This window comes from Pygocentrus nattereri, chromosome 29 (genome assembly GCF_015220715.1).
Source record: "Pygocentrus nattereri isolate fPygNat1 chromosome 29, fPygNat1.pri, whole genome shotgun sequence".
NCBI lineage: Eukaryota > Metazoa > Chordata > Actinopteri > Characiformes > Serrasalmidae > Pygocentrus > Pygocentrus nattereri.
The window spans coordinates 20,916,254-21,038,580 of NC_051239.1; the positions used below are offsets into that span (position 1 = coordinate 20,916,254).

Consider the following 122,327-nt stretch of genomic DNA (forward strand, 5'->3'; position numbering starts at 1 on the left):
AGGTGCAGGCGGGAGACAGATGCTTAACGACTCCCCTGAGGCCCTGTCTCTGGCCCCTTATCTCATCCCCAGTTTGCACAGGTTGCTATAGAAACTGCCCCTGAACACATGAGGATGAGCTTCACTTGCATTACACCAGCCACTATTAGCTGGATTCAGTGGACTCAGTCAGCCATCTCAAAACACTAAAGTACTACTGACCACAAAAGGAAACCCAGGTTTTGTTATTTGACCTCAGAAAATTAGGTGTGCTTGAAGTATTATCTGCCCAGAGCATTCAGCATTATAAATGAAATTAACTAGTTAGTGAATTTAACTAGTCTTTAGGATATAAACATTTTGGTATTTCTATCAGAGCTGAGTAAATAATGTGTTCCAACAGGTTGTATATTTATTGTATGAATCTGTAAATGCAAAACATTTTCAGAAAGATTTTTGCTTTTCAAAAAAGGGTATGTAAGAGCTGCATTGTTCATTCTTTTTGCTGTATGAGCTGATCAGACAGCTGTTTCTTCATCACCCTTCTCTTGATAGAACATCTGGCAGAGCTGAATCTTCACACAAGCTTAAAAGTAAGGCAACCTCAGAGGCTGACTAAAGACGTACAGCAACTAGATGCACACACATGCACAAACATGCAATTAACCATTCTGAACTTTTCATAAAACCTTGACTCTATCATTCATATAAAACATAAAATTACAAGATTATAATGGTAGGACCACTTATTTTGTATAAGGTGGTCATAAATTAAGCCATTAAATGAATGACCCAAAATTGCATAATTTGTAATTAATGAAAGCTCTTATGAGCTGTTAAAAGAGTGATTCAGGACTAAAGCCGGCAGTATTCAGCAGTACAGAAAAGCTGTGCACTGGCTGCTAAACGACTCCTGATCACTGTGTTTGTTTTGACAGGTTGTTTGACACTCATAGGAAATATAAATGTATTTTTACTTCTGTGAAATAATGAATAAAGTAAAAGTACTGAGTAACTTAATAAAATGATAAACTTCAAAAGTCAGCAGCAGGAACAATAACAATGCCATACAGATGTTGTCACAATGAGGTGAAATGAAATACAAAAGAAAGGAATTCGTAGCTAAATATAAAGAAATTAGGCAGGAAAGGAAAAATATATCACAATTTTACCTGAGTACATGCAACTAGTAAATGTAACTTGGTACTATCCTAACTGCTACTGATACATAGCTGAGGTGGTGGCAGAAGTGCCAAAAATCACATTTATAGTTAATGTAATGAAAACGTACAGTTATCTGTTGCATGAGACTTCCATCTACAACCCCAATTCCAATGAAGTTGGGACGTTGTGTAAAACATAAATAAAAACAGAATACGATAATTTGCAAATCCTTTTCAACCTATATTCACTTGAGTACACTACAAAGACACGATATTTAATGTTCAAATAGATAAACTTTATTACATTTTGCAAATATTCACTCATATTGAATTTGATGCCTGCAACACGTTCCAAAGAAGTTGGGACAGGGGCACGTTTAAGTAAGTAAGTGATACTTTTTTGATCCCACAACTGGGGAAATTCCACCTCCGCATTTAACCCATCCGTGAACTGAAACACCACATACACACCAGTGAACACACACACTAGTGGGCAGTGAGCACACTTGCCCTGAGCAGTGGGCAGCCCTATCCACGGCATCCGGGGAGCAGTTGGGGGTTAGGTGTCTTGCTCAAGGACACCTCAGCCCTGGGGATCGGACTGGCAACCTTCCGGTCACAGGGCCAGATCCCTAACCTCCTTCTCTGAATCTTTTGATGATATTATGGACTCTAGATGATGAAATCCTAAAATTCCTTGCAATTGCACATTGAGAAATGTTGTTCTTAAACTGTTGGACTATTTGCTCACACAGTTGTTCACATCCTTGCCAATGAACCTGTTCACCTGTGGAATGTTCCAAACAGGTGTTTTTTGAGCATTCCTCAACTTTCCCAGTCTTTTATTGCCCCTGTCCCAACTTCTTTGGAACGTGTTACAGGCATCAAATTCAAAATGAGTGAATATTTTGAATAGTTTGAACATATCTTGAATATCTTGTCTTTGTAGTGTATTCAATTGAATATAGGTTGAAAAGGATTTGCAAATCATCATATTCTGTTTTTATTTATGTTTTACACAACGTCCCAACTTCATTGGCATTGGGGTTGTACTGTCTTTCTGGCAACTGGCTGAGATGAAATCGACAGAGTTTCTTTAAATGTGTTTTAAAAGTTTTTGAACAGTTAATTTAACAGCATGATCCAAACCTCTCAATGTCAGTTCATCAAGCTGCAACCTTGGTAAAAATAGAGGTAGGCTATTCTGTCAGATGCAAAGCTATGAACTTAACCCATTAATACATGGTACACTTTTTAAAAAGGTTCTTTAGTAAAGAAAATAGTCCCTATAGAGAACCATGAACACTGAAAGAACTTTTGCATCATTAAGGTAGTCTTTGCATACGGTACTTTGCATACAAAATGGTTCTCTATGGCACCAAAACGGTTCTTCAGTGGGTATAAGCTCATATAATAAAATTAGAAGAACCCTTTTAAAAAATGTTTTATATAAAACCATGGATAACATTTTCTCCATGTGAGGAAGCCTTTCACGATGCAAAAAAAAACAAAACCTTAAGCATGCAAATGGTGTCTCTTGAGTGTTCATGATTCTATACAGAACTATTTTTTTTATCACAGAACCTTTAAAGACCCATCCTTTTTAAAAGTGTACAGTGTATTGGAAGTGTCTAGTAGATTCAGAAGTATAACTGCAAATTGCATTTTGCTATTCTTTCGTTTATCAATGCTTAAATTAAATGTTTTAATTTAAATGTGCAAGTTTGAATTTTAATTGTAATAGTAATAAATTAGGAGGTTGTTCCAATTGCATGCTTTCTTTTAGCAGTGGAGACTGATCTATTCATGTTTTAGATAGATATTTAGATACATTGATTGATTGATTGATTGATTGATTGATTGATGAAATTATATATAGTGCAAAATAAAAGATCTCAGTCTTAGTCTAGTCTCAGACTTGGTCTTCTCAGCCTTAGAGAGGGGAGGAGGGATTTATACATTTGAGTGCCTGTGGAAAGAAGCTGTTTTTAATGTGTCAGTTTTTGCTCTAATTGATCTGATCAATGTAATCTGATCTCAATCTAATCTGATTTAATCAATTTATACTGCTAACCATTTTAGGTGATGTGTACAAGGAGATGGGAAACATACACTTTAGGATTTTGATGGGTATTATATGCATGTCTTAACAGGGTCCTATCTGTGCAAGTTTATCAGTCTGTCTGTGTTGTAGTATCTACGTTTACTTGCACACAACCTGAGTAAGCTATTAGTTAGTCTAAGAAAGTGGAGTTTTATAAAAGACTGGTCCATAGTTCTGTTTACACTTCTTCCATCACTAGAGCTGAAAGATTAGTCATTCTTATTTCATCACCCAAAAATGCCACTCCTGTCACTTGTATTTATTTGTATGTCAAAAGCCACATCACATACTGTAAAGGGTGCAGTAAAACAAAACTCACGACAGAGGGTGGAGTGTACTGAACATTCACATTTCTAAATCTATCTTGTCATATTTTATATCAAGGGCAAAGTTTAGGTCAACTGTCAAGTGATCCAAGCTCTTGACTTGATCACAACATAGTTTGATTAGCAGTCTTAGTAATATTAGACCAAGGGGCAAATAACAAAGGTTCCTATATGGTCCCCTAATTAACTTCTTGGACCCCCTGAATGTCTTAAAATTCTGGGCAGGTCCCTGAAAATAAACTAATTGTGATGTTATGCTGTAGTTTAGAGAAAAACAGACACTCAAAAACAAATTCAGTGAAAGTTTGTTGTTTAGCCGCTTCACTCACAATGGGCGAGCTTCTGTCTTTGGTATTCTTAACTAACTAGAGATGCAGCACTGGTCTGCCTCAGGGTAGCACTGTAGTAAACTGGTTCACCCAGTTGGTCCATCATAGATAGATAGATAGATAGATAGATAGATAGATAGATAGATAGATAGATAGATAGATAGATAGATAGATAGATAGAACTTTATTGATCCTGAAGGGAAATTGCAGTGTTACAGTAGCAAGACGGATAATTCCACATAAACTTACACTGCAATTAGACAGAAATAAAAAAGAGACATAAGTATTACATGGTGGCAATAGAAATATATCTCTTTGCAGATTTACATAGAATATAAGACACATTTATTTACGCGAGAGCACATATTGCACTAAGTGGTATGAGGTAGTTTATAACACAATGAGTTTAAACATAACAAGAAATAGCAGCAGTATTTACAGTGTAAAGTGTCATTACAGTAGTGGTTATGATATATTGCACAGTGTGTATTAAGAAGAGACGAGATATAGTGATGCGATTCAGCACAGTTCAAGCAGCAGGAGGTCAATACCACCACATGTGCAGGAAGAAGACTCATTGTAGAGCCTTATAGCAGTAGGTAAGAAAGATTTACATCCTTTTATATCCTTTAATATCCTTACTGAAGAGGTAGCTTAGCAACTGCACTTTTAATTTGAAATAGAAAGTTGTTCCTCATTTCTCAAACTGAAGACAGAAGGGGAAATGTGTGAGGTCTTGGTTAACGGAAGGCTGTATTACCATTTCAACTAGAACAGAGCATTTCCAGAATAAGAACTGTTTAACCAAACTTTTGCTACCGTTGAAGTTAGTATGAGTGCAGCTGAGTGAGTGTGTTAGCAGCCAGCCAACATGGGACCCCTGAACACAATCAAACCATTTATGTGCATGTAAACACTGTTGCATATGGTGCAGTTCTACAGTCTGACTTCTGCATATGAGTCTTTGAAATTTCATAACAGCTCCATAAAAGGCATTATATATTCTTATGAAATGTTAAAACCTTTTTGAATTGTGTGCAGTATAGACAATGTTAGTGAAGTATTTTGTCTTAAGCAGTATTAAAATGATCTAACTTCCATATATTGTGGACAGCAAGCATCTCGGACATGAAAGAGTTAATCAAAGGCCCCGAGACAGAAAAAAATGACTTGCAATGACGTCAAATGGGCAAATTTGTGTAAAATTTGCTATGAACAATTTCTTAAATAATTGGGCCCCGACCGAAAGATTGATTGCATAAAAGCTGTTTTCAGTTGAAAATCCATTAGTGGAAACCATTTCTCCTGCACACTTTGACATCCTGTGATTTTATTAATTTTTATACCCAAAGATGCATGGTTCTTCCTCTCTGGTCCTTTGCCCTTTTGCAAAGAGCACAGCAGAGAGAGAGAGAGAGAGAGAGAGAGAGAGAGAGAGAGAGAAGTAATGAGAATGAGAGAGAAAGATTAACCACTTAGATGCTGTCATTGAGCCCTAGAATATAAAAAGCCCTAGAATATTAAAAGTCTTTATTTGAGAATTAAGAAATCTCCATATGCTTGCCTCCACTTGCTTATGGAGCCTGCTGCTTGATTCACATTAGTATGCATTAATATATTAACTGTTGAGGTGGCAAAGATGGTGATTGAACGTGAAAGCTAAGGTGTATCAAGTGGTCCCCATGGCAAAGAGAGGAAAATTACAGAGAGAGAGAGACAAAGAAAAAAAAAAAACAAGGAGGGAAGTCACCTATTCCCTCTTCTCTTCATCACTCTATTCTTAGCCAGATTTTTCCTCTTCTTCATCACAGACACTGTGCATACATTAACATACTAATTAGACCTCGATTAGTAGTTCCACAAACTGCTCTTTTTTATCAATGGTGCTTTAAACATGGATTGGATATTAGCAACACCAAACACTGATTTTGTAGAATCATATATAGTAAATATTTCACATACTGCACTACAGTTAGCTGAGCCTATGCTGCACATGTTTTAATAATACATTAAATTGCATTTTTAAATGAGAAATGCAATTCTTTAGGTACTGACTGTATTCACAATGTGCTCTGGAAAGCATACTGTGATTTAACTTATTATGATAATATCATCATATCACCACCCCCTACATGCAGGTGACATTTCTCCATTCATGAGTTTAATCATATTCAAAATTTTGCTTGGGTTATTGGCAGAGATGGCCAGATTTGACTTTCAATAGCAGCTTTTGGCATTTGTTCTCAAACACCAACACCACTTGTTTTCACCTCTCCATGTCATTTTAAACCTCTCAGTGATAATATGTGTAAGGAGGTTTCTTCTCTTGGAGCCGACCCCTGAACACACATTCTAATGATTGATTTAGCATTCCAGTATTACTGATTAGCTGGAGTTAAACTCTTATTAAAACCTGAACTGCCTAGTAGACGTCACAAATCGAGCGCACCCCCCCCCAACCCACCCCCCCGCCCCCGCCCCCCAAGCAGCTGAGGCTCTTGCCATCTTGCGGCCCCCGTCTGTTGTTCTGAAGGGACGGGGGCCACGACCATCTGTTCCCCATCCTCCTCCTCCTCCCCTTGGCTTCAGCCCCCATGCCTGCACCGCTCTCCCTTCCTTTCCTCACCCCCTCCATCCATCCACCTCCCCGTCAGCCCCTCCACACGCATTGTCTTTGCCTTCTCCTTGTAGGTCATGCAATATTCAGACATTCATATCTCAGCAATCATGGACTACACGCCTCTCCACTTTGAGGCCAGCATTTGGCACGTTGGTAAGATGTGAACTTGAGGAACAAGTGCTGCAGCTGAAATCGGTCCAACCGAAGCTAATTTTTTTTCTCTATTTAACAATATTGGGGAAAAAATAAAACATAAAGATGGCCTGCGCAAATGCCACATTTTAATCTGTTCAGTTTTTTTTCAGCATGTTAAACAAGCAAATAAAAAGAAATTGTGCACTTTAAATTGCTGTAACTGCCATGTTTAAATTTAGAGGATGTGCTAAATTATTTTTCTCTTTAAAAATGAACAAAGTATGTAAACTGACCAGTGACGTTTAACATTTTGCATACGATTGTCAATTCATGATGATCAATGTTGAGCTAAACAAACTTAACAATCTTAAAGGGAGTTATTTTACCAAAGCTTATTAATCATTAGCCATTCATGGTGAAAGGCTATAAAGCAGAAATGGTTGTGTGACAATTGTTTTGTTAATATTTTAAATGGCATTTTCTCATTTTTCTTTTTTTTAATTGGAGTGATATTGGCTTGTTCTGGTGGGGGGGATATGCTGTCTGATCAACGACAAACTTTCTCTGTGGACACATTATTTAAACTGATCTAAGAGTTGTTGAGTGCTACTTAAGGTGAAACACATCTTTCAAAACCAAAATATGGATGAGATAATATTAAGACCATGTAAGAACTATAACTTTGTATTTGACCTCATTCTTTGGCATTTTTATACAACTGTGATTTTATCAATATTAGTTCAGAAGCGAGCATATATTTAGCAAAAGCATTAAAGTTGAATTCCACATTTTTATTTATATGTTTATCATGTATTTATGCATAATTCAAGGCTTAAAATGACAAACAAACTCAATCAGAGTGATGAAGTGAAATAATGAATTGGAGAGAAACTTATCAACTCTGATTTCTTTACAATAGAAACAATAGGAACAAGAGATTACAACACAACCATAGTCACTTCATGTACTATCCAAACTGGCCGGTGAGCCTTCATGCGCCGTCTAACTTTTTATATGCTTGTAATACGTTATTGTTGATAATGGCAAAATAGTGGTAAATTAAAAAATAAAGTTTTCTTTGGGTGTTATTTTGCCCGGCAAAATTCTTGCAGGGACGTCTGGTTCCTGTCATCACCCTTGTAAACTATTTTAACTGAAAAGTTACTCCAGAGTGAAGCATTTCACATCAAACCTTCTGAATGATATTTACATCTTCGGTATTTAATTATCCAGAAATGTAGAAAACGTGATCTGAGTATTCTGTAATGGTGTTAAGTGAAGACGGTCTTGAGGCTGTGTGCTAAAGTCTTTGTCTTTCTCCTTTTCTTTCTTGTTTCTTTTTTCCCTTTCTTTTTATCCAGGGTGTTCGGGCGAAGAAATATATTGGACACTTAGCAATGAAATGACACCATATATTGATTAATTGATCCTCTCTGCCGTGTTTATTTTGTGAATGACTATGGGGATTGTAGAGGTCAGGAATGCCCTGGTAAACATTAAAATTTTATCTGGCTATGCATATCTGACAGCAAAAAATACTCACTGCCTTGCACGTGTGCGTGAATATAAATTACTCACATAGCTTTGCACAAACTGAATCTGAAAAGTGCACTGGGATGCCATTAATAATAAAAACAGCAGGACTCCATTTATTAAAATAGTGAAAAGTCATGTTTTCTCTGATGTGGCCTATTTAAGAGGCAACATAGCTGGGAATGGCTTGGCTCAGTCACCGTCAACTGTTCAGGCCCAAACCCTGAAAGGAAGCCAGAGAGAGGAACTAGTGAAAGGAGATGGGGTAGCACTCTGGAGACATGTAAAAGCCGAGAGAGAACAGTTTCAGCTCAGAGTCCAGAGCTTTATCTTGTCTAGAATACAAGTGCTCTCTTACTTTCTCTCTCAGTTTCTTACTCAGCTGCTCTCTCTCACATTTTCTCTCTCTCTCTCTCTCTCTCTCTCTCTCTAGTTTCCCCCTTTCATGCTTGGATCCAAGATTTTATTGTCCATGAAAATATTCCGTATATTTTTATGCCTGAAGCTGTAAAATGTAATGAAAGAGGAACACCCCACAGTGCATAAAATACCCTTGAGGTTTTTTTTTCCCCCTACAGCACAGTGTATAGTGTTCTTGGATAGAACGCCAAAGGCTTTGGATTTTATCTTTTGATTTTCATATTAACCTTCCATTAAAAATTATCTATGTTATCATCATCTCAAATTTGGACTCATAAATTGCTGCTTTATGAGCCATCCTAAAAGGAAGAATTATCATGATGTTATAGTATATGTAACATATGTTCCAGTTTACTGACATCTGAGTTTGATGTGACACCAACCATCCATTCTTATGGTGGTACTAAATTGACCCTGTGGAATTTTATTTTATTTAATTTATTTATTTTTGCAATCAAGCAGCACATGGCACTGGAAATTAATAGCCCGCGGCCTAGATGATGGAGACACGGCCAAATCCAGCTTTCTCCCAACATTCATTCCCACAGTCTGTCCCGTATGGTGCCCATTTTCTATTCTATATTTTTTTTCTTATTATTTTGAAATGGCATGTTTGACATTTACTTATATTGTCATGAAATATATATACAACTTAGTTTTCCATAGTTTTCAATCTGTTTTCCTCATGCACAGAAAAAGAAGATTATCTTCAGTACAATAATTTATGAAATATGTCTAAAAAGAAAACAAATTAATTTATTATAATATTTACAATGATATTAATTCATAAATAATATTATAATCAATCAGTATTGCCAGAGAATTGCTTACAAACAATTTCTAGACAAATGTTTAAACTTGGCTGATATTTCAAAATGATTTTTGACGATATAATCATTGTACTTTGAAAGAACTGCAGTATAATGGCTGCATTTTATTAATTTTACTGCTTTTATAACCCTATAGAAACAAAAAGTTGTATGTATATATAAAACATTATGACCACCTCCTTGTTTCTACGCTCACTGTCCACTTTACCAGCTCCACTTACTGTACAGCTGCACTCTGTAGTTCTACAGTTACAGACTGTAGTCCATCTGTTTCTCTGATACTCTGTTACCCTGTTCTTCAGTGGTCAGGACCCCTATGGACCCTCACAGAGCAGGTACTATTTGGGTGGTGGGTCATTGTCAGCACTGCAGTAACACTGACATGGTGATGGTGTGTTAATGTGTGCTGTCCTTGTACGAGTGGATCAGACACAGCAGTTGGACTACAGTCTGTAACTGTAGAACTACAGAGTGCAGCTATACAGTAAGTGGAGCTGATAAAATGGACAAAGAGCGCAGAAACAAGGAGGTGGTCATGATGTTATGCCTGATCGGTGTACATATAGGTGCATCTGCACTATTTGTCAAGTTATGAACCTATACATTTAATGATCACTAGTGAAATACAAATCATGGTAGATATTAACTTTCTGAACGCTTCAGTTATGATGCGTCATAGCTTCCTGGTCAATTTAGAATGATCTCTTCTCTCTTGCTGTAGTCAGGACAATTCAGGACAATTAAATATTATGTTTTTTTTAACAGCTTTCTAGCTTTTAGCCAGTTGTTTGAAACCTGTGAAACGATACCGGACTTGCATATTACTTTAATTTTATACATGTATCTGCAACCAGCCTTCTGCCCAGTGACTGCTGGGGTAGGCTCCAGCTCCCCCTGCGACCCAGAAAGAAAAGCGGCTTAGAAAATGTGTGTGTGTCTGAAACCGCATTGATTTTATATTATTGAAAACATTACAAACTTTTGGATGTTAGTGTAATAAACATATTATTAACTGAGCAATGGTGCATACAAATAAAAACCTATTTGTCCTGGGGAATCTCAAGCTAGTAAGGTTAGGGGGTTCAAAGGTTGGAGTCAACCTTGCCTGTTTCTCTGCCCTCATCTGCAAAGCAAGACAGAGGGATGAGAGAGCCAGTGAGGTAGGCATGAAGTGGAAATGAACCCTTCTTGGACAGCTGCAGCAATAACCTGAATAGATGTCGTCCCCAAGTGCAATTAAAGTCTCCCTGATTACGCCTCTCTAGCAATCGATTGGAAACTTTCACTTAATAACCACCAGCATGGTCTCTTATCGTAACCTCGGGGCCAAGGCTTCAGAAGCCAGACTGCTAGAGATTTATGTTTAAGGATTTAGTCACTCCTGGGGGAGTCTGTGTCATTTCTTTATTTCACTGTGCAAAATAGTAATAAGCTAGCTTTGCACAATGTATTCTTAAGAGCTAGAGAACCTCTGGAGCTAGAGCCAGTATCAGAATACTCCGTTAGATGGGTTATAATCAGAGGTGGGCAGTAATTAGTTACAATCACTCAGTTTTACATACACTTAATAAAAAAGTGAGTATTTTTAAGGAATAATGTTTTTACTTCTAAAGAGGGAGTGTGTTTTTCTGTTTGTTGATTTTTTGTGCCCCCATGTATATTTGAGACTATATAAATCTACTGTTGACATTTTAGTTACATTTTGTCATTGACAACATCTGGTACATTTGTAATTCTGCTCTTGTTTTTCATAAATTTACTTTGATACTCTACCCACTTCTGTTCAGCTTACAGGTTTGAGACATAAAATTCAATTCATTTTTAGGATAGAGATAGGAATTGGTATCAGGCTGATATCAGTAGAAAAACCTGGATTGCATGTCACTGGGAAAAAGAATATAATTCAATTTGGAAATCTAGCCTGAAACAGCACATACTCTGACTGTGTAATGTTAAGATATGTTAGAATGTTAAGTTAGCTGTGTATTTCTTCCTGTGGGGTAGTAGAGTATCTGAGTTGGATGAGTGGACTTAAGTGCTTATCTTAAATTAAGAGCTTTAATTAACAATCGCTCATTTTAAAGCTTATAAGTTTCTTAAGAAAAAAATATTGGATCGATGTAAGCTAAACCTAAAGTTTCGGTATTGGCACCGATATCGGAAAAGAAGAAATGGATCATGCCATCTCTAATTTAAGGTATTGCGAAGGAATTTTTGTTTTTCAACATCAAAAATATTTCAATCGGTTCTTCTTATTGAAACGTACTTTTACTCAGACTGCTCACTGAACTGAAGGGAATGGATAAACCTGCATTTAATTTCATATAAATTCAGCCTCTGCACTCAGATTTTTTACCGAGGATGTGTAAATGTTTGCTGGGTCAGGTTCAAACAGCGGGATAGACTCCAAAAGCAGGGCTGCATTGACGTAAGGAAAACTTAGCCTTCGCAGCCTGCACCTTCTCGCCGTACACCTGTTTGGTTGAGCATGCCAGTGCGGTTCCCTGGACCGCTTGCTGCTCACTCATGTGAGGAGAGCACAGGTTGTCCACACCGCTGCCCTCGGGCACTGCAATGTGTTCACAGGCTTGGCTGGGGAAAAAGAGAAGAAACAAAGGGGGGTGGGGGTGGTACAAGGTGGGTATAAGAGGAAAAGTAATGAAACAATGCCACTGCATTTCTCTCTCTCTCCCTCTCTCAGTAAGGAAAGAGAAATGTTTTTGGGGAAGGCGATTTTAAAGAGATGTTGTTTTGCATGTTTCTACCACCAAGCTAGTCACATGAAAGGGGATGTGTTCCTTAAAATCCCAGATTTATTACATTCTAAGGCTTATTTTTCAGTATCTACAAGGACTGCAATGCAAACTGGAGTTATAGTTGCTGTTGTATCCTATGCCCATAAACATAACAATAGCAAAACTATTGTAAGATCATCACCTCATTGGCATAGAGGTAAGTTTGAATATTGTAAACTAAAATGTCTCAAACTAGGCATTTTGCTAATATGCAGAGTGGAGGAAAGAGGGTTGAAAGATGAAGAAAAAAGGTCTGCACTAAAGAGAACTAGACTTCTTTGGGCAAGGCTTGCCCTTTGTGCATGAGAGTAATACTGGCTCCTCTCGTGTCGGAGATGCTTTTCTTCAGCCTGGCAGTCTGGAGGCGACTGCTGCATTTATCACAAGGATCCATGGAGAGGGGAAGACAATAGCTAATGAGAACTTGCTCCCCATTGGGCTGGGGATCCAGACAATGCAACAACATCTGTGCTGGCGTGCTGATGTGCTCCTTCCCCAGAGTCAGATGAGGACGGGGTTGGGGGGATGCAGACTCACCTGTCCTGCTCTTCCAGACACCCTCCACCTCCCCTATCCTCCCTTTTTCCTTCTCCTTCTCTCGTCCATCAGCCTACTGAGTAAGGAGCCAGGCTTGTCGAGGGGACTCCCAGGTCAAACCCATAAAGCATCTCCTACCAAGGTCACTGCTTTAACTTGAAACCTGAATCCCAGAAAAGACATTTAAAATGTCAGGAGTTTGAGTTAGCAGTTCGACGAGAGAGAGATGGCCAACAGAGGGAGAGAGAGAAGGGAAAACCAGGTGTAGACCTCACTTCAGCTTAAAGTGATGTTTAATGAATGGGCCTCCAGGGTGGTTTAACACATGAGTGAAACCATGAGGTAGTATGTTTCCTTTTTCCCATATGGAAAAGTGCTGTACATGTACATGATTCAGAGCCTGTGGAGTTAGGGCATTAAACATGTCTGCTTCTTTCACAGTTTAAGGATAACTCATGAATCTCACTTGAATCTCACTGGGACGAATGTCTACAATTTGTACTGTACTGTCTCAGCTGAAATGTAATTCTCAGTTTGACCACACAGATTCTAAGATGAAAAGTTTGACAGTTAAACAAAGTCAATTAACTAGTTTTAACAATCAGTCATTCTACCTAGAATCTGATGGATCCATCTGATCCATTCATAAATGTATGATTAATAAACTTTTAACCTCAGGGTATACACTCACATTCAGGCCATGTTTGGAGTGGCCCATGAGTCGCATGTTTCTGGTGTGTAATCACCTGTGCTTTTTACCATTTTATACTCTTTACACACACACACACACACACTGGTCAAGTTGATGTGTGCAGCGTTTAATGACTACTCAATGCACTGCTCTATTTATGAGCTTCACGGTATATATACTTAAGTCATGTGAGTTTGGATCCACTATGTTATACTAAATCACTACTGATATGTACTTTACATAAACAGTAGTAGTTCTGCTTACCTGTCTGGGAGACTGGCAAACTCAGTGCACATCTTCTGTTCTCTGTGAGCTTTCTGGATATCTTGTGCCCTAATAATAACGGAGTAAAACAATAGTTAATGGTGTGACAGAGCTGACTAGCAGATAAAAGTGTTCCATAAATTACATGAAATCCAACAACGATCCACTTTTCATCTTTCAATCAGACACTGTCAATCAATATAAGAACTTCCAAAAGTTCATATGATTTCAATAGCTTATTAGCCAACTTGGGTTTTTGACAATTCATCATTTTGTTGGAACGCTTAAGGTAGTCTTATCTGATTCTGGACACTCCATTTACACAGCTTACAAACAACAGTCAATTGAGCACAGAAGCATCAGGCCAATAATTCTGAATGTAAATGAATGCTAAACTGTCTAATTTCATTACCCAAACCAAATGAGCTGCTGCCATTTCATGTCTCTGAATAGCACAAAACAGTGTTTCCATAATGTAACGTTAACTGGTGGGGGGGGGGGGGGGGGGGGGGGGACAAGAAAGCACAACCATTATCCTTACTGGCAGAAAGCAGCAGTGCACACTTCGGCATATTGAATAAAAAGGCTTCATTAAAATGGCAAATTATTGAATGGAATTACCAATAAAAGGCATAAAATGTGTATGTTTTCTAGAGGTGGATCATTTTATTTGGCTGGAAAAGTAAAAATAGAAACACATATACATCGTTTATTTGGCAAATAAGAAGTGTATAAAGCCATATTACTGATCATGTTTCAGGTTTTATACACATTTGCTCTGAAACATTACAAAAAGTACCAAGTCCTGATAATAAATTTTTAAAGGGAACATTGTTAACACATTGTACAAAATACATATTTTCACATTTTATAAACAGCTACGAATAGGATTTTCCAGATGTGTGACAAAGTAGGTGGGTAAACGTATTATTATAGCATACAAAGTTTCTTAAATGAAATAATGGCTCAAGCAGAAACCTAACCTAGGAGGGGTAAATGTTTCACCAAGAACTCCCAAAACTCTTAAGAGCCTTATGTATAATTGCAATTAATTAACTGCAATTAATTGCACAATATATCCAGCATTTATCAGTTTGTTAGATGTAATTTTCTATTTAAGATCCTTCTGGTCAAAAATGAAATGTTATAGCTCTAAAGTGAGAGGTGTGAGCAACAGTAAAGCAGCCCAGGAACTGACCCTACACAACAGAATGAATACCAGAATTAAGATTTCAATATGAAGTGCTGAGTAAAAAAAGACTTCACACAAACAAGTTACTTGAGTAACTGACCTGACTTTCCTCACTCTCCAGCTGAGCCTTGAACAGCTCAATACTTCATTTTAAGAGAGCTTACCATTTAGTTCTTCAACTTCAGCTGTCAAGTTTCAAGTTTATTTGTCATTTGCGCAACATGTCAGGACATTTATGCATTGAAATGCTTGTGGTGAGGCTCAACTAATCACTTTACAGAAAATAAGCAAGTAAAAAAAAATATATGTATATATATATATACTTAAAAAATCTTAAATTTAAAAAATATTGTATTAAATATACACATATCCACCCAAAAAAAAATATCAGAGAAAAACAGAGAACAGAAACTTCCTCACAGTGTCATTAGAATTCCTGCAGTGTTAGACTACACGATAACAACGCACTGCAACACAGACTGTTCACTTATAATACTTATAGTCCACTAATTTAACTGATTGTTAACTGATTTATGCATTTCTCTGAGTCCAGTCTGTTTTTTATTATGTTGCACACATAATTTTATGTAAAGCTAAAACATTTCCAGAGGAGCTGATTGCCATGAGTGACATTTGTTGAGCCAACACAAATGCATTGAAATTCCTTCTTTGTGATGAGTTGGATCAGGTGTGTTAGGAGCAGAAAAACACTAAAATGCACAGGGCAGGGTGTTTAGTTAATCCAGTCCTGTTATTAACACTGTCATTAATGTACACTTAGTAAAAGGCAGAGTGTATTACAGTGTAAGTTGTTATCCATCCATCCATCCATTCTCTAAGCCACTTCTCCGTCAGGGTCGCGGGGGGGGTACTGGAGCCTATCCCAGCAGTCTTCGGGCGGAAGGCAGGATACACCCTGGACAGGTCGTCAGTCCATCGCAGGGCAGACAGACAGACAGACACAGACAGTCACTCACACCTAGGGGCAATCTAGCATGTCGAATTGGCCTGACTGCATGTCTTTGGACTGTGGGAGGAAACCCACGCAGACACAGGGAGAACATGCAAACTCCACACAGAGAGGACCCCGGTCACGGAACTGAACCCAGGCCCTTATTGCTGTGAGGCGACGGCGCTACCCACCACACCACCGTGTGTAAGTTGTTATGATATATATATATTACATAACTTCCATATGTAACTCTTGTTGATGTACGTATCCTGACATCCTGACATGATGTGATGCTTTCTTTCCCACTTTTAGAGTTACATTTGAAATAAAATTGTGTACAATTAACATACTTTTATTTCACATTTACACTTGCTAAATGGCCAGACATCACTTTTGTCAGTGATCATACTGCTAATACAGAATATTTAATTGTAAGCACCGTGTCAAGCGCAAGTCACTGAGGTATATGTTTAACACATACATTTCTAAACAAAATTATCCATATTGTTTAGAAATATTTTGGTATAATAATAATAATTTTGGTTTAAAATAGGCACAGGTTAGTGTAAGCATGAATTCATAAAGCGTCTTTTCACCTTTCTCAAGTACACTTGTTCAAGAAACTCCTAAAGCACAAATTTGATGCGTATAGTTTAAGCATTAAATGTAAAAAATATGCAGCTTTTACACCTTGACTGTTACTGCATCAAATTAAATCCTGAATGAGACCATAAAAAAGTACATGCACATGTCTATATCTTAAAATTAGTGTAGTCAGTCTAAAGTTTATAAGATGGTAATTAGGGGTGCAATGACTATTTGACCTAGTCGACTACAATAGATGACCAAATTAGTTGAAAACTAATTTAGTATTCGATAAGTTTGTGACGTCATTGTGACGACTCACAGCGAGGAGGGCCTGGGTTCGATTCCCCGGCCGGGTAACCGGGGTCCTCTCAGTGTGGAGTTTGCATGTTCTCCCCGTGTCTGTGTGGGTTTCCTCTGGGTTCTCCGGTTTCCCCCCACAGTCCAAGACATGCAGTCAGGCCAAGTGGACATGCTAAATTGCCCCTGGGTGTGAGTGTGTGAGTGACTGTCTGTCTCCCCTGCGATGGACTGGCAACCTGTCCAGGGTGTATCTTGCCTTCCACCCGATGACGACTGGGATAGGCTCCAGCACCCCCTGCAACCCTGAGGGAGAAGCCGCTTAGAAAATGGATGGATGGAAGGATGGATGGATGGATGGATGGATGGATGGATGGATGGATGGATGGATGGATGGATGGATGGATGGATGGATGGAAAATCTGATTTAGTTTTGTTATATTTTATTGCTCCTACTTTGCACATCCTTGGTTATACTTTTGAAAGGAAAAACACATTGGAGTTTTATTTATTTATCTTTTGTTTTAGCAGGAAAGTTAATTAAACAGTGAATTGTTTACTGGTATTCACCTTCATTGTTAGTTAGCAACTGCATGAAACAACCTCAAACTAAATTTAATAATAAAGCTACTAGCTGCAAAGGTTGTTTGGTAATGTAATTATTTGTAATCTGAGTAATCCATTATTAGTTTCCGTAATTGATTAAATAGATTAAATTGATTAAATAGATTATCGAGCTATCAAATTAGTTGTTTGTTGCACCCTAGTGGTAATCATCTGTTACCTTAGCTAACTTTACTAACCTGGTCTCTTTGTAATTTATTTCACACAGTATCTTTTAGCTTGAAAATATGAGTTTGTGAAGAGTTAGTTGATAACAAATGTGATGAATTCACTAAATAATGTTGAAAGTTTTATACCATTACATTTACACTGTATGACCAAAAGAATGTGGACATCTTAGTTATATAAACCAGGGAGAACAGAGTGCTGGATATTCTGTATGCAAATGTTGAGGATGCTCACAGTTCATCTACCCTTCCTCCAGTGGGAGGATTGGACCATGACCTGGACCTCTTCAGACATTCACTGACAACTCTGTGGTAGTTGAGTGCACCAGGGAAAGGCAGGAAGGAGAATACAGAGACCTTGTAAACAGCTTTGTTAAGCGGTAACTTTTTGCTTATCAGTGTGACCAACACCAAGGAGATGGTGGGGCTTTCTCAGTTTAAGACTGCTCCCTGGATGGTTTTGAGGTGGTGGTGGAAAGGAAGTCACAGCGTAAACTCACTGCAATCCTGGACAACACATCACACCCCCATTCATGACTTACTGGTCAGACTGCTGAGCACTTTCAACAACAGACTCATTCTGCTCCACTACAGTAAGGAACAGAGATTGTTTGTACCAACAGTGATCACACTGACCAAAACATCACTTCACTATACCGGGACATTATTGTATTATTGACTGAGTCACTAACAGGACAGGCTCACTGAGTACCAGCTGGACATTACTACAGCCCTCTACTCACATTACTATGCACTGGCACTTTGTTTGTGCGTCTAAACTACTGTCAGAAGTGTATCACAGAGAAAACGATGAACGGCAATGACTGCTGTTAGTAGCCTGTAATGATTATCTGTTAGTATGATTATGGGAAAAATGCTCAGAATATTGTGAGGCAGATGAAGCAATGTCTAGAGTTAAAATATACAATGTCTACAATAAAATGATTAAACATTACAGTGTCTACCATTACACTTAAATCCATCAGGCTATTTGATAATAAAGCATGATTCATCATTCTAGAGAACATATGGTGTTTTACTCCACTGCAGCTACACGTGCATTGTTATCTTAGGTTTCTGCTCAGCTGCTTAGTCATGGAAACACATTGTATGAAGCTCTGGATACACAGTTGTTGTTTGGACCTAGTTTAAACCTGTAAACCTGTAAACACGCAATGATGCAACAGAGTATAAGTGATTTTTATGCCCTAGCATTCGGCAGCCCTGCCTTGTGAGTTTGCGTGTTCTGCTGCTACTTTGCTCACCTGTTGTTGCACTTCCAGTTGACTGGGGCAGACCTAGCAGGGCATAAATTTCACAAACTCATCTTTGACAAAGGTGACATCTTATGACATTGCCACAATTAAAGTGACTGAGCTTTTCAGCATGACTCATTCTATAGCCAGTGTGTGTCTAATGAGACTGCATGGCTATGAGCTTCATTTTTTCGATTATCAATGGGTGTGGAAGCATCACTTGAACTAAATAATTTGGAGGTGTGTCTACATACGTTTGGCCATAAAGTGAATTGAGCTTGATGTTTATCAGTGCCTTTCTGCAACACTTCCTAGCTGTGCTGTGTACTGTCTCTTGCTATGCCACACAACACATCTTGTCTAATGTGCGGTAGCACTTATTCCTCCAATCACTGCTTAGCAACCTTTGCAGTCTGCCATTATTTTTTTATCTGAACATCAGCTGAAAACAAACACTTTGTGCCTGCATCTCTCTTGATATGAGGGTTAGGCTATTTACACCCACAATTCCAAAAAGTTGGGATGCTGTGTAAAATGTAAATAAATGTAAATAGAAACAGAATGCAATGATTTACACCTGCTCAACAGTTCTGGGTGTTGGCCATATTTTTATTTCATGATGCGCAAAATGTTTTCTAACGGTGAAAGGTCTGGACTGCAGGCAGGACAGTTCAGCACCTGGAGTCTTCTTCTGCAAAGCCATGCTGTTGTGATGGTTGAAGGATATGCTTTAGCATTATCTTGAAATTGTTATGCAAGGCCTTCCCTGAATGAGATGTTGTCTGGATGGGAGCGCGTGTTGTTCTACCTCTAAATACTGTTAAGCATTGATGGTGCCTTTCCAGATGTGTAAGTAGCCCATGCCACAGGCACTAACACAACCCAGACCATCAGAGATGCAGGCTTTTGAACTGTACAGTAATAACAAGCTGAATAGCCCCTCTCCTCTGTGATTTCCAAAAAGAATTTCAAATTTTGATTCATCTGACCACAGAATAGTTTTCCATTTTAACTCAGTCCATTTTAAATGAGCTTTAGCCCAGAGAAGACAACAGCGTTTCTGGATAGTGTTGACATATGGCTTCTTCTTGCATGAAACAGCTTTAGCATTTGTGGATTGCACAGTGAGCTGTGTAGAATGTAACACTTTCAACATCTGATATGTGTTGATATGATATGTTCTAGCGTGAATAAAATATGGGTCTATGAGATTTGCAAATCATTGCATACGGTTTTTAATTACATTTATTTACATTTTACACAGCATCCCAACTTTTCAGGAATTGGGGTTGTATATTGTACTGTGGTATCCACCACAGGCACTGTCATGAGGACCTTAGGGTGTGTGGCCATGCAAAGTGACTCTTGAGAGGAGCTACATTCCTGGCATAAGAAGAGACATTTGTTGTTGCTGATGCTGTCATTGTCATTAGTGAAGTATTTGTTGTTTAGAGTAACTGTGTCCAAGGAAGGCTGTGTAGTGTAACTAGTGGTTAGAAGTGTCTACCCTCCTCAAATGTTGTGTTCTCCATAATTACCCCTCCCTGTGTTATCATTTTGGGATAGCTCTGGGCTGGGCATATTTGCTGCCTGTTGAAGTGCCCGTTCAAAATGTAAAAAGTATGCCTGTAACTGCATGGCTATCAGATTAATTTTATAAATTTCTTATCAATAGGTGTGGAGAAACACCAAAACTGAATAAATGGTGTCCACATGTGCAGTCTTTTCTGCGCATTTCTGTATGCTGTCTATGCTGATGCTACACTGGTGTCAGAAGTCATCAGTGAAGTAGAAATTTCGAAGAAATCAAGCAATGTATCAACAAACTTAAAGGCAGAGAGTAAGAAAGATATGACCTGGAAATGACCTGGACCAGACAGATGTTTTGATTTGACTCATATTTCAAGCTAATATTTGATGAAGTGCAGAGCTTTTTAGGTGGTGCTGAGGTAATAGAATGGATTAACATATTTTCATTTAGGAAAACAGCAAACATGTCATTTTACCAGGGGTGAAACATGTAGCCCAGCTGGCCATGCTATCTGCTCTGAGAACACAAACTTATGGTGATGGTCCAAATGTAGAAGCTGACACATCTCTGATTGACTTTATACCAGAAGAAATTTGACCTATTTTTCAAGCCAAATCTACTAGCCAATTGATTCCACTCTCTCAAAGTACCACTGACTCCCACTGCAACATGTTTGTTTCGGGTTGTGATTGGCTGGGTCACTGTTTAATTTCTAAAGTGCAAAATTACCCATGCCTTTACAAAATGCTGTTCAACTTAAAAGGGTATTTTACCATCAGTGATTTGTGATTGTCAGTCATGAGTTGACTCTGAGAGTGCAGAGGCCATGTCCTCTGCGTCCCCCACATCTGCTGTGGGTGATGGAGTGACTGGTATGCTGGCAGTGCAGAAAGAGTTGATACTACACCCTGAGCTGGGTGGAAGCCATCCAGGAAGAATAGCTGTCACCATGGACTTTTGGTCAAGTGCAGCATAGACATGAAACAGTTCCCAGGCATGTTAGAGGGCCTAAGCAGAGTGCACGAGTTCTGGCTTGCGCCAATGCAAGATGTATGCATTCATGCATTCTTAGTTTGGAGACACTAGGCTTGCAGACAGGACAATAGAAGCTGGTTGTGGCATCTAGTGGCAGAGTTGGGACTCCCTGGCAGCATGGCCTTCATTCCAAGTGGGGGAAGCTGGCAGCTCAGGAGAGCTGAACATGCAGCATCAGAGCTGTGGCGGTTCCCAGGAGGGATCAGTCTTGAGGGAGGGCTGTGTGTTGTATGGTGAAGCTCAGGGCTGTGGCCATGTAAAGTGGCTTTTAAAAGGTGCCACACTACTAGTATAAAAAGGGGCAATTGGTGCTGTTGATGTTGTCATTGTTATTAGTGAAGTAGTTGTTGTTTAGAGTAATTTTGAAAAAGTTGAGCATTGTAGTGTAACTAGTGGTTAGAAGTGTCTGTCCTCTTTGATTGTTGTGTCCTCCTGCCTTACGCCTCCCTCTACTGCATGTTGGGTTAGTGTTGAGTCGGGTATTTCTTGCTGCCTGGGTTGCCCGTATGTACAGTGTTTTCTATGATGTTGTCTTCTGTGCTGTTGCTACAGCATGTCACCACTATTGTGGTTTTGTTAACATCATTTATCAATCATTTGATCTGAATGAAAGTTTCCCTTATTAAATGTAATCAGATATGGTTTAAATATCATGAAGTTACAGTAATACTTTTGTATTTTTCATATGATTGTTAGAATTTGAAAAATGATTGTTGGGTTTTGTGTGGTTGTGAGTTCTGTTCTAGTACTGATGTTTAATACAAAGACATATATACATACATGTTCTAAGATTGCCCTGCGATGGACTGGCGACCTGTCCAGGGTGTATCCTGCCTTCCGCCCGAAGACTGCTGGGATAGGCTCCAGCATCCCCCTGCGACCCTGACGGAGAAGCGGCTTGGAAAATTGATGGATGGATGGATGGATGTTCTAAGATTCTGCCATTATACAAGCCCAATTTCTTGCAAAAAACATTAAGGTTTACCCGTTTGAACATTAAATGTCTTGTCTTTGGGGTGGCATGGTGGCGCAGCGGGTTGCGCTGTCGCCTCACAGCGAGGAGGGCCTGGGTTCGAATCCCTGGCCAGGTGACCGGGCTCCTTGTTTGTATGTTCTCCCCGTGCCTGTGTGGGTTTTCTCCGGTTTCCTCCCACAGGCCAATTGGACATGCTAAATTGCCCCTAGGTGTGAGTGACTGTCTGTGTCTGCCCTGCAACGGACTGGTGACCTGCCCAGGGTGTATCCTGCCTGCCGCCCGATGACTGCTGGGATAGGCTCCAGCACCCCCCCACGACCCTGACGGAGAAGCGGCTTGGAAAATGGATGGATATCTTGTCTTTGTAGTGTATTCAATTGAATATAGGTTGAAAAGGATTTGCAAATCATCGTATTCTGTTTTTATTTATGTTTTACACAACGTCCCAACTTCATTGGAACTGGGGTTATATTATAAAATCCTTGGCTTCATGAGAATTTTGCGGTGTTTCATCAGGTCTTGATGAGTGGGCCTAGGGATGGTTTATTATGCCACTATGTACCACAGATGCTCGAGAAGATCAGGAGAAACTGTCAAACCTGTGAATCTTCAAACACTTATCACACTCTCTCTGTCCTTCACTACAGACAGAAGCATACAATGACCCTTCTAAAGGACGCAGGAGAAGTGACTGGTAATTAAAATGCAATCTCTGCCACCCTGGCCCCCTGGAGTGGACACTTAGAGCCAGCGGTGTCGCGCGGGAGCCCGAGGGCATGAGGTGCCACCTGCCCAGCCATGCCACCTGCGCCCATCTTCTTCTCACTGAGGTGAGTATTTATACCACCTCTTCTGTTGCCCCTCACTCCTCCCCCCAACAGCAGGTTTTCTGTGTGCCCCAGTAAAGCGGCACTTTATTAGAATTAATGTGGCGCTGCAGAGACGCACAGGCAGGCCGGGAGTGGAGGTGCCGGAGGAGAGAGTCCCCAGCTCCTGGGCTGTCACATTGAATAAAAACGGCAGGGCAAGCCGAGCGAGAAGATGAGCGTGGACGGCCACATGACAGCACCGTTCTCTATGGGGCCAAGGGGAAAGCAAAGTATTTTTCCTGTACAATCTGCTCCCATGCGCATGATAAGCTGTTAAGTGTGCAAAGAATAGATGACGGAGCAGCATGCTGTGGGGATATTTAACAGGATGTATTGAGTGTAATGTCAAAAAGCTTTGAATTGACACATGGCGTTACAAGAGTGAAACTGAAATAACATTTAGTGTCCAGTCTTAGAGTCTTGCTAAAAAAGCAACATGTCACTTAAGTAAAATTATCTTCTTGAATATCCAGATGTCAGACCTCTTCATGATAAGACTTCTGTTTTTTACTATTAACATTAAGGATCTTATCTCTGAAGCTCAGACTAAAAGAGCTGATTAATGATCAAATCCCTTTATCTATATCATCTCATTCATTATTAGATCAAATGCGAAACAGTGGATAGACCAGTACTGTTGTATAAATAATGTAAGAATAAGTATGAATACAATCACAGTCTTGTGATGCTACTCCAATCACTATGTACTGTGATACACTGGTGCAAGTGTAACAACAAGTGCTACTGAGATTTCACTGTAAACATTTGAGAAACCACAGTCTGGTGATTGAATCTGGGGCAAACCAAAATTAAGATGCCAAATTACAGCCACATTTCCAAAAAAAGTTGGGGCGCTGTGCAAAATGTAAATAAAAACAACATGTGATGATGTGAATATCATTTAAACCCTATATTTCTTTGAAAATAGTACAAAGCCAACATATCAAGTGCTAAATTTGATGGCAGCAACACATTCCAAAAAAGTTGGGACAGGGGCAAAAACAAAAGGCTGTTGAAATTGTGTAATGCTAAAAAAAACACCTGGTATTTAATTGGAAACAAGTCAGTAACATGGTTGGATATAAAAAAAGCATCCCAGAGAGTCTTTCAGAAGTAAAGATGGGCAGGGGGTCACCTCTCTGTGAAAGACTGCACAATCAAATAGTGCAACAATTCAAGAGTAAAATTTCTTAACATAAAATAGCAAAAAACGTCTGCTTTTCATCATTTACGGTATATAATAACATCAAAAGATTCAGAGAATCTGAAAACATCTGTATTCAGGGGACAAGGCTGAAAACCAGTATTTGCTGGCCATGATCTTTTGACCCTCAGCTGGCACTGCATTAAAAACAGACATGATTCTGTAGAGGAAATCACTACATGGGCTCAGAAACACTTCTGAAAACCACTGTCTGTGAAAACAGTTTGCCGCTGCATCCACAAATGCAAGTTAAAATTCTAAAACGCAAATGAGGAACCCTTTATGAACAAGATCCAGAAATGCTGCCACCTTCTCTGAGTCCAAGCTTATTTAAAATGGACTGAGGTGAAGTGGGGAAAGTGTCCTGTGGTCTGACAAATCATAATTTTTACTTCCTTTTGGAAATCATAGACACTGTGTCCTCCGGGCCACTCAGACCAGCTTGTTATCAGTGCGCAGTTCAAAAGCAGGTATTTACGATGGTATGGGGTGCATTAGTGCTCATGACATGGGTGATATGTACATCTGCCAAGGCACCATTAATGCTGAATGATGTATAGAGGTTTTGGCAACATCTGCTGCCATCCAGACAATGTCTATTTTCAGGGAAGGCCTTGATTATTTCAGCAAGACAAAGTAAAATCACATTCTGCATATATTATAACAGCATTGCTCTGTATTAAAAGAGTCCAGGTGCTAAACTGGCTTGCCTGCAGTCCAGAACGTTCACCCACTGATAACATTTGGCATATTATGAAAAGAAAAACACAACAAAGAATACCCCGAACTGTTGAGCAGATGAAATCCTATATCAAATAAGAATGGGAAAACATTTCACTTTCAAAACTACAGCAGTTGTTCTCCTCAGTTCCCAAATGCTTGACGAAAGCTGCTAAAAGAAGAGATAATGCAGCACGGAGGTGAACAGGCTGCCATCCCAACTTTTTTGGAATGTGTTGTTGGCCTCATATTCAAAACAAACATATATTTAAAAATAAATAAATAAATAAAATGTCTCAGTTTCAGCATTTGATATGTTGTCTTTGTACTATTTTCCTTATGCTTTACATGATTTGCTTATCATTGCATTGTATCTTTATTTACATTCTGCACAACTTTTTTGGAAATAGGGTTGTAATCTACTTGTGGTGGTTCAAATGGCTTTGTAGTTTTTCACTATCGTTTAACATCCCTAATTCAAGTATCTTTCCTGAGAATCTGTATCCTCCAAAATGACAAAATATATCTTCACCCTGATATACATTTTATGTACATGCAGGTTTAACACCCACCTATGATAATTAATGATAAAATGTTCATATCCTTGTGTAATGTTATAACAAAGGGAATTCTGTGGCGACCAATTAAAGCAGAAAGTATGAGGGAGGGTAGAATCATTTCAGAGATACTGTGTCTGCCCTCTGTCTACTATGTGATGTTTCTTGAAGCCATTATGATAAGTATGGCCTATATAAAATGAAAAGATCATAGAAGATGAATCAATTCCGTACCCAACAATGAAATACTGACTGCATCTTTGTGGTTGCCCCTGACGGAACAGTGAGATTATGTGGCAAAGTCCAAAAAGACAGAGACCATAATCTTTCCATTACCTCCCAGATATCAATCAAACATGTACAGTGAATTTGATGTATTATTACTCTGGATGAGTATGTACACTCTGTGGATGAAATGTTAAGTATGCAGTCCTACTATTTCAATGCACTTCCTTTTACCCTCAGATTATGGGCTTTTAATGATATGGGCTGTTGAAAGTGCTTTACAAGGATTCTGTCTAATATAATTTTTTTTTTTAAAACTTGGTCCATCTCATCCCACAAATGTGCCACTGCATTGAAAAGCAGAGTAGTCATTATGGCTATTTTTAAACATCAGAAAACACCAGAACATTGAACCAAATCATAGCTTTTTTAGAGAAACAGCAGAAAAAATGGGCCAGTTACACCATTGGTCTGCATTAAGCAGACTGGGACTCCCAAGAATCAATGCAGCAGCATGACAAGCATGGTTCAAAAGAAGTACAGACGTTTTTTTCAGCACCATATAAAACATCTCTTAAAGGTTCATGGATTAATGGGCTTCTAAAAGGTTCCACTACAACTACTGTTAATTAGCTGCCTAACACGTAGTTATCCAAGCAAGCTTTTCAACAAGGCAGACAAAAAGCCAGGCCAAATGTCAAACTCTTGTCAAAACAACCATTTTGCAACAGAAATACTAAACTGCTGTGTTTCTTATTAGAAACCATTTATATTTCTAAGAAATTGGTTACGTTCTCATATATTAAAATATCCAGCCAGCTCGTAATGAATTGGTGGCAATAGCAAGCTAGGTATCAACCATCGCCTTCCTTTTGAGTCGCATTAGTTAAGAATAGTGGACATTGTACAAGGAACTGAAATTTTCAAAAAATATTATTAACAGTTAATAGACTACATATTCAAATGGGGCTGAGAAATGCATATCAGATTATGGGACACATCTAGCAGAGCACCAAGGCACCAAGGCTTGCTGCACCATGGCACTGCGTCAATTTGTATCTAAAAGATGAGCAAAACTCAAACAGGTCCTAAACTGCCTAAACTGTCTTACTCCATTCGTTTGAAGTTTTGATCATTTGAAAAACATTTTCTAAGTTAGAGTACTGTAGTATCTTCTTGACTGGTTGTCCTGCTGTTTACACTGCCCTCCTGTTGGTTCTGCATCGACTACAAGGGAGTGCTTATGACACTTAAAGCCCTTAAATGCCGGCATGTGTTGAAGCGTTATAGCCTATTCAGATCACTTTACTCAGCTGAGACAAGCTCACTACAAACCCCTAGGATCTCTCACAGCTCAGCTGGTGGAAAATAATGTTCTTATATAGTGTAACTCCTGAACTCTGGAATAATGAGAATATTATGAGAATAATCAATAATAGATTCGACTCGTATTTGTTTCAGCGAGCATATAAATATCGTATTGGGGTTTGTTCACTACTGTTGTTAGCTGTTATTTAATTTAAAGCATTTTTTCCTTCCAATGTTTATAGTCATAAGAAAAGTGTGTAACTAAATGAAAAGTTATATATAATCATTTTCTGTAAGCGTATTATTATTATTACCGTCATTTTTATTAGTGGCAGTCGTAGTAGCACTTTTGTAATATTAATATGATTTAATTATATCAATATTAATATTAAGAGTACATTCATGAACATAATGTGAGATGTTGGAAATAAAAAAAAAGTGTTTATAGTTAAAGTAAATGTATCAATTCATTCAGTCAGCCTAAATAAAACATTCCCCACCGGTATGTGAGCGCGCTCGTTTAATCAGCAGCAGGACGCAGGTGCAGTGTTGAAGAGTTTGTGAAGTGACGCTCCTGCTGTCCCACAGAGGCCTCGCAGCCATTCCGCTGCTGTCCCCCTCCGCCAGGCGCCGCCAACTCAGCAGAGAAAAAGCGGCGCGTGATTTGTGAACTCTCGCCCGTCTTTGTAATTTAATCAGGGTAATGGGATTATATTTCAAGCCACCGCTCCTTCCTTCATTATGCCTCTAAGCCGCTCTGACAGACAGAAAAACTTGAATAAAATGTGCGCGTCAGAAGCGCTCGACTTCGCCCATCGCGCGCACTCGATTAGACAAACAGCGCGACGGCGGCTGCGCTGGAGCAGAGCTGCGGAAATAGTGCGCTCATTTATTCATTTCTGCCGACGAGTCACAATAGATTTTTAACGACCAATGTCTGACCTCCCTTAGGTCTCCCGTGCTTAGGAGGGTTAATAAAGTTGAGCAGTCTGGTGCTGAGAGGAAGCGCGTAAGAGAGCGGAGGGGAGGGAAGGACTAACATAACATAAAAAAGGGGAAGGGAAGACAGGGCCCTTAAATAAACCCCCCCGTCCAGCGACCACCACCCCCACCTTCTGTAGTAACCAGCATCAGAGCTACCCTAGAGAGGCAGTGGAAAGAAAGAGAAGGAGGGAGAGACCAAGAATAAGCTGCTATTCCACTTAGATTCCAATTCTAGCGGTCTCCAAGGGACAATTAAAGACAGTATGGTAGAGGTAGAGTCTTTTCTGCAAGCTCTCTGGCGTGCATATTAAAGCTGTCCCCATGACAGTCCCAACACTGAGGCACAGAGAGAGAGAGAGAGAGAGAGAAAGAATCAAGGCAAGCAATAAATGTTTAATAGAAGTTAAAGTTGGTTATTTTTTCAGTAGACTGCAAGGAAAGGGAAATTGCCTAGTGATTGTGATTGTCTTGGGCAAACTACGCTTAGATTAGGTTTGTGTGACTGCGTTTGTTTAAATGCATAAGACTTATCTAGCGCACCCTCGCTCATCTTTTTGTCCCAGTTTGATACCAGTCTCTGATACCTTGGGGAGTTTAACGATCACATAGTTTTTTCTTTGATAATGCTAAGTGTCAGTTGGAAATGGCTTGTGATTTGGACACAATGAACTTTAAAGGGCATTTATGAATCAAAGCCCATCTCCAAACTGGCAGCAAGTGTCCCTGCATGCCTACCGAAGCACACAACTGGAATTTCATCCTGGCATTCATGGCATTTAGCCATGTTCATAGGCTAATTCTGATGACACTGTCCTTGCATTTGTTTACTCTCTGTAGGCCCTTTTTGAATAATGTGCATTTGCTACGTATTTGAAATAAAAATATAGAAGGATGTGTTTAATTATGGTGCTTTTTGCTGGATGACAGGAAGAAAAAATCGTTAAAAGAAGTTAAGAGAAATAGGTCATTTGAGATAAAACAAAAAAAAAAAAACGCTTTTTTAGAAAGACATTTCAAAATGGGCTTAAAATGCATTCAAACGTATCACGATTTAAGTTTTGTTTGAATGTTTTTTTCTTAATTCTGCAATTTAGACCCCATGGAACCACATCAATAACGTGGCACGGCCATTATCTTTATTATCCTTAGATTTTTGTCTTTTTCATTAGATATGATGTGGCCTACTGTAAAAATAAATAAATAAATAAATAAAACTTTAAAGCGCAGCTTTACGGTGCACTGAAAATTTAATACCGACAAAATACTGGTGAAAGAAAATTCCATCCATTCCGAAACTCTGTCTCGTAGCTATCGTGAGACAATGTCTCAGGCAGGCTGTGTAACCATTTCATGCAGGACATTCTGTGAGGTAGCATTTAGGCATTAAACGTTTCAGACATCTGATTCCTATCCCAACTACTATGAACAACTCTGACTCAGTATGTTTCTCTAAGAATGAAGCATTTCATATCAAACCGCTTTGAATAACTTTGTTTTCAGTCTTTATTATGCAGAATTTTTTTTTTTTTAATGAGTGGAAGTCCCCATTTAATCATTTGAGAAGTGGTACATACTAAAATCGAATTTAAAGTAAACAAACAGTGATCAAAAAAGGAAATAGGACAAACTAGATTTGACAGTAGATCGTTCAGACTGAAAGTGCTCATCATACAAGTTTGTATTTAATTTTCGGTGACGTTTGGATAGAGTCAAAACAAAGGGCTAAACATTTGTCTTTAATGTCTTCTGTGTCCTCCTGCTCTCAGTTGTTAAGAGCTTGCCTTTCATTACTCCTTCACCTCTGAAGCTCATTCATGCCAGCCATGACATGATAACAATAAGTGGTTCATGGGCAGTCAAGCAGAAACTAGTTGAAAAATGAAATCTATCCATGTACACTTTTTTTAAACTCCACATGCATTATTTTTGTCTAATTGTTCACTCTTTTCCTGCAGCTCTTTGTCAGAGGCCACATGGGAGAGAAGAAAATTACAGACTACCTGATAATTAGCAAAGTTCAGAGCCAAACTCAGATCTGAGCTGCGCGAGCAGCTCCCCGCCACCGCCAGCTTTCTCTTAGCAACTAATTAAGGCTGCCTCAGAGGGCTCAGGCTGTGGAGGAGCTAGATGCTGCAACAGCACAATCAAAAAAGAAAGAGAGAAAGAGTGAGCGAAAGAGTGGCTTAGTGTTTCTCCCTCCCTCAGCTTTTGAACAGAAGCATTAAAATGACACTGCCATTCCTAGAGGTTTGTTATTGTTTCACACATGAAAGGATTTCTCCTAATGGAAATAGCAGTGGTGGTCACCCTTACATGCCACTCCAAACAGCAAGGTATGCCCGGCTCGTAATAGACCTGCATTATTCTAATGTCATTACCCATATCCAAGGATGTGGCAGGACAAAAAAGACCAGCAGATCCTAATGGATATTACATACTGTTTGTTAATCGTCTCTGGTTGAAATAAACTTCATTGCAAAGAGTTTTGGGTTGTTTTCAAAGCTATCCTCAGCACTAGACCAGATTATCTGCCAGGACACATCATTACGTGCTGGGTGGTACCATAATCGTCTTTGTTTACAACCCAATTTACAAGAACGTAAATAAACAGAATGCATTGATGCGCAAATCATTTAAACCCTTTATTTAATTGGAAATTAAAATACTACAAAGACAACATATCAAATGTTGAAACTGAGAAATAGCATTGTTTTTTAATGTATGCCCATTTCCAGTTTGATGTCAGCAGCTTGTTTCAAAAATGTTTGTATAGGGGCAACAAAAGCTAAAGTTGGGTAATGCTAAAAAAAAAAAAACAACAACAATAAAGCAAACAAACAGACAAACCTAACTAGATTACGAGATTAGGTTAGAACTAAATTAGGTAAATCAGCAGATCAATAATTTGATTGGGTATAAAAAGAGCATATGTTTTAATCAACACATGATGCCATCCAGACTATGTCTTTTTTCAGCAAGACAACACCAAATCACATTCTGCATGTATGACAAAAGCATGGCTCTGTGGTTAAAAGAGACCTTATGCTAAACTGGCCTGCCTGCAGTCTAAACCTGTCACCCACTTAAAACATTTGGTACATTGTGGAAAAAAATTGATAAAGAAGACTCAAATTGTTGAGCAACTGACATCCTATATCAAGCAAAAATGGGAAAACTTTTCACTTCCAAATCTCTTGCAATTGGTCTCTGCAGTTCCCAAATGCCTATAGAGTGTTTTAAAAAAAAAAAAGTGATGCAACACAGTGTTAAACATTCCCCTGCCCCATCTTTTCTGATATGTGTTGCTGGTATTAAATTCAAAATATGTATATATTTTTCTAAAGGAAATAAAAAAAACTCAGTTTCATCATAATTGTCAATTATGATGATTGCACATCATTGAATTCTGTTTTTATTTAGATTTTGCACAGCGTACCAACATTTATGGAAACAATTGTATTCCTTTAATTACTTTTCCTTTTGTTTAGAGCAAAATGGTGATGTGTTAAATATATTATGTTTAAAAGGAGCTCATTTCTGTCTAATATAGAAAGATGACTGTACATCTGCATCTGAGCACAATAATAGAAACAATTTGGAAATGTAAGCTCCCATTACGTATACATGAATAAAATTATACAGCCCAAATAAAGACAACTAGGACAGAGTGAAAAGTAATTTATTTGAGCTTGACTTGTTAGAGCAACTAATTTCTGGACAATTGGTGGGCAAGCATGAGCCTCAGGCATCTGTGGGTGACTCCTGCGGCTGAACATAAACAGTGCTTGATACAAAGATAGACAAGTCGTTCTTGCTGAGAGCCTGCACTGCAAGAGTATTTATGATGCAATCCAAGAGAGATGCATGTAGCTAGGGAGAGGCAGCAGAGACAGTCATTATTTTCAGAGCAATTAGGGGAAACCTGAAGTCCTTGATAACGAGTGCAAAAATTCCACATAATTAGAAATACACCACAAACAGCATTATTGTCAGGAGAACACCAGCATATAATGAAGCAATTATAAATGAGTGGCTGAGCTCCTGTCATTAATTTCAGCTTTTAAGAACGTGAGTAGATGAGAAGAGGTTAAATGTCTCACAGAGCGAGAGAGAGAGAGAGAGAGAGAGAGAGAGAGAGAGGGAGGGGAAGAGAGAGAGACGAGAAGGAAGGTGCTTAATGTAGTTGGTGCAGGTTAAGATGCTTGAGGTTTCTTTCATTGGCTTGATCGAGTCTTAAAAGCTCTGTTGAGAGTCTCCCCTGCAAGACAGAAGTGTTTATTTGGGAACTATTATTTCCTGCACAAGTGGATAACACATAACATAAATACACTTATGTTCATGAGCAAAACTTAAACTTGCATCCCTAATGTTGATGTTGAACTTCTAGATTAAACCTCAGTCAGCTATTATTGGACAATATTGGCTTTCCTCCAAGAAAACATGAGACTCTTTGTATTTTGTAGCACACTTACTGGCCACTTTGTATACTCAAGGTGCAAAATACCTCCTAAATGTACTCCAAAATACCTCCTAAATAAAAGGTCCAGCACCTCCTAAATAACCTCTAGGACCGCCAATCTCAAAAAAATTATCTCAGAATTAAAATTCTGGGGTGGAGTCCCATGAAAATAAAAACATCATTATGTCTGTTAGGGAAAAATAGATTCTCAAATACAAATTCTGGAAAAGGTTTAGCTGCTTCACCCACAATTGGCCAGCTTCTGTCTTTTGGCAGCGCTGGGTGGCACTGTAGCAAACTGGTTCACCCAGTTGGTCCTTCACAGTCTAGCAACTGTAACCATGCCCAGGATACCTCTGAAAAACGTTACAATATGCTATATTTGTAAAACTAGCCCAATTTCACAAGAGGAAAAAGTAAATTGTTACTCATTTCTCAAACCAAAGAACGAAGAAGATGTCACAATCTGTGGAAGAGCATTAACAAACTAGAAAAGCATTTCCAAAAGAACTGTAAAACCAAGCATTTTGTTGCCATTGAAGCTAGCATCAGTGCTACTATGGTAAGTGAGTTAGCAGCCAGTAAACACTGTAGTGCTGCTGGAGTTTATAGCCCCTGAAAATCCCAGGTTTATTACATACTAGGGCTTTTTATTCAGTAGTGACAGGGACTTCTGTGCAAACTGGTTGAGCTATTCTTAGGTAATGTAAGTGTGTAATAATTCGGGCCTGGGGTTAAACACTGTGTGTGTACTCCATTCTATTACACACACTTAGCCAGGGCTGGGTAGTAATGGTATACATGTAACAGCATTACGTCATTACGATACAAAAAACACAAATGTAATCCCTGTAACTGTAATACAGCTACAGTAAAAAAGACAGTAATCAGATCACAGGATTGTACATATTATATAATATATTATAAAAACATGGCTGATTACCTTTGGGATTACAATAAACCAAATACACGCAAACTCATCACGTATAGCCTAAATTCTCCATTTTGAATGATAAATATGCCATAAAATTGTGTGTCTTTGAAGAGTTTTTATCTTTTAAATGTAAGTACTTTATTGGCGGAACCAAGATCTGCAGCATTTTCCCAAGGATACCTGAATCATTCACTTTTTCTGGATTTACATTACAGCAGCAGACTGGAAGAAAACTCTTTTTTCTCATTTTCTACAGACTGTCTAGGTCAATAAAACATTTTTCCTAATGTTAATGCTAATATGTAATGTAAATATGTGTACATTATCACTATTTGTAGTGTTTTCATGTGAAATGAATGCCTTTTAAACAGGTAGGACATGTTGATTTTGTGGACTGCTGAAACTGCATTACAAAGAATTACATCACAAAGAAAACCCCAAGCACAACGAAGTATAATGACCTAATTTAGACCTTTTGGCAGTTAGAACTCAAATGATGAACAGTTAAGATTTTTAGAAGTGTTTTTATTTAATAAATATTAATGAGGCATCTCAAAAGAAGATGTCTACCAGATTGATCTTTTGGTCTGGTAAGCAACAGATTAGCAACATCAGCAGTGTAATATTTAACTAATTTGCATTTGCGTAGCTGTTGAACTCAATCACCTGCATAATTCTACAGTTTTAGTCTCAGTGTACGAAGTTTTCCTTGTGCTCACCTTTTTATTAGTTTCTTATGTCCCCACCTTCTCTGCAGTTCTAGAATACAGGCTTTTCAAATGGAACGACAAACGTCAAACATAAAGAGTGCACAATAAATCACGTTTTATGAAACAAAATGGAAAATGGCTTTTTTAAATGTATTTATTTATTTGTTTACATGAAAGGACAAGTAATCCTAAAGTAACGGAATGTAATCAGATTATGTTACTTTAAAATAGCAATCCTTTGGGTTACAATTACATTTTAATGAGGTAAACAGGGATCTGTAACAGAATACATTATACAAATTAACCCTCCCAACCCTGCACTTCACTCATTGTTCATTGTTCCACCTTGTATATGTAAAGTTAGAGACCTGTTGCTGCACAGCTTGTGTCTATTCCTTCACCAGTGGTCAGTTTCCAGACACAGAAGGCTGCATTTTACATCTTGGACTATTCTAAACCCAGTTGAGTTGCTTGAAAATTCCAGCAACATCACTGTGTGAGGTTCATTTTGTGCAGTACTCTATACCATGTCAGTGTCTTTGAGAGTGATTCAGCAACCAAATGATACCTGCTCAGTGGTGGTCCTCTGGTGTCCTGATCATTGATGACAAGTGGCTAACAGATTATGTAGAGAAACAAACAGACTGCGTTCAGTAATTACAGAACTTCAAAGTGCAGCAATATGGTAAACGGATCTGACAAAGTGGACAGTGAGGGGAGATTTAAGGTAGGTGTATCTAATGAAGTTGCTGGTGAGTAATTTAATGAGTAGATTGTTTGCTGATGTGTGCTGAAGAAAGAGAGATAGACAGAGAGAGAGAGAGAGAGAGAGACCGTTATGGGCAATCTTGGATCTTTCAGCATTAGTGTAAAAAAAAAAAAAAACTCTTCATCTCTAGCCTAGAAAAATAACTCAAACGTGTTGATGTTTCTTTGAAATTCGCACTATGCTCTTACCAAACCATAGCAATTAAAAGAGACTGCATTTCATTAAAAAGCCACATGGCAGCTATTTTTCCCCTGCCAGCCTGGCCAGAGCATGGAGTGGATGAGTAGACGCAACTTTATGTTAAATAGACTTCTCTCTCTGATTTCGTCTCCCACCTCTAGATGAACATAGTCACAGAGACGCTCACACCACTCTTCAATGTATATTATATATACATTCGATGGCTGCTTTAGAGGCTTCAGATATACATGCAAACACAGAAAGAGAGCGATAGAGAAAGAGAGATGTCACCCTGCCTTCACAGGGTCTGGGGAATTGAACTCGGAAGATGTTGACATTGTCCTTTGCAGTTAGAAATACATTCTTATTAATAGGCAGACACATGCTAAAGGCACGCTACATCATTACTGTCTAGAGAAAGCACTGGTAGAGAAGGAGGCAATTAGACCAGGAAAGCTGCGAGGTTGCTATTATTTTAGCATTTAATGACCAGCCGCTACAGTAGGAACTTGATGCAGAAATAAGGGTCTCAGCGCTAAAATTATGCATTATCTGGCAGATCTTAGCACACGCCCCCAAGACTCTCTCCCCTTCACCGTGAATAAATTTACATGGGAATGCTTATTTCTCTAATTTAGGCAGTGGAATTAGAATATACAACACAAATGTACTGGTGGAAGACAACTATCTTTGTGCTGTTTCGGTTTTTAATGACCCCCCCTTCTTTCTTTTTTCTGGGGGTCATGGTTGAAGGGGCTGAATCAGAATAACAGCATATCTTTTTTCCCCCATCATCTTAGGTGTCATTTTGTCAAAATGAATGAAATAATATGTGGACCAATTAACCTGGGCAATGTGTCTCAAATTCAGTTTTAGCTAAGCAGGTTTTGTTGACAGGGAAAATTCTCGTGGCTGTTTACATTGCAGAAAAATTCTGCCTTATGATAACCTGCATGCACCTTTCTGCCTTGAATGGATTAAAAATAAATAAACTGGCCAAGTCCTTATCACAAACATCATCATAAAACATGTCTCAGGCACCAGGCGATGTATCTGTAAACATTTTTGGAAAAACTTTCTGGGAATTACCTCGCAGAGCCATTAAATACTTTGGCTGTCTGGTTCCTGTCTCCATCACTGTGAACAATTCTGACACGGAAATCTTCTCTAGATCAGGAAGTTTTATATGAAACCACTCTGAATGGCTTTGTTTACATCCTACAAATGTAGAACAAACAGTGAAATTTTGCTTTAGGTTCCTCTGACATTTGACATTACAAACAATATAGCAATCTTGTTTTAGACAAGATATGTTTTATGTTTTAAAATTCATAACTTGGTGCTTGAGATATTTCTTGGCATCGGGAAACACGTCTGACTCCTGCATTAGAGGCCCCAGCCATCCAGTAGAGTTAGGAGTTAGGAGAGGCTTGTCTCCACTGCTGAAAGATGTTCATCATTCTTGATCTGGCTCTGTCAGGCCCTGGTGTTTTAGTGCCTCTCGCCATTAGGTGGAATTGACAGGCCAAGAAGGCAGCGCACAGCAGAAACGTGTGAAATTAAGGAGGGCGTGGGGGAGTGTGCGTGAGAGGGGAGGGAGAGTAAGTGGAGTGTGGCCGTCATTTAATGTGCAATTTATCAGTTTAGGCTGCACCTCGTTACAATGGAGGGATATCGCTCCTGCTTTCGGGAGGGATGAGACTGTGTCTTGTCTGTTCCTCTGTCTTTCCCTCTCTCTCTCTGTCTTTGAATGTACTGCTTAATGTCAGCTGACAGCAAGGCAGCCACATTTTGAGGAAAGAGAGATGGGGTCAGGGGGATTTGTATTATTATTATTATTCCTGAAAACCGTTAATTAATATATAGCATTGTTGTCTCCTGTATGGGTGAATCATGCACCTATGGCTGTGTGACAAAGTGAGTGGGTGCAGGGCATGCATCACTGGGCCGAGGTCACACACACTTGTCTCAGATGCAGCAGGCATTCACACACATGCACACACAAAGCCAGCACTATCCTCCACGGTACCGTTTTAATTCTTTTTGGCCAGTCGATGCTTAATTGGCATTTTTTTCCCAATAGGCCGCTCTGTTAATGTCTTTTCTATATCAGATTTGCACGAATTATTTCACCTTGCGTTTGTGCTGGTATTTTTATATGCGTGACAATATAACTTTTTATTTTTTATTGATTTTAATTCCATATTCACTAAGCAGACTGATGTGCATAGTGTATTATTCTTCAATCTACTTAACCACATTTTTGTATTTGTGGATGTTTGAAGATGAACTATTCGTCATCAAAACCAGTGTTTTCTTCTAGACTTTAAAATCCACAGCACACATGTTCTAGGTGTCTGTATTCTACATATGAACCTGTTACACTGTGCTTTCCATTAGGGTTGGTCACCACAGAATGTTACATACACAAGAGGAAAGGTCAGAGCAGAAGCAGTCCCAACTATACTGAATACTGCATTTGCACTAGAGGGGTCCCTTTAACACTCTCACTTTTGCTAGCCTGTTGGGTTGACAGAGGAGGGCAGGGAAGCCAGCTCTGGTTTTGCTCTTTGCCAGAGCCATGCAACACAGTACTGCACAGAAGAAAAGCCAGGCCAGTGTTAAATACCTGTAGGGTACACTCCAGGAAACAAGTGAACACAGCAAATTGGACAGAGGGGAGAGAAAAGAACTGGGACTAACAAGAAGACAGGGAGTTAAAACATCCACCTGGTTATTTTTTTTTTGATGTCAGATATTTTGTTAGGCTTATCTCCCACTATATTTCATAACAGCAGAGGCTAGATGATAGATAGAGTGTAGTTGTTCAGAACCACAATAAAGCCATATTTCAATTTCTGCTCAGTAACTACTTACCAGTACTCAAAAGCACCATTTAAGCGTTTAAGTACACCTTTAACTCCAGGGTAGTTAAATTTGCTCTCTCTTCTATCTGTACACTCAAGCTGTTTAACAGGCAGTGTCCCTTCGGACCCTGCAGCTTCTGTTCTGTGTTCCCCACTCTGCCCTGCACTGGAGGCTGTAAACTATACACAGCAAGCTCTATCCTACAGTGGCACTGCACAGAGAGGAGAGCAGCGGACAGGAGAGATACTGCGCAGGGTACATTTGAATGCAATGTTTATGTACCTGCTTGTGTAATGAATTAACAGAACCTGAGAAAGATGCATTTATTTTGCCCCATATCCTGAAAAAATAACATTTTAAAGGAATGATATCATTCAAAGCTGAATTTGTTCTGTTATATATAATAAAATTAATAAATAAAAAGTAAAAAAAAAGTAAATTCACTCATTATGATAGTTATGTCACCATCATGAACACATTTGCATATTATCACCTATTCAGCTACAATAGACACAGTACAAGGACAGCCTGTTTAAGGTTTGTCTATTTAAGGGATAAAGTGATAAAGTTGAAAATGCTTGTATAACGTGAATTATGACTGTTTCTGGTAAATAAAACCACACAAACATTGTAAGTGAACTTTGGTGGAAGGGGTAAATATAGAATATAGCCCCTTTAAAAGCCACAGTGGGGTTATCAGAGTGTCTGGTCACCAGTGAATATGAACCGATATCACATGTGCCTCTACGTGGCACAACAATCTTTCTTACTCTTTTTTTTCCTCATATGTGGGCTGAACCTCTCTCAGATGAAGACATGACATGACATTCCCTGTTCAGTGCATGTCAGCACCCAGACAGCTCACTTTTCCATCAGGCACATGGCCAGACAGGTCTCTCTGGATCGGGCCTTCAGAGCCATGGCCAGCAACACAGATTTGTTTGTAACTTCTGTCACCTGTTGCTCCAGTGACATGCAGTTTGACCAAAGCAGGTCAAAAAGAAATGTGGAAGCCCTTATTTGTAATGGTGTAGTGACAAAAAGTGGGCCAACAAATTTAGAGCACTCAGTGAGCTCACTGATATAGCTCAGGGCTGATCTCCGATATTAATGCTGACAGAAATCAGTGTCACAAGCATCAGGCACACAGACACAGGCCAGATCACTCTCACTGTGGAGCCATTAGCAACTGATGACACATGACTGACTGGCTGTGGTCTTTAGGGATAAGATGTAGCAATCTCTCAGGATGAATAACAGAGCATCTTGTTTTGAGCTGCCAGGGGTTGAGATGAGGGAATATCATTTCCTCCTATGAGCCAACTTTTCATTTTAAATGTTACTTACACAGCATTTCCTTTCATTTGTAAAACTACACTTTATTTGTAAAATTAGGCTTAATAAGTTTTAGACCAACTGAATTCTTTTAGACTATGTCTCCCCAGTCCTCCAGAGTCTGAGAAGTTTTTTTTTTTTTCTTTTTTGCTTCTCAGTACAGTAATTCTGAATGTCTCATGTCTCAAAGCTGTGTTCCCAATGACTAGTGCTTTATGGATCTGATCACAGTCGGCACAAAGACTGGATCCTCTTGAGTAGTAGTCTGTGTGTCCTGCAGCCGCCTCAGGGCTATTTCATTCAGCTTTAATATGTACACTTGAAGTTTTCTTCATTTAGCCTCCCTCTTTAATTTAATTGACGTGCTGCTGCCTTGTTTCGTTTGTCTTCTCATCAGTGAGGGGATTTCTTTCACCAGCTGCCTTTTCTCCCTTTGTATCGAGCAGTTCTTCTGAATGGTATTTACAGAATAAGGTGTATGTGACCTGAGTACACGGACCCAGCCAACTTTTATATCTACAACTGTTGTACCATAACTACTGGGTGGGTAGGAGGGCATGGTGCAAGGGAGCCCAGGGGGACTGGGTCCCTTAAAATCTTTATATAGATACAAACAAAACTGTACATTTATCAGTTATGTTCCATTAACACTACACTGACAGCCCTGATGTCTGTTTATTTCCCTCTTATTAATTATGCATTCAGGGTAGCTGTTTCAAACGGATCCTTCACAAACTGCAACATGACATATTTAATATTTATCATTTTTACAGTCTTAACAATCAAAATGATTCCATTCAAATAATATCTCCAAATATGTGTATTGCACCGCAGATGTTTTCGGAAGGCCAGTGGCGTGTCAGACAGCTATCACTAACTACTGTAATCCAAATCGGTGGTCTAATGTAAACATTCAGGTTAAGGTCAGATGCTAATGAATGGAGTAGCAGGCTTTGGGAGCATCATCTTGTTTGAGACATAACAATAAAGAGTAAACAAGCAAATTACATTATCATTTTTTATTTTATTATTATTCTTTTTTTAATCCATTAAATGTGATTTAGGTATGGGTCATTTACTGTTGTTCACTGTAGAAGTATTTTTTGGTTGGCTGGTTTTAAGCACTTTGTTCTGCCCTGCACTGGGACACAGAGCCAGTGTCTAATGCGTGTAGGATCACAGGATTCTTAGGACTGAGAAAGAAAGTGCTAAAGTAGTGTCCCTTTCGTCTTTCAGTTGCCTAAGCTACTTTTATAGCTTTTTAGAGCTGCTATTATTAGTAGCAGTAGTATTTTTAATAGTAGTATGCAAGTATTGATTACCCACTTGTTGAGAATCTGAACAGTAGATTTTATTCTCTTACTCCGTTATGGCTTAAAGGCTTGTCAGAGCTCTGTGTGGCTGAAATGGTAGGTTAACTCGCATTTCCCCGTTCTCTTCTATTGTAACTGTATATTTCATACAATATATGTTACATTACAGGAGTAAAACACCGTGACAGAACGACACACACTCTGTTTGCTCTGTGCGGTCGTTGCATATGGTGTGACTGCCATCTGCTGGCTTTCCACTGAATTGCTTACAAATCTTTTCCAGCGTAGACGTTATGACTTAAAGTAAACTTTGTCTGCCACAGTCCTGTCACGTCACCTGCTAAATCTAATCTTGTTTTGGTTCGTCATCGTGGCCTGTATGGACAGACAGCGTTTCATTCCAGACTTTTTTTTTGTGTAAAGTGGCTGCACATCAGAAACCATCATTTCAAGCACATGTTCACTCTCCTGGAAAAGAAACGGAGCGAGGGTGTCTATTACCGAAGAGAGGGAGCAAGGGCTATGCAGAGAAGAGCAGTGCAGGCACTCATGCACAAATCTCACTGGACTGATGATCTATGATTTCAGTGCCATCTGGGCCTGGCCTCAGGCTGCTTAGATCATCATGCAACAATCTGACATAAATATGTAACACGGTTGCGTCAGATAAAGCTTATTCCGAACGCCACTCTGCAGATTCATTTGCTAAACCAGCTGGATATTTGTTCCCAAACTGAGGAACAATAGCACTACTAGTACTAGGTACTTTTGGATCACTCCAGTGGGACTGAACTAGGGATACGGAGATTATCCATAAATAGCTCATGTTAAATTTCAGTGGGCTTTTTCCACAGGGTGGTGGGGTGGGGTGGGGTGGGGGGTCCATATCATCCCAATCTTTCCCACACAATGGCCATGCCATCTCCTAACCAGCGACTCATTTTGTTTTATTAATACAACTAATTAAGTTTTCCAAGCCAAATTTGAATTTAAATGAACAATCGTAGATATCATCAGGAGATGCAAAGGCACCCCACTGTGTACCTTTTTCCTGATAGAAAGATTACAATTAAAGCAGTGGAGTGCTACGGGTGAGGGAGAGTGAAGCTATTAGACGGAGAGAATCTCCAATTACAAATCCGCCATACACTTGTCAGTGGTAATTAAATGTTTGGGGAGTGGGGGGCTCTGCTATTCCTAGCTCGGAAATGAGAGCGGTCTTGTTTCGTCGAACTTGAACCCAATGAATAAATTTGGTGGACATGCTGCTGTCGTGGCCAGAGAGGAGCTGAAAGGGAGGCCTCGAGAAGATTCCAGCCTTAAACGGCGCAATTAAAGTGCTACGTATGTAAGTTATGACGTCATTTCTAAAAAGTGGTTTAAAAGAAAGAAGGATGCACTTTATTCACTGGTGCTGTAGAGAAAGAAGACAGAGACTGCCTTTTCATAGACCAAAGCGAGTTAGGGCGCAATTAGCGAACGGGCAGAGCAGCCAAAGTCTGCAATACAGTTAAGAACAATTATGCTTGGACCACTGAAAGATAAACAACAACTGTTTTAATAGTTTCGAGAATTCTATACAAGTTTATATGAATTAAGTCACAAAACAGACAGTATAGCTTCACACCATTTGGCCAACTGTGCAACTCTCACTCTCATATTTTATATGTATGTATGTATGTATGTATGTATGTATCTATATGTATACGTGTGTGTGTGGTTTTACTAAGACAGAAAGGAGGGAGAGAGAGAGAGAATATATTGTATATTTAGTTTATAGCAATTATTAAAGATTAAAAATTTGATTATAAAATCTTTAAATGCAAACCGAGTGTATAGCAAGATTAGACATAGAAACACAAAGGCAAATCCTAATTTTAACACCATTAAATCATTAAGGTGTAACCAGTGCCAGTCAGAGTGGTTTGATGTGAAATGCTCTGTTCTGTAGAAACTCCTTCAAAATTAGAAGTCAACATTATCCAAAGTGGTGGTGATGGGAACCGAATGCCTAAAGAGTTTTAATGCCCCTTAACGGATATATTGACCGATGCCTCAGACAGTGGGCCTCCATCAGCAATACCTTCCTAAATTCTTCTTGTGCTCAGGTGTGTGAAGATTCCATTCTTACCCAAGAACAAATCATTGGTGAATGTCAGAAATGGTTTTTAAGGAGAAATTCCTTCTTAAGAACAACTGGTGATTGAGGCTCAGTGTTTATTGGTGGTCCAAGTTTCTCTACAATTTCACACCAAACCACTCTGAATGACTGTTTACATCTCACCAATTGAGTTATGCAGAAATTTAATTAAAAAAAAAAACAAAACCAGAACTGTCTTTCAACATCCGAGCTGTGCAGAGTACTAGCAACTATTTTTTCAAAATTTCAGCCCTACAAATGCTCTGATTCCTAAAGGGTACTACAACCAAGACATACTTCTAAAATTTTGAAACATACTTTTTAAAAATCTTTTGTTTCAGTTCTGTTCTAGTTAGCTGATCATGTGCTGTAAGCACTGGGGCTAGAGTTGGGGGATCACAGCACCCACAACCTATGGCAACAGTATTGCTGGCCAGTATGGCCCAAGAATCTGTTTGACTATGTTTCTTTCATGTACTTGCAGTTAATTACTATTACTAAAAAAAAAAAAAAAAAAATATTACAGACGCACGTTTCTAAGTCAGTAAAATTTATACTAAACGGAGACCAAAAACTGCGGCAAGCCACAGCAGAGTCCACGATGCAAAAGAAACGAGCTTAATCACAAACACAAAAAAAAGAACATGTGCATAAAATCAAGGTGCATATATTGTATTTGTGTATACACTTCAAATACACGTTTAAATTAGTTAAATTAAAGAAATTTTTTTACACAGGACTTCTCTTGATTAGAACTCGACTGCTTTATCTTACAATAATTCATTATGAAAACCAAAATACCAAAGTGCTTTGGTATAATGCTCCCTACCAGTGAGACAAAATACTATAACATTATGCGCTGCTAGTAGTCAATATTCCTGGACACAACACTAAAGAAAGACTTGCTGGGCAATCATGTAATCCTCCAAAAAAAAAAAAAAAATTCCTTCTCATACACTGCAAATAAGGGCTTTGGCTGTTAGTGCTGTATGTGCAAGGACAGAGAATGACTCTACATGGCGTTAGTAACTATTCGCAAAAAGTACGCTTCATGCATCATTCAAATAAGGAAACGGAAGAAAATATACAAGCATAATGACAAAAGAACAGAAGACAATACACTTTACAGTCCCTTATGAAAGGACGAGGAGGTAGGCTGGCCATTCAGCGTACATGTTTTAAACCAAGGTCGGCACTGGACCTCGGGTGGTGTTCTATTTTAAGCATTCTAATTTTAAACATGCATGCAAAGACTGATTGGTCAGCAAAATACAGAGACAGATCTAAAACAAAAATATTTACTCTAGATGTAATGACTTGCCACTACACACAAAAAGAAAGCACATAACCCCATCTTATTAGTCCCAGTGCACTACATAACTCATAATGGCTAGGATTATGACTGACGGATATGTGAATATAAAGCATCTCTGACAATGCTATCACGAGGTAGCTACAGTGAACAAAGTGGCAATATTAACTGTATTTACCTCATGTTGTCATTCATAACGATCATTAGTCCTTGATTATCATGATAATGGATTTTTCCAGAATTTTCACAACTGTCACTTAATCTGAACTATCCATGAATATTTATCTAAACAATTATTTTATATTAGGTAGGTATTTTAAACTTTTCAACAGTATACACACAAAGGCGAACAAAAGAAAAGGGAGCCTCTTCATGACATTCCTCTGTTGATTTTATATTGATCTTATATCACTGTCCCTATACAACAAAGAACATAATGGGAATCAATTGCATTTTCAGTAGTTAAATCTGAAGTATCTCAAACACAGACCAATTAGAGCTTTCACAGAACTAACCGCGCAATAAGGGCAGAAGAGATGGAAATCCAAACCAACACTAAAATTTGAAACTAGAGTAACAAAGAACTGAAATTTGAAGGCACTGATGTAGGTTCATAAACAGAACATGCTGATCCACCTGTTAACACAAGAACCCAGTTTTCTCAGCTCTTGGTTCATTTCAAATCTTTTTACTCCAACCTGCAACTTTTCTTTTCATCTCCAGTGCATTAATTCCACACGCCACCGTCTTCTCCAATAGTCAGTTTACTAAACTACATTATGTATAAAGAAAATGATTAAATACAGGAGGAAAGTAATAAATACACTTTTATTTTATATAAATATGTGGGCCCTTATTTCCAAATTGTTCAGAGGAGAACAACTTTGAAGAAATGAACAATGCAAACACCAGCTTACATTCATTTTTCAAGCTGCCCTGTTAAAACATTTGATGAAAGTAGCAATCTCAAATACTGTATTAGCATAATTAATGTGATAACCAAACCACTGCAATGATATTTTGGCTTTCTCTATTATTCTGTATCAATAGTGGGTTTTAAATGACAGAAGATTGTACAATTTACCTAAGAAGGCATCGGTCCTTGATTATTCTCTTAAGACTCCCTATACTAACATGATTACATGATCACTACAAGGAAGCCTGGTCCCTTTTTTAGTTCATCCAGTTTTTTTAAATAACCAAGCAACCTTTGATGATGATTAAAAAAAAAAACCCAAAAACAGTTCTAGTAACCCTGCTACCACATCTCACAAATAATAAGAGATGCAGTCCAAAATTCCGAAATCACTTATGATCAGTCTGAGCCATTTCCCCCTCTTGACAGTAAGACACACCTATTTCACCCCATGTGACTGTATACTTTATTTCTTGTAAATGTGTCTGCGGCTCTATGTACAGCTATATAGATTTGACAAAGCAAAGTGAGAGACTGCCTTGCTGCTTGGGTTTGATGAAGGAGAGAGCAGTTGGTTGGGATGTTTCATCTTTTTCTTTTTCTCCCTCTCTTTCTCTCCTTCCTACAGTCTGCCCATGCAGGTGGCTGTTCTGCTTCACTTGCGATCGTCGATGGTTTTAATGAATTCCACAGCGGCCGTGAACTGCATCCACCAATAGCACTCCTCCCCGCTCAGCCGGCTGGCATAGAAATTATTGATATACTGAATGGTGGACAGAAGGCAGGGCGGGTTTGCCTGGAGGGAGGAAGGAAGGGAAAGAGAGAGTGAGAGAGAGACTGATTCACTTTGGAGAACCACACATGTATCTATGACACACTTCTAACTTGGCAGACACAGACATCGTCACTTTCAGAACAAAACCTCCAAAATGGTAACTTTACAGGAAAAGAGTAAAAAACGTGTAACTTTGGAAGAAGTAATATTGGACCATTTCCACTGGTCAATTCATCATAAAATGTACAATGTAAAGAGCATTTTCAAATTAATAAATAAATAAAAAGTGGACAAGGTTTTGCCCTCATAGCAACAATATGCACTTCAGAACCAACGCTCACATCTACACTATCCAGAGAATAGTGAAAACACATGAAACATACTAATCAAACATCAGACCCTTTATGAACTATGGATGTAGAGAGTGGCTCTTTTTACACAGATTAGCTAAATCAACTCTCAACAATGCACCATGTCTGCACCAAAATGACTGCATTATCATGGCAAAGGATGCCTTTTCATAGTCAATATTGCCAATGATACACTTAAGGGTTCTTTAAAAGACAAAACTGAAAGACATTTTACCATTACATGAAAAACATTAATTTGTTTAGAACTTGATGGCCAAAAAGTTGGGACAGGGCAAAAAAAGGCTGGACATTAAGTGGTACTAATAAAAACAGCCGGAGGAGCAACTACCTCATGTGACATGAGGCAGAGTCTCTCAGAAGTAAAGATGGGAAGAGGTTCAAAAATCTACATCTAAAAACTGTGGAACAATTTCAGAAAAATATTACTCAAGGAAAAATTTGTGAATATTCAACACATTCTCGCTCATTCTAAAGAACCATTTCACTATGCATAGAACCCATTTAAGCATGAAATAAACAGACCTTGTTGTTCTAAACAGAACAATTTCCTTTACTAAAGAACCCTTGCAGAACAGTCCTTTTTCAGTGTAAAGGCTTGCCAGAATTATTAAATGACTATGATCTAATTGCAATTATTCTAATTCATTCATTCATTTTCCAAGCCACTTTTCCCTCAGTCGCGGTGGGGGTGGGTGGAGGGTGCTGGAGCCTATCCCAGCAGTCATTGGGCGGAACGCAGGATACACCCTGGACAGGTCGCCAGTCCATCACAAGTCTAATGGACTTTAATTATTTAATTTTACACAGTTGTTAGTTTTCACAGTCATATGCTTACATTGAAATGTGATTTGGTCTTTTCATCCACTGGCTTGGTGTAAATACATGTAAATTAAAAATAATCACAAGCTAAAGTTTTATGATATTGACAGGAACTTTGATTCCTGTTTTCAATAATGTTTGCATGCCTGTACCTCAACTTACCCTGATGAGGACAAATACAAGCACAGGCACAAAGTCATCGGCTCCAGGCACAGCATCTTCATTGGCCAGGCTGAGCAGGTTCATGATAGTGGAGCACATCCGCAGGATGCACTGTACTTTGTCTCGTGGTGTTTTATATGCACTGATTGTCCTAATCTCAGCCTGTGCTGAGGGCCATGGAGCCTCCTTCAGATATACCTACAGAAACACATAGCCAGGTCACACACACATTCAATGGCTGACACATTTTTTGAGAATATATATCATGCTTCAGCTGGGAAAAAATACCACCAGTCACTAGCAGATTTGCTGTACTTTACATACTTTAAAAAAAAAAATTTTAAACTCTTTCAACAGAAAAAAAATACCTTTTCCATCACAAAAGGCACACAAATATGATGTGTATTACTGTCTATTTTATTCAAACAGACTAGCTGAAAATTTATAAAAAAAATAAATAAAAAAAAAGTATATACATTTTGAGATTAATGCATAATGCATGTTATGGTCACTAGCTCTTAATTTTCCTATTTAGCTCCTCTAGCTTCTCTATTTTCAGTGTGACATTTATCTGCTATCAGTTATAAGGATGGATATTTTTGGTTAGTGGACCAAGATAAATTTTAATATACACAATGACACTGATATCTGCTCTGGGATGTGCTGATCCTAAATAGTTCTGACTGATGCCAATTCCAATTTCTTTAAAGCCAATTTGACCAAACGCATATTTTTTTAGGCTCAAGCTGCTTTTTTGGGTTTTTTTTAACCCAGAGCTCACACTGATGTAAATGAACACTTGCCATTTCTTAGCAAATGTTGGGACAGAAATGTTATGATTCACTTATTAACTGGTTGGTATTATAGTGGCCCAGATCATCCTTTGGTCTAAAGTGCTCTTTGGTCTGCTTTTGTGCTCTTGGGAGTAAATATAAAAGTGAAGTTCTGAACTGCAATTACCTCTGGGATCTGAAGAGCCTTATGGTTGGCAGTCACAACCTTAGACAGACGATTAATATGCTCTTGCAAGACCCTGGAGACAAGAATTTACCATCATATAAACAAAAGACAGGAAAGTCTTTTTATAATTATACAGGCATGTGGAAGAAAGAGACATAAAAAGAACAGAGACAACGCAGTAGATGTATAGTTCTCTCACTGGTCTCGAAGAATGTCTCCATCCTGATTGGGGTAGAAGGCTAGTTTGAAGATGCGGTTCATGACGCTGCGTTCAATGGCCATCTGAGCATCCTGGAGCTGCTCCTCACTGGCATACTGCCAGATGGCATCATGTGCCATGGCACCATACAGATAACGCAGGAAATCTTCCACAGCTGCAGTCTTATCATCAGCCGCTGTGAAGCCCTGAAATGCTACAGATGTAGCCATCATAAAACAAGAGTATGTCTTATAACTACTGAGATTCGCTGCTGTTGATGGTATTTGGGGATAATAATCCTTTGAATGACAAACGATGAGACAAAAAATACAAACCTCTGATGAAATCCTGCATTTTGGACTCCATGTGTTCCAGAAGCAGTCGGACACAGACAGTGGTGAAGTAGCGGTTGGCCACTTCTTTATCTCTAAGTACCCTTTGCAGCAACCTCTCTAGATGAGCCTGAGACGTCTGCAGCCCTTGCCGACATCGTGTCAGATATGCTATGTATGGAGCCCGCTTCCTGTCAGACACATATTACCCAACAACCAACTCAATGACAGGAAAAAGACCACGTCTACAAATTTGATCGTATTTTTATTGGATGGTAGGGTACTTCACTGGTCCTCATTTAAGACTGTTAGTAGTTTTGTCTGTATGTTTACCTGTAGTCCTCTGCGATGGCAGTGAGCAGTTTTCTGCAGGTCCGGGGGTCAAGGCGACTGACGCAGCGCATGGTCTCCTGGATCTGAGCCATCTGGTTCTTATCCTGCAGGTTAATGGCCTCTGCCAGCTGCACTTTTAGAAAGCATACAATCTCATTTTCTAGAGAGAGAGAGAGAGAGAGAGAGAGAGAGAGAGAGAGAGAGAGAGAGAGAGAGAGAGAGAGAGAGAGAGAAAGAGAAAGAGAAAGAGAAAGAGAAAGAGAGAGAGAGAGAAAAAAAAGAGAGAGAGAGAGAGAAAAAAAAGAGAGAGAGAGAGAGAGAGAGAGAGAGAGAGAGAGAGAGAGAGAGAGAGAGAGAGAGAGAGAGAGAGAGAGAGAGAGAGAGAGAGAGAGAGAGAGAGAAAATGAAAATATATGAATTAAAAACCTCCCTGAATAATTACTGGAGTAGCCACTATCATTAAGCTGAATACTGCTTGTTAGAATAAGAATAAACTGAAACACACCTTATGTGCACTAATTAGTGATTTATACTGGTGTCTATTAGTTATTTTTCAAATAACAAGGCAGTGACTATCACTGCAAATGTGAGGTTTAGTATGCTAGGGCATTTAAATGTTCTGCCTGAGCTTTACATGGCATATAATGCTGACAGTCATTATGTACACATTTGGAAGTTGTGGGGGGAAAAAAAACAGTAGTTGTTTTTAGGACAGATAGGTAGAAATCAAATACAAATGGTTCATTACTGACCAAGAGCTATAAACACATAGAAAATCTGATATAAATCCGAGAGAAACAAGTAAATATTAAAAGAGTAAGTGCAGGCATGATGTAATGTTCTGCAAGCATGGTGACATCATAATTTACGAGAGCTTTACAGTTTACTTTTACCATTGTCTTCTGGTAGTTTTTTAGAGAGGTTATTATATAAAATCCATAGACTAACAAGTTCCAAGTAGGACTGCAAACAATGATAACATCTGATTAATCAATTTACAGCTTTGATTAATCAACTAATCAGGAAAGGAAAAAGTGCAGCTATTAGTCCAGAAAACATTTATGTAGGACAGAACAAAAAACACTGCAGTAATCAATGTGCAAGGTACACCAATAACACAACGACTCGAACACATTTTACATTCATAATATTATAGAAGTAGTTTGATTCACTAAAACTTTGCATTGCTATAACAATTTGTTTTCTAACAATAAAGCAAAGATAAACTAATCAACTGTGTGGTAGGTAACATCATTATCAAATCACATATTACTGAGCACACAAAATAAGCTATATCAGACATGCAGTATCTTCAAGCATGATGATTACATGTAAAACATGCATGTGATGTCAGCCTTTAAAAATATCCAAAATATGCAACTCATCCCTTTAGCCAATTCTATTTTGTTAAATGGATTGTAACTGAAAAGCCAACAACAACAGGCTATTTTTAACTTTTGACCATAGTATTACTGTGGTTCAAGCAGTCACAGATCACACTGAGGTTTTGCCATTTTGTGTCTGCTCACCTGCTCACCTCACTGAACTACAGTCTCTCACTGCAGAACTACAAAGTACTTGTATACGGTGTGGAGTTGACAAAATGGCCAATGAGTGTAGATACAGATATGCGCAATTAGTTGTTGCAGAAATAGCTCTAAGCTTTCAAAAATAATGTATTTGCTGATTCTAAATTTAAGTGTCAGCTCTAGAGTGTGTGACTGTAATATATACCCTCAGGGTCTGTATGATCAGGGAGGCCATTCCGTGTAGTTACAGGAGGTATAATAGGAAAAACAACAGAATCTGCAGAGCACAGAGCCAACCTTAATTTCTTCTTAGCATCACTGCAGAGGGGAGAGAGAGAGAGAGAGAGAGAGAGAGAGAGAGAGAGAGAGAGAGAGAGAGAGAGAGAGAGAGAGAGAGAGAGAGAGAGAGAGAGAGAGAGAGAGAGAGAGAGAGAGAGAGAGAGAGAGAGAGAGAGAGAGAGAGAGAGAGAGAGAGAGAGAGAGAGAGAGAGAGAGAGAGAGACACATACTAAGGTCAACTACTTCCTAAAACAAAACTACACAAGCATCTTAGTGTTGAACAAATATAAAGTTACAAGACAAGCCTAATGCTTACAATTGATAGGAATACATAACTAAAGGGACCAAAAGGTGAACGTTAGCCAGACCTGAAGGAGAACTTGTCCTGAGGCTGTGCTGTCTGACTGGCAGAGTCTGGCAGGTCATCTGTAGAGATGTTCTGCAGGCCCTCTTCTCTAGGGGAGTCATGTTCACTTTCACCCTCTCTACACACATCTGTAAAACACATTTATACAATCAGGAAAATTGTTAAGGATTAGATTACAAAGTACACACATACCCGATAAAGCTTAAATGATTATTTTAAGAAAGCAACATTATGTGTTTTCCCCATAATGGGGGCGGTCATGGGCTGGAGGTTAGGGAACCAGCCTTGCGTCCGGAAGGTTGCCGGTTTGATCCCCTGAGCCGATAGGACGTGACTGAGGACCCCAGCTGCTCCCTGGGCGCCATGGATAGGGCTGCCCTCCACTCCGGTCAAGTGTGGTCACTGCCCCCTAGTGTGAGTCTTTACCAGTGTGTATACGGTGTTTCATTGCACAGATGGGTTATATTGTGGCGGTGATATTTTGACATTGTGGGATTAATAAGGGTCACTCAATCTTAATAATGCTTTCTGTATTCTTTTTTTGTGAACAACTTTATTTTTGACAACACAGACACAAATAAATGCTGCCCCCCTGAACTCCATCCTTCACAGAAACAAAAGATAAACACCATAAATCAAGCTTAGTATATATGTCTATATATAGTCACATGCACATCTGTGCCTGCATAACTTTAGTAACATATTTTAAAAATACATACATACATACATACATACATACATACATACATACATAAATAAATAAATAAATAAATAATGCTGGAGTTAACAGAGTGACGACTAAGATTAATCTGATGTCCTGTCCTAGCATGCATTATAGCATGCGTACTCTATATCGCTAATTTACCATTTTCAAACCCTTTATTCATGCACTAATGTTACCAGTTAAATTTTCCCATATTTGGATCGTCAAAGCCTTAACGTTATGAATTCTAGCAGTAGAGAGCTCCATCATAACTATTTCATGAAAGTAAAATAACCACTTCCTACTATGCAATACATGAGGGTGCAACGCTTTCTGTATTTTTGAAAAAGTGACCTGGAATGCTACAGATTTCTAATGCTAGTGAAATCCCAACCATGTCCATTTTTCAAGAAACATGACTGAAAATACACGGCTTTTTGGACAGAAGACAGTCATTGATTTGATGCACTGTGTGACTGCACTATACACTTGCAAATATGCACTTGCAGATTTGCCCTTGTTTGATCACTGGACTTCATCACTGGTGACACTTGAATCAGCAGCAGAGACTGAGCAACTCAAATCTAGCTTCCACCATTTCTGGATGCGAAACAGTCCTTCATTACACTGCTACATTAAAAAGTAAAAAGTAAAAGTAAAAAACGTCTTTTGGATTCTCCCAAAACATTTAGAGCCTGATTTTCATGCAGGCTCAAATGCAGTCCAACATAGAACTGACAAATGTATAAAATTTTGGTCGCAAGGGTATTTATTCCCACTTGCACTTATTTGTTACTTTGGTAGTCAGAAGCGATAGTGCCTGTGACAACTGGGTGTACTGATGCAACTGAAGGTGTGGTATTCAAATCTGTTGGTGCAATGGTATATGTTAACCACTTAGTCCAAAAAACAAATTTACATTACTGTTTCCTCAGTCCTACTCATAAAACAAGAGCAAACTGATATTGTCCTCACCTTAAGAACTGGCATATATACGTGTATACCTTTTCACAGTGTAATTTTGTGGACAAACATTATTCCAACACCCTTAAATATAATTAGGTCATTTCTCCTAATTACAAGCTACAACTAAATACAAAGAGTTTACATTTTTTATAACAAATAAGAAAAAGAACTTAATTTGTGAATCAGACTGTTGGCATATCATTTAGCAAGGAACAATATATGGGGAGATTCACGCGAAAGAGGCCCTGAATATTCCATTTTAACTCCCGTTAAAATGAAGCAATCTGAACGGAAAAAAATACACTACATACCTCAACGTATGTGTACTGAATTACATTACATGTGATCCTGGAAGTGATATCTCTTTTCTGCCAGACATATAAAGGGGTATGGGGTTATACACACAGAAGTTGCAAATGGAGGTTAAACGTTGTGACTGCTGTCTGGCGCCTACCTCATTGCTTCGATGCTGAAGCATCCCAACTTGCTCGAGCTCCATATACTGAGGAGCACACTGCATATTGTTTCACTCAGCTTGCTTTGTCCTAGTGAGATTATTAGCGAGTTATCACAGAATATTCAGGGGCCTCTTTTGAGTGAATCTCCCTGTATAATGAACAGAATTCATGTAATGTCTAAGCCATATTCAGGGCTGTTTTTAAAACAGCATGTTTTTTTTGGCAGAAGAAAATAAGGAATATATGGGTCAGAAATCTCATGTACAATTGTACAGATGTGGTTTTCCAAAACAGTAACACATTTACAAATGAATCTAGAAATCTATGGACTTATCATCCTGCAACACATCCCTAATACAAAGTCAATGCAAATGGACACAAGATGCATGCAAACAGTCTTACGTTTATCGTTTTGTACCAGGCGTGCTCTTGGCAAGTAGGGCAACAGCACATGCAAAGTGCAGTTCTGTAATGAATCTTTTTTTTCTGCTTGTCATTATAGAAGCATGTGCAAAAGACTGGGATTAGTGGGGCACAATGATTGGTTGGTGAGACACTGCCCCACTAAATGACCCCACACTGCTGGGCCTTCACACATATGACTGCACACCTCAGATGAATTCTATGTTACAATCCACTCATGGTGTTCATGGCATCTTCAGAAACATTTAAATCGTTGATGTGAAAACAAAACCTTGGATCCACTTTTATTCATTTACATGTGGAGTTGGTTCCCCCTTTGCAGCTATAACAGCTTCCACTCTTCTGGGAAGGCTTTCCTACACTATTTTGGAGTGTGTCTGAGAATTTGTGCTTATTCATCCAAAGGAGTTTTGTGCTTGTGCTGTGACCACAAACATAAGGCCCTTAATGTTACTAGGAAGTAATATACAGTTATTAAATGCTGCAGTGACTTTTTCAGTCAAACTATCTTACCTTGTCCATCATAGGTCGCAGCTGTTGCTCCTTCACTAGGGCTAGTTCTCTTGATGTTCCGATATTTATCCAATATGTCCTCTGCTGCCTGAGCATGACAGCTCTGCCTAAGTAATGAAGGCTCATCTGATGTACCTAGCACACACACACACACACACACACACACACAAAGCCAAATCATATCAGGTCATAAAATGAATTACAAAAGCCACATTTAATTTGAATGGTAAAGGCTGAGTTTACCAAAGTGATATACAGAGAAAATTCCAGTAAATTATGCTGTTATCTACCATTACACTGCAGCTACAGCTACAACACTGCACAAACTGTCAAATAGCTTCAAAAAACGAATCAGTCAAAAAGTCTTTCATATTACAAAATTAAGAAATACTTCAGACCATTTTTAAAACTGGGATTGTATACAATGTTGTGTAATAAGTTTAGGCATTATTTTAACAATAATTATAATTTCATAGCAATTATGGTATTGGTATTTGCCATGCTACTTTTAATACAGGTACGTGTGTCAGCATCAGCTTATTTATATGCAAGTCAATTTATTGCATTCATTTATAAGCACTATGGCATTTTTCCTCCACACACACACAGACCAAATTATCCAAACTGTGCTCAAAGTGTCAATATTTAGTGTGACCACCATTATTATCTAGCACTGCCATAATCCTCTTGGACATGGAATTCACCAGAGCTGCACAGGATGCTAATGGAATCCTCTTCCACTCCTCCATGATGACGTCACGGAGCTGGTGGATGTTGGACACCTTGCGCTCCTCCTTCTTCTGCTTGAGGATGCCCCACAGGTGCTCAATTGGGTTTAGGTCTGGAGACATACTTGGCCAGTCCATCACCTTTACCTTCAGCAAGGCAGTTGTTATCTTGGAGGTGTGTGTGGGGTCGTTATTGAGTTGGAAAACTGCCATGCGGCGCAATTTCCGAAGGGAGGGATCACGCTCTGCTTCAGAAAGTCACAGTAGATGTTGGAATTAATGCTTCCCTCAATGAATAGCAGCTCCTCAGTGCTGGCAGCACTCATGCAGCTCCAGACCATGATGCTACCACCACCATGCTTGCTACCACACTGTAGGCAAGAGACAGTTGTCTTGGTACTCCTCACCAGGGAGCCACCACACATGCTGGACACCATCTGAGCCAAACAAGTTTATCTTTGTCTCGTCAGACCACAATACATGGTTCCAGTAATGCATATTCTTGGACTGCTTCTCTTCAGCAAACTGTTTGTGGGATTTCTTGTGCGTCAGCTTCAGAAGAGGCTTCCTTTTGGGACGACGGCCATGCAGACAGAGTTGATGCTTTGTGTGGCGTATGGTCTGAGCACTGACAGGCTGACCTCCCACTTCTTCAACCTCTGCAACAATGCAAGCAGCACTCATGTATCTATTTTTTTAAGCTAACATCTGGATATGATGCTGAACACGTGGACTTCTTTGGTCGACCCTGATGAGGCCTGTTCCAAGTGGAACCTGTCCTTGAAAACTGCTGTATGACCTTGGCCACCATGCTATAGCTCAGTTTCAGGGTGTTAGCAGTCTTCTTATAGCCTAGGCGTCTTTGAGGAGAACAGCAATTCTATTTCTCACATCCTCAGAGAATTCTTTGCCATGAGGTGCCATGTTGAATATCCAGTGGCCAGTATGAGTGAATTGTACCCAAGACACCAAATTTAACAGCCCTGTTCCGCATTCACACCTGGAACTTCCTAACTCTAATAAGCCACATGACACCAGGGAGGGACAACGACACAATTGGGCACAACTTGGATATGTTCACTGTGAGGTGTAGCCACTTGTGCTGCCAGCTATTTAGACATTAATGGCTGTGTGTTGAATTCTTTTCAGAGGACAGTAAATCTGCACTGCTATACAAGCTGTACACTAAGTTATATCTAGTATATAGTACTTTATCTAGACACTTTATCCACTGCTCTAAGTCAATATCATGCTGCTATAGCAAACTTGCACTCTGGACTTCATATTGCTGCTAACTGCCTACTCTCCTACTCTCCCTCTCTTGTGTACTTTCTATTTATTTATCTATTTTAATAACAGCTCTTGGGTGTAAACTGGACCATGAGATCTTAATTTCGTTCCACCTCATGTACCATGTGATGCGAATGACAATAAAATCTCCTTGAATCCTTGGAATCCAAGTTTAATTTCTATAATGTTGTCCAATGAAAAGATTTAATACAATATTTGCAGATGTGTGAGACGTGTATATACATACACCCTCTATGCCCACTTCTACATTTCATATGAAACTTTTTAAAAATGGAGAAGTTAAATATGTTGGGCGTCTTTTCTAGTGAACAAACATTTTATTTGTTGCTGTGATGTTTTCTTCAACTTTCTTTTAGTTTTATGTGAATGTGGAGAATGTATGGAATTAATTTTGTGCCAGAAGTTTCAAATAAAATATTAAAATCCACAATCAAATTTTGAGTATCAAAATGTCCAAAATATGTTGCAAATACAAATAGAAACAATTAAATCAAACTTAATTTCTCAAAAAACATTACCTCTCATTTCCATACATTTGGACATACATTTATTACTCATTTTGAGTTTTTGCTTTAACTTTTTTTTTCTATTTCTTCATTTTGCATTCTGCAATTTTCAGCATTTTACTTCTGGAATCGCTCTTTTGCTTCTGACTTTTGGCAGTTTTTAACAGGGGGCAGGTCTTAGAAGAGGACATTCACACAAACTCTCTACTGGTTAACTGATTGGGATTTGCAGGTCTTTTAAACCTCTCAGCATGAACCACCCCCTCAGCATGGCGGGAACACACAGTACTCAGAAGACCTGTCACTCCTAATTAGTTGACCAATAGAAATTGCAGGTGAATGCCCCTCTTGTAAGACCTGTTAAAGAAGTGCCAAAAATCAGAAGCAAAGGAGCGATTTCAGAAACAAACGTTTATCAGCAAATACAGAAAAAAATTAAAGCACAAACTGGCAAAATGAGCAACGCATTATCTGAATGAGAGAAAATCAATAGTAACCCTTATGAAAAATGATGTTTGATCTGACTCATTATTTATACTTGTAACATATTTTTAACATTTTGATCCTTAATATTTTGCTTGTAGACTGTATTCATATTGACATAAAATTAACTCCACAGACCTGGTCAAAGGCAGAATGGAAAATTTAGTTGAAAAGGTGGTCTTTAAAATAACTAAATTTTCAGAAATTTAACTGCTTTCATAAAATTTACATCACCTACAAGACAATGCTGCTTTAGACATGGCACTGCCAATTTAAAAAGACAGCTTCTCTGAGGTAGTTAAATTCAGAACAACCTGAAACAGTAGCTGTCTGATAGTTTGGATTATTACTTACTGGACTATTACTAAGCATTATTATCTATTATTAAGCAGTATGAAAGTCATGCACTAAGTTTGTAAATAAGAATGAGCCAGAAAGGTGGGGATAAACAGCAGCAGACCTAGAGGGACCCTCTCTCCTCCTTGTTCGTCTTTTTCCTGCTTGTCCCGCTTTCGGAATGCTGCAATTGGTGCTGTAGAGAGAAAAAAAAAAAGTCAGTGCACAAATCAGTACTAAACTGCATCCCTGCCGGCAAATCCCCTTTTATTTATGATTAACACTATCTACTAGGAATCCACTCTTGAGAATTTACTGATATGGTTCCTTCATGTCACAGAAGAGTCCAAATTACTGTCCACAAAACTACTCCACTCCTTAAATACAAAAAAGCAAATAAAAACTAAGAGAACATCCAAATAATTAATATAATCCTTTAAGCCTGCAGCGGGAAGAGAATGTTTACAACATACAACTGTACAAGGAACAAGTATGCTTAGAATTAAGGTTGCAACGTTTGTTCTTTAAAATTTTTCACTAACAAATAAAAAAACATTTTACATTAAATAAAAGTGTAGGCAAATGCACCTGAAACTGGTATCTACCAGTTCACAAATAAAAAGCAAAACAACTGCATGGATGAGGATGCAAAGCTTCACTGAGGCAAGTCACAGCTCCAGCCATCGCACAGTGGGACGAGGAGTGAGTCTACAAAATCTAGAATGGGACTACTGTATATGTAAGACTAAGCCTCTAGTTTACAATGCTAGCTCATGAGAGATACTGGGTTACCTGTGATTTCACTCTCTGCAGTCCAATAGAGCACTGTGTGAGGAACACAAACAGCAACAGATACAATTGGGCTTCACAGACAAACCTCAAATTTGCCTCAGCCATGCTTGTTGCAAGTCAGTGGAAAAGACCATTAGACATACATTCTTGTAAGAAGAATGAATTCATTTTGGAAGCAATTTTTCACCTTTAGGAATGGCAGGAACAAAGCGCTTCTTCCACCAGGGTCTGTTTCTGTCAGACTTCTCGTCATCACTGTCCTTTCTGTCTTCAGACTGAACAGATATACAAAACCATTCAAGCAATTCAGTATATTACATTAGGATAAGAGTGGAATTCAACATATAATCTTAAGCAAATTACAGACCCAAATGAAAACAGCTGAGTTATTGAGTGACTGAATTTTCAATGTGACTCAAAAATAATTTGTAGGATAAGAATTTATAGTTGTGAATTACAAACACAGTCCAATCTAAGAAAAAAAAAACATTAAATTTAATAATTCTCTCTTAAAACTGAGGCATGTAGCAAAATCATGACAACATGGAAACGTCCTGCCTTGCACACCTCTACTCGTAGTGAGTCTTTGCTCGGAGAGGCTGTGGGTCCTGTTGAATAGACGCCCACCTGGTCCCTCTCCTCCATCATGGTCCTGCGGTTTAGGCCTGGGTCACTGTTGGGTCTGCGACCTGCAGATACTACATCCGTGCTGCGGCTTCTGACCAGACGCTCAGGGTACGAGTGCCTTTGCTTGGTGTGCTCCAGCTCAGACTGGGCCAGGTAGTGGGGTGCAAAGAGTGAGGGACGTGGCTCAGATGGTCCCATTGCACTGGCCTCTGGGATGGGAGGGTCTGGAGGAGGGTGAGGGGGTCTGGCGTAGTGCACCTTGGGTCTAACAATGGTGCCGGTGCATGAGCCTGTGAGCGAGAGTGAAAGTATTGCTCCAGCTTGCACACAGGTGTTTGTTTCAGATGTCTAATTCAGCACTTCCAAGTTCATCAAGAAAACTGCAAAGAGCTGTGGTAAAAACAGGCAGCTCATTTTGCTTTTGAACTGGTAGAACTGGAAGTTTGTTGGAAAATACTGAAAATACTGTAAATACTGGAAAATAGTGATTTTTCACTGAAAGTTTTTAAGTTTACCCTAAAAAGACACAAACGTTCATGAATGTTAGTCATGTGAAAACACTCGCATGAACACAAATGCACAGCGAGGGTAGAAAAGTACAAGCAGCAAAAGTGAACATAGGAATAAGAGCTGTCAAGGAGACAGACCCCAAGTGAAAGTTGGCCACCTGTTTCAAGGGTATAGCATCTCTACTGACTGCATTCCAATGGCAGCCCTGTGCCACAACCTCAGTGGGGATGGGCCACTGTGCCAAAACACCTGCAGTGAGGTCTAACAACCTGTCATCCCCTTCACCTTGTGCCCCACACACAAACACATACACAAACATGCATGCACTCACATTACGCAGTCATTCTCAACACTATCAGATTAGCCGTCCCACCAATGGGACAAATTTTAAAATGGCTTTGGAGCAGATCTGTGTAATCCATGACATTTTTCACATAAATAGAAATTTTATATAAATATTTGCAATTAGCACTGTTTTTTTTAACGTATGCAGCGAAGTACAAGCTAACCTAAACAAATATGTTTTTATAAACAAACACCCATTAAGTTTTCTTAACTGATAATATTCCAACGTCCCAATTGTGCCACCATTTTCTTAGGCAGCTTCAAGTTCATTCAGCAGTGTTATGGTGGTCTGTATTGAGATGTAGCGTATCAGCTGTAGTGATAAAGAATGAAAGCTGAAATCTATATGGCTGAGATTTCCTGTTGCATTACTACTGTCCAGTCCCAAACCACATACTAGCACGCTAAATAGTGTGTAAAAATAGTGCATTAATTAGCAGGTAAAGTGCAGAAGTGTGTGGTTTGGGATGCGGCATTAGATTAGCCAGTGAGATGCGCTGAACAGCTGCTTTGCTAAGATGCAGGTTAGCTGCTCATTAAAAATTTCCAAGTGAAAGCTTAAGGTGCTTGTTAATTAAGGATACATTTTTTGAGGTAAATTCATTCATTCATTAAGGTAAGCTGATGTTGGCTTTGTGTTCGCCAACCTCCGTAATCTGTTTTATGTGTAAGACTCCTCAGTGTAACTGCAGCACCATTTAGGATGGAACGCAAAATTCTAATGAAAAGCTTTTGAATAAGAAGTTAACTTATATTTTTGTATGAGTTCACTTTGCTAACCACTTTTATTAGTTTTTGTAAAATCTCGTGAAATGGAATTTTCTGAGCTCTGAAAATAAGCAGGATATATGGCTTCATCCCACCAATCCAGCTAATCTTCTCTTTGCAGTGTTTTCTCGAGACTGCATCTGAAGTGTAAACATATGTTTTCATGTTTTTCATGGTCATTCTAAACTATTTTTCTTTTGGTCTTCAGGCACCTGCCTGCTAACATGGCGATGTGGCCTTATTGGCGCAAACGAATAATATGAATAGGCGCTTTTAATTAAAACATCTATTACTTTTCTCTGAAATGCTATTCCACAGTTTAGGAGTTCTATAAAAAAAATAAATAAAAAAAAAATCTTGCAACAACTGGTATTTGCAGTAAGCCTGCCTCAGCTCAACAAGGTGGTGAACCACTGGCTATAATACTTCAGCAAATCAGTAATATATGCCAGAGCAAGGCTGTTAAGAGCTTTAAATGTCTAAAGTAACACCTTGTAGTCAATGTAAACCTTAACAGCAAGCCAGTGTAATAAGAACCCGGTAATACGATCAAATGTTCTTCTCCCAGTAAGTGCACAAGATAGTAGATTCTGAACCAATTAGAGCCTATTTAGAGAGAAAGCAGGGCAACCAGTTGGTGACAAAATTACAGTATTTATCCAGTATTTTTCATTTATTATGAAAGCATGTATTAATTTCTCAGCATTTTGTAGGGACAGCATGTGCATTATTTTGATTACAGCAATGGGCCACTTCTTTAAGTATACATTCTTGTATCTACAATCAGTTGGCCATTTCATTAGCTCCACTCAACATACAGGCACTCTTCAGGTGCACTTGTCATACAGGTTAACTTTTGAATTTTACAATTACAGATGGCTATTTTTCTGTACATTTTGTTAGCCCTTTTCTTTTTTTTTTAAACCATTTTCTTCAACTGTCAGGACCCCCATAAGAGCTACATGGCTGCAGGGGCCAACCACCAGCGTGACACCTTATTTTAACTATAGGACTGCCTGGTAGAGTTGCTTGAGCGCTGATGTTTGGCTGCATGAGCGACACTGCAGCTATGAAGATGCTTGAGCAATGGTAATCCCTTCATGGCTAAGAACTTTTCTAGGCTAGAGAGAAGAGCCCCACAGCTATGGAAGCTTCAGAGGGATTCTAAATGACTCTACACAGTGTCAGCTGGGAACTCTTTGTGTGTGTGTGTGTGTGTGTGTGTGTGTGTGTGTGTGTGTGTGTGTGTGTGTGTGTGTGTGCGCGCACACGTGCATGTTTTATCTATTGTTAAGAAGCTTGTAAAACGTCCTTTTAGTTTGAAAAAGCTGGTTTTAAATGCATTACATTATCATATATAAAACTTATTATCATCACTATTATTATTATTATCATCGGAATTTTAGTGGCCTATGAAGGGTTGATGGCAGCTTGATGCTTCATCTTTGACCTTGTTTCCTTTTATTCATTTATTATTTTTTGAAACACAAAAAGTTCAAGAACTTAATGCTACTAGTGGAATCAGAGAACTGCCGTTTGATTCAAGGTGACTTGTTTTCTAAGCTGTAGAACTGTAGAACATAACTGCAATAAATAGTCAACTAGACTAAGTGTGATCAATAATTGCTCAAATAATTTTAACCAATTATCTAAAACTATGACAGAACTACTATTTACTGTACTATAACGACTATACTATATTAAAATGCACTGTCAGATATTACAGTGACAATGAGAACTAATAAATTATTATTACACTGGTGTGCCAGGGACTAGATGTAGTACAGATTGTTTTTTTTTGTTTTTTTGTATGTGTACAGAGATCTTGCTAACCTCTTTTAAGCAAATTAAAAAAATTACAAAAGTAACTTTCACTACAGTGAAAAAAAAAACAAAAAAAAAAACAGTATTTATTTATGTGTTTGTTTCTTATGACTGTAGCTATTACTGCCTCGCAATACTGGGTGCAAGAACAATTCTAATGTTAAATGGAATTTTAAGCTTCAATCCCAGCACAGAAAAGCACTCACACTGTTCTGTCATTGTAGCTTTCAATGATGTCTTTATCATGGAAACTCGTATGGAAGTAACTAACTAAATAAATAAATCAATAAAAATTCTGAGTTGTTGTGCATCCCTACTATAAAGCACCACTGCTTCTTATAGTGAGAGATATGCAATGTGTTTCACATATGTGGGCTATCTATCAAGACATTTTGTTCCTTTCATCAAAGAATGAATCAAAGCATTAAGAAGCAGAGTTAGTCTGAATAATTTTTGCCCACTGGCAAGAGACATACTGTTAACCAAGCCAATACATATGTCCACATTTTTAACAGCAAAATAGATATTTCTACCACTACACACCTATACACAACTTTAATATTGCCAAGAGCAGAGCAGGCTGGTGGCTGATATTACCTTCTCCAGAAGAAAGGGGATCAAACATGGCCAGCAGAGAATCTGCTTGAGAAGGGGCACAGGAAAGAGTGTGTGCTGCTGGAGAAAAGGAGAGGTAAACAGGTAAAATGTGTTAACCCCAGCCCAAACAACAAAAATCTCTAATGTCCTTATAAACAGGATGATCTTTTATCTTGTGACAGCGTTCTACAGTGCTTTTGTATTATTTAATTACTGAATTATCTATGGTCTCTGTACATAAACAGTTCCTTCAGCTCCACATAAGAAAAGTCCTTCCAACATGTTCAGTAATTATTTTAGATAGATGTTAATGCATTCCTGTTAAATCGGTATGTGTGTTTGTACCATGTGTAGATTCCTCTCCATCAGGACTGGTCACAGAGTCTTTGCCTCCAAAGTCTGAGCTACATTCTGAACGCAGGTCCTCAATTTTGTTAGGGATGTCTTCAGATGTTGCACTGATACCTACACAAGTAACAAAACATCCACCAAAATCATTATCTTGCATTTCTAAGTGGCAAAACCATGTTGTAATGATCAGTATTGACTCTGCACATACTATTAGCACAAGTATTTTTTTTTTTGCTACAGGCAGTGCAAGACATGAAATGAGCATTGAATACATTCAAACATTTAAAACTGTAAAAAAAATAAAAAAAAAAAAAAATGGGTAAACAGTTTTCCAGGACAGGTTCCACTCTGAAGTTGACCAAAGAAGATGAGTTCACAAGTTCAATGTCATATCCAGAGATTAGCTTTTAATTAAAAAAAAAAAAAAAAAAAAGCATGCATGAGTGCTGCCAGCATTGCTGCAGAGGTTGAAGAAGTGAGAGGTCAGTCTGTCAGTGTTTGGACCATATGCCGCACAATACATCAACTCTGTCTGCATGGCCGTCGTCACAGAAGAAAGCCTCTTCTGAAGCTGATGTACAAGAAATCACACAAACAGTTTGCTGAAGAGAAGCAGTCCAAGAATATGGATTACTGGAACCATGTATTGTGGTCTGACGAGACAAAGATAAATTTGTTTGGCTCAGATGGTGTCCAGAATGTGTGGTGGCTCCCTGGTGAGGAGTACCAAGACAACTATCTCTTGCCTACAGTTAAGCATGGTGGTGGTAGCATCATGGTCTGGAGCTGCATGAGTGCTGCCGGCACTGGGGAGCTGCTGTTCACTGAGGGAAAGATGAATTGCAGCATGTACTGTGATATTCTGAAGCAGAGCATGATACCCTCCCTTCGCACCGCATGGCAGTTCTCCAACTTGATAACAACCCTAAACAGACCTCCAAGATTATAACTGCCTTGCTGAAGGTAAAGGTGATTGCCCAAGTATGTCTCCTAAACCCAACTGAGCACCTGTGGGGGGTCCTCAAGCAGAAGGAGGAGGTGCACAAGGTGTCTAACATCCACCAGCTCTATGATGTCATCATGGAGGAGTGGAAGAGGATTCCAGTAGCAGCCTGTGCAGCTCTGGTGAATTCCAAGCCCAAGAGGGTTCAGGCAGTCAGACATTCGGAGTGGTTTGATGTGAAATGCTTCAATCTCAAGAAATTTGCAGTCAGATTTGTTCACAGTGGTTTTGACAGTAACCAGATGTCTGAAGCGTTTAGTGCCTCTGAAAGCTCCCCCACAGAAAGTTATTACATGAAGTAGTTCGATGTGTGCTGCCTGTCGACAGATTTTTTTTTTTATGATAGTTTGTGATAGTTTTGCCTTAAAATGTAATTTTTTTTTTTTTTTACATTCATGAGTATTTTTCCCTTATCAACATTAAATATAACAACTCAAAGTACATGTAGGGTCAGTGGTGGTATTGGATAATAAATAAAATGGCTTTGTCTTGTAGATGTTGAGACCCCTGGTTTTTATCACCACCACTGTTAAGAAATTAGTCTAAGTTTCTCTGCACAGGGGGGACATTTCTTAGTTTGGTTAGCTGGGGTTGGCCAGGGTCTCTAAAATGGTGAAAGAAAAGCTAAAACAACAAAAATGATCAACACTGCTGAGTTTAAGTATCATGCACCACTTTCAGTACTTAAATGTATCTTTTCATTTTTCAGGTTTGTTGCAAAAACAATGAATAACAAATTACATCGTTTTAACAAAACACTGCCTTTCTCGGACATCTGACCTTGAATTGTTTTGAAAAATCAATGGACATCAAATGTGAACAAACAGTTTTCCTTTATACACTGCTCAAAAAAATAAAGGGAACACTTAAACAACACAATATAACTCCAAGTAAATCAAACTTCAGTGAAATCAAACTGTCCACTTAGGAAGCAACAATGATTGACAATCAATTTCAGGAGGCCGTAGGAGGGCAACAACCCAGCAGCAGGACCACTACCTCTGCCTTTGTGCAAGGAGGAACAGGAGGAGCTGCCAGAGCCCTGCTAAATTACCTCCAGCAGGCCACAAATGTGCATGTGTCTGCACAAACGGTTAGAAACTGACTCCATGAGGATGGTATGAGGGCCCGACGTCCACAGATAAGGGTTGTGCTCACAGCCCAACACCGTGCAGGACGCTTGGCATTTGCCAGAGAACACCAGGATTGGCAAATTCGCCACTGGCGCTCTGTGCTCTTCACAGATGAAAGCAGATTCACACTGAGCACATGTGACAGACGTGACAAGAGTCTGGAGACGCTGTGGAGAGCGATCTGTTGCCTGCAACGTTCTTCGGCATGACCGGTTTGGCAGTGGGTCAGTAATGGTGTGGGGTGGCATTTCTTTGGAGGGCCGCACAGCCCTCCATGTGATGCCAGAGGTAGCCTGAGTGCCATTAGGTACCAAGATGAGATCCTCAGACCCCTTGTGAGACCATATGCTGGTGTGGTTGGCCCTGGTTTCCTCCTAATGCAGGACAATGCTAGACCTCATGTGGCTGGAGTGTGTCAGCAGTTCCTGCAAGATGAAGGCATTGAAGCTATGGACTGGCCAGCCCGTTCCCCAGACCTGAATCTGATTGAGCACATCTGGGACATCATGTCTCGCTCCATCCACCAACACCACGTTGCACCACAGACTGTCCAGGAGTTGGCAGATGGTTTAGTCCAGGTCTGGGAGGAGATCCCTCAGGAGACCATCCGCCACCTCATCAGGAGCTGCCCAGGCGTTGTAGGGAGGTCATACAGGCACGTGGAGGCCACATACAATACTGAGCCTCATTTTGACTTGTTTTAAGGACATCACATCAAAGTTGGATCAGCCTGTCGTGTGTTTTTCCACTTTAATTTTGTGTGTGACTCCAAATCCAGGCCTCCATTTGTTAATACATTTGATTTCCATTGATGATTTTGTTGTCAGCACATTCAACTTTGTACAGAACAAAGTATTCAATGTGAATATTTCATTCATTCAGATCTAGGATGTGTTATTTGAGTGTTCCCTTTATTTTTTTGAGCAGTGTATTATAGTTTAATGAAATGGTTCTGTTTGTGTCACGCTCTAACACTCAGTTCAGTGAATTTTGTGATCCAATTATTTTTTTATTACAACGCTATTTTAGTTAGTTTTTTTTTAATTTAAACTTGCTTTACAGATACTTTTTGCATTTTGTGTTTAAGATGTTTTGTAAGAAGTCTAAGATACGAATGAATGTTAACATGATTTTTTTTAAATCATCTGAGACCTTAGGGAAGTTATGGACCTCTCAGCAATATTTTTGCATTGCCTAGCACTTTCAACATTCTAGCTTTCTATCGATATATCAGTGCTAATAGGAAAGAACCTATATTTAACCTAGATTTTTTAAAATGTATTTTTACTTCATTTATTTGTCATTATGGCAGAGAAATCAACTGCAAGCTGCTTTTATAGCTGCAGAACTTAAATGCTGGAACCCCACAATGGAAGGGTGGAATACTGACTTTGCGAACATGAGATTACTTATTTCCTCCCAATGAACACTGAGACGCCTCTGTAGTGTAATTTACTTTATATAACTGTCCACCAGGTGGGATGAAGGGTAGGGGTCAGGGATGGAAGGTTTGTGGGTACAGACATTATCCTGTATTGTTAGTGGTCAATTTCCTTTCCTGGTCAATAAACACAATTGTTCACAAAAAAAACAAAACAAAACAAAAAAAAACCCTGAAACTTGTATAAGATCAGTGTTACCTTTTTTCTCAATGTGTGTATGAGATTTTCTGAGCCAAAGGAGTTGGTGAGTGAGATAGGGATGATGTGCTGGTGTACGAGTAGTACTCATGTTGAACACACCTCTATTCAGCATATCTCCTCTTTGGGGAAGAGTGAAATAGCACAATTACTACCAGAAGCAATCTGACAGGGTATGGGGACTCCAAAAAATTCTCAGGGAAGCTCAGAATGAGTGGTAAAAGGAGAGAAAAGGCAAGAACGATCAAGGAAACAAGGAAAAGACACTATCTGCCAGAATCCCCCAAGAAAGGTTCATGAGAGCTACCTGTGAGCACTCTTGCACCAGGCCAATTGTCTTAATTTTCATTATTAGGTCAGTGCTGGGGAGCCGCTACATAAAAAGAGCTGAAAAGGTGAGAAAAGATGGGAACTGTGTTATGCACACTGTTAATTACTGATACCTTTATTTTGTAATAAAGAATTGTTTCTGGCAATTAAGTACTGGAAGTAAACTCTGTGTTTGGTTGACTGAATGATGAGGATGTGATGAGTGAAGATAAAAATTGGATGTGTGTGTGTGTGTGTGTGTGTGTGTGTGTATACCTGAGACAACACTTAGCCCTGGAGTGCTGGGTCGTGAGCTGACCTCTCTGACCTCAGTGTCATCTGAAGTGCTGCCCACCCCTGAACAGCTCTCCAACTCCTGCAAACGCTCCTCCTGCTTTAAATCTGCAGTTTCTACAAAACATTCACACATCAACACTAAGCATTTAATGAAGCCTAAACTCCTGACTCCTGAAGGTTTAATTTCATATAAAACAAAGCATTTAAGATTCTATAACATAAAAACTGTTACAGCCATATCTCAAAACAAAAAAATTCAAAAGCAATAATAACATTTTTAGTTTGTATAATAGTACTAATGTTTCATGTACAGAGAAACTTGGAAACTTACTGATAAACTGACTGAAAACAAACTAATATGCTAAATGTGATGCAAAATAGCATCAAAATGATAAACGTAATTTATCTTTTATGGATTAGCAACTTTCAATAATGCTTTGGAAATGTAATTATTGTTAGTGCCTAATCTTTTTGACATTGCATGTTATTACCTACTGAGCTTATTCTGTGGCAAAATGCATTTCCAGTTCATGGCATTTGTTTTCATAACGGTCTACCTGTTAGTCAGTCCAACAGGGAGGGCTAATGCACACTAAACAGAAGCTGCTTCATCCAACAGTGAATTAGACATTCAGTTGATTGGATAAGCTGGCCTTTAACGTTATACATTCTCAAATGTAAGACTTCAGCGGAAAACAACTGAGAATTGAAATTTTCTGAAATTTTCAAGGTAAAGTATAGGTCATTTTCATGTAAATACAGATTTACAAATAATTGTTTTGTGTTTTATTTGCATTTCACATACTGTCCTGTCTCCTGTGTCTGAAACGTACCTAACAGCGTGTTATACCTTCACAAGCATAAATAACAGCTGCGATTCGATTTGGCATGGACTGGACAAGTTTTTAAATGTCAATGATATCAATGTTCAGCCACTCTTGTGTCAAAGAATTGCGTAGTTTGGCCAGATTTCGTGGATGCTTTCCCTGGTGTCTTATTGCATGTTGCAGGTAGTTCCACAGATTTTCAAGAGGATTCAAATCTGTGGATTTTGCAGACCAGTCCAGTTGTGTGAAAGCTCCTGGATGTTCCAATCGGTCACATTTCCAACCCTTTAAACGCGAGAATTGGCCTCTTGGATTAAAGAGATAGGAATGTAATGTTCTTCAGTAAGGTGATCAGCAAAAGGCAAAACCTGGTCTTCCAGCAGCTCAGTGTATGCAGTGTGGTTCAAATTTACTGTCACCTCAAATAAATGATCCATTTCTACACAGTTAAAAAACCCCAGAACATCACAGAGCCTGCTCCTGCTTGAACCACTACGGTCTACGATGAACACGACACCTACATCATTCACATACAGGCAGAAACGAGGCATCTGACCAGATAACACGTTTCCAGTCATGAACGTCCAATTTTTTGTCTCTTCGGCCACTTTAACTGGGCAACTTTGTAAGCAGAAGTGAGCAAAAGCCTCTTGCAAGCCACTGTGCTCCATATGTTCATGGTATGCCGTTCCCTGCAGAATGTTCTTTCAGAAATGGATTGTGAGGGACCTGCATTGACTTATAGAAGCAATTCTTACCTGGAGGCAAAGCGATTTTTATTGTGATTTTTGCCACTGCCGCTAGATTCGTATGACCTATACACCAGCTACTTCCTTCAAACTATGGCCTTTAACACGACCAAATGCAATCACTCCTTTGTGCCAAACATTAACATCTGCTTTGTGACTCATTTCCACACATCAACTGAGACATTCACTGCATTGTACCGTCTTAATCTATGAATCGCATTGCACAGCCCGCAGGTATTTATATCCTGATCATCCTCATGAAACACCACCTGCAGGAGCCTAAAGTTACCTTAAATCACCTTAAAGACGCAAGGTGACTAATTTTTTGTCTGGGAAGTTTATTTTAGTTTCATACTCCACTTGTTTAATGCTTTAGTGACTGCGATGTTGATAAGTTCTCAACTGTGATATATATTAGTTCTTTCTTAAACTCAGACATTAAGGAGGAGTTACCCAGTTTCTGTTCATCCCCTTTTCATTTTCTTACTTTACATCTGCAATTTCTCTTTATTGCAACAAAAGTAGTATGTTTCAATAAGTTACTCTCATGCCAATACACTCAAAAAACTTGTCAGTTCATTCTTTAAAAAAAAACTTCCTGTAGTAACAAGCAGTTTAACTTATTAAACTCAAATAAATACTTTGAATGAAACAATACAAAGTACAATAATAAGAGCGATTTTAAACCAATTCAATTTCACATTTATTGTGTACATTTACTTTTTTTTATCATAATGGTGTTTTGTGTTCAAAAAGCAGTTTAGTTTGTATTGCTGTCATAATCACAGGAGATGCTTCAAATGGGGTTACCTATATAAATCTTTACAACACTGTCAAATGTTGTTTCATATCTTAAAAAAAAAAAAAAAAAAAAAAAAAAAAAAAAATGAAACCCAGGTGACACAAAAAGCTTCCCAGCTTTCAGAAGTTTCAAAATGGCATTTAAATTAAGTACCTGTAATTAATCAATTGCCATCATGTAATTGATGTGCCTCAAATACTGATTACAACATGCAAAGGAAGAAGGCAGTAAATATCATTTGGAATGCCTGCAATAACGCAAACTGCTAAGACATAACTAGCTTTTACTGGAAGCATCCGTCATACTACACCATGACTACACCTCACCTGCAGCTGTCTATACTGCAATACCTCTGTTCCTCCAGGCAATGCTAAAGCCTGAAATAAAGGAGACATGAAGAGTGACTAATTTCCTTCTCAATGACCACTTACCTGAGTCACTGGGTAAAACCTCCACACTCCAGGCCTCACTTGTTGTCTCAGATATTGTAGACCCGTAGGGGTCCAAAAGAACAGAGCCAGGCCCTGGTAAACACAGCAGACTCCCCAGCATATTCTCAACAGCAGCCCCTGTGTAGAAAGAATACACAGAATGCACATCAGAATTCGTAAGTCCCAACTAAGACTCTAACCAGCAGGAAATTGGAAAACCACTTGGAGTAGTTAAAGGTTAATGGCACTTCCTTATGACCCATCACATGCATACATATGCACATGCACCCACAGTTGTCTAGGTCATGACTCTGGGGTGTAGAGTGAGCAATGCATTACTCATATCCTCGTTACTCTCCCTACCAGTGTCCCACACACGCTTCTCCCCAGAACTTCCAAACTAGGTGCCATGAACTAACAAAGTACAACAAAAAGAGGGGTATGGAGTGTGTTATGAAAAAGAGAGCCAACAAGTGTGCGTGTATAATGGTCAGATGGAGACAGAGATCATGAGCACACTATGTGACACCAGCAGCACCTCTCAGTAGATCTCAGGACAAGCAACGTGTGTGTGTGTGTGTGTGTGTGTGTGTGTGTGTGTGTGTGTGTGTGGGGTTTGTGGGGCAGCAGGAGAGCTTTCCCCTGCTGGCCATGTTTACAGTGAGCGAGGCAGGGGCTATGGGCTGCTCATCTTTCAGGTGCATGATTAAATGAGTGGCACCCGCAGTAGTGCAACAATTAGAATTTCTGCCTCATTATCATGGTAATCTTATCAGTGGGATAATGAGGTATTAATGGATATTTAATGTGTATCTCATAACCCAATCCCTCAGAGAAAACACATAAGGAAATCGCTGTAAATTCACTTAATGATGGAAAAGTCCCCCAATGCCATATTCTGAGGTATGAAAAATGGAGGATGCAAATGAGAAGGAACCAAGGTCAATAAGACTGCAGGGACCATGTGAATGTCAGAGAGAGTAAGAGGGAAAGAGGGAAAGAGAGAGAGAGAGAGAGAGAGAGAGAGAGAGAGAGAGAGAGAGAGAGAGAGAGAGAGAGAGAAGGAAGGCAAGGGAGTACAAAGGGAGAACTGAGTAAGGTGTAGTAGTGGATAGTGAAAGCAAGATCAGAGAGAGTAAGAGAGTAAGAGGGAGAGAGAGAGAGAGAGAGAGAGAGAGAGAGAGAGAGAGAGAGAGAGAGAGAGAGAGAGAGAGAAAGAGAGTGAGAGAGAGAGAAAGAGAGTGAGAGAGAGAGAAAGAGAGTGAGAGAGAGAGAGAAAGAAAGAGAGAAAGAAAGAGAGAAAGAGAGAGTGAGAAAGAAAGAAAGAAAAAGTGTAAGAGAGAAAGAGAGAAAGAGAGTAAGAGAGAGAGAGTAAGAGAGAGAGAGCGAAAGAGCGCGAGAGAGCGCGAGAGAGCGCGAGAGAGCGCGAGAGAGCGCGAGGAGAAAAGAGAAGGAAAGGAAAGGGAGTACAAAGGGAGAACTGAGTAAGGTGTAGTAGTGGATAGTGAAAGAAAGATCAACACAGCTATTACACAGACAGTACTGGACATTTTACTTAAACAACTGAAAAAAGGCTTTATAACTTAAGCAAAGTTTATGGCAGACCCTGCACATGTGAGTGTCAGGAAAAGGGCAATGCATCACTCATACATGTGTATTCTCAGAATGACAATTACACTAAAAAAACAAACAATTGTAACACAATGTATGAAATGTAAGATAGCAGCCGATGACTTTATGGGCTCTTCTCATAATATGCTGCACTTAGGTATTTGACACAAGTGGTGTTACTGAGTGTTGCGTTAGTCTGAGCGGATCAGACACAGCAGTGCTGCTGGAGTTTTTAAACACCTCAGTGTCACTGCTGGACTGAGAATAGTCCACCAACAAAAAATATCCAGCCAACAGCGTCCTGTGGGCAGCATCCTGTGACTACTTATGAAGGACTAGACAATGACCAACACAAACTGTGAAACAGCAGATGAGCTGTCGTCTCTGACTTTACATCTACAAGGTGGACTGACAAGGCAGGAGTGTCTAATAGAGTGGACAGTGAATGGACAGTGTTTAAAAACTCCAGCAGCACTGCTGTGTCTGATTCACTCGTACCAGCACAACACACACTAACACACCACCACCACCACATCAATGTTACTGCAGTGCTGAGAATGATCCACCACCCAAATACTACCTGCTCTGTGAGGGTCCATGGAGGTCCTGACCACTGAAGAACAGGGTAAAAGGGGGCTAACAAAGTATCAGAAAAACAGATGGACTACAGCTGAACATCAGTAAGACTAAGGAGATGGTACTGGATTTAAAGTCTAACCTGCCCTGTCACCAGTCACCATTGATGGAACTGATGGGGACATGGTAGACACATAGTTCTAGTCTAGCTTGTTGTCCAAGTGCACAGCCAGATACTTGTAACACTCTCGCAGTGGACGAGAGAGGTCAAAGCTGTGCATACTTTCTGAGGAGGCTGAGGTTTTTTGGTGTGTGCACAAAGCTGCTATAGACATTCTATCAGTCTGTTGTGGCGAGGGTTTTATTCTCTACTGTTGTGTGCTGGGGTAGCAGCATTAGCACAAGTGATCAGAACAAACTAAACAAACTTTTTAGGAAGGCTGGCTCTGTTGTAGGAGACAAGCTGGGTCCAGTTAGGGTCGTGATAGCAGTTGGGACAGCAGAGAATCCCAAATTACCCTGTGCCTCGCAACTTCCTCCAGCTCATTCCCGGGGACCCCCAGGCCAACTTGGAGGTCCTAGGACGATGCCGGGGTCTTGTCCCAGTAGGCCATGCCTGGTACATCCCCATTGGGAGGCGTCCAGGGGCATCCGGATCAGATGCCCGAACAACCTCAGCTGGCTCCTCTCAATGTGGAGGAGTAGCGGCTCTACTCCGAGCTCCTCCTGGATGACTGAGCTCCTCACTCTATCAAATAGAGTGTAGCCCGCCACCCTGCAAAGAAAGCTCATTTCCGCCGCTTGTATCTCATTCTTTCGGTCATTACCCACAGCTCATGACCATAGGTGAGGGTCAGGATATAGACCGACCGGTAAACAGAGAGCTTCACCTTTTGGCTCAGCTCCCTCTTCACCACTACAGTCCCTACAGTGGCTGCATTACTGCTGCCGCCTGTCCCAGCCTGTGGCCAATCTCATGATCCCTCTTCCCATCACTCGTTAACAAGACCCCAAGGTACTTAATCTCCTCCACCTGAGGCAGGTCGCCTATATCACATTGTGCGAGATATATATATATATATATATATATATATCTCTCACAACTGCTACTGTACTGACACTCTCACTGCGCACTTTACACTGTAATACTGCTGCAACTCCTAGTTATGTTGTATGTGCTATGTAAATATGCAAATAGATATACTTTTATTCCTACTCTCTTGAACTTATGTCGAGAGGCACTCTGTGCTGTGGTGCAGACAGCTGCAGCTCTACATTCTCATCTACCCTCTTTAAGGAGATTTTCGTTGTTACTGTTGAAATCTTGTTGCTTTTTTTATTTATTCTTACCGAATTATTAAAACATGACAGGCCTGTCAAATTAAGCAAAAGCTCCTGATAAAGGGCTTTAACCATATCGCGTTTAGTCAAATTCGTTTTGATGACTAAAGCTCTTTAAACTTTGGCACTAGCGACGTTACAGTGTAAAGAATGTGCAGTCATTCATAAGATGGCAGGTGTTACATGTCCATGGATGTGCGGATACTGTGCACTCGCATACTGAAATTACATAGTTTGTAATAGTGAAGCAGTACGTGCTGGATTGAGTTTAATGCGTACTGTTTAATCATGCCACTTCTGATGCAGCCTGAAATAACTATGTCTGTTTTTCACTCACAACTAGAGTAAAATCAAAAGCATGACACAAACATTCCGTTTTACTTGCAGTGCCACACTGCATCAAATACACTACCTACAAAAACAAACATTGGAACAGTACTCAGTATTGCCAAATACTCAATATTAACGGATTAGGAGAAATAATGGGTTTAAAAAAAAGGAAAACCCTAGTCACCCACTGTTAAATACAATACCAGTCTGTTAGCTCCAGACAGTCTAAGAGCTCTGCATAGTACATTTACTGTACTTTTCTCCAGACATGATGAGAAAAGTTATTTGCCTGCATCTTAAATAGATACAGAAATATTGCCACCTGAAATTTTGTAATAAAACGGTCACATATAATCAGGCCAGTATATTCAGGCAACCTAAGATCCAGTTTAGACTGAAGAACGTCCTTCAGGGAATTATAAGGAAGAGGTGGGGAAGTGTACAGACTGAGTAATTTCTACTTTTGCTGAAACAAATTATAACCCATCATAAACAGAAGCTGAAAAGATCAAATTCTGGACAAATGAAAACCATGCTAACACATATTTGGAAGTCCAAGTAAGGTTATAAATAACACCTGCCATAATCTATTATAGGATAATGAGAAGAACATGTATTACTGACATGTATGGCTGACATGTATTAATAATTAGCACAATATTTCCTAGTAAATATACACACACACACACACACACACACACACAATATTAAGCTTTTTAAGGTAAATTAGTTCTCTAGATCCCGGTCAGTCCTCTTTTCCAAAATGACAATTACCACCTTTTAAGCATAGTTATATAATTACTTGCCAATCATCAATGACATCATTATGTGAGAGCAGAGCTGAGCATCAGCTTGTTTTTTAGCTTGGCTTTTAGCTCATCGGGGCTGTTTTCATTTTGTCTTATCGTTACTTTGTTTTTTTATTTACTTTTTAATTTTATTTATTTATCTATATCCTAATGCTGGCTTTGCTTTTTCATTTTGATTGTGTCCTAAACTGAGCTAAGATTTAGCCTAATAAACAGATCTTGGCTTCCTTGGCATTGTTTTGAAAGCCTTCTGTGATCATGCCTCCCCTTAAATCTTGACAGCCATGCTTGGTTGAGTCAAAGGATTTGACTGGAAGGAAAAAAATCTCCTTGCTTTACCAAATTAATGAGGATGAAGATCTTTTTAGACTCTTTGCTTGCGGCACCCTACACTACCTTCAACAAAATGCTAGTACCCCCTTGTCTGGTCACTTCCCCAAGCCAAGCAAAAGATCCATGGTCTCAGCTCAGAGCAAAACTCAAACCATGTGAGCTGCTCTGCCAATCGGAGCCATGGTCTGCTGGCAGTGAGAACGTACATTTTGGTAGGTGTTCTTTTTGTCAGCCAATTCAAAAGAACATCAGACTGAGCAACAGGTTCTCCACCCTGAAAGAGCTGAAAAATGAGCTAGGAGCCTTTTTCTCCTGTTCACCTGGTGGCTATACAGCACAATGCAGCCAAGTGGCTTCTCTGGCCATTCACTTCATACCGACTCCCGCATGGTTAACTACCATGAACTGGGCCTATCACTACTCCTCTTTCCAAGGGAATCCACCGGTTAGCAGGAACACTGTCCACTGGATTCCGCCGGGCAAGCAGGCAGCTGCTCCTGAGGATGACGGCACAGTCATCTTGCTGTTCAATGCTGTGGGATGTTGCCACGCAGGCCCGCCACTCCATGCTACCACTGTCATACACTACCCTAAGGCCGGCTCACCTCACCATGCCGCTGGATTCTGTCAGTCATCCAAGTCGCCGCTCCACTCCAACCATCGTGATAGTAGGTGACTATTATCCGGAACATTAAACACCACTCAGCCATCACATTCTCCTTCTCAGGCACTAAAGTCTGTGATATCATGCAGCACCTCCCCAGCTTTCAAATAAGTACCATTCTGGCCATAATACCGTTTTATATGTTGGTTGTAACAACACTAGATATCAGAGTTCAGAACGACTGAAAAGAGACTTCACATGCTTGCTGACATCCATAAAACATTGATGCATATCTGTTTTTATATCAGATTCAATCCCTCCCCTGAAAAGACAGAACAATTTAGTCTTACTGCCTATTTTCAGTCTTGGTTTTCGTAACCACAGCCTTATCAGATGCATTATATATACTAGCATGAAAAAAACTCTCACAGAGAGTGGTTAAAAGAAATTTTAAACATTTTAAGGAACAAGCTTTTTTCTGACTTGGCACAAAGCCAAATTCACTCCATGTATAAAATTATATATATATATATATATATATATATATATATATATATATATATATATATATATATATATATATGTCAACATGGCCTTAAGCATGCTCCTTATAAATGTACTTCCACTATTTGAAAAGACTTACAATCTCTATAAGCATAAACTTGTTTTAAATGTGAAGACCAAATTCATGCTGTTTCCAGAAAGTTATGATTTTAACTCACTAAACTTTACTACCCTGAATTAATCCAGAAATGAAAGGGTCAGAACAAGTATCTCTGCATATGCCTGGATGAAAATTTTATTTTAAATATCTCAGTGAGCTAGTGATAGCATAGTACCAGTAATTGATTATGGTAATGTAATATAAAGATGTGAGGCTGCCAATAACCTCAAGCCCTTACACTGAATCTTCCACTTGGCTCTGAGATTTATCACCGGGAGACCCCTACAATACTACACTGAACACTCTATAAAAAGTAGGTTGGTCATCTGGGAATAATGGAAACTCAAAATTATTCTAGTGACTAGATCACCCTTCAGGTGGCAAGAGCTTTTACTGAACTGGCAAAACCTTCTTTTAGTTACAGTGTACCAGTGAGCTGGAATTTATTACAGGAATCTCTAAAACTGGAGGTGTCACTTGATCATATTAAACTTTTAATCTCCAACCACTTCAACTCAGCCTGTAATGGTTTTAGTTGATTGTTTTTAGTTTATTTTATATTATCTAACAGCTGGTTTATTTGTTGATTTATTTATTTATTCATGTATTTACTTATTTTTATTATTTTATCATTACTATTACCATTTTAGTATTTTATCTTTTTGTTCTTCCACATCCCAGAAGGATAAGGGGCTTAGAAAATGTGTGTTCTTATCTTACTCAATAGTTTTATGAACGTATTTAAGTCTGTTTTTTTTCCTAATCTGTTTAATAATTTTAATTGGTTGTCCCATGTGTTCTTACTTGTTTTAACCTTTTCTAATTTTTCTTTTTAAATTACTTTTTCAATCCCTTCTGGGGGCAGTCATGGGCTGAAGGTTAGGGAACCAGCCCTGTGACCGGATGGTCACTGGTTCGATCCCCAGAGCACAACAGTACATGACTGAGGCGTCCTTGAGCAAGACACAACTGGTCCTTGGGCGCTGCGGATTGGGCTGCCCACTGCTCCTCGGGCGAGCGTGTTCACCGTCACCCTAGTGTGTGTGTGTTCACTAGTGCGTATGTGGCGTTTCACTTCACGGATCTGTTAAATGCGGAGGTGAAATTTCTCCGTTGTGGGCCTAATAAGGGTCTCTTAATCTAATCTAATCTTTTTTGTATAATGCTTGCCTACATTGTTAATGAGGGTCACTTTAAATGTAGTCCAAGTTTAAACAAAATCTGACTGAATGTCTAATTACAATCAGCCAATTGCCAAGGCATACTTCAGTGACTATACAAAATAATGATAAGACTTCAATACTCAGACGTAATTGTTTATAAAAATAAAAAAATAAAAATGTAATTCTAGTAAATGATTAGAAAACATGGAAAATCTCAACTGCTATTATGTTCTCAAAAGAAATGAAGGTTTTTTTTGTCTTGAAGTTAAACTGGATCTTACCAGCTATTTCCTGAAGTCTGTCCTCATCCATATTGGGATCAAAATCACTGCCAAGGACATCAGTGCTCCAGGTTTCACTGACTGTCTCTGAAATATCTCGATCATCTGTCAGGCCCATCATGTCCCGAATCTCAAACTTGCGGAGTTTATCATCCAGATTATCCTGCGTGGTGGCTAAAAGATGACATAAATGACAATGGTTAACATCAGAAGCTAGTAGGAAAACAAAACACAGAACCTGAGCCACAGCCATTTAGTTAACTTCTGAGTAGACTCATGGGCCCGAAGTTATATTATTACCTCACTGGTCACACAGTACACAGCAGTCCATCAGGAACACCTATTGGTTTTATACCTCATACTTCGTTTCGTCATTTTTTTTTTTCTGGATGTCACAGATCTGGTCTTGTTTATAATACTGTAAAAATGTGTTGGATAAGGTTGCCATAGTCTAATATACCAAAGTCTAAAATTCACAGTGACAAACATGCAATAGAGGAGGAAATCAACTAACGTAACATTTATAAATATAACTTAATTGCATCATCATCATCATCTTCAAAGGGTTATTTCTATTTTTTTTTAAAAACAGAAATGATTCAGATAGCGAGATACACAGTGTAAAGGGTACACTATCTTGGGTTAACCACAAAGACGAACATAATCTACTTTATGAAAAAAAATGGTTAATTACTGAAATCAATACAAATTACCATGATATTTTTTTTGCTGCATAGATTTTTTAATTTATTAATTAGTGTGCATTATTGTGAGCTTGACACTGCTGGTCCCAATACACGCATTCACAAATGTTTATGGTGTTTATTACTGGAGTTTAAATAATAATGTTTCACTATGCATCAGTACAGATGTTTAACTTTTTTTTTTATTTTAAGCATGATGTCTCATGCATTTTCTTACGTAGCAGGCCTACATCATATTTGAAGCTGTAATATACATTTGTAACAAAAAAAAAAAATTTAAGTAAAACTATTTGTAACAGTTACATTTCACCTTGTTATGCTACATTTGTTGTCATTGTTCTGTGACTCACAGCAACCTGTAACCTTTGAGGGCATGCAGCCACACAAATGTTGTCATGGTAACAGAATCATTACCACAAATGGAGATTGTGCGAGGAGAGCTTTGGCAGTGTAGATTGTTTCATTAATGTGAAGAAAAGACGTACTGTACTCTTATTTTTTATGTGTAAAACTACTCAACAATAAGATCTATTCCATGACTCATCATGCATAACATTTTATTAATAATGGTGCACAGTTTTAAATTTTTGTTATTGTTAACTTCATTAAAAGATACAACTATTAAAAAATGCTAAAATGCACAATATACAGTTAAGCACACGCATCTGAGTGTGCACAGTACCTTGCTCATGCTCTAGTAGCTGCAAAGCCTCAACCCCATTGCTGCTTGATGGTCCTGGGCCTAGTTCTGACACAGATTCCCCTTCCAGGTCCAGAGATGATACAGAGTTGGAACGATTAGATGGACCTACACAGAAAAGAGAATTTCACCTACCAGTTTTACTCTGCCACTGGAGCTCTGCACAAACTTTTGCCCTTACAAAATCATAAAAGCACCCATTAGGGAGGGGAGGTAAGCCCCCAATTTTAACATTTAACTTTATTACAATATAATACAACAGGCTATCATGAATATATGATAACAATGCAATGTAATACGTGATCACTTATTTAATCTTATGAAAATGCCTATTTTTATATTTTTACTTGCAGGTAATTATTAAAAGTGAGAGGGAGTCCTCTGCTGGTAACTTTGGGAACACACACCCTCAGAGATACCCTCCAGATTATCACTGCAGAGAGAAAAGCGCAGGGTTTTGTCAGGTTTTCCATGCAGTTTTGTCTCATCAGCTGGGGCGTCTCCTTGACCTCCATCTGACAGCTGCAAGTTTAGCACCTAGATGAGAGATGGTGTATTCTTTATTTACTATATGCTCAACAATAATCAATCTGCCATCACTCTTAAGCTATTCTGTCTAAAGCAGACCTGAATTAACTCTAAATTAATCATTCTGTTGAACAGAAGTATTGACTGACACCTGATACCAACTCTTAAGATGATTACTGGTGATTTACAAACATTATGGTTGCAGACAGAAAAAAAATACTGTAGTGTACAAATTACTCAGAAGCCTCAACAACTACATATGATAATATTTTGTCAGTATTTAGTGGGTCCCTTATTACAGTGTTTAATCTCAGGAAGCTAGCTTTCAGTTTTTAAAGAAATTTGTAGGGATTTCCATTGTTGTTAGCACCACCAAAGTTGTGTCCAAATTTGGTTACTTTTTATACTTCTCATGATCCGTGTACTCCCAAACATCCACACAGCGATTTTGAGGGGTGGGCTCTTGAGCCAAGAGTCCATTTTTTCTAAAAACACTACAGCAGTGCGTTTGTTTTCTAAGGATATGTCCTCTTCTTTTTGAATTTATGTGAGATAAATTTAGGGGATCTCAAGGAGATTGTCATAAAGGTAAACAACCTATATTAACAATCGAATTAGATTTTTTGAGTGGCATAAAATCTACATTACACCCATAAAATCCCCCATGCCCAATTCACATTGTCACTAAGACAAAACAGAGTATATATGTGAATGAAGACATGCGCATAGCTGTCCCTGTAAGTTTGTAGCAGTGCTCAGCTAGCCTAAACAGCTAACTTCACTACCCTTCTGTCAGCATCTATCTAGGTTACAAAACATCCACTGCTGTTGTGTGCAATTTTGTGCAGGACTCGAACTCCTTAAATCTCGGACACAGACTGACAAGGTTTGATATACAGGTCCCATGGAACCCCACTTTAACCTCCTGGACTCCCTGGATGTAAAATCTTTGTGGGGGTCCCTAAAAGTAAACTTACAACATTTTTGTTGAGTTAAAATAGATGCTCAAATACAACTTCAACAGTGTGATTCCACACGAGTCTGATTCTGAGGAGACTGCTCAACTCTAGGCAGCAAGTTATTCAGCGCAGCAGCATTTGGACAAATTTCTTTTTTCTGTCATTAATGTGTGGGAAATATTAAAAAATACTCAAGGGGTTACGTCTGTGGTTATGTCGTCCTAAAAGCACCATGCTGCATTTTGGGATACAGTATATCACAAAAATGGTGCTGGCTGCCTACTGTAACAATGTGCCAGAGCAGCAAGTCATCCGGGTAACTTTGGCATTACTGAAAAAACTCATATTGGTCATCTATGGATACTACTTATTACTATGGGCAGAATCAGTATGCAAACAGTATGTAGTAGGCTATTTCGAACACAGCCCATGTATTTTTTTTCACTGCACATATGCCATTATTCTGCGTTAATTAGGCAACAGGACCAAACCTGAAGTTAGTGCCATTAGACGCTGCAAAAGCAATACAACAGACCCTTTTCCATCTTCATCATTATGTTATGACCATCATGTTAGTGACAAAGACTTGTCTTGGAAGTTAGTTTGTCGTTTACTAAGTACATGGTAATTCACATGACCTCACCGAATAGGATGTGCCCAATGCGAGTTGTTTCTGGACATAGGTTTGTTCACATTCATGACAGATTTGAGTCACTTAACTACTCGAATGTGAACCCTGAATTTAGAAAGAATGGATCTGAGCAAAAAATCTGAATTAAACGTTGAGATCTTTAATGTGAGCATAGCCTTCATGGTCTACCAGGTCTTGTAATGTTGCAACCACTGAAAATGAGCAAAAATCTTATACTAAAAAGGGTGATTTAAAGTTATTTAACATTTTAGAAAAGTTTCAAATAAATAAATAAATAAAAAAACACACATTCCTGAAGTTTGTCACTTATTGGCACCCCTAGATGTGTTAGAGAGAGTCAGGGCTTGAATGTCTATTTTCGATCTCCTGAAACTGAAATGTCGACATAAACATGCCAAAACACACATGTATGTGCTTAGGTGCAACACCTATACTTAGTGTGACACTAAGGGCTGTCTTTCTATTAAGGTGCAAGTGCAGTCTAAAAGTATAATTCTAGTATACTGCCAATTTAGAGGCAGGGATCTAGAAAGGATCTAGAGCAGGGATCCACAACTTCTAGAGGGCAGGTGTCCAGCACAGTTTGGCGATTTATCTGCTCTAACACTCCTGATTACACTCATCTGTTAACTGGCAAGTTTAGCGGGTGTGTTTAGGCAAACTACCAAACTATTCTGGACACCAGCTGCCAGAAAATGGCAAAACTACAGGGAAAGCCAAAGCATTATACTGTAACTTTCATGGCATTAATTTGTTACCTCATTCTCCGACATCATTCCAGGCACAGTTTGAGGGGAAGTTCCTAATGAGATGACAAGCACCTCTTCAGGCGTAACTTCCTGTTGAGAGTCTTGGGAGCTAGCATCAGGCTCACTGTCTTGAGCAATGTTGGAGCGGGATCGGCTACGTGAGGATGCTGGGAAAGAAGCACACGGATGCACATTTAGCCTAAAAAAATGTAATTAAGTTTAAAAATGAAGTGATGACTAAAGATGAGAGAAGTTAATGTACATTAATATACACTGAACTACACTTAATTTAGTGTAGTGGCAGCTCACAAAATACACACAGCTAAGGCAAGCTTGCTTGGAAGCTTACAGTCACATAACTACAGCGCTAGGGCTAAGCAAACAAGCATACTGCAGTCTGTCACACTCATTTGAAAAAAATATATACAAGCATTTTATTGTAAGCTAAATGGCTTTAAATCCAAAAAATGTTTTTAAGGGAATGCTACTGTGCTATTGTGAGCCCTTAACAACAGTATACAACACTTATAACACAGGCTTACAAACCCAAGTCAATCATATTAACGCATGTGTAGACATTTGTGGGATGTTGGATATAAATATACAACTTAACATTAGGTTGCAAGCGTAACCTGTTTCTCTGACAGTGTGAATGAGGTATCCTGCTAAGGGTCCACCTCTTCACATAGTCCTCAGAAGAACTCATTCCATAAACACAGACCTCAACAAAACCTCAAGTGAAATACAGACATATGTGAGGAGATCCAAGTGTCTGTTGGCACATATGAATGACAATCACCTAAAACAGGACACTGGGACTGCATGTAGTTTTACAAACAACCCCTTAAACACTTGCCATTTGTCATCACAAGGAATCCAAGCAGTTGAGGCCTTTGCATTCTAAATTGTTGTTATGACATTAGTGGAGCGTTCATTAACAACAACACTGAACCCGTCATAGAGGTCAGGTGTTCAAGACGGGATGAGACAAGGGGTATGTTGCACCACTGAATAACCCTAGGAAGACAAATCTGTAGAGCATACCTGAAGACATCGCTCACCATCTGTCCTTCTTACATCACTGCTGGAGGCAGTCCTTTGGGTCCACAGAAACATCTAATGGCTGTATTTTTACCTTATGCATTCACTCATGGCCATAACAGCTCACTAGCCTCTGAACTGCTTTGACAGCACAACCACGCAGCAGGCAGTGATACATTGCAGATTTTATGCCATCAGCTAAAATCTCATTGGAACGTCGTCCTCTTCTTCAGTTCTTCATGACATAACTGTGCAAAAAGTAGATCACACCTTAATGCAAGTGCGATTACAGCAACACAAGTGACTGAAGATGAGAAAATCCACATTCTTCCATGTTCGCACAATCCAGCACTGAAACCTCAGGCAGAATGTTTGGCTTATTCTTAGAAACAAATGATTCTGAATTCCAGATTGGCAGTAGCGGTCTCACTTAGTTTCAGGACGGAATGAAAGAAAATGTGAGTGTCCAAAAGTACACTAGATTATGGAATTGCCCATTTCTCTTCTGTCCATACACACTGACAGCTGGTGTGGTCCCATCATGATCAAAGCGGTCTCAGTAGCACGGAGGGATTTGCATTCACCACTGTCAAACTTTTGCACAGCAGCTAGTTAGTTACTGAAGAATCATATACCAGACAGCAAGACACAGGCTAGCTAGAGCAAGGTGATTCTGTCTGGATACAATGTGACTGTTCCCTCCTGTCTTGCCAAACCAGAAGGGGCTGGTGAACTGCAATGAGAGCTTCTGAGGACTATACAGAGTGGCGTAGCCATAGCGAAATACTTACACTTTTCATAAGAAAACCATCCTTGTGTAATTTAATTTGTAGCTTCTCAATGACAACCCTAGCCATTTAGTTTAAAACACATTATAACACCCAGAGTTATCATTTAAATCAAACATTGATAATGATACAATATATTTATTTCACCTCAGGAACATGGATTGAAATAGATACTTGGTTACAGTTCTCTATTCAAAGGTGATTCATGCTTTTGTATCACCTAATCTACTATAACACCCTATTTCCTGAATTACCTAAAAAGACTGCTGATACAAGTTATAGATTGTATAAAATGTGGCTGCTGGAGTTCTTAGGAAAACTCCTTGTACTTACGTACAAGGAAAAATACCACATCTTTTTTCTATCACTGGTTAACTCAGTGGCTTCTGTCTCTTATAAAGAGAGAATACCACTTTTGTTCCCATCAAGGTCTACCAAAGAAATATGCATTATGTAATGTTTATTAAGATAAGATAAGATAAGATAAAAGATAAGATAAGATAAGATAAGATAAGATAAGGCTTTATTGTCATTCCCATCACATGTGGTACATGAAGTGAAGCGAAACATTGTACTCACTGTCCAGTCAACTCCCAAAGAAATAAACAATAACCAATAAATAGAAGGTGCAAATAAAGGGGGTGGACAAATAACAGCAGCATGGACCACAGCAGTATGAGTATGAGGTAGAAGGTGTACATCTTAATACTGGTAATGTATAAAGTGACATGTGTAGGGATGATATAGTGGAGGCACTGATTCAGTACAGCAGCAATAAATAAGTGGACATGAAGTGCCGTTGCCGTGATTGTCTAATTGGAGTTTAAGAGTCTTACAGCTTCAGGGAAGAAGCCGTTCCTCAGTCTGGTTGTTTTGCTCTTAATGCTCCGCAGCCTCCTACCTGAGGGGAGCGGAACAAAAAGCGTGTCTGCTGGATGAGTGGGGTCCTTCATGATGCCAGTGGCCCTTTTCCTGCACTTGGATTATTATCTGGATTATTATCTGCTTATTGAGACTTTGATACTTCAAACACTTGGGATGTTGTTCAAAGGCATTAATAAATACATTTGTTGAAGTGCAATTTACATTATGGATAACTAATAATTAAGCAACAGCTTTTTAAAATGTGTTTATTGATAATCAGATACCAGGCATGTGGGTTTGTGCAGAACTTTGCCAGGCTCAGGCTGGTAATACATTTTAAAACATTATTCCTTGAGTTGGGTTCTGCACATTTTTGTCAGGCTATTTTGTTAGTTCTTTGAGTTTTATGTCCTAACATCCCTACCTAGCTCTATATGGCAGTAGCACTTTTGTTAGTTCTTTTGGCTGGTATCACATTAAAAATGTAACGGAAGGAATGTAAAACAACAGGCAAAAAAGCATACTATTAAGTACAACAACTCCATCACAAACACCCGTCTAGATATATTTAACACAAGAAATTGATTAGTTTTGCTATAAAAACTGTATTTTTTAAAAATAAATAAATGGTTATGCGTGAAAACCTCACAACACAGTCAGGTATAACTTTTTATAATTTTTGTAAAGGTGAGCGGTGTATATAATAAACTGGCAACTCTGCACTTTATTATATATAAGTTTATATAGGGACATAAACATTACTGATAAAAAAAATGTAAAAAAGAGGCTAGACTGATCCTATTCTTAGAAACCATTCCCTTAGAAAGGAGACAAAAGGTCCCTCATTTTGTGTAGGCACCACAGACGTCTGATGGTATAACTTAGAACTTAGTACAATTAAGAACAGACAACTGAGCTGTGACTATTAAACATTACTCAGACACATCTGATGTATCATTAGACATAAGTAGATTATCATATTATTATTATTACAATTAAGAGGATATTTAACAAAATCTAGATCAAAATCTAAAATCTAATGTATAGACCCAAGATGGTGTCGTGGATAGTTGCCTCGCTGTGCTATTTCCACTGCTTTTTGTTTTGTTAATGTCATCTATGGTGTGCCTAATTATTACTTTTATTCATTTTCCCTCAGTTAATAGTCTTCTCATATAAATATTATATCTTATATATTCTTTAAAATATTTACTATGTAAATAGTAAACAAACACTCTGCGTACTTGTCTGATCTGTTTAGTAAGTTACAGGTCACGCATATGTGCTCTCACCAAGAGAGATTCCTTGTATATGTAAATACCTGGCAAAATAAAGTAATTCTAATTCTGATTAATTTCTGCTTTCTAACAGTTTATTCTTTTTTTTAAGTTTTATTTGGCTTAGTTACACATCACTGCAGTTGATGAAATATTTTCCCACTGTAATTTAATAGTAAATTGTAAGTTTCATTATTACCAATTACAACAAAAAGTGAACATAAAAATAAATATTTACTGAACATGGATGTATTTTATCATACTCGTTTCACCATTTTGTAAAAGCAATAAGTCACTAGTCTAACACAATGTGTTAGAGAAGATAACTGCTTTACAATCTCAAATTTATTGCCATTACAGAGTTAAGAAATAAATACTCTGATCTTGAGTAAGTCACATGCACATAAGACAAAACACGTTTGCCGTTAGGTACATTACTTTTATATTTACTACTAAAATACTGACATGAAATCTATAAGATTTGTTTTTCACTATGCAGAGATTTAACAGAAGGCAGTAATACCCTGTCAATTCCCACCTTTGCCTCAGTACCAGACTCTTCAGGGAAGGCTTTACACTAAAAGTTGTACAATGCTGTGAGGAACTGCATTAAGCCACAAGAGCACTAGCAGCATCAAATTCTGATGTTGGACAATTTGCAGTTATTATATAATTACATGACTTCTAATAGTAGGGATCACAAACGATACTCCAGTTCATCACAAAGGTGTTGGATGTTCACTCCTGCGAACATAGTTCCACTGCTTCACAACCCAAAGCTTGAGGGTTTTAGACCCTCTAGAAGCTCCTTCTGTTGTGCATGGTAACCATAAGCTCATAACTGTCTGCTCCAGAGCATAATTCACTCATTTAAAAGGGTGTGTAGATGCTTTTGGAGATATAGTACACATCTGATCATATAGATTACATACCAAGTGGCTACAACATGCACAACATGATTTTTTCTTTTTCTTCCATTGTTTCAAGTGTCACAACTCTAAGGTATGCTTTTCAGACAGTAGAAGTCCCAGACAGCTACAGACGGTAGTAACTACAGTAAAGTTACAAATGTACTGGGTTAGCTAGCATATTTACAAATGAAATTATGGCAGCTGTGACATGGGAGGGGGGGTAAAAAAGCACAAGCGCACACAGGACCTGAGCGCAAAAATAATTTACATCTGTGCAACAGAGCTACCCACCAAATGGGGTTACTAAAGGAATATGAGCTGACAGGGCTGTGGCAGAGGAATCCCAACACGTTATGGCGGCTAACTGTTGTCCTGATGGTCATTGGCAGCAAAGAGAGGAAGAGAGAACATGAAGGAGAAGAGGAAATGGGAAAAGTCATAAGAATTGACGGATATAGGAGAGGAAAAATGAGGGCATATTAAAAGAGCTGACTTAGTTAATAGAGCAAAAACTGTTAGACAATATTATGGCTAATCATACACAACAACAACAACAACAACAACAACAACAACAACAACAACGAGACACAGAGACACAGAGACACAGAGACACAGAGACACAGAGACACAGAGACACAGAGACACAGAGACACAGAGACCTTCCATTCTGCAGCTTCATTGTGCTATTTACACAGCACAGATGGGTAAACCCTTAAAAAAATCCCTAAATCAAAGTACATGCCTTTTATCTTTTTCCAACAAAACCTTGGTATTCCATCTGCCTGTGAAACACCTTTTCTTAATATATAACCCATTTTAAATACATTACCATTTAAAGGACTTCGAAAGCAGCAGTTCTTTGGATGCTGCACATTTAAATTTCAGCAATTATTACAAATAACATTAAATATTGCTTAAATATCAGTTATTACAATGAAAAGCTACACATTTTACAAACAACTTGTGAGAACTAATTGCAGAGCTGCCATAACTCCTAAAGTGTAAACTAACTTTAATGCAAGTACCTATGGGTAGCCTGTTCTTCTTGTTGGCAGGTGTAGTAGCTGGAGAAAGCTGGGGCGTACTGGAAGGCGTGAGCTCCAAGCTGTTGCTCTTGATCGTGTGAGACTGTGGTACACTAGCTAGCAGGGTCTCCAGCGCTAGGTGGTCTTCCTCTCTGAGCTGGTCCCCTGAAGTCACACTCCGCACAAAGTCCACCTGAATATGGCACACACTCAATATGTCTCATTACTGTGCATACAGGAGTTCAGTCCTCAATTTCCGAGCTGGTGGGCTGGCTCCATGCACAGTTTGGTGATTTCCCTGCTCAAAACACATTATTCAAGTCAGTTATTTGCCAGGTTTAGCTGGTTAGAGCGGGGAAGTAACCAAACTGTGCTGAAATGCATTCTTAAAAGGTCCTGGACAAATAACTTCCGTACATTTTGCAATGGCAACAGCTCGCAAATTGTTACAAGCCTTTATGCGGGAGTAGGTACACATGCAATCAAAATGGCAGAATAATTCAAATATGTTATTAATCATTTAATAAAGTTTTGGAGCTGCCAAAAACGGTCAATGAATAGTTATGGAAATACTGAATATAACCTCTTGGAACACTCTCCTGATGTCTAGCTTATAGTTTTTCAGTCTACACTATGTAAGTTAAAACTGAATAAAAAGCAGTAATTAGTAATTTGATTTAATGTAAAAACGATTTAAAAGTTTTGAAGGCTTTATTTAAAAAAATTTTTGGTATTGTGAAACTTTACCTTTAAACTTAGACATTTAAATGTGTGCTGTCTAATTTCATTTATTGCTTGTTATTGCTATGATACTGTAAGTGAGAGACCAATCATAGTCATATAAACAACATGATGTAGATCTGCTGATGGTATAAAGTTTACACCCTTTCTGTATTTAATTCTCAGTTTGCAACTTACCAATGCCAGGAGCTGATTATGTGTGATATAGATCACAGTTCGGGTGAGGCCTTCTAAAAGGTTCATTGAGGACATGGGAGGGGTCTCCACAGCTCTTCCACCAATCACAACATCCAAAAAGGCAGCAACACAACTCTGAAGAGGTTAACAGAACAGCCAATAAAACAGGTGTACTGTTGCACCAAACACAGGACATGTAACAAATTAATGAAAACCATAAAGTTATGTTTCCTCATCTAGAAAAAAGAAACAGATTATACAGCTTAGAAGTCTGCAATAGAAAGGTACTGGAATTCATTCTTACTTTATCAAATTTTGATAAACCGCTTTTGCGTCGAGGATCTCCATCATCTGTGTCAGCCATGGCTAACTGCTGTAATAACTGTCCAACCTGAAATATTGTCAGATAACATGACAGATGAATACCCCAAAGGACATTTGATACATTAACAATTTCTTAAAAATACATGAGGATGGCTGATATAAAATGTGTGACATTTGGGTATTGAAGCTTTAAATTATAAGAAAACGTATAATTTCAGTCCCCGTCTTTGACTGGATGTGCAGCATTTACAGATACTGTGAAATGCGTATTGAGGGTCAAGGTGAATCTGTACAGAAAGTGTGTACTACGTGTCCTCCGGAGGTGATGTGCAGAAATTTTGAGAGACAATGGGAATTGCTGGACACTCAAAAGAAGAGATACTGCTGAAGCAATTCAAAAATGAACTGTGCTTTTCTTTTAATACACTTCTAATGGCTAATTTGTTTGGCACATGCTAAATCCTTTGAAAATGTACAGTTACAAAGTGCCTAAATAGACACACCGTTCAATTCATCATGATTGGTCAATGATAAGCCTATCAAATGCCAGCTGAAAGCTGACCGGCTGATGATGCCCATAAATTTTAATACACTGTCCTTACATATTCACTTGTAGTCTGTGTGACAGATGTTCTTTGCAAAATTTCAACTTGCTTGCTGAGATGTATGGATGCTGAGAAACCGTTATTTAACAGTTGCAGCGCCCCCTAATGATGTAGGCACATCATAATTCATAGGCTACCTCAGAATCTACTCCTAAACAAGGCTATTTAGTTTTTTTTGGACAGAGGAGTCTTGGGTTTAGAATTTTTAAATTTATATGAATTATTTTAGAAAGATTAATTAGCATATTGTACAAAAAGGCAACTTTTAAAAATAATTTTCAAAATAAGTTTCAGGCTTTTCTGAATTTCTGACATGAATTACATGAGGATGGGAGGATGGGAAAGGACTGTAAAAATCCTAGGACCAGTTCACAAAAGCAGGCTTTGCATATTATGCAATTTTATGAAAAATCTAAGAAGGGGGAGCAAAACGTTAAAAACTGCAAATTAGTTTGGCTTGCCCCAAGGATAAAAAGGATTTTGTGTCTAAAGTGTTCCTTTAGGAGTTACTAAATGTAAAAGGCCACCTGAGTAATGAGAGGTAACCTCATGATCAAGTTTCATGTCCCTATTACCTTTGGTTTGGTCTGGCCAGATCATTTTAGGACAGAAAAATAATAAAGATCTCGACAATTCTAATGGTGTTGTACACACTGCGTGCTTGAACCCCAAATATGTGTGCACTTCCATTTAGTGGGAATTCTAGATACTTCTATACATATTCAACAGCACAAAAATTACCATTCACTAATGTGCAAAGTGCAAAATGAAAATAATGAAACTTAAGTAGAACACATTATTGCAATAATTCAACAACACCCAGAGTTGCAAGAAAATTGTGCACTTCATTTAATCAAAAACGTAATAAAATGTAATGATGTTCATATGTCGGTATAAAAATGTTAGTCAACTATGGCACGCCTTGTCTGTGCCATCTTCTTGATTTATTTAATTTTTATGTTGGAGTATTCTGTACTATACCACTATTAAAGGTCTATTCCTGAGAGAAGCTGCATTCAGATGTATTGCAATACTGAAACACGCTGCTAATCAGTTAAAAAAAATTCTGTTAACACTACACATTAACAGTTTTCAAGCATTATTTTTCCAACAATTTACAAAAGTAATAGTGATTTCACTATTAATTCTTATAACAACTTTTGCAAGGCTTCATGATGTGCCATATATTTTCAGTACACAGATATGGACTGTAGGTAGGCCATTCAAATCACCCACACTGTGTCTACGAAGTCATGCTGTTGTAGCACATACAGAATGAGGCCTGGCATTTTCTTGCTGAAATAACCATGGACATCCCAGAAAAAGCCTGTCTTGATTGCAGCTGGTCTCTCTGAAATCTCTGCATCAATGGTACTTATATATATATATATATATATCTCAGAAGCGGCTTAGATGATGGATGGATGGATGGAAGTCACCCATCTAATCATGATCCACATACCTGTTACCAATTCACCTGTTTATTGTGGAATGTTTCACAAAAATATGAATATTCTATTAACACGGATTCTTGTTTTTACAGCATTTCACAAAATGTCTTTTTCAAAATCAGATCTGTAAATTGAACTTTTTATTTCAACAGTCCAGCTGACTAGAAAGACTTAACAATTAAACTGACTTTGTTAAAACTTGATCATGACACAGTTGTCTCAAAGCATTCACACCATCATAACTGCCTCTCATATAAATGTAATGACTTCTGGCTGCCTCACTGTTCTTGTCATCGGCTCTATGCATGCAAGATTAGTAATGTTAAAGGATAAGAAGAATAGGCCACACACACAGAGAGCAAGAGAGAGAGCGCAAGAGAGAGAGAGCGCAAGAGAGAGAGAGCGCAAGAGAGAGAGAGAGCAAGAGAGAGAGAGAGCAAGAGGGAGAGAGAGCAAGAGGGAGAGAGAGCAAGAGGGAGAGAGCAAGAGAGAGAGCAAGAGAGAGAGCAAGAGAGAGAGCAAGAGAGAGAGAGCAAGAGAGAGAGCAAGAGAGAGAGCAAGAGAGAGAGCAAGAGGGAGAGAGCAAGAGGGAGAGAGCAAGAGAGAGAGCAAGAGAGAGAGAGCAAGAGAGAGAGAGCAAGAGAGAGAGAGCAAGAGAGAGAGAGCAAGAGAGAGAGAGCAAGAGAGAGAGAGCAAGAGAGAGAGAGCAAGAGAGAGAGCGCAAGAGAGAGAGCGCAAGAGGGAGAGCGCAAGAGAGAGAGAGCAAGAGAGAGAGAGCAAGAGAGAGAGAGCAAGAGGGAGAGAGCAAGAGGGAGAGAGCAAGAGAGAGAGAGCAAGAGAGAGAGAGCAAGAGAGAGAGAGCAAGAGAGAGAGAGCAAGAGAGAGAGAGCAAGAGAGAGAGAGCAAGAGAGAGAGAGCAAGAGAGAGGTTTGTTAACTGCCTTTGTCATTTCTCTCTGCTACTGCAATGCTGTCTTTACCACAGAGGTTGCCCTTAGTTTACTTTACCCGAACGGAATCGAAAACGAATGCTGAATGCTGACTTCAGCTCAAGCTGCCTGCTACAGTAAAAAAAACAGCTATTATGTTATCGATAATTGTGATTTTTGACAAGGAATTAGTGTGCTAATTATTTTTAGTTATCACTCAGTCTTAGCGCAGCATACTTAAGATACAGAATACTCTTTGATACTTGCTGAAGGTACAGTGACAATATTTTTAAGTTTAATGCACAAATTGTAGAATGTGGACTAATAATACACATGAAGTTAGGTCATCAGATAAAGTTATTATATCATCCATTAGAAAAATATAGTTATAATCATAATATATTTCCCAATAATGTAATCAGGTACTGAAAATATAATGGTAACATTTTGATAATCTGTTGGATGTTTTCAGATACTTCAATGCTGCTACATCATTGATATATGTTACTGAAAATCTGTTAAGGGTTTATTTGAACTAAAAAGTACCACTCAATATAAAGCACTGTCCTCTCCAAGAGACAAAAGATAGCAATGCAGAGGGCAGCAGAAAATGTTCAATTGATACCCAAGTATTCCTACACTGAATATTTCTTGACATTGACATTCAAAAATTCAGAACTGTCAAAACAGCTTCTGCTAAAATAATGAATAATGGCCAGGAATAAGAGGGTGTTCGAGTGTTCAAGCTTGAAGCAAAAGAAGTCCCATTTTATTCAGCATTTACATCCTACCCAGCACTCAATCCGGGTTAAACGGGGTGAATTTATGCACTCTCTCGATAAAGCTGAAAATGAGCTGATTCGGATTTTTCCATTCCACTTTAAAACTGGCAGTGGGTCTATTCTGTGCCAGAGGCACAAGCATATAACTGCCACAGCACTCAAGATGAAATAGGAAAATTCTAACAAGAAGCTGGCGAATAAGAAGCTCACTTCATCTTCACCGAGAGAGTGCGTAATTCATCCTATTTAACTGGATTGAGCACAGGGTGTTCCGCTGCGGGGTCAGAGCAGAGGATATAATGCCTTGGGATATTATGGTTTTTTGCTCGGAATATGCTCCGCAGCCTTAACACAGTGTAGTCATGCCAAAATAATGCCTTATTCATAACCAGACACTTCAAAGATGTTAAGAACAATGAATATAGCAGCAACGGTCTTTACTAACATACAAAGTGTACAAATGATTATAGCTTTGATAGTTAACACATTTTAGAATTGGGGAAAAAAAATGCTCCCCTTGCACTCAAAAATAAGGTATCTGCGATCATGATCATTTTAGGCATGATTTAATACATAAAAATTCCTTATGTCAAGCAGTTTGTAATCAGCATTAGTAGTCTTTATTTATTATTTACTATTTTATGCACTTCTCTCATTGTGTTCACAACCTGACAGATAACTACACAGGCTGCACTGTTGGAGTCAGCCTTCCCACCACCATGGACATGTACACCTCCAGATGCAGGAAAAGGGCCACTGGCATCATGAAGGACCCCACTCATCCAACACATACACTTTTTGTCCCGGTCCCCTCAGGTAGGAGGTTGTGGAGCATTAAGAGTAAAACAACCAGACTGAGGAACGGCTTCTTCCCTGAAGCCGTAAGACTCTTAAACTCCAATTAGACAATCACTGCAATGGCACTTCATGTCCACTTATTTATTGCTGCTGTACTGAATCAGTGCCTCCACTATATCACCCCTACACGTCACTCTATACAAGGCACTTTATACATTATGTGTGTGTGTGTGTGTGTGTGTGTGTGTGTGTATATATATATATATATATATCTTTATGTTTATCTTATCTTAACGGCAATATACAACTTTTGTAGGGAGCTTCAGGTTATTCTAAAATAAAACTGCAACCGATCTTCCACCCCTCGGCACCCCAGCTTTACACACATTACAAGTAGCGGTCTTGCTTTTTGGCATCTCTAAAACTCTCTCCAAACAAACATTTACTCAAACAACAGCTAATCTAATCTGCTAACTCAAGGACAGACTGAAGTTGGCACAGGTTCACGGCATGTTGTGGAATTAATCAGCGACATGTCTTACGTTATGGCGGGTTTATGGTCCAGTGCAAGCTGCGGACTGGAATATGGATCAGTAAGTGGATCAGCCCTTGCTGTCCAATATCTGATGAGTTAATGAGGTCAATATTGGACCCGATACCAATATAAGATCAGATCAGTCCAATTTCTAGTTTAAAACACAAACGTTCCCTTTTCAGAAATGTGTTTCTGTCTGGATAATGCTGACAATATTGGGTAACTTTTTTTTGGTGACAGGCCAGTCAAAACAAGATTAATCAGGTTTGTAAGACTTTTTTAGCATAGAGGAGCAATACTCAGCAAGCACAGGGTCATTAAGTTTATAAATTCAAACTTGTCTGACACCATGATATTTTGAGAATACTGTAATACTGAATTCTGTCACTACTGCCACACTATTGTAGCTGTAGTGATACTAATGTTACTCTGGATAAGAACATCTGCTAAACATATAAATGTATAGGCAAATCAATGTTGCCTAAACACCTAGCAAAACTGTAACCTGTAACATATAATGTTCAGTGAAACATACTAGCATGATAAACTCTACCTGCATGAGATTAAAGCGTGCCACTTCATTGATGGGAGCATCAGAGATGATTCCATACTGTTCAGGATTCACAATGGCTGGACAGATGAAGCAGGTCAGCAGCAGGTCTGTGCACATGGTTTTCACTTCACTGACATCCAGCCTCTCCACCCGTGCTAGTGTCTTGTACATCTGAGACACAATCCAGCGCAGACTCTGAGGGAAGCAGTAGGTATTCTGCTTCAGGTAGCCAATAAAGGAGTTGACCAGGGCCACTAGCTTGGCTTCGTTGGCTTCCACAGCTGCCTGTACCTTTTGACGGTAAGTATCGGAGCCCTTCTCCCCAAACAGGCGTTCTTGTTGGGCTGGAGTAAATCGCTCAGTCAGCTTTGCTGGGTCAGTTTCCAGGTGGTCCTCATCCTCCACCAGCAGCTGCATAATGGGCTCATGTAAAGTGGCAGTGAGGAAGAGTTTGGCAGAGTACAGGCCCTCAGAGAAAAGCTTGAAAAGGATACTAAAGGCACACGTGCCCCGTCGCAGTAGACGACGAGGGTTTTCACTCTCCTTAAGCTCAAATTCAATCAGGTAACGCAGGACCTAGGCATACAGGCAGAACTCTTTCAGTCAAAGCAGATGTAATTTTCAGCCAAAGCTTTAAAGTTTAAAACAACCAGGAATATCGACTAACAACAAAACAAACAGCAATATTCATTCTCTATACGAGAAAGGAGAAGAAGTGCACTGCATAAAATAAGAATAATAATAATACATTCCATTAAGATGTGTACTCTGTACCTACCTGTAGCAAGTAGCTCTCATCCTCTTGCATTATGCAGTTGCCATAAAGAGAGGTAAAAACTGTATGGATCACTCCTTGTGCATGTTCCTGGTTTAGCCTCTCTCCAGCAACAAGACAGGAGGCTACCAGCCGTGGATTCTCCCTCAGCCTCCCAACAAACTCTCCATAGATGCTCTCCTGAAAGCCCAGGGTCTTATAGCCATCCACAAACTGTGTGTCCTCTAAAACCTTAGCATGCTGACAGCATTCAGCTGGGGAGGCCTCCACACTGTGGGAAAGAAATTAAATATGCCTTTTATACTCTAATTTAAGCTTACAGATTTAAGATTACATGGAATAGTTACAAATACGCTGCATGCTGTCTGAAACGCTCCGTTTACATGCACTCATTCATGCATTCATTCAATCATAACTTGATTTCTGCAGTTATCAATTACTCAAATGCTGACGTAAATAGCATACTCTGATTTCTTAGACTAGAATGAGGTGTAGAAATCCAATTAAGAAATATGATAGAGAGAGCTGGATTTTAGCTCAGTAATCAAATTTCTCAGCACATGCGTACTCTTATTACGCTTCCACTTTCTTATAATACCACTGACAGTTGACTGTGGAATATTTAGTAGTGAGGAAATTTCAAGACTGTTGCACAGTGGAATTCACTGAGCTCCTGGGAGCGACCCATTCTTTCAGTCTACATGCCGAGGTGCTTGGTTTTATACACTTGTGGCCATGGAAGTGATTGGAAAACCTGAATTCAATGGGTGAGTCAATATTTTTGGCAATACAGTGTACCAAAAACCATGGCCTGCAGCTAGCTGAAAGCTTGATGCCAATAACAGCAACAAAGTAAGGCAGGACTGAAGAATGAAAAATTGCAAATAGTTAGTTTTACATTTTCAGTTGTTCAGATTAATTCATTCAGTTGAGGTAGTTTTACCTTGTGAGGATGAGGCGGTCGAGGTTAATCCTTTGTTGCTTGGCTATCCAGGCTGCACGATACAACTTCTCTGCTGTCTTCAGCACCTCACCATTGAGCCGTTGGATAAGCTGCTTCTCTGAAGCCACATACAGCCTTTCTTGCTTCAGGTGGTGGGCCAGAGTGTGGATGTCTGGCTTCACCATCTTTCAGTTGAGCCACAGAAAGGAACTTACTGTTGAAGACAGAGTAAATGTACAAACATTACATACACAAAGAACTTCAGGTGAAAAGAGCTACTGAAAAATAAGAGCTAATTGACAGAGGCCAACAAAACTGCTAAAATGCTGGGAAACAGAAGAAATACTAAAAATATTATTCTAAAAATACGACTTTACTTGAGTTTAAGAAAAGTGAGAACTCAATAATATTTAATAATTATCAGGACAGCTAACATCCATCCATCCATCCATCCATTTTCTATGCCGCTTCTCCGTCAGGGTCGCGGGGGGGTGCTGGAGCCTATCCCAGCAGTCTTCGGGCGGAAGGCAGGATACACCCTGGACAGGTCGCCAGTCCATCGCAGGGCAGACAGACAGAGACAGACAGTCACTCACACCTAGGGGCAATGTAACACGTCCAATTGGCCTGACTGCATGTCTTTGGACTGTGGGAGGAAACCCATGCAGACACGGGGAGAACATGCAAACTCCACACAGAGAGGACACTAGGACAGCTAACAATCTTATCAAATTAATGGAATCCAATATGAGACCAATAACATTCCAGTAAATGTAAAAAATGCTTTTATTTAGACACATTTTCAAAATCTATTTATTTGTGTCGTTTGTGTTCATTTGCTGAGAAGTGTGTTAATATTTGAATAAACAAAATGTATAGAACATTAATAATGATTTTATTTATATTTATATATTTATTTACACACACAAACAAACACACTAACATCCCTAAAACCACTAATATGTTTTATATATACACACGCGCACACACACACATGTATATATATATGTATGTATGTGTGTGTGTGTGTGCGCGCGTGTGTATATATAAAACATATTAGTGGTTTTAGGGATGTTAGTGTGTTTGTTTAACCATTTCCAGCTTCAGTAAACTGTGCTCATGATGTAATTGATGATATTAACAAGTCTCTGTGGCGGCTGTGAAGGCATCAAGGAAAAATATGGACAATATGGAAAAATATTTTTGTTTATTTGAATTATGAATATGACTTTATTCTAATGTATATTGTGATAAACTCACTGCTGAGGTCAATTGTTTAAAAATTTGCTTAGACACCTAAAACTTTCACCCAGTACTGTACATAGATATTTTTACCCCCATATTCATAGACATTCTGAAAGTAAACTTTGAATTAAAGTAGGGCAAACTAAAAACTATATTGTTATATTGATACAATAGCTTCTCTCTAACATTATACATTCCCATATCTAAAAACCATGTCAAACCTAAACTCTATGGTCCACCAGGGAACAGTTTTGCACCTTTTGGTCAATGAATGTAATCTAAAGGATGCATAGAAAGATGACCACAGTTGTCTAGATGCTACAACACACTAGACAAAAACGAACAGTACAAACTGCTATACCACATAGAACGCACTGCAAAACAGAGATATCAAATGTCTGAGACAGGAAAACATCAGTGCATGCTTCTAACTGTTGTCTCTCTGTTGCATCCAGTGATCCTTTTTCTGAACAGGTAGGTTGGAATTCGTGTAGCTTTTCCAGTCAGGTACAGTGAATTATACAACCACTGTTATTAGGGGCAGTTCAGTAAAATTTAAGATTAAAAAAAAAAATTTCTATAAATTTAAATGTTTGTTACCTAGTTAACTTCGCTAATCTTACAAACGTAGTCACCTCATAACTTACACCTCCTAACTTATGCTCAGAGTTTGATCCACATAAATCTGTATGAGTAGAATATAAAATGAGCTTGATTTTTATGATTGTTCTTCCACACTGCTTCCTTTGCGCTATACGTGGTGTGTCACGTCTCATCCTGAAGATGATGGCCTGTAGATGGCTGCAGCAGTCTTTGTACAGTTTCCTACACTGGACTAAACAAATGTTATTTTACACTACCCCTAGTGGAGAACAGAGTTCAGGCATCAAATGCTTCTTAAATACTAGAATGCATAATGTTACAACAAAGCTAATAATCAAAAACAAACCTTTAGACCTGCAGGACTACTTGAATATTTTGGCTCAACCATACTGGTTACTATGGTTTCCCTTTACAAACACTCTAATCTGGCAGGTAGATAAAAAAAAAAAAAAAAAATACAGGTTTCTTCTCTATATTTGATCGATTTACACAATTAAAGCACAGAAATTCCACATTATTTTACTATTTTCTAAACTTAAAATTAGTGTCCACCATTTGTCCTCCAATACTGACATTAAAAATCTAACTAAACTTCACTGCACAGCGTGGCCACATGCCATGGATAATATCCAACAGTACTTCATGACAAGGTTAGGCAAATGGTGACACTACGGGTTTTACAGGGCAGAAGGATTTGGAAGCTAGCAGCGTTCTCACTCAGCAGTTTGGAGAATGAACGGAACAACGCAAGATAGAATACAGAACAACAGAAGGAAAATGTATTATTGCATTTGGCTTATGGTCTTAATAAAAATCACAAAAGTCACATTTTCTCTCAGAAAAATGCCTCAGAGGACACAGGTTCCTTAACTGTGTACCTCTCTAACATTACTGTGAATGATATTCCTACTTATGTAGATGATCAAACGCCTATTGTGTTCTTGTCCATGCAGAGTATAAACTAAAAACTAAATGAGTGTGGATGGCTCCAAACAAATGTATGTCATGACATAACTGAGCGAGTGACATCTGACAGAGCACCGTGGCATGTATAAAAATGCTCCTTCATTTACATTTCACATCACAAGACTCGAGAACGTTCTAAATCACAAAAAACTAACATGTTTGTAGATATTAGAAGGTCTGCATTCACCCCAGAGCTAGATCAAAAGGCCAAAGAGTAACTTCCTCCCGTCTAACTCTATAAGATTATCCGCTCCATCAACTGCTTCCGACCAAGCTCCCATTACAGCAAATCTTCATACTGAGGAGCTTACTAACTTTCATCATGGCACTGGCATTGGCATAGGATGCCACCTTTTATTTGGAATTGGAAACATCTAGGAGCAAGAACAGCACAGGGGCAAAGTGGGTGGCCAGATGGGCTTTACAAAACAGTCTGTCACCTGGAGGTAAGGCTACAAGAAGAAGTATTCATCAGGAGCTTCATAGATTAGGTAGGTTTTGATGCACAAGCAGTCAAACATCAGTCACCATGCACAATTCCCAGCATCAGCTGGGGTGGTGTAAAGCACACCAGCATTGGAAACCGGAGCAGCAAATCTGAGCTTCCAGGAGGATGTATAGTACAAACTGTAAAGTTTGGTGGAGGAGGAACAATGGTCCTGCACACAAAGTGACCCTTGCAACCTTAACCACAATACTGCAAAAAACTAATTACACCAACAGTAAACTATTCTAAGTCAGTATGTTTATCTAACATACAGCATTTCACATCAAACCACTCTAAATGACTACAGCTCTTTAGTGGTGCAGTGCTCTTTCCTGCCATTGTATTTTTTAATATAAAGCTTCAGATACAGTCAGAAGATGTACATGAGGACACAACACAGCCTGATAATGTAAAAACATATTTCAGTCTATCAAAGACACATTTTTAAAATGTCAGCTTTGGATTCATCTGTGTGGTCAAACCCAGTTATTCCCACATAGACTATACTTGGGCTGGCCTCCCGAATTTAATAACAACCACCAAAGTTTATTGGTGACCCATTTGAATATTTTTCTTACATATTTTTGTCCATCCCAGAAAACAATAGCATTGCCTACTGATAATCACACATGCTCTGCAAAGAAACTCAAACAGAGAAAGTGAGATGTTCTGTGGTATTATGTTAGAAGACATGAACACAGTGGATATTTCACAAGCATAAACGAGGCAAAGCAACTCCTATTTTCTCTCCTTACTGTGTAATTGGTCTCTGATTGTAGCATCACATTCAGTGAAAGAAAGCGCCAACTGCACTGTGTCGGTAGCTACAAGATTTTATTCAGCACATCTTCACTTGAAAAATTTACGATTGATCAGTTACAAAATATAAAAAGAAACTTGCACTTTGGATTTTGTCTTTTTACATAAGTAAATTTGTGCACACAACTAAACATAAGAATGATTATAATTTGTTTTCTCTGCAGGCTATGGGAGAACAGACTAATTTTACCTGAGTTAGACTACTCATTTTTCAGGCATTTTGTAGTTATGAGTATTCAAAATATTTTAAAAGAATATGGTGTGAAGAAGAGGAAGAGAAAATCAACATAATTTTTAATTATATTAATATAAATTGATTTCAGTCTCATCTGTCTATGCAGTTGTTTATTTTGACATCCGTTTACGTTTCAGTTACACTGTATGCTCTTTTGCCCTACCTTGCCTTATCTCTGAAGGACAAGTGCATGCTCAGATCATACAACTGCTGGCCAGTGCAGTGGAAAAGATGCGTGTTGCAGCACTGCTGGTCCGTAACTCCAGTGTAAACAGAGAGAGATCTTTCAAATATCAGCAGGTTAAACGAATCTATCTTTAAGTACTATACATATATCAATTATTATTATAGTAAATATAGAGCCAAGTTCTGTTTTTTTTGCTGATCAAAAATGACCTGAGAAACAGACTGAAAGGGGAGCAACTGGATGCAAAAATCAATAAATGGACCAGCACCAGAGGCTTTCCCAAATGCACATGTGGGAGCTCTTTAAAATAAAAAAAAAATAAATAAAAAAACTAGAGATGAAGTGCTCTAAGAAATAGCGCCAACTTTGTACACACCAAAGCTCTTTGTTTTTTACTTACAGATATAGCACAAGTTTTTAAATTCAGTGTTAAGTGATACTTTTTTTAGTCACACAACCGGGGAAATTCCACCTCTGCATTTAACCCATCCGTGAAGAGAAACACCACATACACACTAGTGAATACACACACACTAGGGGGCAGTGAGCACACTTGCCTGGAGCGGTGGGCAGCCCTATCCACAGCACCAGGGGAGCAATTGGGGGTTAGGTGTCTTGCTCAAGGACACCTCAGTCATGGACTGTCTGCACTGGGGATTGAACCGGCAACCTTCTGGTCACAAGGCCAGTTCCCTAACCTCCAGCCCACGACTGCCCCAAATTTATTTTTTAATTACAGAAACAACACAAGTTTTGAGTGTGATCTAGCATCCATATGCCTATATAGAGGCAAAATTCAGCACAACACATGCCTAAAAACTCTACATCACTAAAAATCCTCTGCTAACAGAGTTAAGCTACACAGTGATGTTCTGTTCATTTTTATAGTTCACTGACGATCTGTGTGACCGTAATGAAGACCCAAATGAAGTTTGACTGATTTTTTGAGCATTTACTATTCTAGTGTTTGCTGACAACATTACTTGCACAGGTCCAGCACTAAACTCCTCTTCTTTCGGCTGCTCCCTTTAGGGGTCGCCACAGCGGATCACCTGCCTCCATCTTGCCCTATCCACTGCCTCCTCTATTTTCACACCAACCATCTCCATGTCCACCTTAACTACTCCATAAACCTTCCCTGAGGTCTACCTCTTCTCCTTCTACCTGGCAGCTCCATCTCCAACATTCTTTGCCCAATATATCCACTATTCCTCCTCAACACATGTCCAAACCATCTCAACCTGGCCTCTCTGGCTTTATCTCCAAACTGCTCCACCTTCACTGTCCCTCTGATCTGCTCATTTCTAATCTTGTACATCCTTGTCACTCCCAACGAAAAAATCTCAGCATCTTCATCTCCGCCACCTCCAGCTCAGCCTCCTGTCTTTTAGACAGAGCCACAGTCTCCAAACCGTACATCATAGCAGGACGCACTACTGTCTTGTAAACCTTCCCTTTCACTCTTGCTGCTATCCTTCTGTCACACATCAGCCCTGACACCCGTCTCCACCCACTCCATCCTGCCTGCACCCTCTTCACCTCTTTTCTACACTGTCCATTGCTCTGGATGGTTGACCCAAGATATTTGAAGTCATCCACCTTTACGACCTCTACTCCTTGCATCTTCACCTTTCCACCTGCCTCCCTCTCATTCACACACATGTATTCCGTCTGGTCTCTACCGACCTTCATTCCTCTCCTCTCCAGTGCAAACCTCCACCTCTCCAGATTCTCTTCCACCTGCTCTCTACTCTCACCACAGATTACAATGTCATCTGCAAACATCATGGTCCATGGAGCCTCCTGCCTGACCTCATCTGTCAGCCTGTCCATCACCATTGCAAACAAGAAGGGGCTCAAAGCTGATCCCTGATGTAACCCTACCTTCACCTTGAAACCATTTGTCACTCCAACTGCACACCTCACCACTGTTTCACTATGATACTACATGTATCATCCTCATACATGTCCTGCACCACCCTAACATACTTTTCAGCTACACCTGACTTCCTCATACAGTACCACAGTTCCTGTCTTGGCACCCTATCATCTGCCTTCTCTAGATCCACAAAGACACAATGCAGCTCCTTCTGACCTTCTCTGTACTTCTCTACCAACACTCTCAATGCAAAAATTGCATCAGTGGTGCTCTTTCTGGGCATGAAACCAAACTGCTGTTCACTGATCTGGACCTCTCGCCTTTGCCTTGCTTCAACAACTCTTTCCCATACCTTCATGGTGTGGCTCATCAACTTTATACCTCTGTAGTTACTGCAGCTCTGCACATCACCCTTGTTCTTAAAAATGGGGACCAGTACACTGCTTCTCCACTCATCAGGCATCCTCTCACTCTCCAGGATTTTGTTAAACAACCTGGTTAAAAAGTCCACTGCCTTCTCTCCTAAACATCTCCATACCTCCACAGGTATGTCATCTGGACCAACTGCCTTTCCATTCTTCATCCTTTTTAAAGCTGCCCTCACTTCCACCTTACTAATTCTCTGCACTTCCTGATCCACTATCTCTCCCCCCGTTGTTCTCCTCTCTCTCTCGTTTTCCTCATTCATTAGTTCTTCAAAGTCCTCCTTCCATCTACTCAACACTCTCTGTTCACTCACTAGTACATTTCCCTCTCTATCCTTTATCAGCCTAACCTGCTGTACATCCTTTCCAGCTCTATCTCTCTGTTTAGCCAAACGATACAAGTCCTTCACTCCTTCTTTACTGTCCAGCCTCTCATACAGCTCATCATAGGCCTGAGCCTTTGCCTTTGCCACCATTCTTTTCGCTATGCGACTAGCCTCACAGAACTCCTGCCTACTTCCTTCATCTCTCTGGTTATCCCACTTTTTCTTAGCTGCCTTCTTCTTCTGAATACTCTCCTGGACTTCCTCATTCCACCACCAACTTTCCTTGTCTTCTTTCCTCTGACCAGACGAAACACCCAACACATTCTTGCCAGTTTCTCTCACCACCTTAGCTGTAGTTTCCCAGTTCTCAGGTAGCTCCTCACTGCCCCCAATGGCCTGTTGCAATTTTTCCCTGAACTGCCTGCAACCATCCTCCTCCTTCAGCTTCCAGCATCTAATCTGGCTCTGTCTTCACTCTCTTCCTCTTCTTTGTTTCTAATCTCATTTTACAGACAGCCACCCTATGCTGCCTTGCTACACTTTCCCCTGGTACCACTTTACAATCTCCAATCTCCTTTAGGTGGCATCTCCTGCTAAGGATATAATCCACCTGTGTGCATCTCCCTCCACTCTTGTATGTCACCCTGTGTTCTTCCCTCTTCTGAAAATGTGTTCATCACAGCCATTTCCATTCTCTTTGCAAAATCTACAACCATCTGACCTTCTGCATTTCTGCCTTTCACACCATACATACCCAGCACCTCTTCATCCCCTTCCCTTCACCATCATGTCCATTGAAGTCTGCACCAATCACCAATCTCTCCTCTCTAGGGACACCATCTACCACTTCATGCATCTTTCTCCAAAATTCCTCTTTCTCCTCTGACAACGAAGTGACAACCAACCTGTGGTGCATATGAACTGACCACATTCAAAATTACACCATCAACCTCCAACTTCAGGCTCATGATGCTGTCTGACACTCTCTTTACATCCAGAACACTTTTCACAAGCTGTTCCTTTAGGATTATCCCTACTCCATTTCTCTTCCTCTCTACACCATGATAGAACAGTTTGAAACCACCTCCAATGTTCCTGGCCTTGCTTCCTTTCCATCTGGTCTCCTGAACACACAGAATATCTACCTTCCTTCTCTCCATCATGTCTGCAAGCTCTCTGCCTTTACCAGTCATTGTCCCTATGTTCAGAGTCCCTACTCTAACCTCCACACTCCTGCCTTTCCTTCTCTCTCGCTGCCTTCTAGCCTGCCTTCCTCCTCTCCTCTTTGATGGTCTTCGACCCACAATAGTCCAATTTCCACCGGCACCCTGCTGGTCAACAGCACCGTAGGCGGTCGTTGTTAACCCGGGCCTCGACCGATCCGGTATTGCAATCATATTTTTGATCCGCATGATAGTTTTGGCACAAGTTTTACGCCGGATGCCCTTCCTGACGCAACCCTCACCATTTATCTGGGCTTGGGACCGGCACCAGAAGTACACAAAGTACACCCCTAATGGCTGGTTTAGGTCCAGCACTAAACTAAAAAAGCTAAATTTGGACATCAAGCATGTCTTGGCTGATTCAGTACATCTGTGCTATGTGGAAAATGTCAGAATTTTATGCAAATTAGAAAGGGAAAAAAAATTCACCAAAGCAATACTTTCAACAAAACTTCTATGTAAGTATAACAACAAAATACTACTAAAAAAAAATAATGTGCAAATCAAAATATTGAAACCGGATCATAAGTTACAGCTACTGTAAGTGATGAGCAATATCTAAAAAAGAAATTAAACAAAGATTTATTTTAATAGTAAAGCTCTTTAGGTCACAGCATCATTGTGTTTTAATGTGTGAGTCTGACATTTTAACAGATGAGCTGTGTGAACAGGAACAGGATCTTACTAATATTTGCAAAGTTGTGACAGGATGAGCTGCCAAATGTTTAACAGTTCTTCGAGGTAGTCTGTCAAACACTTCTAATGAACAGAAAATGATATGGCTTACAATTTTCCAATTACCAGCATCAGAACTTTAATATGATATGCTTCAGCAGTTTTCATAAGGCTAATGTTAAGGTTAGCCCATTCAGAAAATTCATTTCCAGTTGTGATTACATGTGATTACACAGTTTGCTAGAACTACCAGACATGGGAATGGAGAAAGCGGCAAGTAAATGACAACTGACTGCAAAGGTTTTGTTACCGACACCATGATGTTTTCTTTTCAGGTGCTTGTCCACACATGTGCATCCATTCAAAGACAGGTCAAACTTGCATCGTTGACTACTTTATCGTTAGTTTTGAGAAAATGTTCTTAGAGCTATTCCTCTGGAGCCTTTAGCCATATTTGTTTATTTTCTTTTACTATCTGCTCACATAGGTGACTCTATAGGTGAACTGTTGCCCTCTTTAGGTTAACCTCACTCTAGGGTAGACAGTACTTTGAAAAGTAATCTAGAGTATGTCCAACATAAATGCTCTTGCTAAATTGTGCAACCTTAACACCGTAGCCAGTGTCTTTATGGTACTGATGGTACTTTATAGTTCCACCTTAATAAATGACAATGTCAAATACACTGCTTTGCATCTGAGCATCCCATTAAACAAAAACAAACTGTGACCTATGTTACTTACACACTGGCGATAAGAGCTGCTGGATCAGAGGCACTAGGCTACAGTGTACAGCATGTATTTCGCAGAGCATCACCGCAGTACATAGATTAACACTGTTTACTATGCACAACTACATGGCCAAAACCCTCAATCCATGTTTCTCTTTTTGGGTCCTGGAGGGGGCCTGTGCCATTTTTAGCCACCCAGTGTGCAAGGCTCACTTTCTAGAGGCACTGGGAACTAGATCAAGGTCCCCTTTTCACTTCTCCTTGTGAAAAGCTGAAGCAGATTAGAGCAGACAGCACTACAGCAGGTAAATCAACACTGCAAGACTAAGCATTCTACCCTTTCATAGGTTCAGAGCAAAATGAATTATATTTGTTATCAGTTCATAAGTTTACAAATCCACATACTAATAAACGCAAATATAGTATTTTCCACACATTATACTTGGGTGACCCTGCCTAAATATATGACTCCTGTCAAAGTATTTTCTGAAACATTTTAATAATTTCCAACTGTCATTTTGTCCCATTTCAACACTTTTTTTAAATTAATTAATTATGTGCATTGAATACTAAGATGAGTTTGTACAACTATATATATATATATATATATATATATATATATATATATATATATATATATATATATATATATATATATAACAATTTCCCACACCACTGGATACTCACCCCCGGAACTCTTCAGAATGATACCCCCAGCTCAACTGGTTTGTTTTTAAGTTTAGAGAGCAGATGAGACCCAAACAGTCTTTCAGACCATTAGAACTGTTGAGTCTGAGAAGGTAGTGAATAAATCATGACTGGAAACACAAAGACCCATCAAAATGACAGTGCTTAGTAACACAGCTGAACAAAGACAGTGGAGGTACACTCCTTAAAACAATAAAATACATACAAAAGCACTTCTACCTCCACCTCAAACAGACAATTTGAGCAAGTGGCGGTAGAACATGACAAAAATATTCCCTGGTCAGAGAACTCATACCGAAAGCTATTTCAGTACCTTTGTTTGGTCAAGGACTCTTCCACTTCACGGATGACTGACTGACCACTGAAAATTTCACAAGTTATCGATTGGCAGACTTCTCACAGACCGGGCTGCACAACTTTATTAATTTGTTTGTTTATTTATTTACTGACTTAATCATTTAGGCACTTGTTTATTTGAACCATTCTGAAACAGAGTCTAAGCAACTCCAACAGCCAATTGTGAACTAATGGCACCAGTTAAGTTAAACTGCTCAACTGCCACATTCATTCAATAGCAACAGTTAGGGCACATTTTGTACAGCATTCCAACCTATTTTGGAAAAAACTGGGTTGTACAATGTGCTCCGACGACACCATAATCTATTCTGTCAGCACATTCTTGCACTGCACTTACAGTTCTTAACTGCACTGCTAACATGTGGAAATATATTCCATCTTAGCTCGAGCGCCTGACATCTAGTTCACTAAAAAAAAGCTGCCATCCCCTTCAGGGTAAAGTTTCTAATATTCACTGTTGGTTACTGCAGCAGCTCTAAAGACCAAAAAAGGTTTTTGGGACAGTTCTAGGAATTCCATAACTTTTCCAAAACTGACTTTCTCAGGCTCTGACTGACTAAGTTTTCCGATTGAAACACGGCTTCACAACAGCATTCCCAATTCGTTCAATATATGCTTCACCTGCCAATAGCTACTAAACAAGTGCGTGGATGATGTAATGATCGTTTGAGCAGTTACTACACAACCAAAGAAGACGACCTGGCTAAATGCTTGGACTGTTCCTCGCTTAAAGTAACACTGCACAGAGATAAAGTGACAGAATGGCTCTCAGGGCTGCTAGGATCTACCTCACCAGCAGTATAAGGAAAGCTAAGGCCTCATCTGCTATAGAATTCCAAGAACATTTCACAAACAACAACCCATAACATATGTAGTGGGTGTTCAAACTACCACTGACTATAAGAGCACAAATCACCTTACCTGCATCAACAACAGTACCATATATGCTCGATCTGAAATATCCAACACTAAAGCAACAGAGAGGATCACACCTCCCTGTGAGGACAAGGTGCTGTCTCTGACTGCAGCTGACATCAAGAGAACTGTGATGGGGTGAACCCAAGCAAGTTTGCCATCCCAGCAGTCATCCGAGTTGCATATTTAAGGAGTTCATCAACCAACTAGGCTCAACATCTCTGTCGTAGTCTGTGCTCCTGACCCGTTTCAAATCAGCCATCATCATCATCCAAGTGCCAAAGAACTCCACAGTCACATGCCTTAATGATTACTGGCCCACTGCACTTACCTCAACTGTTCTTAAGTGCTTTGAGTGGTTCTTCATGGCTCACATTAAAGACTCCATTCCACCTACATTAGACCACCACTGATATGCCAACAAGCAAAACCACTCCATAGAGAATGCTATAAGCCATATCATCTGGCCCGGCACACTTGGACAATCGACTTCAGCTCAGTATTCAATACTATGACAGCCCAGAAGCTAGTCAGCAAACTACACTCACTAGGACCTGAACTCATTCTGGAACTGGATTCGAGACCTCTTGAGCAACAGGCCTAAGGCATTTAGGATCCAGGATCAGGATCCTTGAACACTGGAACCTCCAGCTCACCCATGACTGCATCACCAGACATCACAGTAACCTTATCATTAGGTTTGCTACACTAGTTCAAGGGCTTATCTCCAATTACAGTAAGGCAGAGGGGAGGTGAGCCCTTATGCAAGGACAACAATTTCTCTCTGAATGTCAGCTGATTGTGTTAAAAATCACTACTGCCTCTGGTGGATGAATTGTTTTACTGTTGAAGTAAGTAATATGCCTACCTTAGAAAATACACGAAGATGCCTTAAAATAACCAGGAACAAAACAGAAAAGTTGAGACATTACATTTAATGCTGCTATGGTTTAATCAGATGCAATCAAATGTAAATCAAATAATCCAGTGGTTCCCAGCATTTGTCCTGCTCTGAACATTTTAATGTCCCTTCCGCAAACACACCTGATCCAACTAATCACTCAATTATGGCTGCTAGTAATGATTACTGAATAATAAGCCTTTCAAAAGTTTTGGACATGTTTTTTGCGCACACACAAGCCGCCACAAACATGCAAATTTCATAGAGGTACAAGCAGATATCACCAATACCACTGTGGAGTTAATGGGAGGGGGGTGTATTTGTAAAGCAGTTTATTAGGTTTCTGCATTAAGCAGTGCTATATTTACAGGTGACAAAAATGTCTGTAACATTTATGATTTTTAAACTGCTTAAGGTTAAATGCAAATCAAATAAATTCAAATACCTACAAACAACTAATGCAATAGTGATGTTTAAAGCTAGCTTAAAGTTAAGTTCTTCACTTGTATTATATTCTTCAATTATTCTATTTAGGTTATTATTTAGGTTTCTTCACACACAAATAAATGATGCACTTTGTATTTAAATGTTTTTGTCCAAAAAATAATTGTTTGCATTAACTATGCGTTCATCAGGCACTGTGGTCTTGTTTCGGCAAAAATCAAAAAACAAAAGCAAAGTGAACGCTGCCAAATTACAATCACAATCTTTCAAAAACACAATATGTATTGAGAAATGTACGTTTCTTCACACCTCTATAGGAGTTTAATTATAGCTATGAACCAGTACATTCAAAATTAAAATGCACCTAGCAACAAGATACTAACAGACTCATGTAGATCCAATTCCATAGTGGAACTGGTTCCTAGAACCCCTCCTATTCACAGCACAACAAACAAGCCCTCGGTTAAAGACTAGTGATTTTTTTTTTTTTTTTTTTAGAGGCAATATCAGCAAGTACCAGCATATTTATGCCCTACGCTTTAGTAGATGCATCTCTCTCATAAATACAGAGTTTAGTTAGTTAGTGTTTGCTGGTACATTCCATTCCAGGAATATTAGGGAGTCCTCTCCTGCGTTGTGCTAAATACTCACATAGCAATGCCAGGAAAAATCAAGTTGATGGTCACTGCTTCCCCTTTAAGCCTGTTTTGAGCATGGGTGTGCATGTGTGTGTGTGAAAGAACATACACACACCACAGCCACATCCTCTTGGCCATCACACTTCCTAACTCTTGACTCTTTCAGAAACAAAGCCAGCTTGACCTCACCATTAGCTTTCATGCACAGGCCAAACAAACCCTTGCTTACATGACAAGAAGAAAAAAAAACATGTTGCTCACTGCATAAACCGATGACGTACGGCATCTTGTCTTCCACGTAAATGTTCCTGAACTGAACTCTTGTCATTTCACTACATCATCTTACTCTTTTATTCATCTTCAAAAGTCATCTATCCATCTGCGATTCCAGATCAAGGCATGGTTTAAAACATCACTGCAGCAGGAGTATACGACAAAGCGGTTAAGGAACTATATCTGCGCTGAAAAAAACATTTCCTTGGGTTGATCTTGATCTGTCCACAGCAGAGCTCTTTTGCATGACTGGTGCTACCTGGATTACTGGATTGCAGATTCTGCTCTTCATACAAAGCATTCATTTAACAATGCAACAAACAACCGCTCTAAAGAGATCAGTGTATACATACTTTATATTTGGGGGGGGGGACAAAATTCCCAGACAGCATAAAGTTCTCATAATAAATAAATTATTCCACAAACTAAACCTATTTACACACATGCATGACAGAAAGATATGGCACTGGTATTTTAGAAATCGTTTGGCTATCAAAAAATACAGCCCATGTTTCACAGCTAATAATACTGCCATTAAAAATCATCATCTTAATCTTTCATTTTTAACAGTGAAACAGACCAACTCTTCACTAAGCTATGCTCGAGTCATCACAGCATTAAGTGCAAAGCCCCCATCTGTGTAAGTGAATTCAATGGGCCCTACCACTTTTCACTTACAACAGCAGAAGCGTTGCTTACACTCCCGACCCTAAACTTATGTCGCGATTAAGCTCAACTCTCACGATCATTACAGTCGAAGTTTATGTAGGCAATTCTTGAAGATGGTCCCAAGAACAACTCATGAGCGCATCCTGACACCCCGCAAGCTAGGACGTAGCTTGTTGATTCACTTTCATTATGTCGGGGAAAAAAGCAGTAAGAGAGCTAAAATTAAGGACGGTGGAATAAACATCTTACCAGGCAGGTAGAAATGCTACAACCAAGCTCTTTATAAATCGTATCACTATCCAACTGACTCGCTGACAAAGCGGGTGACTAGCTAACCTCACAAACTGGCTGGCCGGCCGTTAGCTAGCTAGTTAACCTAGCTAGATCATTTCCCAGTGGGTTTCTTAATCCTTTATTCAGACGGGGGTGCGCATTAAATGGTAATAACGAACGGTACCCCAAAGCATACATGTCAGATAGTGTAGGTCAGGGTTCCTGAATGCGCTGCTGGACTGTGTAGCTGCAGAATAGCGTACACGGTTAGCTGCCGCCTGATATCGCCTCGCCTTGCGCTGTTAGCTGTGCAATTACACCGTGCTAGCCAGCTAACAAGCATTAGCACGCAACCCAACGTAGCGTTAGCTTAGCAACCAGCAGCGGCTGAAAACAACTTTACGAGTCATATCGACCAGCTAACCGGAAAACGGTGGGTTAAATGTCAGTTTTTGCCTAGCTAAGAGTTATCTGGCTAGCTGGCCTGCGTGTTCGAGTATTGTAGCTAACAAATAACGCGAGTGCACCATATGAACGGATTAAGCAGCTGATTATACTGCACTTATTTTACGCGGAGGTGACCTGGACAACAGCGCAAAAGCACAGCAAAATACATCTGCGTGTAACGACTAAAGCTCCCCAAACAACGTTTAGATACCCCGTTTGGTTAGCCAGCTAACTAGCTATGGCTGCTAGTGCACTTATAACGCTGTTGTAAGCAGCGCCGTTTGTTAGTATGTGACTAAAAACCACAACAGCGTCTTCGAAAGAAAACACAATTAGCTAGCTTAGCTAACTAGCTCCTACCGCTAGCAGTGGTTTAGCAACAGGACTGACGACAAGCCCTGCAAGCTGACCACCACAAAACATCTTCACTTACCCAAAAATGTGACCGTTTGTGATATGCCGTTGGTTATGTATTTACAGTTAGGTGTAATCCCGTGATCCGTACCCCAAGGTCCTACCAGAGCCCGTTTACAGACCAAGGTTTAGCTAGAAGAGCTAGCAAGCACCCTGTTATGCTACCAGCAGCCTCACAACCGCAAATGTCATCGCCGGGAGACTCGAGTCCGCATGCGCACACGCGCCGTGAAACAGAGCCTGTTTGTTCATAAATAAAAATCAAGTCACTGAGCGCGTAACTAAGTATCGCCTGTCTAATCAGCCCCTTACTAAACTACCGGGGAGATGCAGTTTGGTTTTGTGTTACTATTACCATAAAAGCAGGGTGATGAATAAATAGGACCACTCGTTCATGTGAAGTACCGTGCAGTCATCAGCAGGTGGCGCTCGAGCCACACAAAAAATAAAAGCTAACTCGAGTTTGGTCATTCATGTGAATTTAGCATACTGCCTGTTAATCTAGTAAGAAGTAAAAATATGTTATCATTATTTTCACTTTGATTTGCCAAATTCGAGAATGTAAATTACACTGCATGCCCTTCTGCTTTGACAACGTCGATAGATAGATAGATAGATAGATAGATAGATAGATAGATAGATAGATAGATAGATAGATAGATAGATAGATAGATAGATACACACACACACAATTTCTAAGCCGCTTCTCCCTCAGGGTCACGGGGTTGTGGGGGTACTGGAGCCTATCCCAGCTGCCATCAGGCGGAAGGAAGGATACACCCTGGACAGGTCAGGTCACCAGTCCATCGCAGGGCTATTATATATATATATATATATATATATATATATATATATATATATATATACATATATATATATATATACACCTGTGCCTCAAGCATTTCTATGCATGAATGTCCTGACATATGTATATATCCAACAAAATATTATGAAAGTTGTCCAATGCCAGTGAACATCACATTATGTTCTAGTCACAGTGTAGCCACTGAGTGCTGCTTTGGGTGCAACACTGTGACAACACAGTGACCACATTGTCAGTACATTGTCACAACAATAGATATACACACCTAGGTGCCTCATTGTCTGTCGTTCTCTGTCTGAGGCGATACGTCTGCACATCCGCAATGTTGGGGCAGTCAAGATCCACTTGTGAACAAATTCACCTGTACTGAGAGGTGATGAGTTCTCAGGATTAAATCAGCCACAACTTCCTTACTTTCCATTTTTCACAAAATTTGGTTAGTTATAATCCTCAGACATAGATTATTCTAGGTTGCATAGACTAATTCTTAATCAGCCATCCGGACCAGCAGAAAAGTACTCAGTCTGCACCTGACATTATAAACCGAGTTTCGCATGAACTCTGGTAAAAACATTATCTCATACACATCAGCAAATCCATAAATGTGTGAATCACTTTTAATGTTAATACACATACAAATAAAATACCTTCCTACAAAACACAGAAAGAAGGACAAAACAGAAGTTGGCTTCTATTCGCCAGTTTCTGGTGCCTAAAGCTGCACCATTTAAGGTGGAATGGGAAAATTTGAACAACAAGGTGGCTGATGAACCACTTAAGGTGGAAAACAAGCAAATAAAAAAGCTAACTGGCAAATAAGAAGCTAACACATAAGAAGGTACTAACGTTAATCTATTATGAATACATGAACAAAGGAATGCTACAACTTACCTAGCTACAAAGCATTAACCATTATTGTAAATAAATAACTACCACATCAAGTTAAGACCCACTGAATAGACTATCAAATGAAATAAGCTCAATATAAAACCAGAGGAAAACAGCCACATCAGCAAGTTCTCTTGCCTCACCAACCACATGGCCATATCTACACATAAACATCACAAAGACTAGTGGATCGCTGCGATCCTTCTGTTATATCATCTTTCTGTTATGTGTTGTTGGGGCAGGAGAGGCAGAGCGCACATTGCATTGCAGTGCATGCTGGGGACTGTAGTGCAGCTTGTTGTGAAGCAAGCTAAAATTAAAATAATTTTGTGGGTCAGATAGGACTGCGCTGTGGGCCTGATCTGGCCCGCGGGCCTTGTGTTTGACACATGGGCCATATGGCAACGTTACTTAAATCAGGTTGTGACAAAGTTGGGTTTGCTGGGCTGTGTGTGACCTTGACATGTGAACTTCATTCCCTTTAGTAGCGTGTAACTGTCTATCAACTCACTGCAACAGTCCTACATAGTTTGCATGGGCTATTCCACTCTTTATTATGTTTTACTTCACTATTTCGCACCATAATATCATCGCACCATAAATTCAACAATTTCCCGACCCTACACACCTGCGGCACTTGAATCTCAAAATGTGATGCCCTGTTTCGATACAGTTTCCAGGTTGAATGACAGGTTTTGCTGAAACAGTGTGCAACTTTCCTTGAGTTCTCTCTCATTTAAAGAGTTAGTCAGCAAATAGCAGCACGGTTATATAAACCCGGCTGTAGTAAAAAGGCAGTGTACACGATGGATTCTAATAAAGTCCTCTACAAAGGCGGCCACTGCAGCTTAGTGCAAGCAAGAAGACAACAGAAAATGTTTATCATGAGTATTTTACTGTAAAGTTTTCTTAATAGAATACTCTAGCAGGACACCAAGAATTGCCTTCTCAGCTGCCATAGTTACAAAGCCTGTGTAATGGTACAACAATGGTTCAACGCACCACCGTTTCTGTATAAACAGACATTTTGTAGGGCAGGGGTGGCCAACCTTTCAGACACCAAGAGCCAGAAAAAATGCTCATTACTACTAGGAGCCACAGGCTGTATTTACACAAACACTTATAGTTTTTAAACCCATTTTCCTACCTGTCATGTAGATGAGTTTAGTGGTACTTCTGGCATTCTTTGTTTCCCACAATCCATTTCAAATCTGGCTTGTATTCACTCGGTGCTACTCAAAGCAGTTCTTTCACATGTGTATCAATAAGAATAGAGCGATGCTCTGATTTCACATGTTCAGAGTGGAAAATACTGATTCACAAACATAGGTTGAACATTGATAGGAGCTTCAGTGCAGCTTGTTTTACACTGGGATACTTCTCCACAGGCATGATTTTCCAAAATTCCAGGGTTCCCTCACCCAGAACAGACCTGAGTCTGTCATCTTCAAAAAGTTCAATCATCTCCATTTGAGATGTAGCGTCATCTGGCACCAATGGGCGTTTCAAACAGTCTGAATCAGCAGCAAAAGGGTTAACAAGGAATGTAATTTGTGGCCCTTTTAGCTGTAGATCATGGAATCTGTCCTCAAAGTTCTGGCATGCAGTGAGGTAAAGTGGCGCTGAAGATTGGAAGCTTTAAAATTGGATAACGAAGTTTGGCATATCAAACAGAACGGCTTCCCTTTCCGCTCAATAAAAAAATACAAATCCTCCCACTCTGGTAAGAAGGTTCTGTGTTCATCTTCATATCTTCGTTTGGCTTCACATTTCCCCGATGCTGCCATGTTTCGGCGGTTGGATAGCTAGTAGCCTGGCTCAGCACGTGGTTCTGCTCGCAGGGGGAGGGGCGTGGGTGAAGCATCACGGAGGCAACAGACTTTGGCTTCTTCCAGCGTGGAAAATATTCAAGTAGTGACTCAAATAGACAACGTAACAAAAATAAATATATGAGGGAGAAGCGGCTTAGAAAATGGATGGATGGATGGATGGATATATATATTTTTGTAAATAGAAGAGCCGCACATGTGCAGGCAAACAGCCGCATGCGGCTTGCGAGCTGCGGGTTGGCCACCCCTGTTGTAGGGGCTGAAGGCAGCTCAGATCACCACATGAAAGGTTTCTTGATCAGCTGACGAGCTGGATTAGATTTTACAACACAAGGAATACTGTTAATACCATGTGGAGCTGTGGGTCACCAGAAGCAGGGCTCAGTTAGCTCTTTAGCACACATTGATAATACAGTATACTTCAGTTTCCAAAATATGTATTTCCCACAGCTCCACACAGGACACTGAGGGTGTAATACATGTCAGCGCAATCTTCTCTGGCAACACCAAACCCAGCACGATGTGCTCCCTCTGTTCGAGGCAGATCACGGCTCACAGTGTGCTTAGCCATATAGAAGACCTGTCACTCCAAATTACTTGCTCATTAGAAAGTGCAGATGAATGTCCTCTTCTAAGACCTGCCCCCTGTTAAAAATTACCAAAAGTCAGAAGCAAAAGAGACATTTCAGAAATAACAGAGTGATTCCAGAAGCAACCAGTGAAACTCCAGTGACACAACCAGATGTAAAGGGCTGACACCGTCTTCCTACTAGGCAGAATGCAAATACGGCACAATGAGCTAAAGCCTGCTTGAAAAGTTACTAGATGTTGATAGGTGACGTCATGTTAATTAGCATGTCTTATGGCCCATACTAAATATATAGCTATAGAATGTCTAGCTATAGTATATATAAATATACCATGTTTATGCCACTATGGCTTATTTGGATTATTCAAACATATTTGTGGGGCTTGTATTTCCCATACAGAAAATACCCCATACTGTTGTCCCTGTTGGTCTAGTGGCTAGGATTCGGCACCCTCACCGTCACAGCCCAGGTTCGGTTCCCAGTCAGGGAAGTCCTCTGTTTCTTTGCAGGGCAGTCGTGGGCTGGAGGTTAGGGAGCCGGCCCTGTGACCAGAAGTTTGCCGGTTCGATCCCAAAAGCCAACAGCACGTAACCCCCAACTGCTACCTGGGCGTTGCAGATAGGACTGCCCAGCGCTCTGGGCAAGTGTGCTCACTGCCCCCTAGTGTGTGTGTTCTCACTAGTGTGTATGTAGTGTTTCACTTCACAGATGAGTTAAGTGCAGAGGTGAAGTTTCCCCAATGTGGGATATCCAAAAAAACGTTCTCCTATTCTATTGAATGTAGAAATTCTCCCAGGGATAAATTTGACTGAATGTAAAATTCTATATATTGGCCAAATATATTTATTATTACACTTTATGAATATACTTATGCCACTTATAGGTCATTCTTACACCACCCAAAGTATATAAATTTAAAAAGCTACAATCATCAAAATTAGTTTTTGTTCGTACATCACAGCGATTCTTAGCAGCATTTTATTGACAGACCAATTCCATTTTATTAATAGTTAAATGAATAACAAATGAAAAGAATAAGAGCAATTTAACAAGAAAAAAACACAAAAAGAAATACTGATAAAGAATAAAGCAAGTTTTTCATGCAAACTATATAAGCATTTTTTTTTATTTTACTAAAAGTAATCCATACCTTGTTTCCTGTAAGTAAAATAAAAAATTTTTGACACTCATGTCAGGTGAGCTTAAATGGTACAGTGCCAAAAATTATGCTCCATTATGATATCCTAAGTAATTATTAGTGTATGGAAGCAAAAAAGTACTCATACCCACAGAGTATACTAATAAAATAGTCCACATAATGTATTAACTGCCTTTTTTCTTAATATCTTTCCCATATTAATAAACATTATCACAATATTTAATTCACATATAGAAATGAATTTTACTGCAATTTTGAGTAAAGATTAGCAAACACATTTTCTGTATATCCATTTTACTGACTGACTACATCTAGACATTGCTGCCAGTTTTGATTTGATATTATTGACTAAATGTAAAATGAATATACTAGACAATACAGTTCGAAACAGTTTGAGTGCCTAGCCATATGTAGCAGAGAGGATACTATAATACTCAATATAAAACTGACTCTTCCTTTTCATATATTGCAATTGATATTAATTTTAATATTTAATTAATATTACTTAACAATAAAAAAAGATTACAATTAGTGCACTGCCCTGCCAGCCAGATTCAAATATTAGAGTTCCTATTCTAAGAGGTTGTGTATTGGCCTTATGCTAAGGTGTTTTCTGTTGGTGATATTATGCTGGGACCTGGCCTCCAAGCTCATTGCATTGTAAGTTCATTGTAAGGCGTGCTACAGAACAGAGCCAAAGAACACAAATCCTAGACTTTACTGTTTCATTGCTACACAAATGAAACTTGAGAATGAGACACTGGGTCATGGGTACTTGTCCTTTCCCTGGGCTTCAGTATGTTTTTCCCAATTTCTTATCAAACATGGCAACTAGTCAGGGTTATGTTATATTCCCCATTTTTAAATGGGGGTTGTACATATTGGGCTCTTGGCCTTTGTCTCAGCGCCATGTCCCAGATTTCATTCTATTGAGGCAAAATGGCAAGGTTTTGAGTATAAGACCCTGGGCCTGTGTCAAAGGTGGTCTCTTCAGACCACAATACATGCTTCCACTGTGCATCAGTCCATTTCAAACTAGCTCGAGCTCAGAGAAGTTGGCAGTGTTTCTGAATGTTGTTAATGTGTTGCTTGAACTGTGCATAGCAATCTTACCTTGCATTTGTGGTTACAGCAACGGGCAGTGTTTCCTGACAATGGTTTGTCAGAGTATTCCAAAGCCCATGTAGTGATATCAATCACAGAAGCATGCTGTTTTTTAATGCAGTGCTGTGCTGTCTGAAGGGTTGAATGTCACGGGCAATCATTTGTGGTTTCTGGCCTTTTCTTTCACACACAGAGTTCTTCAGATTCACTGAATCTTATGATGTATTTAAAGGGTGAAATGCCTTAAATCCTTGCAATGCCTAATTGAGTAACATTATTTTCAAACTGCTGGGATTTCTTGTCAATGCGCTTTTGGCAAACTGGCAGCCTCAGCTTATATTCAGTCATGCGTGAACTGTGCTAGGCCTGGATTTTCCTCCTTAACTCCTTTTATATTCAAACTTGGCCCTTTCCCAACTTTTTTGGAACGTGGTACAGGCATCAGTGTTAGAGTGAACAGATCTTTACAAACACAATTAAGTTTTTAAGTTGATGAGAACACATTAAACACCTTGTTGGTAGTGTTTTTGTTCAAATATACATCAAAGTATATTTAAAAGTCACTGATTTCGGTTTTTATTTGGATTTTACTTACTGTCCAAACTTTTTGGAAATTAGATGACGTAAGATCATATGTGAAATTGGAGTACACTTGTGAAAAAGATGTGTAATTACTTGTAAACATGTGGTTTTGGCATACTTCACATGTGAAATATGTGTGACTTTTCTGTAAGGGTAAACATTAATCCATCAGAAAGTGAAGTGTAAGATCTGTTGCTAGCAAACTAACATTACTTTGTAGGGCCACCGAACTCACCTTGAATATAGCGTGAGGAGTTAGTGTGTAGCGTACAGGCTGTGTATTCAGAGCCTGCTGTATCAAATGTTCATTAACACTAACACTGGTTGTCTTAGAAGTCCTATGCTCAATTGTTCTACAGATTAATGTGGGCCTTTCTCAATCAATCACTAAAATCTATGTACTGTGATGAGTTTAATTATGAACACAGACTTTTTTTTTTATTTATTCATTTATTTATTTATTTGTTGTCACATTACATAATATACTACACTCTTAAAAAAGATGTTTGAAGTGTTCTGTAGTAAAAAAAGGTTCTATATTAAACCATGAACACTCAAAGAACCCTGTGCATGGTAAAAGGGTTATTTGCATCATGAAAAAGTTCATGTAGATTCTACAGTACAGTATTTAAGCAATTGACAGGCAAATGTTTTTCATTTGTCAAGTGCATTTTAATGACTAGGTTAAAGTCAAAACAGTATAAAATAGTCATTTTTTAATATGTAGTCCATGAAAATAACAGATATCAGTTCATAGTTTTATATACTGTGTACATATAAATTATGAAGTGATTCTGCTGTAGAAGCCTTAAGTACTTGGCAGTCCAAATGCCTACAATTGTTTGTATACTTCAATTGTAAGTAAAACTAACATTTATAAAATGATATTAAATTATGAAATAGTCCATAAAACCAACACATATAAATAAAACAGAATGCAAATCATTAAAGTCAAATCAAGACAGCAAATCAAATGTTGAAACTGAGAACTTTTATTGTTTTTTGAAAAATAGTTTTCACCAGAATGTTCTCCTCAACCAGAATGTTTCACCAGAATGTTTCACCAGAATGTTCTCCTCAACCAGAATGTTTCACCAGAATGTTTCACCAGAATGTTCTCCTCAACCAGAATGTTTCACCAGAATGTTCTCCTCAACCAGAATGTTTCACCAGAATGTTCTCCTCAACCAGAATGTTTCACCAGAATGTTCTTAGTTGGTGTAGATGCCATCCATGTCGGTAGCAGGAGAAGCCTCGGAGTTGCCATCCAGCAATTTACCTTACATGCTATACCTGGTCTTGACAATTTCCATAAAGAATGTGACACCACCCTTGGTTCTGACACTCTATCTGCAACCCCATTTCCAAAAAAGTTGGGACACCATGCAGAATGTAAATAAAAACAGAATTGCAAAGACACAGCAAAGCCAGTGATGTTTAGTGGAGAGTGGTCACCTTGCACTTTAAGAAGTTAACATCCATAGCCTTAGTTTTGTCCAGATGAGCAAGTCATCCATGTCATGTGTAGCAATGCACCCCTAAACCATCATGAATACTGGCTTTTGAACTGTGCCCTGATAACAAGCTGAGTGGTCTTTAGCCCAGAGGACACAGTGTCCATGATTTTATGAAAAGAACTTCAAATGTTGATTTGTTGAACCACAGGACATTTCTCCACTTCACCTCAGTTCATTTTAAATGACCTCAGGCCCAGAGAAGGTGGCAGCCTTCCTGGATCCTGTTTATCTATGGTTTCTCCATCACATTTTAGAGTTTTAACTTACATTTGTGGATGCAACAATGAACTGTTTTCACAGACGGTGGTTTTCAGAAGTGTTTCTGAGCCCACACAGTGATTTCCTCTACAGAATCGTGTCTGTTTTTAATGCAGTGCTGCCTGAGTTCCCAAAGATCATGGCCAGCAAATACTGGTTTTTGACACATTCCAAAAAAAAATTTTTTTGAAACGTGTTGTTGGCATCAAATTTAAAATGGGCATATATGTTTCAAAAAAACAATATAATTTCAGTTTCATCATTTGATACATTGTCTTTGTCCTATTGTCAATGAAATATAGGTTTTAAATAATTTGTACATAATTACATTTTGCTTTTATTTACATTTTGCACAGCGTCCCAACTTTTTGGAAAGTGTTAAGTTTCACTTATGAAGTTACATTGATTAATATCAGAAATTGACAATTGTTTAAAAATGCTACTGTAGGTTTACGTAATATCTCACATTAGCGTCATATGACAGACTCTGATCATGATCATGAATTGAAGTTC

The 122,327-nt window shown here is 39.2% G+C and overlaps 1 protein-coding gene across 6 annotated transcripts; it reads right to left on the bottom strand.

The window, feature by feature from the left end:
- Positions 1-42,321: 42,321 nt before the first annotated feature.
- On the bottom strand, positions 42,322-115,941 carry gapvd1 (GTPase activating protein and VPS9 domains 1). Of its 6 annotated transcripts, none has more exons than XM_037536072.1 (29): positions 113,084-113,267; positions 97,228-97,441; positions 96,288-96,555; positions 95,510-96,085; positions 89,838-89,924; positions 89,534-89,668; positions 88,616-88,808; positions 87,882-87,962; positions 82,719-82,876; positions 80,229-80,358; positions 79,804-79,929; positions 78,418-78,591; positions 70,706-70,843; positions 67,876-68,010; positions 63,509-63,628; positions 63,164-63,241; positions 59,060-59,409; positions 58,680-58,767; positions 58,493-58,525; positions 57,825-57,896; positions 54,337-54,471; positions 51,275-51,401; positions 50,833-50,945; positions 49,099-49,258; positions 48,769-48,956; positions 48,434-48,647; positions 48,235-48,307; positions 47,275-47,472; positions 42,322-45,943 (listed from the first exon to the last, which is right to left on the bottom strand). In XM_037536072.1, exons 2-29 carry the CDS (start codon positions 97,410-97,412, stop codon positions 45,803-45,805), a joined length of 4,476 nt encoding a protein of 1,491 aa, XP_037391969.1. In that variant the 5' UTR covers positions 97,413-97,441; positions 113,084-113,267; the 3' UTR covers positions 42,322-45,802. The 6 variants fall into 6 exon arrangements, with proteins under 6 accessions (XP_037391969.1, XP_037391968.1, XP_037391970.1 ...); XM_037536071.1 differs by lacking the exon at positions 113,084-113,267 and adding an exon at positions 115,923-115,941 and having other exon boundaries at positions 45,803-45,943; XM_037536073.1 differs by having other exon boundaries at positions 45,803-45,943; positions 63,164-63,238.
- Positions 115,942-122,327: the final 6,386 nt, after the last annotated feature.

What these genes read in the sequence shown, in the direction of transcription:
- gapvd1 (XM_037536072.1), bottom strand. Translation starts at nt 97,412, where the DNA reads ATGGTGAAGCCAGACATCCACACTCTGGCCCACCACCTGAAGCAAGAA. An exon ending in TCTGGAGGGTATCTCTGAGG is followed by an intron (nt 79,930 to 80,228) that starts GTGTGTGTTCCC and finishes TTTTCTGTGTAG; the next exon opens with GTCCATCTAATCGTTCCAAC. An exon ending in AAGACTCACTACGAGTAGAG is followed by an intron (nt 58,768 to 59,059) that starts GTGTGCAAGGCA and finishes ATATCTGTTCAG; the next exon opens with TCTGAAGACAGAAAGGACAG.